Source organism: Arvicanthis niloticus, chromosome 2 (assembly GCF_011762505.2).
Source record: "Arvicanthis niloticus isolate mArvNil1 chromosome 2, mArvNil1.pat.X, whole genome shotgun sequence".
Taxonomy (NCBI): Eukaryota; Metazoa; Chordata; class Mammalia; order Rodentia; family Muridae; genus Arvicanthis; species Arvicanthis niloticus.
The window spans coordinates 88915634-89059812 of NC_047659.1; the positions used below are offsets into that span (position 1 = coordinate 88915634).

Genomic DNA, 144179 nt, shown 5'->3' on the forward strand with positions numbered 1-144179 from the left:
CAGAGACAGAGACAGAGAGAGACAGAGAGAGAAAGAGAGAGACAGAGACAAAGAGAGACAGACAGAAATAGATTCATGCACACAGATGAAAATCATTCTTTAAAACGTTCATTCGCAAATGGTTGTTCTTTGAGTTAGTTATGATCTAAGTGTTGATTACTGGATATTTATGGTATTGCTTAAATGCATTAAGGGAAAGAAGAATAAGAGTATGTGTGTGTACATATGTGTGCACACTCATGTAAATTGTTTTTTCCCCTTTGACTCAACATGTAATATCTGTGTAGTGAAATCCACATGTATTTGGTGAGTTCTGATAAATACACACATTTGAGTAAACCTCAAAATGAATCAAGATGTGAAATACTTCTATACCAGCAAGTTTCCTCATGCCCTGTATGTTTTAACTCTATCATCCTGGCCAGCACTCTATTTTCTAACATCAAACTTCATCTGCTGCAGAGTTTACATACATGGACTTATGGAGCATCATCTGACTGGCTCCATCTGGCCACAAAATGTTTCTGAAATGTGACCTTTGTATTACACACATCACTAGTCAATTTTTATTGTTCCATTGTATAAATATTCCCAAGTCTGCATACTCAGTGCATTTCCTTCTTGATAGACACCTGCATGATTTCCAGTTTGAGCACAATGCATAACAGGAATAGAAGAATTCATAAAAACTCTTTTAGTGAGCATAGGTAGTCACCGATTCTCAGGGTGCAGCTGTTGTTTCATAGCATATCTCTGTGTTTACACACACTTCCTGCTTTCCAGTGCCGGGTGGGGGGTGGGGTTGGACTTCACACATGGATGCTGGATGAGACATGCAATGATTCAGCATTGTTATCAGGGACTGGACCTCTGGTATGTGAAGTGACACTTTAGTTTTAAGTTGATTTTTCTAATAATAATTCTAGTAACTACCTCATGTGATTCAGGGACCTCTGGCACCTTTTTTTGTGAACGGTCTCACCAAAAGTTTGGAGAATATATTTATATAATATTGGATATTGATATATATATGAGAATACACATACACACATACATATAAAATGATGTAGTAACTCTTTAGGCTACCTAGTACAGATCATTTCAGAGTCATGCCTTATACATATATGCTCCCCTGGACCCTGGCTTACAACTCACTTTCTTAATAATATAGCTTTGTTACCAGATACTTTAAATTTTGAGTAATCTCATCTTTTTTTCCCATTTATAAACAGATTTTCTATCCAAGCTAAGGATACATTGCCTACTTCAGGAGTGCAGAGATTGACTCCTGTGTTTTTCTAGAAGTCGGGTTTTTATATCTATGCTTATGATTTATCTACCTATTCTTATGACCTGTCCTGACTGTTCTATGAAATAAAAGTAAAAGTTCATGATAGAAACATAAACATCTAAGTGTCAAAAATCAGTCTTAAATAGACTTTCCTTTTGATACCGATTGATTTGAAGAATCAATTTGGTGTTTTTTATTGAATACAGTCACGATATGTGTGTGGTTCTATTTCTAGATTTTTGCCTCTCTTTTTAAAATGTATTTATTCATTCATTCTCTCTCTTTTGCTTTCAATATATACATATATATCATGTACATATACGTGTGTGTGTGTGTGTGTGTGTGTGTTTGTGTGTAACTTGCATTCCTGGAATGACTAACTATAATAAGGAGTCTTGTGATTAGGTGGTGTAAACTCCCTCTCATCTTTGTTCTTTTGTTTCTCTTGAAGATATTAAGATATTTTATTACCCAAATTCTCTAATCTATGATATAGTTAAGTCTTCAGATTGTAAAGATCCAAGGATTCTGACAACTGTATGGGACAAAGACACATTACAGTACCAAGCAGCTTCATGCCCGAAATCTTCCCTGCGCTTGACTCCAGGATTTTATAAACACACTGGAGCAGGCTAAGGGATTCTTCCTTCTGGTTCACTGGGCCCATCCATTATGAATGGAGACTTGATCTTGCTAAATAACTTTCTACAACTGTTAAAAGAGCCACATTTTTCTCTCTCTTTCATGCTTTTCCTTGGCCTTTATTCTGTTATCACGTGGTCACACTGATCAATTTCCAAGTAGAAAACCAATATTGCATTCCAGGTAAGGGCCACTTGACCACATTGTATTATGAATTTTATATATTGCTGAATTTACTTGCTAACATTTTGTTAAGAATTTTTATGATTTATGTATGGACAGGGATTTCCTCATAGAGTTTTCTTTTTATGTTTTTGCTGGATTTGGTAGTATGTTAATATTGGACTCATAAAATGTGCTAAGAAACATTTCCTTTGATTTCTAAAAGAGTTTATGTAGGATCTGTATTTTCTTATCTTTTTATGAGTTTCTTCTTCAAATACACATTGAATTTGTTTACTGTATCTTAATATAGGCGGCTCTTTAAAAATAATTTATTTAATTTTTTAATCATGGTTTGTGTGTATGTATGTGTGTTAGTGCAAATACCCATGGAGAGCAGAAAAGATTGTCAAATTCCCTGGAGCTTGAATTACCAGTGGTTGTAAGTTGATGCCGAGAACTGAACTCAGGTCTTCTGGCAGAGCAGCAAGTACTCTTAACCACTGAGCCAGCTCTCCAGTCCCAGGACTTACCTTTTAATGTGGTCTGTTGATTTGCCTTTTAATCAGCTTACTCAGCTTGCATGTATGATTCTTGATAAGATAGAGTTTTACTCTACTGGTTTGCAACTTTTCACATTTGTTTTTTCTTCCTCTTTTTTTGTTAGTCACACCAATGGAATATGTGTTATTTTTCTATCTGCCTACTAGTATTATTTTTAGTATACTTTGTACTTTTAGTGGTTGGTCTTATGATTATAATACTTATTGTTGAAATGTTGTATGAAGGAATGATATAAAATAAATTTAAGTATCTTGTCAACAGAAGAAACTCCTCCTGCATCCTTTGTTGTGAGGAGCCGAATTTGCCATTAAAAGATGGCGCAGGCTTCTGCTTCCTGGTTCTTCACGGAAGCTTTACTTGAGAATGCGCCTGCGCATGGCGCGAAAACCGAGTATGACAATTGGATGAGAGATTTGAGCCAATGAGGGATCTGCACGTCTCACAAAGCTCTATTTAAGCAGCGGGCTTTCTGAGCTCAGCGTCCTTCCCCTTTCTCCATCTTGAGAGCTATTCAATAAATGCTGTCAGAAGAATCCTGAGTGTGGCGTTCTCCTTATCGGCGAGGCTGTGCGCTACACTTTGTATTGTTGAATTTTATCTGAATAAAAATAACTCATATAACTGTCTGTCTTGTAACAAAATTGAGATGTCTGTGTTGGTGGATTTCTTTTTTCAACTTGACACAAACTAGCTACCCCTGTGAAGAAATAACCTCAGATGTGGAGTTGACTCCATCAGATTGGCATGAGGAAGCCTGTAGGAAAAATTTTTTGATTAATAATTGATGTGAGGGGCTAAGTCCACTGTGGGTAGCGTCACCCCTAGGCAGATAGTCCTGAATGGTATCAGAAAGTATGCTGATCGAAGCATAGAAAACAAGCCAATATGCAGCACTCCTCCATGACATCTGCTTCCGTTCCTGCCTCTATATTCCTGCCTGGATTCTTGCCCTGACTTCCCTCACTGATAGATTGGATTGTGACCTGGGATTTGTAAGCTAGAATAAACCCTTTCCTCCACAAGTTGTTTTTTCACAGCAATAGGAAAGCACATTAGGATAATGTCATATATGGCTACGTCTTCATTAGTTTTTATCATGATTACTTTATTAAACATTCTTCATTTCTTTGCTGAGTTCTTGGAAATATCAATCATTTGGTAGGCTAACAAACATTTTAAAAAGCACACTGGTTATATAGGTCTGCTGCTTATTAAGGATTTCAAATCTTTGTCTGAAATGCCTTCATCTTGACATTGTTTTCAGGATACTTCCTCAGGGTATGAAATTATGCACAGTCAAGATGTTCTTCTATTCAAGAGCCCTGCCTTCAATCATCTTCCAGCCTCCATTGTTTGTGATGTACTTGCTCTGATTGCCTTTACATTTTCCTCTTGTACTAGGTTTATTGTTAATCAACTTGATTATAATTGGCCTAGAATTTTTTTTTTTTTTGCTTTTGATGTCTTAAATGTTTCAACCTTTGAGTTAATGTTTAGGTTCAAATTTTGAAAACTGTCAACCATAATTCTCTCCACTGTTTTCACTCTCTATTTCACTCTTCCTCGACTGTAGTGGCACATGCTTGTATCCCTCTGGGGCCCACAGTCAGTGCTCTCAGTGTTACTCAGTACTGCCTCACAGGCATTGTGTCTCTATCTCATATTCAGCATTTCCTTTGACCCCACGTGCATTATTATGTGTGCTGTATTATACGTATTGGGTATTGAACAGTTTCTAAGGAATGTCTTTCTTTCTGGCTCATGCAGCTATCTAGTAACTTCTGCAGTTTTCACTTCAGATCTTCTATTTCACAACCCTAGACATTCCCACCTAGTCTTTCATTCTACCTACATTTTCTTGAAAAACATTTTTCTTGTCTTGCATCTGTCATCACTGATTGTGCTTCCACTTCCTATTTTCCTCATTAAGACTCATTTCCGGTTGTGTTTAGTTGTAACTTTGCCCAGGATCAGACTGTGCTCTGGCCCCTCCCAGCTTCCCTCAGCTTCTTTTCTATCTGCCCTTGCTCGTGCTACCAGCTCACTCCTGAGACCCTTGAATCCACAGATAAAAGAAACTCACACAAGCTTGTTACTTTATAACTTACCTTCTTAGCACAATTGCTGGACACAGATATTTCCAACCTGGAAAAGTGTGCCCTTACCAATTTATTATCTCCGTCTCTCTTTCTGCACTAAACGTAGTGACTTGTTCCACCCAGCCCTGCCCAACATCCTTGGCCACCCACCTGTAGCGGAGGCCAAAGGCCCTAGCTCCCCCGAGGCCTTCTTTGATTATTACATTCTTCTTTTTTCCTTCTGGGACCCACAAGTCCCACTTGTACCTTCCACCCAGCAATTGGCCCATGGCCTTCTTTATTGACAAATCAAGACCCAATTGGGAAGTAGGGTTTTAACATCAGGACATCCTTCTATAATTTCCAATTTAAAGAATATATAATGTTTTATCTATCATACATTGGATAATAAGTTGCTATTTTTCCTCTTTTGATCCATATTGCCTATTGCCTCAGAAGCTCATGGATTTATTGAAGATGAGGCTGATTCCAGCAAAGCCTCTTTCCTGAGCTCTGTATAGAATTGTTCTTAAGCAGAGCTGCAGTGGTACTAGTCTGTGGCTTGTCCTTTGTGATTTCTAACCTTATCTCAGCATGAATGGTCTCCAGAGTGGCTGTCTCAGCTTATACCCTTAATGGCTATCACCGGAGACCTTGCTGTGCCTCATGCTGTTCGCATGCACTGCGGTATTCAAGGGGAAATACAAACATTTTCCAAACATTTTCCGTAGTGTGAGCAGATCTCTCCTCTGCTGTAATCTGTCCTCTGGGTTCCATTCTCCTCAGCAGACTGGAAGTTTGAGCTCTGTTTTCCCCAACAGATTTTTCCTTTCTGTTAGCTCTGCACTTCCCTGTAATATGGGTGATGGGTATCCAGGGCGAATGTAGAGCTCACCACATGTTTTCTTCCCACAGACACTGCGGCATCATTTATAGCCACATTTCTGAATGGAATTCTTCTAAAATATTTTGTCAGAAGTTTTTTTCTTTCTTTCTGTGTAGGTATGTGTGCGTGTATAACAGTAATAATTAAAGAAAAGGAGGCTATACATTTCAGAGCAGTGTAAGGGTATAAAAATAGTTGGAGGGAGAGAGGAGGAGAAATGATCTAATTATATTTTAATTAAATGAAACAATTAAGAATATTTTGTCCATTTATATTGTATTTATATTGTATTACCTGATGTTATAATGTATCGTCCAATATATTGTATTTATATTGATTATCCAACATAAGTAAAAAGCTCTGCTTCCCATTACACAACTTAATGCTTTAGAAGATGCATTAAGATGATTCCAACTATTTATGCTAAAAGAAACTTCCTGAGGTGATAACTGCAACAGTTTAAGTTGAGCCCTTTTTATGGTCCTTACAATGTCAGGAACACAAAGATTTGGCAAACATTTGGCGTATTAATTTGCACGGACACAATGGAATCTTTATACTTCTTAAAAATGTAGCCAGAGCAGTGATATAAGTAGGAGAAGATGAAGAACCTAGACACTACAGTGCGTCATCAAAGTTAGAAGCTGCTTGTGACTGACGAGAGCAGCTTCAGATGGACTTGCTCAGAGGAACAGTCAAGCTAACTCACAGCTCAGATCTACAGATCTAAACAGATCTATTTTAACCACTTTCCTCTGCTTATTTGCTCTTCTTAATCCGAGTAGTCTGGGTTTCCTGAGAAGCATGTTTTCACATCTGGTTAGAAATGAGAGATTAGGTGGGTTAGATCAAACACAACTCCCCTTAGATCAGGGGAAAGAAATTGGGACACTTTCAAAACACACTAGATTAGCCACATAGTTTTAGGCTTGTTCCAGAGGGAGAAAACAACCTTTCTATTTCAGACTCTCTAATGTACACTCAGAGTTCAAGCAATTAGTATACAAAAATAAAAAAAAAAAAAAAAAAAAGACCCAACAACAACAAGGAGAGTCAGAGATTTCTTTGAGTAACTGTAGCAAACTTGGATCCAGTGTTCCAGATTGACATGTATATCTAATGATTTACAATATTGAAAGATGTTCAAGACAAACATCACATGATCTCTCTCACCTGTGTACTTAGCTCCAAAGTCTTCAGATGTGATTGATTTGGATTAACTACAGAAACAAGAAAGTTGCTTACATCTTCTGTGTTGTTGATTTTCCTTTCCAGGTACCCTTGGTTTTAATTAGGTATATGTCTGCATGTCTGTGTGGGGATATGAGTGTGTGAGGACAGGTGATGGCAATGGCCAGAAGAGGATGCTGGAACTCCTGAGCTGCAGTAGCAGGCAGTTGTGAGCAGCTGGACACAGGGACTGGAAACTGAACTTAGGTCCTCTGAAACATCAACTTTTAATGTATGAATCATTTCGCCAGTTCTACCTCTCATCTTTAGATAAGAAATCCAAACAAAAAACCCAGCAAGAAAACTCTAGATTTAACTATTCAACAGAAAATATACACCCAACAGTTAATTCCAGAAAATTCCATTAGATATGAAAGACGCATTCTCCTCAAAGCCCATAAAATCTTTTTTAATTAACTACAATCTGAACCACAAAAATAAATCTTAATAAATATAAAAAAGAATCAAAATAATTTCTTGTGTCTCAAATCATTATGAGATTAATCAGATTAAATCATAATGAGATAAAACTAGAAATCATTAGCTGTAGGGAAAATCTCTCCTGTGCTATGTGAAAGCATCATCTGTCAATAAAAAGCTGATGGCCTATTGGCAAAAGGCAGGAAGTACATGGTGGGAGTTCCAGGAAAGAGAGAAATTCTGGTGAGTCAAGCAGGAGATAGCCTATCCGGACTCAGAGGAAGTTAGACTTTAAAACTGAGGATAGGTAACCAGCCATGCGGCAGACATAGAATAGAGTAAACATGTTATATAAGTTACAAGCTAGTCAGGGAACAAGCCCAAGCTTAAGGCCTAGGCATTTTTAAATAAATAATAAGCCTCTGAGTCATTATTTGGAAACTAGGGCGCAGGTGAAAATGTCCATGATTATAATTAGCAACAGAAATATAAAAACTACACAAAGATTCCAGTACTGATCAATATCTTTTGAACAACCACTGGGTCATTAAACTAATCAGGCTATAAACTTAAAAAACTCTAGAATCAGTTGAAAATGAAAGCACAATTTCCAATAATCATTAATAGATGTTTGAAGCTATTAGTTCTAAGAGGGCCCTCTGTAGCTGCAAGCCCTTGTATGGTAAAAAGGCAGAGAGCTCCCCAGTAAACATTCAATGATTCACTCCCAGGTCTTAAAGAAATAAGAACAAGCTGGATTCTAAATAAGCAGGTGGCAAGAAGCAACAAAGAGTAGAGTAGAAGGGAATGAAACGGAGTCTGAAAGAGCAATACATAGAATCAACCAAACCAAAGAATGGCTGTTAAGACTGGAACCCCCCCCCGCCCCCCCAGAGTGTGTAGATCATGAAAACAGAAAGAGCACTATGAGTGGGCAGGGGAAATCTGAAATTAAAGGGGAGGAAGAAAGTTGGGGTAAGAAAATGTTTATGACAGGAGAGAATGGGTTTATTTGCTGAGTAAGGAGAATGAAGCAGAGGGGACAGGGAACAAATAAGAACAAAGTGCATGGATGTAGCCGCCCGCGGCCACAAGTCAACTGGATTCACCTGAAAGGGGGGCTGGGAATGAAGGGGGAAGGAGGGCGAGAAGAGATGAGGCCAAGACAAAGTTCTCTGATCAAGGCCCCAAGCTTTAATGTTTAGCTCTCAATTTAAAGGGGAAGACCCAACCCACAACCCCTCCTGGTTCCAGATGGGTGGGATAGTCCATAGTCCATTCCAGGTCACGGCCGGAGATGCCTCAAGGCAAGCCCAGGGGCAGTTCTGCTGTGTTCCGGGAAACCAAGGTGGGTAACTCCACCTAGATCCCGTCACTTGACCTTGTTGTGGTAACCAAGGTCTCTTCAGGCTTGCTCATGGGGGGAGAGTACAGTTTCCCCCGTTTTAGTTAACTTAAAAAGAAAAGAGAGAGGTGAAACAGGAATAGGGTCGTCGTCGTGATATCTGGCTACTTCCTGCTGACATTGGGGGCGACGTGTCTCTAGGGGGAACCTAGAAGAATGGGTATGTAGGAGAGTCGGCTGTGTCCTGCTGTCCAGGGTTTATGGAGCCCATCTGAGGATAGGTCAGGAGGAACAGGTCCAGTAGAAGCAGCTGTGTGGGGTACACGACTTCATCCCATCTGAGGTGCGGAGTAGCTGGGCTTGTTGGGAGAGATCTTTATGTGAAGGCAACTTATCTGCTTGAGACACAAGGTTCAAACGTTAACAGCAATATGATTATCCAAGCCAAGTAGGAAATAAGGTTGAAAATGGAACTGTTTTAGTATCTAATCCAACTGCTGGTTGACAGGGGTCAGATACAAAGTCTATGACTACTCAGGCTGGTAGATTTCAACAAAAGCTGTCTGTTTACAATAATTCATAGCCCTCTGTTTCAGTGTTTTTCCATGGAGACCTAAGACTCTGAGTGGGCAAATAAGCCAGGCCTATTGCTGAATTTTAGGCTTATAGCTGATTTTAGGCCTTCAGAGTTAAGCAGGGCTGTCCCTGAAGTCTCCTCTCTTTTCCAAGTAAAGAAGGACCGTGGCAATTCTAATCTTACCCAGGCGGGGATAGAGGCCTGACCTCCAATAATTAAAGGGAACCTTGTAATAGCTCCAGTCCTCCTGTCGTTGTCCAGTAAGGCCTGAAGGTCATACCCGTCCTGATGTCTTTTTCCTGGAGAGGGGATACTTTTGACATCAACCCCTATGCAGTCAGGCTTGTCCCTCAGGGAACCCAGAAACATATTTTTAATTTTTATTTATATTCCCTTGCAGTGCTTAGCCTCGCAGCCTTAGCAAGAATTCAGATTGCCAGACAGAGGGGGTTCTGGGTGGTCCCTCTCTGCTTGGTCTAGGGGCGGAAGTCCCCTCTTTTAGGTTGGGTGGAGATGAGACTTGGGAACACCCTGGATAGAGTAACAACCTTATCTAGAGTCTTGGGTCCTCCATGGCTAACACTGACTAGATTTGTTATCAGATTCTTCATTATCAGAATCATAATTATTAGGCTCAAGATCTGTGTCTACTTGACGGACCAATCTTTCAGGCAGCCATCGGGCTCCATTTTCTTTTTCTGAAAAAATACAGACTGATCCACGACCCCAAATTAAGACAGGGTCAGGACCATTCCAAGAATTAGTTAGGGGGTCTCTCCATTTGACCCTGGCAAATGACCTGGAAGTGACTGGATGCCAGTGGCGATCTGCCGCAGACTGACCTTTAACATCAGTTTGCAGAAAATTTAAAACAAATAACACAAAAGCAAGATGTGCTTTTGGTGACCTTGGAGGGTATAACTCTCCCCCTTTAGTTTTAATAAGCCAATTTTTTAGAGTGCGATGTGCACGTTCAACGATTCCCTGTCCCATTGGGTTATAAGGAATTCCAGTTTTATGTTCAATACCAAATTCTTTACAAAAGGAAGTAAAGTTGTTACCAGTATAAGCTGGCCCATTGTCTGTTTTGAGAACTTTAGGCAATCCCATAGAATTAAAGGCTTGTAGGCAATGATCAATTACATTTCTAGAGGCTTCTCCTGTATGTAGAGAAGCAAAAAGGAATCCTGAGCAAGTGTCAATACAGACATGTATATATTTCAATTTTCCAAATTCTGCATAATGGGTTACATCCATTTGCCAAATATGATTGGGCTTAAGGCCTCTTGGATTAACGCCTAAATGGGGAGCCGGGGATAAGGTAAGACAGTTAGGACACTGTTTTACAATCATTCTAGCTTGCTCCTTAGTAATCTTATGTCTGAGCCTTAAAGTGTGACTAGAGAGATGAAACTTTTCATGATCTCGCTTAGCCAGAGCAACAGGATCCAAAATTAATGCTTCTCCTATTAAAGCTCTGTCAACACAATCATTGCCAGCAGCTAAAGGCCCAGGAAGACCAGAATGAGCTCTTATATGGCCAATATAAAAGGGATTTTTTCTGGTAAGAATGAGGTTTTGTAGTCGAGAAAACAAAGATCCGGCTCGAGTATTGAACTGCAATACTCCACAAGTTTCTAACAAAGGGACAGACTGAGCTACATATAGGCTATCAGTAAAGAGGTTAAAAGCATCACTTACCGACTGAAAAACATTTAGAACTGCTGTCAGTTCTGCTAGTTGAGCAGAGAGTCCAGGCGTCTCTATGACTACCTGTTGATTATTTAAGAGGTACCCTGCTCGTCCTTTAGAGGATCCATCAGTAAATATTAAAAGAGCATTATGTAAAGGCTGCAAAGAAGTCATGTTAGGAAATATAACCTCGTGTACATTTAAAAACTGTATCAATTTATCTGGAGGATAATGATTGTCTATAATGCCATTAAATCCTATTTGAGCAAGCAACCAATCTGTACTATGTTGCTTTAACCAAGTATTTTGATCTGCACTAAAAGGCTGAATAATGGTGTCTGGCTCTTTGCCAAAATAAGTCACTGCCTGTTTCCTTCCAAGTACAATCATATGGGCTACTGCCTCATAATACGGTAGGATGTTACGTTTAGGGGATAACTTTGAATGTATCCACATGAGGGGAGCCTTTTGCCACAACAATCCTGTAGGTGTGTAAGTTGTATTAAAAATTAACAAATGCAAAGGTGAGGAATAATCTATGTAAGTAACAAATTGTTCCTCAATGGCTCTTTCTACTTGTTGTAAGGCCAACAATCCTTCTGGGTTTAAGGATCGAGGGGAGGTAGGATCAGCACTCCCCTTGAGAATATCAAATAAAGGTTTCAATTCTCCTGTTGTAAGCTTTAAGTAGGGACGAAGCCAATTGATATCACCTAACAGCTTTTGAAAATCATTTAGAGTTTTTAGACAGTCCCTGCGGATGATTATCTTCTGGGGACAAATGGCTTGATTTGTAAGCCTAAAGCCTAAATAATCATAAGGCTCCTGAGTTTGTACCTTTTCAGGAGCTATTTGTAAACCTTTATCAGCTAATGCTTGCTGTAAATCTCTATAGCATAGAAGCAACTCCTGAGGATCCTTCCCACCTAAAAGAATGTCATCTGTGTAATGGCTGATGTACATCATTGGCCATTGCCGTCTTACAGGCTCAATGGCTTGTGCCACAAATTTTTGACATAATGTAGGGCTATTAGCCATGCCCTGAGGAAGAACTACCCATTGATACCTTTTCATTGGCTCCTTGAAATTAACAGAAGGAACACTGAAAGCAAATCTCTTGCAATCCCGAGGATGCAAGGGAATAGTGAAAAAACAATCTTTCAAATCTACTATTATTTTATGAAACCCTTTGGGAATGGCCACTGGAGATGGCAGCCCAGATTGTAGAGCTCCCATAGGTACCATGGTTTCATTAACCTTTCTTAGATCTTGCAACAATCGCCATTTCCCAGATTTTTTCTTGATAACAAATATTGGAGTGTTCCAAGGTGACTGAGATTCTACTATATGCCCTGCCTCTAATTGCTCCTGCACAAGCAATGAAGCAGCTTCTACTTTTTCTTTAGACAATGACCACTGATCAACCCACACTGGGACGTTATTAAGCCATTGAATTTTATCTGCATGGGATGCAGGCAAGACAGTGGCCATTATGGAAAATACCCTAAGCCTCTAGAGTTAGTATGAGGCTCGGACGCTTTAAAGGTTTTAATACCTTGCCCTTCTCTTCCTAGTCCTTGGCCAGGCAAAAATCCTTGTCTTAGCATTTGTCTAGTCACTGTTTCATTAGGGCTGCACATCATAAGACCCATCTGTGACAAAAGATCTCTTCCCCAGAGGGTGACAGGCAATTTCGGCATCACATAGGGCTGAATTTGTCCTGAATTCCCCTCTTCATCTCTCCAAGTTAGGAGTTTAGAACTCCGTTTTGGATTGTTAGCATAGCCAATTCCCTGAAGGTTCGTGAGTGTATCAGACAAAGGCCAAGCTGAAGGCCAGTCCTGTCTTCTCACGATCGTGATGTCAGCTCCTGTATCCATGAGACCCTCAAAACTTTTTCCCTCAATTGTTAACTTAAGAGTAGGTCTCTCATTAGTAATAGATTGAACCCAATACACATCAGAAGAACCAAAACAATCCTGTCCTCTCTCATTCTTAACAAACTTGGAAGGGAGTGGATGCAGAGGAACCAAAACAAGTTGAGCAATTCTCTTATCAGCAGGCACAGTTATCACGCCCTGGGGGGAAGCAGCCATGATCTTAATCTCTCCCTCATAATCACTATCTATAACACCTGGATAAATTTGCAATCCTTTTACAATACTACTGCTTCGGCCTATAAGTAATCCCCAAGTCCCTGGAGGCAAGGGCCCAAAAACTCCTGTAGGCAACGTCTGAACTCCCATTTCTGGTGTCAGTACAGCATGGGTAGTGGAACTAAGGTCTAATCCTGCACTTCCTGGGGTTGCTCTAATAAGTTCTGAAATAGATTTCCCTGACTTGGCAACAGCTTCATGGCCCCATAAGCTGTTGGCTGTGGATTCCTGGGGGCCTAGGGCTGGCCCCACCACTCGTTTCCCGACAAGGGACGGCCCTGATTATCTGTTTTAGCATTACATTTGTTAGCCCAATGACGACCCTTCTTGCACCGAGGACAAATTCCTGACATGCGACCTGGTTGATAGTCCACGCCCTTTCTCCTGGGACAGTCACCTTTAAAATGACCTGTATCTCCACATTTATAACATCTTCTATCTTTACAGTTCTGTGCAAGCATTGCATGTATAGTGGTCCCCTGAAAAGCAGCGGCCATGGCCAGACCCTGATTGTAAGAGGGCCCAATTTCAGCACAAAGACGAATGTATCCATGTAAATCTGTCTTTGCCTTGTAAGGCCTGATAGCCGCGCGGCAAGCTGCATTAGCGTTCTCATAGGCCAGCTGTGTAACAAAAGGAATTCCTGACTGAGGATCTCCAAAAATTCTACCAGCTGTCTTTTGCAGCCTGTCCACGAAGTCCTGGAATAATTCATCAGGACCCTGCTTGATGCTGGATAAACTCCCATTAACATCCCCTTTAGTAGGTAACTGATTCCAAGCACGGCGAGCAGCCATTGCAATCTGTGCGTACACACCTGGAGGCAGCTCGACCTGATTAGCATTCCCTTCATATTGACCTTCTCCTAAAAGCATGTTCAAATCCCAAATAGGATTACCTGCCTGAGCATTCATCGCGGCAGTTTTCTTACTAGCCTCACGCCATTCTGAGCTCCAAAGCAAGTAATCTCCTCCTGACAAAGTAGCCTTACACAAAGTTTTCCAATCTTCAGGTGTTAAATTTGATTCTACCACAGTATCCAATAAAGCTTGTGTGAAGGGCGCCGTAGGCCCATATTGAGAAACCGAAGTTTTCAACTCTTTTATCACTTTAAACTCCAATGCCTGATATTGTCTAGTTCTTTGGTTCTGTTGATCAACTACTTCCAATACAGGAAACGCTAACACGTCAGATGTATCCTGCCCATCCCTGCGGGCCTGACTCACGGCTCTTTCTAATGGCGATTGACGTATCCCAGAATCATCGATCCTTTTTGCACCTGACTGACACTTTAACTCCTGTAGCTCGTTAGTCAATCTCTGCAGTTTAATTTCCATCTCTAATTTATATGCCTTCATGTCCATCTGGGCAGCTTCTGCTGCATCAAGGACCCTAGGTGGAGCAGAAGGTGCATAGGGAGGGGGCCATTCCTCGTGGCATTTGGAACCCCCTATTTTCAAATCAGCTCCTTTCTCTAGCTCTGATTTATTACCAGAGTTTCCGAATTCTTTTATCTGAGCTGGAGAAGGTGTACTAGGTCTACATTTCCCTGATGTAGGGTTGAGAGTGCCCCTTTTTGTACAAGGGCTTTCTGATGGGTGTTCTTGGAACTCTTCAAGCTGTGCCTGGGCAATAGCTAACACCTGCGAGGTCTCTTTATCTGTTTTATTATCAATAGCATCTTTTACCAGTTTCCAAAGACAGAGGGTGTTATAATCTGCCCTGGTGGTTTTCAAAACCTCTCCGACCGTCTCCCAGGTCTTTTTGTTCAACGTTCCTTCTCGAGGGAACCATGGGCAGCATGAATCTACCTCTGCCAAAAAATCTTCCAACACACTATCTGACAACCCAGCTCCTCCCGTCTGAAGCAGCTCTCGAAGGCTGCAGGCAAACGCCCTTTTAGAATTCTCCTGGCCCATAATTCGCTGTCACCCCCTAGGCAGAATAGGCGTCGGGTCAACACCTATCTGACCTAGACCTATCCCCCAAAACACACTTCCTGCAAACACGGCCTTCAAAATTTAACTAGCGCTAGCTTCAATACCGTTTGCTACTTCCTAAGTGTGTGGGATACCTTTTTAGTCCTGTTTACCGTGGAGCTCCACCTAAGACAGCTTTCCTCAGCTCGGTCCCCCGTTTTCAAGTCCCACGTTGTGCGCGCCACTCTGTGAAAGTGCCATCAATAAACTCATTACTATGTATGATAACTGAACAAGTAATATAACTAAAATATTTACCTCTATTTATGGAACGTAATTTGCAACACACTCAGTGGCCTACAGTGGAATTGTCCTTCAACTATAAGCACAATGGGGATTAGGATGGAGATTAGGGAATTTTCAAGAGGCTTGGTGGGAGAGGTGAACTTCCCAGTAGGCCCTGGAGGATGGGTAAGGCTTGTGTGTGGAGACAGATACAAACTCCAGAATGACCGGCAAGCAGTGAATGTGTGAGATCAGATCATTTTTGCAGCTTGTTTAGTAAAATGAGCCAGCACTGGGGATGTTGTGTAAAGGAACCAGCATGGACAGGGAGAATCCTCGAAGACAGAAAACTCCACAGACACATGTGTACAACCTGGAACAAATACATGATTCACTCCAAGTTCTGAAGTAGGACAATGATCTGATAGCAGTAATGCAGAAGGATGTCCCTACATTAGTGTCTGTCCATTCACATTCAGGAGACCCTAAGCAACTATCTGTGAAGCTGGGTTGTTTTCATTTGCAGTGTTTATTAGGTGACTGATACCAGTTAACATATGCTTAACAGTTTTAAATTGTCCTCCTGCCTATAATCTTTCTCTCAGCCAATAAAGAATTAAGAGGCTATAGTAGTCACTCAGGCATATGGTGGCGACAACTATGAATATGTTGGTCCCAGGATAAGTGAATAAAAGTGAAAAAAAATTCCAGTGATATTTCAAAGGAAAAAGGATCAATTTGACTGATAGATTAGAAATGCCTGATGAACATTTGTTTACTTGTGTCTGAGCAATGTGTGTTCACGTGTGTGCAGATTGAATGTGTCTGCACATGTGTATGGAGTCCAGAGGCCAATCTTGGGTGTGATTTCTCAGAATCGGTCTACCTTGTTTTTTGGAACACAGTCTTTCTCGTGGACCTGGGCACACTGATTAGCCTAGACTTGCTGTCCAATGAGCTGCAGGGATCCGCCTATCTCTGCCGACTACCACATACATACACTGGTGCTGGAATGTCAAGCCTAAGCCATTGCATTTGGATTTTTCCATGGGTAGTAAGAATTAAACTCAGGTCTTCATATGCATGTGGCAAACACCTTGCCAACTGAGATATCTTCCAAGCTCCCTGGATAAACACTTTTTCAAAATGATGTTTAGATGTCTTTAATGATGATAGTCTTCAATGAAGCGGACTGCTAAGAAGGACCTTGGAATCAGGGTTAGGAGAGCTAGAGAATTAGTGTGGTGGAAATGCTCAAATACGAGCTCTCTGAGACTTAGAATATGACTCTGAAGTCCAGACTGCAAACGAGCAAAGGTTTGAAGAAGAAATAATTTGGAACTCAGGAGGAATGGATATCTTGACTTGTGTAGATTTCTACAAGTACAAAGGTGTGGCTGCCATGTGAGTTAAACCCAAGTAATGGCATACCAGCCAATGCATGGAGAGCTCTCAATAAGAAATGATGCTTATTCCATTGTCACTGAACTGCAAAGGTTTAGGGGTTTATGTAAATTACTTCTTACATGAGTTGGGTGATAATGCAGGTTGCAGAGGAAGTCCCTTGGAAAGATAACCTGGGCTTTTGCTGTTTTAGTTACTACCAAACAAATTTTTTTTTATTGCAGGTAGGACACTTTTTCTGTGGAAATACCCAGGAATGGATCAAAGGTTTAACTTTGTATTTTGAACTACTGAAAAGAGAACTACATGTTTTCCTCTTTGTTCAGGAAATGCAGAGACTGGGAACTTGGATGGGGAACCTCTTAGCTATTGGTAATATATGTGCACAATAGGTAGGCTGGAATTTCCTAAACAAAACTTTGGAATGCTTTGTGTCATATCTGGTCTCACAGTGCCTGCTCTTTGGTGTCCTTTGTGATACTCCCTAAAATAATGTTGTAAGCCAGGTTGGAACTTTCCTGAGGACAGAAGAGGCTGATAGAACTTGGGGACAGGCTATACTTTTTCAGCTTGTCCATTAGCCTCATTCAGAGGAGAAAGAGACACATGGCTATTGAACAGTTTCATTCCGATATAAACCTTGCTCCTGTAGCCATCACCATCTCCATGCTCCTAATGCTCTTACTCTCACGGTAAATTAAAGAGAAACTTCATCTCTCTGTCCTCCAAGGATCTTACAGCACACATTAGAACGCTGTCTCAAAGGTAGTGCTGCATGGTGGCTAGAGTTTATGTTGCCACCTCTCAGTCAGATGTTTGAACATCTGATGAAATGGAGGAGACTAACGAAGACAGAAAAGAAGCACCAGTGACACCCAAATTCCTAGCAAGGAAGTCCTAGCTACATCCATCTGTTTAGAAACTGGCTGATAGATTGGTCCCTTTTCCTAACCAGAGTGTGTACTCATCTGAGGAAGCCTATTGTACTGCATGACAGGGAGAGGAAATCCTGCTGGACCAATCTGAGGCAGCATCAGGAAACTAAGGAAATTGCATGTGAAGACTCTAGTCAGAATTAGACTTTTAAAATGAATCCCATGAGCTATCACTTGATTGGCAATATGATAGCAAACATAAATCTCTTTGGGCTCTTTAAGTGATTATAGAAAAATTATAAATTTGTTCATTATATACAATGGGTGTAAACAGTTCAAATGTTAGTCAATTAATGAACAGACACACAAAATGAGTCTCTTCCACATAGAAGGATATTGTTGAGCTAGAATAGCGAATGGCTGTTCCTTGAAGAGATGAAACTGATCTACAGGAAGTGTGGTTGGTAAAAACAGTGTCAGTCCATTGGAGAAAGCTGATTTCCTCTTTCCCAGCAGGTTGCATGCATTAGGAGTTGGGGCTGATCTGGGAAGAGTTGGGAGAGGAGAAAGAATATGATCAATATCTACTACATGAAAAAAAATTAGATAAAATAACTTGTAAAGCTGAAAAGAAATGAAAGACAATGGACTACATAATAATGAGTAGACAGTGGGCTACCTACTGGAGGGTCCACCAGTGTGAAACGTCAAGGGCATGCAGGTCTAGAGACACAGAAAGTTCATGGGCGTAGCAGAAGGAGTACATCGGGACTCACTGCTAATAAAGATGTGTCTTTCAGTCGTTTCTTTCTTTCTTTCTTTTCTGTTTTTATTTTTTTTTGCTGTTTTTAATTGGATATTTTATTTATTTACATTTTAGATGTCATCTCCTTTCCCCATTTCCCCTCCCTAGAAACCCCCTATCCCATCCCCCCTCTTCCTTTTTGCTTTTATGCCATTTTAATTATGTGCAAGTATTAAGGTCAATTTTAAATTCAGGAGCTAGCAATACAATAGATGCAAATAGGCAAGGAATAAGCAAGACAATAAACATGAATAGTCAAAGAACAAGCAAAGCAGTAAACAAAATTCCATGATCACTCCCATGATCACTGTTTTAAGGCTTATCAGGATAACCAAAATATCTGAGCCAACTTCCCTGTCCTAGTCCAAAGTCATTTTCATGTCTGAAGCCTACTTCCTTGTTCTAGCCTAAAATTTAGATTCCTGCCTGAAATTACTTCTTTCTTCTAGCCTAATATTTAGATTCCTGCCTGAAAGTACTTCTTTGTTCTAGCCTAATATCAGATTCCTGCCGAAAGCCATTTTTAAAAAGCACTCTACCTCTTTGCCTGATGCCACAGCCCATGCTCTGATCTCTTCTGGTTCTTTCTCCATCGGTTTATTTCAGGATCAAACCCAACCAACCCTGACCCAAGAAGGCCCGGAAACTGCCGGCTACCTCTTCCTCCTGGCTAGCTTCGCCAAGCCACCACCAACTGCCCTAGCTCTCCTCTTTCTCCTGCCCATCTTAGGTCTAGGGAAGAAAAATGATAGACAGCTTTATTATTTTAAAACTAGCCAGATTGCACAATTTCTGGGCACTGAAATCTCTTGCTGTAATCTTAACAGCTAACCTATTTCAGCCATCCACCAGTGGTGGAGGCTACTGTTTCCAGCCATCCAAGATCTTACATGGTTGTAGCATGCCTCCTGTTCCAAAACCTAGCCAAAAGACCTCTTCTTTCCCTGGGTCTCTTCTCTTCCTCTTGGGACCCGGAAGTCCCATCTTCATCCTCCGCCTAGCAGTTGGTGTCTACCTTCTTTATTGACCAAATCAAGAACCAATTAGGGCTGGGCAGTGGTGGCGCATGCCTTTAATCCTAGCACTTGGGAGGCAGAGGCAGGCGGATTTCTGAGTTCGAGGCCACCCTGGTATACAGAGTGAGTTCCAGGACAACCAGGACACAGAGAAACCCTTTCTTGAAAAAAAAAACAAAACAAAAAAAAACAAACAAACAAAAAAAAAAAACCAAAAAAACAAAAAAAAAAAAAAGAAAAAAAGAAAAGAAAAGAAAAAAGAACCAGTTAGGGAAACAACACCTCCCCTTACAGACAAGAAACGTTTTACAATCACAAAGTCACAATGGTTGCACAGTGCAGCAAACACACAAAAGCTGCATTTAAAATAGTGACTCCCTCACTAGGACATCACTTTGTAATGACCACTTATGAGTTTCTTCACAGTGTTTAACTCTCTAGAAATGCTAGAAGGAAAAAGTAGTGACTTACATGCTACTTTATCTCACTTCACATGGATCACTGTGGTTATTATGTGAAAAGGGCATCTATAATGATCTGTAAATAGTTTATTATTTTATAATTGAATTTATAAGAGCTGCATTTTTGCTATTTTTTAATTTGTGCACAATTCTTTTGAATGATGGTAGCTGTGGCTCAGGCCAAATTCTTCTCTGGCCTGTTTACTACCTTTGGTTTCTGCTGCACAAACAAAGCTGCACACAAAGATGATATTTACCCCTTGGAATCTGGAGGACACCGGGTGTCACTGTCTGTCTCTCACAAGATAGAAACATTGCCAAAAAATGGTGAATCCAATCAATTCTAAGCTGCTTTTATCAAAGGTTGCGTTCTTCTGAAGTTTTATTTTTTCCATTAAGTTTCTCTTTTTAAAATATACTTTCCTTATTTTTATATTATGAATAGCTTTAATCCAACCAAATATTTCTAGCTTCAGTGGAGTTGGGAATAATCCCAAAAAGCCTATAAAAAATGGCAGTTTTATTTCTTGATTCTTTTTCTTCTGTTGCCTGGCTTTTGATGTTTTCAGAGTCCTTCAGAACACCTCCCAACTTTTCACACATTGGCTCATTTTCAACTTTTTCCTCAGATGTCCAGAGCTCCTGACGCCTGCCTCCACTGGCCTGGTGCAGTTGTAGTTCTGGCCCCTCTTCTTCCACACAGAGCCCTTCTGTCTGCCCTACAGATAGACCAGCTGGGAGCAGGCACTGGCCAGGAGACACCAGCGTCTCCAGTACTCAGCATGAAACAGGTCTATGGCAAAGAAGTTGGATATTTTTACGTGATTTCATTGTCATGAATAAACTTTCAAAGGAGCTGAAGACTTTTTTTTATTTTACAAGTCTAAAAGATTCTATCAATATAAATTAATAAGAACTTGTAGCCCCTAATGAAGAAATCCTGAAGGAAGCAAACAAAAGATGTGATTGTTGGGAACCTTCTGATTTATTTTGTGATTTATGTAAACAAGATTAACTTCATTTCAGAAATAACACTACTCTGTGCCAAGATTCCTCATAATTCCTGACAAGCAGCAGGGTTTGCCCTCCCCAGACACAAATGTGAAGTGATACAGCACTGTGATTACTGTCAGTCAACTTGTTTCTAACTTCTCATGTAAAAATCTTTGCTATTAAGTTACAATTTGATAGAGGTGGGGCATGAAGGGCACATCAGTGTCCTCAGGCCTCAGGAGACTGACTGAGATGGGATTATGACCACATGGCCATCTTGAAATAAATGAAGACACTATCTGTCTCAAGGGGTCAGGGGACATTGGATATTATTTCAGGGGAGAGTTCCCCCTCCCCATCTTGTCTTACTTGAGACTTTGTGTCTGACCCTGTACTAACGAGCTAAACAGAAATAAAATCAGATCTCAGTCTTTTGAACTGTCTATATAATCCCGATGGTAGAAAGCAGTCTCATATATGTTGCTTGTACTCTGGTAAATGCTTGTTTGTACTTGTACAAATACTGGCCAGGCCCTTCAGGGAAGTTAAACATGAATTAGGGTGATGGTAAAACAGTAATTAATAGGATCACTCGCACGTTCTCAAATGTCTGGTAATCTTTTTAGTAATGGCTTTCACAGTTGCTATATATGATCAGGAGTTGGGTAAATGATTTCTGATTCTCCTAAGAACTGCAGAACACTCATCTAGGTCACCTGTAGGTTTCCAGGGATCCGCCAACAGTTCATTTGACATTTCCCTGACTATGAAATGTAAGGCTAGGTTTTGGTTGGTTTCTGAAAGCATTTTGCAAGCTCTCTAAATCCAATCAACCATAGATTTATGATCAGCGGATTCATGTCAGCCTTCCTTGTCACCCTGTACTATGTCTATTTCTTCCAATGAATTTCTTCCCTCCCAAAAAGGTAGCATTAAGAAATGGGACCTGCAGGGTCATGAGACTTGATTAGTGTCCTTACAAATAAGGTTTATGGAAGCTTGCTTCTTCACAATGTCAAAGACTTGTTAGAGGCCACCATCTACAAATTAAAAAGAAAGCCCTCACTGGACAACAAATCTGCAAGCACCTTGCTCTTAGACTCCCCAACTTTCTGTTATGTATAACCTATCCAAATTATGGTATTTGTTTGAACTGTCAGAATAGGCTGATATCCTGAATTTACAGGTTACAGTTTTGCTTTTCGTGGCTGATAATTTTGTGCTTACCTCTGACTGTCTGGCATATTTGCTTTGCCTGACTCTCATCAGTTCAGTTAGGAGGAGCTGCAAATTGTCTGTGTGAAAGACAGGAGCCCTGATCTGGACTGGTAGCCATGAAGGTAGAGAGGTGTGTTGGACTGTCAACACAAGAGGCCAACTTCATAGTGTTAGTAATGATTGGAGGGATGAAGGAGAAGCTGTGTTCTTTTAGGTAGCTTGCTGGGTTTTGGCAACACTAACTCAGAAGAGGGTTTTGTAGAATACAAACATATATGAACATACTCCACACTAATTATCTTTGCAAGATCAACATTTTGTTTGCTCAGTGGGACAATGTCTTTCCCTTGTTTTTGACCATGATCCAGAGCAAATGCTGTGCCTGACATAATTACACATTCCAACATTTAAATTCCCAAATTTTAAGACATTTCATAAATTAATAACTATACTAATAATTGCCCAGACTTTGCTGGAGAATGCTCTCATATTAAATATGGGAGAGTAAAATGAGTGGCAAGAATTCCTTTTGGTATGGATTATACACTCATGGCAGGGAGTCATTCAAAATATTATTTACATGATTCAGAAGCCTTCTTGTCCAGCTTCAGGAGGCACAGAGTAAGAATGTGATTCTGTTTCAAGCTTATTATCAGCCCAATTATTGGCTTTGTCAAGATACATAATTGCCCTATGTCTGGTTTGCTGCCAGTGACCAGCAATTACCTACAATCTCTTTGGCATTTATGTCAAATATATCATATGGTTTCTAAATTAAAACCATAGGAAACACAGGTAAAGGGGCTATTGTGAAGGGTCTCAGTGGAAAGATAGCTGAGTTATGATCTAGCTTCTCAGCAAGCTGGGCAAAGTACAAATGTTAAGTTTCTCTCCCTCTGGTATTTAGTTAATGATGGACTTAACTTTTGGATTTAAGGTGCATATACTGATTCTAAACTGACTGTTCTGAAACATGAACTTCACACTTGTTAATAGAGTGTGGAAGAATTAGGAGTCCTGAGTGAAGGCTGTTATTGGGAGTAAACTCACCATTCTCTATTTTTTCTCCAACTACTCAAACTCTGTTTTACATGGACATACATTCCACACACACGTAGAATGCCATGTCAGACACAAAGCCTCATGACTCACCTTCTCAGCCTTTCCTGGAATTTCCATTGTTCTTTTACAGAACTGGGAAGCTCTTGTCCCAAAGCCAGGGATGCTTCCAACCTCTGGTTGGGATCAGCAGGACACCAGCTGTTCTACAGTTACATTGGAGGGTGAAAGATGAATCAGAGCTGAGGTTGACTATGGGATGCAGAACTTGGCTGACAGTGAATGCAAAATCCAGTCAATAAGCAGGCTACTCAGAGGTCAGAGGTAGAGTCCAGAGGTATGATGGAATGTCATACTTCCCATGTTCTGTCTGTGGACTTTTCCTGGGCCCTTGCAAACCTGAAAATAGATAGCAGGCAATGATTGTTCTGAAATATTTATGTTAAAAAGTTGACTTATGAGACTTATTTGACTATGAAATTCTGAGTGTGAAACCAGACAACAGATCTATCCACATAAGAGGTCAGAGGGTTCTTCAATGCCCCCTGCTTGGGTCAGTAGCTCCCCACAGTCATTTGAATTCATTCCTATGGGTAAACATGTATGACTTCTTCCTTTTCCAGCAGCCACAGGGGATGGCTCTGCCTTGCTAAGCAGCTCATGAAGAACAAAGAAATTTGTCCCATGCCTGTGAGGACTTTTGATATGAAATACCAGCCTGTTTGGCTTAGGGGAAGGTGCTGTAAGTTATGTTCACTGTAGCCAAGTCTTCCCAGAAGCCTCTGCTCACTTTGACAGCTACCTTCCTGATAATATGGCTTCATTCATTCAGCAGCCAGTTATCAGGACTTATCTGCATTGTTGGCATTCCTTCTGACGTGTGGCTTCTGTTCATTTGATGGGTATCTGATGGGGGCAGGCATTAGTGAAGAGGAATGCCCAGATCATGCTGGCTTTGACAAGTGAGAACTAAAGTAGCAGGTTTCCTCTCCAGGGAGAAATCTGCGCCCACTGTTGTGAAGGTCTTGTTAGGCACTGTGAGGAATGGGAAGGGAGGTGATTTCTAGAATACACTTTGGCAGTGGTTACTTGAGAAAGTCATTCCTTATGCACTTCCTGTATTTAGCTAAAAGTCAAAAGGAGAGTGACAGGTGAGACAAAGGGCAGGAATGGGAAGGACACACTCAAACCATCTTCTTTCATGTTAGGGAATTGTCCCCTACTTATATACTGTGCTCAGTTGAGCAATGTATTGTCATTTCACTAATTTAGGCAAGATGCTGTTGTTAAGTAAATAACATTGAAATAACAGCATCCTTAAAGAACATTTTCCCATAGAGCCTTAGTTGTCTAGAACTCACTATATAGACCAGACTGAGCTTCACAGAGATCCACCTGCCTAAAGAACATAGCTTAAAGTATATATATGTATATATATGTTGCATGTATATATGTTTTTATGTGCATTTCACAGGTATGTGAAGAAGCACAGGTTGATACTGGGGACCTTCTTCAATCCTCCTCCTCTTCCCATCTCCTTCTCCTTTTAACTTCTCATCCTTCTTTTCTTCCTCATTCTCCCTCTCTTCTTCTTCCCCTCCCCTTCCTCCTTCCCCTTCCTCCTTCTCCTTCTCCTCCTTCTCCTTTTTCTTCTCCTTCTCCTTCTCCTCCTACTCCTTTTCCTCCTCCTCCTCCTCCTCCTCCTCCTCCTCCTCCTCCTCCTCCCCCCTCCTCCTCCTCTTCCCCCCCCCTCCTCCTCCTCCTCCTCCTCCTCCTCCTCCTCCTCCTCCTCCTCTATCTTTCATTGAACCTAAAGTTTACTGATTTGGGTAATATCTCTACCTCCCCAGGTCTGGGTTCCTAGGCACATGTGGCTGCACATAGATTTTTTTTTTTACCTGCGTATTGGGAATCCAACTTAGGTCCCCAGCCTTGTGAGGAAAGTACTTACCAACTGAGTCTTCTTCCAAGTCCCACAGAATAGAATTATTAAATTCAGAATCTTAAAAGAACAAAAGAATCTCTTTCTAAAAACTGCAAGAAACCCAGCAAAACACAGCATAATATTCCCCCAATCTATCAGAGTAGTCCTAACAGAAGTGGGCTTCCTTCAGATGTCAAATTACATAAACATGATGGCTTAAAAAGGATCCTTTTCTGTTAGGGCTTAGATGAGCTCACATGAGCAAAATGAAAAAGAAACCCAAAGGATCAATTAGCTTTCCAAGACCAGAATTTCCTAAACATCCTCAAAAAATTCTGTTTCATGATTTAGGTGTACTTTCACCTCACCAAGCTGACAGCTGGGTCATTTAGCATTCTAACTTAGAAGAGAGCATGCAATTACAAGGGCTGGACTTTCCTTCTCCTAAATATATTTTCCACTTGAAAACATCCTTGAAATATGCTAACTAGAATAACTGAATTTCCATTTTAAGGAAGTCTGATCTATGCAACCAAAAATTATGGTGTCCCTTTAGTGCCTATTAAAGGTGAAACAGAAGAAGGCTGAGATAGTGTATTTTCCTGTCCATAGATGAGAAGGCAAGTGCTACCAAACAGAGCTAAAGCCAAGAATGTGATGGATTGATGGAGCATCTGATCCTTTTTCTTGAGGTTACTGAGCACAGGGATTCGCTGGCTGGCTTGTCATAAATGTCTCTTGAATACGAGAATAACTCTAACCACAAGATAGAGGAGAGGGAGGATTCCTCAGCCATTCCTCAGGATTTCTGGAGTGTGGCAAGAGTGTGCACATTGATGGAAACAAGGTCCAGAGCATGCTGAGATCTCTGCCATGCTCCTACCGTTCCCGAACATGCTGAGATCTCTGCCATACCCCTGCATGTGTCTCTATCCCTCTCTTCCTCTCTTTCCCTCTCCCTCTCCCTCCCTCTCTCTTTCTCAAACACACACACACACACACACACACACACACACACACACACACGGAGGAGGGGGGAGGGAGGAAGGGAGGGAGGGAGGGAGAGAGAGAAAGAGAGAGAGAGTGAGAGAGAGTTTTCAGACCCCATTTTTAGCTCCACTGCTGTCTTGACTTTGCCTTTCTGCCTTCTAAGTACCAGTCACTCAACATCCTTTTTCTCAAAGCCTTCACATGTGCATAAGAGTTCATAGAAATAGATGTAGACCAACCTTAGCCCATGCTATAGATAATGCACTCTCCCCTAGTTCTGACCTACCTCATCCAGACATATATTTCTTCCCATATTAAATTAAAGCAAGACAACACTGTCTCCTGTAGAAGGCCAGTTCTGCAACTTCGTTCTGAGTGCTAGCCTCAGTCACTGGCCCTACAATCTCCAAACAAAGCCTACTGTGTGAAGGGTATTGTCATGTTTACTAAAGATTACCAAGACCAAAAAGATAAATCTTTTTGGAGTAAAAGAAGAAAAAAGGCTTCTGTTTCCTTGGAATCTTTTATGGCAGTGAGACAAGTTATACATTAATGTCAGAATATTTTGCTTTGTCTTCTCCATGCCCCCCATGTCTCTTCCAGTAAATGTCATGCTCCATAAAATCACATACCCATGTATATAGTGTAAATATTTCTGCCATAGGTTATTTCAAGTTAGTGTAGTTCACAAAACTAATATCTTAACAATTGGCTCTTGTAACAGGCACTGATTAGATCCAATATATCACTGAAAAGGTGTATTATATTAATGCTATATTGTTATAAAGAAAAATATGATATTCTTTAGCATAAATTTTTTAAAAGATACAAATCTAGTAGCACTCTTATCCATATATATGAATAGGTATAGAAACAGGTTAATGAAACCTGCTGTTGGAGGAACTAAGCATGCTTAGTGTGACCTTCCCCAGAAGGTAAGACTTGGACCTGTGTATGCTTTCTGAACTAAATAGTATTATCAAGTCAGGAGATGGTATAATTAGGGGTCAATAAATAAAGGATTCTTCAGATAAAAAGCCAATGAAAATTTTGACAATGGAGACACCCCCACTACTCTATATTGATTTTGGTGTACTAAGTTTCCATTTTGAGAAAAATCTAATTCATGTAACCAAAAGTATCATGCTTTTTTAATGCTTTTAAAATTAAAGAACAAGAATTATTTTCCCATGGTGTCTTCAGCACCTAGAAAGGGACTCTAGTGTGGTCACACTTTCATATCAGATGACTAGTCAGCTAGACAGGTCACCTGTCCCAATGTCTGTATCACTCAAGGCACCTGAATGACAATAGGATTAGGATTGAGGGATAAAGGCTGTTGATTAAATGTCTCTGAATAAAAGAATTTTTTTCCTTGGGGGATGCTTCAAAGACACACAAGAGGGAAAGACACACAAGCTCTGTTTCTTGTTTGTCCCTTGTTTCACTAACACTGGATTTGGCAGTTCCTAACACTATGGACTTAGAGGCATGCCTTACATTTCACTCTGTTAGTCATGCTTAACCTTTTATTAAGAGACTGAAGGAATGTACATCGACCCAAAGGACAGCATTTTGGAACAATTTGAATCCTTGCATGGACTTTTGACTTTTACCTCTCCATCCCAGTTCATGCATAAAATACTGGAAACTTGTTCACTTCTGGGAATTCTAGTTAACAACAAGGAATAGAGAAATAAAGTTCTCAGAGAGATGATTAATGTGGAGTAGAGGAAACAATGGACCATTCACTACATTAAAAAAATAATTTCCAAAGATGAGCAAGCACTTCCATTCCCCTTGCTACAGCGTGGACATAAGGTAAGCACACATGATTTCAGTGGAACAAAGTCCCATGTCCTTTGTTGTTTGGCACAAGTTCATAGCCATGTCCAAAGAGATTGCCAGGAAATTCCTGTATATACTAATCTGCAAAGGAATAACTATTTATAAAGAAGGGCAACTATGTTTTCTTTACTGGACACAACTCTTTGGTATAAACAGATTTTCTATTAATATATTAAAAATAGTGATCATATTATCTTGTGAGGAGTCAACTCTCTTAGTGGAGTTTGTAGAATACCCCCCCCCCCCCCATATATATTTCAGGCCCTTTGCTAAAAATACTAAGTATACAATGGTGAACCAATCAGGCTTGGTCCTTACCCACGTGCAGTTCACACTTTCAAAGGAGCAAGTAAATAAAGAAATAACCAAGTTAATAGTTAAATACATATTCTGATGTGTAAGGAAGGATGAAGTTGCTGGGAGGGAGAATTTCTATTGAGTGTTGAGTAAAAAGTTCTCTGTAGGTCTCAAGGACAAGAAGGAGTCAGTTAGTGATAATACATGCCTATTTGCAGGGCTAGAACAAGAATGGTGTGTATCTAGACAGCATTAAGGACTATGCATAATCTTAGACAAGAGCCAGCAGAGGTGAGGAACTGAGATTAGTTCAATAGAGCTAGAGCTGGGAATAGCACGAGAGGGGAGAGGGATGTGCAATGTCTGTGAAGATGTTCATCTCAGACCACCAGGCACACTTGGATCAATTTTATAGAAAATGACATTCCAGTAAAAAGGAATTGCTAGGCGTTTCATTTTGCCATAAATTATGATATCATCTCCAAATACCCGTTCTAACATTTTGATTGGGAGTATACACTATAATCGAAAGGCCACGCAAGCTCTCGGAATCAGGCATAAATCAAGGTAGTGATGGTGAGTGTTTGCAATGTAAATAAAATAGACTGCAAATTGAGTTCATCTATTAGATAAACAGGTGCTCTTCAGTGGAGATTAATTTGATGGGATGGATTGAGTTTTAAAGTGATCTTTGCTAGATGTTGGGGCATTTACTTCAAAGATCTCAACACTTTCTCTACCATGGCTTCAGCTTTCCCCATGTATCTTAGCTTGAATCAAAGTAAATGGGCCTTATGAGATAGGAAAGGTGGGGCTTGACTAGCACTCCTGTTTCCTTGTCATGTAAACTTTGAACCAGGAAGGCTGTGCCCAGTGCACTGTCAGTGCTGCAGGAGTGCTTTGAACTCATTGTATTTCAGCTGTACTCAAGTTGAAAGATGAGAAGATAAAAAACAAAACAAAAAACAAAACAAACAAAACAAACAAACAAACAAACAAAAAACCCAAAAAACCAAACCAAACCAAACCAAACCAAACCAAAAAAACCCCCAGAAGTGCAGAGTATGTCAGCATGGCTGAACTTCATGGGCAAATTTATACAGGGGCAAAGGAAAATAACTGAGCCTAAGTCTAAACTTATTTTCAGCCTTTTGAGCTTAGAGGTACTCCTGGCAAGATTATACAACAAGCAAAAGATAGTATTAAAAGGCTTTGGTTGTGTGGGAACAATGTTATTATTCTGGAGACTCATCTGAATGGGTTGACTCAACATAAATTGGAAACATATGCATTAAATATCTCTAAATTACTCTGTGAAAGATGTTTGGAAATGTTTTCATGGCTCAAGAGCTGCAAGATTGGCTCATCTAAACATGAAGCCATGACCCTGTATGTGTTATAATATTTCTCATGCTTTTCTATTTTAAAAAAATCATATCTGTCATACTATTCATTCTACAAAACAATGTGGATGTCAAATTAAACATACAGATGTAAAAAATGATAGGGACTTTAACAAAGGAATACCTTTCTAATCTAGAACATTGGAAGATCAATGGGAGAAAGCTCCTCTACAATAGCCTTGGGATTCTGTTGGAGTGTCATACCTGGTCAGGATTCTCTGCAGAACAAATAGAATTCAGTTCGCTTTATTGGAAAAGAAAGTTGTTAGAAGAAATTAAGTATCTCACCAACTCCTTGAAGACTCAGATTATCAAAGTGGAAGTTGTGAATGCAACTAGGCATGGTACCCAAGGCACACTCTCGAAGCTGCCTCAGGAAAGTGTTTGCGCTACTGAGCTCAGGCCAGGCCCAGACCAACCAACATTAAAGCAACTGTTGTGGCTAGATGGCAAGGTTTCTTCATTCTTGGGGTCAACTTCTTCCACATCCTTCACTGAATGTGGTGTTTTCATACACTCTCAACTACAAATAGAAAATTTCCAAATCACAGAAATTGTCATAAAAACCGAATGAACTTGCAAATAAAAATCTGAACAAGGGGCTGAACAGATTTGTGGTGATTAAGAGCACATACTGCTCTTGCAGAAGACCCATAATAGGTTCCCAGCATGCATATTAGGAAGCTCACAACCACCAGGAATTATAGCTCCAGAGGATTGGATGGCCCCTGGTGCTACATGCAAGCATGTGTGCATACCAACACAGAGACATATATAATTTAAAAATTAAAAAAAATGAAAAAAACCAAATATACATAAGTGCTTGCTGCATGGTTTGTTTGGTTTCCAGTCAATCAAAATAATTGTCTTTTATATACAAAGTAAAATTTCAGTTGCCATGAATGCTACAAAAACAATGTCTTTAATGACTGGTTCCTGCCCATATTTTTGTTTGCCTTATGATTTAAAAATGAATATTGTTTTTTCTTGTCCTTTTCACATTTATTATGGAATCCTCTTTCCATTCCTTGGCTTGATTTGTAGTACCAAAGGGCTCATTACTACAACAGTGGAAAGCCATAAGCAAGGAGAGTCTGTGAGACAGACTGTGACCAGGCACAGCCTTATTTGACCATCATGACCACAGTGAATTACTGGGTGGCACCAGCAAGCTCATTGGTACCTTTGCACATGACAATAGAACCTGGTAATTTGGGTAGATTGAAAGTGGGTAAGGAATTGCCATTAAACTTCATGTAGGTGTGTGTATATGTGTGTGTGTGTGTGTGTGTGTGTGTGTGTGTGTGTGTGTGTGATTGAGGTATATGAGAGAAGAAATGAGAAAAGAATAAGAGGAAAGGAAGAGAGATTAAAACAACCCTAGCCTGGGCTAATGTCATGTTTTATTTATGACTGTGGGGGTCTTCCTATATCCAGGATCACAGAATTCTTAGCAGCTCTCGCCCACTGAACCGGATTACTGAATAGCTTTGTTAACCCTATTTCTTTGTCAAAAGACTTGTAACAGAAATAGTGGGATTTAAATACTATAACATATTCATCCTTCAAACAACCAAAGTAACAGAATAGTGAGCAAAGGAGGAAGGGACATTGGGCATTGGGGTTCCTAGAAGAGATGTATGGGAGGAGGAAGCAATAGGTCTTTTGGTCCTGTGAATTTTGTTTAGACATGTTTAGATTTCAAACAAAAAAACACATAGATCCCTACATGGCTTTTGTTTGAAATCACAGTCTTATGATACAAGAAAATTCCTGAGGAGTTGTGGCTAGACACAGCAAGTGGTTGACCAATTAATTTCACTCTATTGAATACCTCCTTGGTGAGGACATGGTTTGACAGTGTGCCCAACTTCATCTTGACCCTCCATAGCTGATTCTCTAGCTGTAGAATTAAGTTAGGTAATGAGCACCATAGCCAAGTCTTAAGGCAACTGGACCTTCCATTGCCTCTCCTATTTCATTTTTTCACATTCAAAAGCTAAAGTTTAGTATCTGGTACACCACACAAGAGTCTTAGCTTAGTGTCATGTTTAGTGTAAGATTGGGAATATCATGTTTTGATAAGAATGACTGATTATTTACAAAGCATAGTGATTTGTTTCTCTCCAGCTTTTGCTAACTCATACTTGTCAAACCCCTTTCTGATTTAGACACAGAAACTCAAGTACCAGGCAGAAGGAGTATCATCCATTATATTTGTCTACTCTGCCTCTCCCAACAAGGGACATAGATAACTCCTCATTGTAGGGAATATAATGAAGTGTAGAGGCCAAGAACCTTGTTGTATAAAGCTCCATTCCCATGTTCATCCTTTTATCTGCTTATATCCCCCCTGTGATAAGGCAAAGAGAGGGAACTGTTCCCTCTCTCTCTGATCTTAGCTGTGAGAGCATCTGATGGCTTCTTGGCATTCTCCCTCCATCTCCGTCTGTTGCTGCAGTTTTACATGCCAGGACAGTGACCCCATTGAGTCTGCAATAACATTCGGTTCCTCTCTCAATGTCTTCTCTTGTATCGGAAAATAAAGAAAATCTTAACTTAATCTGGGTTTAGTCTACAAAAATATTTTAGCATTGAAAATAAATTATCTAAATGTGTTGGGAGACATTCCACTTTCTAGTTAAATGCTAAGGAGAGAACCATATGGGTGTGCAATGCGCATGCCCCTGGAGGTAAGAAAATATCCTCAAAAGATAGGGCCACAGAAGAGAGGATTGTGGTAGTTATGCAACTTGGAATCCTGGCTTTGTGGAGGGAATCAGAGAAGTCTTGAGGAAATGTGCACTGTTGTCACAGCACGGTCATGCCAAGGACCCCGATATCTCGGTCCTATGGGAACAACAGATGCTTCCCCAGGTTGGGTTCATGGAAATGGTAAAGTTTTCCCTCCTGGTCTGCATGTCCATGTTGGTGATGTGTGCAGAAAATGTCCATGGTATCTTCCCCCCACCCCAACTACTTACAACCTGAAGACTGCTCCCCTGTAGAGTCTGTTTCTACCAAAGTTAGCTAAACCTGCCCACTTGATTCAGAAGTCTACCACAAAGCCTACCTTCTTGCCCACCTGTACGCTATAACCTTTCCTTCTTGCTAATCTGTATATATTAAACATGCTGAGCTTCCAGGGTGTTGTGGCTTCGGGGAGCCCAGTCCGTCAAACCTCAACTTTTCTGTGTTTATGTGTTTGACTTTTCTTTATCCTCTCGTCATGCCAGCTGGGTCAATTCCTGGAGTTGTGGAGGAGGTGTTAGCTTTGTGTGATATCTAGTATGCTACAGTATCAGGTAGGACTCCCAGGTTAAGGACATCCTTCAGGCTTATCCTGCGAGCCATGTTCCTGAGATACACTGGGATAGTCTATTTTGACAAAGTCATCTGGATTTGTAAATTGTGAATGGTTATCCCTTTCTTTCTATTTTCATGTCACCCTTCTGTTTCTTCTTATAACCATCCCTCCCTCTCGTCACTGGCTCTATTGCCTCATGGGTTTCTGGGAACGTCATAAGCCAATGATAGTGATGGCACCACCGAAAAGACCTTCCATTCATTGTGTACTTCTCATGTGATGGGCATAAGGGTTTTCACTTCAATTTTCAAACAACCCCAGGATGAGGATTTGTCTCTATTTCCCAGTAAGGAAGCTAGCAAAGGGGACCTGACAATTTAAGTGTACATTGCTTCATCTGATGATAAGAAACACCCTTTAAATAGGAATCATTTCCTCTCTCTCTCACCTCATCTTAGCCCCAGATTCTCAGTGGGATTTAGTTTCTCAACTATGATTGACACTTCTCATTTTTGACCTTCCCTAGTACCTCAGCTTCTTTTAAAAATAGTTCTAATAGCATATGTTAATGGTGTATAATAATGGGTTTCATAGTGGCATGTTTATACATGTTTATAATGTATTTTGATCATATACTTGCCCTATGTTACTTCTCAGTTCTACTGATCCGTTTCCTTTTTCCAACCAGCCCCCTTTCTCTTTGCACATCTTTCTAATATATATATATATTTTAATTTCTAGTGGTGCAATGAGTTTCATTTGGGTTGCTTACAAAACTATGGGTGAGTGGTTATTTATAGAACATGGTCACTTTACCCATGTCTATACCACTGAAGAAAATATTTGTCCTCCCCCAAGGAACCATCAATTACTTATAAATCCTCAGATAAAGGGTGAGGCATTGTGAGTTTCTCCTCTTTCCAAGGCAGGATGTTGATAGGCCCAGCCTGGTGCCAGTCTTCTTCAGGTAATGACATTGGCTGTGAAGTCAAGAGTGTAACCCCCATATCGTATCTGACAGAAAGTATTCCACACCACCCTGCACTATCCTTTGGCTCTTAATAGCCCTCTCTTGTGTGATGTTCTATGGAGTGTGGAGTAGGTGATAGCAGTCTTTCATGGATGGCTGATCCCTCAGTTCTAACTCAGTCCCAGCACTTTACAGAACTGTTGACCTGTACATTGATTGCTCCCAGCTAGAAGTGCCTCAGGCAAGAGTCAGCAGCCAGCAGCCAGCATTGCAGTCTCTTCCATTGCAAGTGTTTGGCTCAATTAGAAGTGTTTTAAGTTTATATTTAAGACTTTAAAGCCTGAAGAACTCTTTCATTAAAAATGCCCTCATTTCAGCCTATTTGCAATCTATTATTATTCCCATTTTAAAATGAGAAAAATGTTCTGTCCAAAGGGTAACGAGTTGGATCCTCAAAGCCTGAAAATTTTCCCAGTTAGGAAATATTTCCATAGTTGGAATGGCTGTGTTACTTTGTCTGGTTATACCAGTATGATTCTTTCTCAAAAATGGTCTAGCTTGAGGCACAATTTTTATGGTCAGCTCACTCAAGAGTATCGAGGTGAATGCACAGTGCCACTAACAGCTAACAATGTCTAACAGCATGGTAAGTTGTACATTGGGTTATCAAGGACAAAGATTTAATTTCCCAAATAGTAGTGATTCCTTAAGTAAGGTAGGTATTTTGGAAATCAAAATATTTAACTTTTTCCAACTGCAGAATTGAAGGCCCCAGCTATAGCATTTTATCCTCCAACTCGTTTGATTTGCCTGGTGATCGTTTTCATTCATTTGTTTGTTATTTTTAAATTGCATTGTTCTTTCTTTCTGTATGTATATATGTATGTATGTATGTATGTATGTATGTATGTATGTATATGTGTGTAGAGCTGAGAAAACAACTGTGGGAGTCATCTCTCTACTTCTACAATTTGGATGACAGGAATCAAACCCAGGTCATCAGGCTTGGCAGCAGGTTGCTTAACCATGTTGCTGGCCCCTGGTGAGTCTTTGAAACTTTAGGCTGCCTCAGTCCCACCTAGGAACAATGAATTAGACAAGAGGCTTGAAAATAGCATTTCTATAATTTCCATAAAGCTTCTGAAGATGCAGCTAGAAGTAACAACTGGTGGAGAATGTCAACAAGACCACAGAAATAATGCTGTTGGATATTAGAGGATTTTAAAGAAGAGATCAGAGTTGGGGAAGATGTTGTCAATAGAATATTGAGAGATGGATCTTGGATAGTGCCCTGGATTTACACGATGAAGGAAAATATTGCTGTATCCCTTTGATATTTTGACACTTAGTAATGTTTATCTTGACCTAATGTAATATTGTATTGCTTAAAATGTTCTGCTTTATTGAACAGATCCAGTCTGTTTTGTAGCTCCAATGTTTGTCTCTTTGAAACTTTGCTTACAGCTATTGTGACTTCTTGTTGTATGTCATTGTATATGTCCACATATATTCATGTTGGGAAGTTATATAGAGGTTCACCCAAACATATTGGATAAAAGGATTATATAGGAAATAAAATGTTTAACCACTATAATCACATTTTCTAAAAAAAAAATACACCTTTGTTATTTTATTTTCTTCACAATACACAAAAGAAGACCTCCATTTTTTCAGAGAAACATGGTGTCACAGAAAGGTCAGGCAAGCAGCACAGGCCATGCAACGAGCCATTTCAGATCCTGAATTAGCAGCAAAAATTCCCAATTGCTTATTTAATGTTCTGTGAGAAATCAAGCATGGTAATAAAAGAGTCCTCCATTTTTTCAATTAATAAGAGAATTTTTAGAATATCATTAGACTATTTCATGGTTATTTATTGTAGTGAGTCCTTATTTTCCTTTGAAATGCACTAAATCATGCCTTAATCTCTTTGCTATAATTTTTCCATGGAAAGAAAATAACATTTGAGTTGATGCAATTTCAGTATGTAGGGAGCTAAATCTCCTGTTTCAGGTGCCTGGGGAGGCTGGCAAGTGAGCCAGGGATTTGTTCTTTCCTGGGGCAAATTATGGCAGTTTAGAATCACCAAATTCCTTGCTGACAACTCCAAGTAATTCACATTCTTTCCTTTACTCCTTCTTTTCCTGTGCAAATAATATCTACTTGGTTTTAGGATCCTAGTCTAAGTGGTCATTTCTCAAGTTTCCTTCTTCAAATTCCAATCTTAACTCTAATTCTCCAGTCTCCCATCAGTTTTTCCTAGTTGACCCTTATTCTCTCTAGAAAGATGATATATATATATATATATATATATATATATATATATATATATATCTTTTCAAGATGTCAATCTACAGCAACAGCCATTGGTAGTGGAAAGAGAAGAACACATAACGTCATATGTAGAAGATGGTGTCTCTTCTTATGCTAAGGGTAGATGAAGGAAGGGAGTCAAAAATATGACTCTGGGGAAAGAGTAAGTTCAGGGCCATTCTTTAGACTTACAATCTGACCTCCTCACATACATGAAACCAAACCAGAAGAAGAAGAAGAAGAAGAAGAAGAAGAAGAAGAAGAAGAAGAAGAAGAAGAAGAAGAAGAAGAAGAAGAAGAAGAGGAGGAGGAGGAGGAGGAGGAGGAGGAGGAGGAGGAGGAGGAGGAGGAGGAGGAGGAGGAGGAGGAGGAGGAGGAGGAGGAGGAAGACAAAGAAGAAAAGGAGGAAAAGACAGGAGGAGGAGGAGGAGGTAGAACTTGGTTTCCTCAGACTAGTAGACCACCAGAAATAACATTTATAAGCATAAGCTTTAAATGCTACCAATCCTAGCCATATTTCACTCCAAGGATCTTTACTAGCCTTTTGTTGCCCAAGTATCAACCAGAGACCTTGTCATATCAATAGAAATAAGTCCTTAGATATGTGGTTGGTTATACAAGTCATTTAAAATCCCCACATGATAGAAGAAAATTAGAAAATAGTTCAAATGTGACATCTTAATGAAAGTAAACATAAAGTTGATTCAAAATAGTAAAATTGAGTAGTGCAAGGATGGATGTATGGATATAAGGAGCTAAATCAGAAGAGAGCACTTGTAGAGTTGTCACATTTCCTGGAGGAGCTTCCAGGTATCACCTGGTGAGGCTCCTAGAAGCAGAAGGTTGGCAGACCAGCTCCCTTTCACATACCATGTATCCCTATGTTAACAGGAAACAAACTAGACTGGAGGTAGAAGTAGTGGAGGAGACGTACAGAAATGAAGGAAAGAGAAGGTCCCCTAGTGTGCTACATTTGATGAATTGTCACTTTTGTTTATGGGCTGTCTGCCTCTCATAGGATGAGATTGTGTCCCATTCACATTTATGTTATGTATAACACAGGTCCCTTAGTTGATTGTAAGGAGAGTTTGAATAGAGTCATTTGTGGAGGTGTTTCCTAGCTACTCTGGCTGTAAGATCAGGGCTGTGTGTACCCGCTCATCTTCTTTCACCCACTTTGGAGCTGAGACCAGTACTTCAGAGTGTCTCACCTCTAGTATCGAACCAAATGATGCTTGCCTTTGGTTTTTGGAGAAAAGACTGCAGTGGATAGTTAAACTGACTTAAATTTAGCAGCATTGGGCAAGAATAGCAATGTTCTAATCCTGTTTCCTCCTACGGAATGTGAGTTGTGGTCAGACTAATATGTTTTTGCCTCCTGTGACTTAGATCAAATTTCACGGGCCAGACAGGGCGTAGGGAGCCAGGCAGCAGAAGCAGCAGCCACTCTCCCTGGTAAACAGTGTCACACCTTCCTTGGATGGCTCAGGGTACCATGTGTGCCCTGGCATAAGGACATAGCACCAGGGCCTTTCTGTTTCTCCCAGCCTTGTTTCTCTGCCCAGTGTTCATGTGGAGTTTGGCTTCCTATTCTTAGCACTGGGCAAGGCAATGCTGTGCAGGTGTGAGAGATGCACAGAGGAGAGCCTCCAAGAGGCTGTTCCAGAAAAATACTCCCAAGAGTGGGTTTGACTCAGAGTTTTAGACATCACTTTCAGTAAGAAAACAATGTCACTGGCTCTGAAATGTCCACCAGAGGAGGCTGAATTGGCCTCGAATGGGTAGCTGGACTTTGGGCAACTCTATCTCTGCAATGCTGACCAGAGATGTTAGAGAAACAGCATGTCTATAAGCAGAAAGGAGCAGAAAAGCCAAGTTCCTTCAGGGGCTGTAGTGGAGAGACACCTGCTCAGACACCTACTGGGATTCAACTGCTAGCTCCTCCCCCTATAGGGGCTCAAAATCTTTGCCTACCTAGAAACAAAGGGGTCATTTCACCCACCACAACTCTGCTGCTCATGTTGCCATGGAGTCAAAATCCAATCAAGGAGAAGTTTTTTGTTGTTGTTTTTCTTTTGTTTTGTTTTATCTTTCAGAGGAAAAAGCTGATTTTTTTTATTCCTTCTTAGAGCTTTCTCACAGCTTCAACTGCTGTTTTACTTAAAGAATACTATCTATATAAAGTTATGACTAGACAATCAGACTGTTTCTAGAAACCGGAACTAAGACCCATACCTAAAGTCTTAGATTTGGGTATCAGTTGTTGAGGTAAGCACCATGACTAGAAGCAGCTTGGTGAAGAGCAAGTTTATTTCATCTTACAGCTCTTAGTTTATCCTGAAAGAAAGTCAGGGCAGGAAGTTGGGACAGGAAGGAACATGGAGGCAGGAAATTGAAGCAAAAGCCATGGAAGAATGCTGCTTACTGTCTTGCTCCTCCCCAGCTTGCTCAGGTTGCTTTCTTATCCATCCAGGACCACCACCTAGAGATGGCACTGTCCACAGTGAGATGGACACTTTCTCATCAATCAACAACTGAGAAAATGTCCCACAGGCCAATCTGATGAGGACATTTTCTCTGCTGGAATTTTCTTCTCAGACGACTCAAGCTTGTCAATAATAACAAAAACAAAAATAACTGACCAGTCAAGCTAGAAAAGTGTGTGTGTGTGTGTGTGTGTGTGTGTGTGTGTGTGTGGTGAACAAGAGAAATTTAAGGAGGAAACAGATCTAACCAACATATATCATATATTAATCTTACCAGCCTGAGTTATAAATCAAGCACAAGTCTTACACAATCAGTTGAGAGCTCTCTGTGAATTTCCTGTAGACTTGTCTTAATCCATGCTGAGAAAATGGCATTCATCTTGTAAAAATCATAGACTTTAGGCAAATGAAATATTAGGATCTTGTCAAAGTATAGCTCTAGGAGGAAAATAAGGAAACCACTGTAATCAATCCACTGCAGTCTATCCACTGCAGTCTAGTTAGTTGGCCCTACTAGCTACTAAGACCAAGGTTCTTTGCCTGAGCTAGCTGGCCAATAAGTTTGGGCCCCAGGGATGTCTACACAGTGACTCACTGGCCTGCAGTAGCCAGACCAGCCCTTTTGTGGTTGCCAGGCTTTGGCGTGTCAGCCCTTGGCCTCTCTTCCATTTCAGAAAAGATAAAAAGAGCAGACATCAGTATGAGAACTTGGGTCTCAGATGAGCCACTGTCCTGGATAGCTCTGCCTCACAATTGGGGGCCAAAATTTCCCACCCGAGCTGCTGCTGCTCTGGTCCTTGGGTCAGGGTCTAGCAAGAGAGAGAGTGGGGATGAAGGGGAAGAGACACGAAGAATGGAGACAAGATAGAAATTCTGATCAAGTCTCATTTCTCATTTCTTGTCTCCCTCATTGAAGGGAAGACTGGAGTAATTATAGGCTTTTGCCACGTGCCTTGTAGGCGTGTGGATACCACGTGCCTTGCAGGTGTGGATACCATGTGCGCCTCGAAGCTGTGGGCACTAAACAGCAAAACAAGATATGTGGGATAAACAAGATATTTATCAGAGTGTGCTCAGCTGTTGTGGGCTGTTGAAAAACAAGTCTCTTGTCAGGGTATATGGCTCTTGAGATGGCTGCAAAGCTGATAGCCGCTTTCTGCTAGAAGTTGGCTCCCAACAAGGCCTTAAACATTATTGTTAAGATTAAACATGGGCATTAAAATAAACAACCAAGAAATGTGGAAAAACACATGATAGAAAGATGTTCATGAGCACAGGAAAATGGCTCAATGCATGCTGTAGTACTATTTCAATAAAACCTTGGTAGCATTTGGGACATTTGTAGGAACCTTTATTTTGATTGGCTCAAATTTTCAGTAGTTTTAGAAATTAATGAACAAGAAAATCAAATCAAATTGTTGAAATGTATACCATCTTTTTTTCCTAGTTGAGGGAATAGAGCTTTCTGAAATACTGCATCAGAATTGGGGAGGTGTCCATCTCATTCTATTACATTATCAGATATTGTATTTCTTCCTAGAAGAACTCAGCCAGCTTCTCCTTTGAGGACAGTTAGATGCTGTCAGCAGCCAATCTGTACAATGGGCCATATAGAAGCACATGAAGTGGTGTCTCTTCACCAAAAACTCACCAGGGAGATAGACACCTCAACATTAACAAGGCAGGGCAGGAGTGGGAAATGGACTGTTGAGCCTTGCATTTGAAATTGACTTGCTGAATGCTTGACTTTCCTAATGACCATTTCACCAAATGTACTTCCCTTTAAACTTCAGCAGTTAGATATTTTTATTATCTTCCTGCCTTCCATTTTAGGGATGATTCATTTGTCTTTGCTCTCAATCTGTGCTATAGCTGGGTATGGAAGGATAGAAAAGGGGAAGAAAATTGAAGGCATGTGGAGACATTCATGAATCTAAGTCTAGAAACAATCGTCACTAATATTTTTAATAAGTTGTCTGTCTTTTAAAGAAGATATATTCATCAAGATTTTCATGATTACATACATGTCTTATTGAAATATATTCTTTATAATTGTAATATAGGTTTATGTATAAGTATGGACAGGTTCAGGAAATTGTGGGCCAAGTGAAGTCAGTTACAGTTCTCTGGGATCAGTTAGTAGCCACTGGCCTAAAAGATATTGACAAATCCATTTTCTCTATCAATAGACTGATGACCAACAAGGGTACGCAAAAGTGGATGAGCTATGGATAAAGGACAGTCATGGGGAGAATGAATCTGAGAGGCTATTTCTAGTAGCCACTGTTGACTCTGATATTTAACTAGAAAGCAGTCGTAAGTCAGAGACAGTAGCCTACTTTCAAACTCACAAGCTACTTTGCCACTGTTTCATGGACTCCAATAAAGGATATGAGACTTCTCTCTGGTTCATTGACAAAGGAATTTAACACCCTCCCCCCCCCCCCACACACATATGCATGTGTACTCCAGTATCTGGGCTACAATGGCAGCATCTCCTGTCTCAGTTCACAAAGAGTGACACACAGACAACCAGTATGGCTTCCCACACAGTGCTGTGTTAGGGAAGAAATATTGTGAGCTGAGGAATTTGTGTTATTTTCTACAATGGACAGCAAACCTACATTTCTATTTGCTAAAATAAGACATTGCCTAGTTATGATATAATCCTTGAAAAGTCTGTCATTTTCTCTGTGGGGAGAATATTCAAAAACCTGACAGGGCCTAACAGAATGAAATGTCCTTCCCTGGTCCTAGGGTCTCTCAGGCTTTGTCAAAAAAAAAAAAAAAAAAAAAAACTATGAAGTTGCTGATGGTGTTTGTTAAAAGTCCCTGCCCTCACCTTCTCTTAACCCTGCTTCCTTCTTCTGAGTCCTTACACAGAAGATCTTACTCTAAGGGGACAGATGAGGCTAGCAAAAGCTATTTGACATCACCTGAGCCATAGTGTATCAGGGACTTGCTTTAAAGTCACAGTGTGTCCATTCGCAGTGTGCACCCTACCCATCAAGGAGAAAGAAGTCCTTCTTTTGTTCATGGTCACTGCAATAGTGGCTCTTAGTCTCTAGAGGTCAATATTCTCAAGCAGAGAATAAGTCCAAGTTCTCAGCCGTGTCCGACACTTATGGAATATGTAATAACTACACCATTAATCATGGAAAGTAGTCTTCTTGGAGAAAGTTTCCCAGAGAGAGGGTGTTCAGCTCATCCATTGCACATGTTCACTAACTCAGTGTAATAGTTCAGTCTTGGTTGTCAAGTAGACTGGGTCTAGAATCATCTAAAAAGCAAAGTTCTAGAAACACCTTTGCAGATTTTTTGATTGGGTTATTGGAAATGGGAAAACCCATTGTTTTGCTGGCACCTTTAAGTGGTGGCCCAGATAAAAGGGGGTTTGAGAAAAGTGCTTTGATTTCACCTCCCTTCCTTCACAATTCACTGGCAAGTGCATGCGCCCTGGTGCTCCTGCTGCTATTCTCCACTAACACCAGACTTACCTTCCTCAGACTTCCAGCATGGACTGGAGACCTGTGACTCCCCAGGAATCACCAGGCCTTCAACACCAGAAGGGGACTGCTAAGGCACCTGACTTTATAGACGGAGAAGGTATCAAGTTCTGTCTCTCTTTCAAGAAGATAGCCATTGTTGGACTTTCCAGACTCAGGCTGTACTATGTAAAGCAATCTAATTAATTTCTCCTTAATTCATATTTATTCTGCTTCCCTAGAAAACTCTGGGTAAATCAACCCATGCAACTCACAAACAATCTTGATAATTAATTTTTAAATCACCATTTATTCAAGCCATCACTTAAAGGAAAAATTCAGCCACAAAGTGCATTCCTTATAGAAAAATTTTTCCTCTCCAATGGGCTTCCCAAGCAACAACCAGGAGGTCCTTTTTTTCTCATTTGTGCATAAACTGTGTGCTTATTGTCCTTGTGGGAAGGAGAGGCGATGGGGATGTTAGTAGGGTGGCTTGTCTTCTCCCTAAGCGCAGCTGCTTTCTTCATTAGTGGCTGGTGGTGGCAAGTCTCCTTGCATCCCTTTACAGGGGAAGGACTTGTAGCTGGAATGTGAAGCCCAAACTTAGTCTGAGAAAATAAAGCTCCATCCAAGGACAGATGCGAGATGACTCTAGCTTTGAACCACTCTGGAAACATGTCTCCGTCTTGTGTTTGTCTTTGTGTCTAAAGCTTTAAAAGAATGTATATATTCTTGTAAATATCTTTGACATTTTTCTTCATCTCCTCTGCCAGGAGTAATTCTAACCAGCCAAAGAAATAAACTCATGAATTCATCTCTATTCACTGAAGTTGTTGAGACAATTCTGATAAAATGTGATTTTGACTATATTGTGGATAATGGTTCAGTTTCTTAGTCAGAAAATGACATAATTACAAACAAGGAAGGCTAGAATAAGCCATGTGGAACTGGATTCAAATGGAAGGTTCTGTATGTGCTCATGGTTTCACATACACATTTTTTTTTTCTAGTGATGTCTTTTAACTGAGGAGCAGGAAGCATATTTTCAGTTCTGAGTATTGTTCTTCCCTACAAGGAAGCAGTAGTCACCAGAGAAGTGTTTCATTTCAGGATTTCGGCATGGAAGCTACAGTATGAGCTTAAAGATTGAGTGTGTCCAAAAGAAAGACTAAGGCTCAGAGAATAGAGTCATCATAAAGACCTGTGAGGGAGTCCACCACTCTGAGACAGATAGGAGGGATGTAAGGCGGGGGCAGGAGGAGGAGGGAGGGGAGGGAGGGAGGGAGAGAGAGAGAGAGAGAGAGAGAGAGAGAGAGAGAGAGAGAGAGAAGCAAGCATTGCAATGTTCAGTTCTAGAGATCAGTACATTGTACCTATAGTCATCAAAGTTTAGTGCTTTTAAAATTAGTTAAAAGAACAGCTATCATTATGTCCTTCAAACTAGAATATTTGGAGGTTTTCACCACAAGAAATTCCGCCGCCCCCCCAATATACAAATGTTAGGTGATCCATATGCTAATTACCCTAATTTGATCATGACTCAGTTCACATCTGAGTGAAAAACCTCACAGTGTGCCTCACTGATACGTGCAAGAATCTGTGCAAACCAGAAAGATGAAAATAGAAAAGAGAGAAGTGAACATTTGGGAAATCTGGCTAAGTAGTATGTGCGAATGCGGGTCATTAGTTTTGCAATATTTCCGAAAGTCTGAAGTTATTTCAAAACAAAAGGCATTTACAGACAGTGGGGATAGAGGTGGGCACAGAGGAGCAAGACTGGCAGAATAACGCTGATGAGGAGTGAGGATGCCAGAGATCGCTCATGCTTTATACTGCTGTAGATGAGTGAATCTTATTCACAATAAAAAGTGAAAAGATGTAAAAGTGAAATCAGTGTGATTTGAGTGTAAAGCTTTCTGTATCTAACCCCAGGGTGACATCAAACTTAAACCCTTAGTGCATGATCCATGGAAGCCTCTCTCAAAAAACATGGCAGGGACTGTGGGTTTTACTTATGGCTACCCACTCCATTGCTATACAGCAGAGGACAATCCTAGTGTTTTGTCCTTCCCACACACAAACAGCTTTTGCTTGCTTTGTAGGGCAAGAGGTATAACTCAGCTTTTATTCCTAAGCTTTCAAGGTTCTCTATTTTTTTTTTTTTTAATTAGGTACTGACCCACTTTTGAAACCTCATTTTCCAAATTCCTGACTTGAATATTCCTATTGAATGCTGTTTTCCTTGCCTTGTCCTATCCCAACAGTTTGGGTATTACCCCTTCCCTATTTAGGAGGTCTGAAAATATACCCACTGCCTTCCTCTCCACCCCTTTATCTTTGTCTTTTTAAATGTTTGGTTTCTTTTTGATGACTGATTAGGTTGAGGGGCTAGGGGGTTTTCAAAGGAATGAGCTGTGGGATTTCTTCTCAGGACTGGCTGGTTCTCTGCAGAATTCCATCCTGTGCATGGACTCCCTGATGCTGCTGGAATTCTAGGTGGTCGTGGGGAAGTGGTAGGTTGAAGGCTGGAGACTGGTTTATTTCCTCATCATGGAATCTTTTCAGGTCTAGATAATGTTCTTCTCTATAGTGAGCATGCAGGGAAAGTTCACTAACATCAAAATGACCTATCTATATTATTATTGTTATTATTGTTATTATTATTATTATTAATTATTATTATTTTCTTGGTCTTTACTGAATATATGCTTGCCCCCCATCTCTCTTTTGAAACTCTTAGACACATTTTGTCATTGCTTAGAACCATCCCAGTTATTATCTGAATTTTCTAGGAATAACTCTTATTCCACTCTTATCTGAAATGCTTTGAAGTATTATTTCTAAATTGAGCAAAAATCTGGATGATCCAGAGGACTGATTTACAACCATCTATTATAGAGCTTTTCAGAGCGAATGTTTACACAAATAAACGCTCAAATAAGTGTTCAAATATATACCAGCTTATCTACATAAACAATATTATTTACTCATAAGTATTCTAATCACATTATTCTATGCATAACCTGAAGAACTTGAAAATAACTGGATCAATGGTCAAGAAAATTTTTCTAATTTAGAACTCACTCTCTTATCTCCTGGTACATTTTTGTCACATCTAAATGCTTGAACACCCTTCTTCCCTTCAGGATGTCAGTTGTTTGCTCTTTCTGAGATAATTCTAAGCATCTTTACATTTCAAAAAATATTTAGTGACCTTCTAAGCCAGTAGAAACTGTAGCTTATACCCTGCCTTCCAAAGTCATAAAACATTTTAACCCATTACCCATGATACAGTCATCTGTAAACAGCTTTAAAGTCTTCTGCATTCAGTCACTCATTTGTTTGAGATCCTTAGGCACTAGTTATGTTTGCATAAGGAAGCTAGCCTTTCTTGTTACACACAGTCTCTGATACTGTGGCATCTCGAAATAACTCCATAATAATAATCACTACACTGGTACCTGCTAGCCCCTAGGCTAAACACTTTCTCAGAGTTCATCAATACCCTCTAGTCTAGTTTTAGTTCTGAATTCCTTCACCTGATTAGCTTCTGAAATAAACCACTGCAGAAATATTCTGGGCAGCTCAACAATGCACACTTGCCAGACAGAACAAGCTCAACTCTGGATATAATGAGCCAAATCTGTGGTTTGGTATGGCAGTCATTGGTGATTAAAAAAAAAAGAAAGAAATTAAAGAAATGCTATTTCTATCATAAAAACATTCTATTTTAAAATTTCAAAGAGAGAAAAAAAACTAATTATGACACTCCCAACATACTTCCGTGGTTGGAAAGGGAGAAAGGAGAAAAATGACTTTTAAAAATGATTAAAATACATTGTGTAGCCAGCCATATTACCAGTGGCTGTAAATGGAAAGAGTGACAAGCAAATCTGGATATAGGGCTAACATTTCATCTCAAAACCATGTTCAGTTCTGTGGTCACAGCATCACTCCAGAAAAAGCATCCTTAGAATCTTGTCTAATGCTAAATAAATATTGCACATTTCATGGTTTCGAATCTGGGCCCCAGGAAACATAAAGTTAAGCAATGTCAGGAGCCCTGTGGGTTGGGAATCTGGCTCCACTGACTGCACACCAGGCTGTAGCTCACAGTACCTGCCACTGAAGGATGTAATTCATAACAGAGCCTTCTAAAGTTTTTCTGCTCTACTTGTTCCTCTTCATTTTCCCTGAACAACCTTTATATGACTTTCTGTATATGGTTATATAAAATAGGTATACAAATCAAGTGATAACAAGTAGTAAAACAAATAAATATTTTGATGCATAATTTGGCATTTATTAAGAAGTAAAGAAAAATTGCCAATACATTGACTTTTATATAAAAGAATTAAATTTTGGCTGAATATTAGATAGTAGGGCATAGAACACCTCCAAAACTTTTCATAGTTGATTGATCTTTTGATGTTATAGGCAATGTTGAGAACACCACTTCACACAAATACACAGTATAAAATAACATGGATATGTTTAGGACCACTAAGGGTTAGCTACTTGCTCACTGTCTGAGGAATAGACTGTGACTTTTGCTTTTGACAGCGGGAAGAGACCAACAGGTTACATACTATTGTCTCCTTTTTTAAAGGGTTAATCCAGCTGGACCTGCCAATTGCCCGACAAGGGAATCTGATTTACCTGATGATGTGTTAAGGAGAGAGGAGGACTAATTACCCTGTTGATGAGAGAATCTTCTGTCCAGAAGTGCCTCCCTTGGTGCAGTCCCTTGCAGAGCTTCCATCATGGAGCACTGGGGACATACCTACCTCTCAGAGTTCTAGCCACATCAGAGAATCATAATCTTGCTTCTTTTCTTTCTTTTTTTTTTTTTTTTGAATATTGGCTTTTTCTGTTGAAAAGCTAAGCAAGCTTTCCCTAGCTATCCAACGTCTGCTTCTTTTTCTCTAAAGACCCTCCCTCTCCCACCACACAGCTTCTTACTGATCCACATTGCTGAGCCTGCCTGATCTCTTGAAGGCAGGACTTTCTCCCTCTGGAAGGTGACAAGATTTACACCTTGCCTGCTTGTTTTTTGTTTGTTGGTTTGTTTGTTTATTATATACTTATTTTATTTTTAACTTCTCCAAGAAAACCTTGAGCCCAGAGTTTCCCTTGTAACACCTATTTTTTATGAGATACTGTCTCAACCAAACAACCAAACAACAATACTAACAACAAATAACTAAAAGATAATTATCTTTGCCCAGCCAGGTTTGGTCTCCTTGCCTCTCTGGAGGAAGATGACTTATATAAACTGGCCTCCGTTCTTTCTCTTCCTCCTCATAGCTGAACATGTCACATTCAATGATGCTCAGCATCATCTTCTCATACTTTGTAACAAGCTAGGAGTGAAGGGAGCAAATGCTGTCTTCAGACTTGAGTTTTCCCAGAGGACCCAGAAGCAGAGGGAAGTCTGAAGCCTTGTACCTAGGTATTAAACGTTCTTACTTGTACTTATGCTGTTAATGGTCAGAAAGGCCTGTTGTGTAGACGGTCCTTAACATCTATGGGCTGTTTCTGTTACCTGCCCCTCCATCCTTAGCTGCAAGGCACGCAGATATGGTGAACCCCACCCTTTATCTTGCCTCATTGCTGGACTGCTCATGCTATTGTCTTCCTTATCCAGAGTTGAAATATTGCCAAATCTGCCCATTTCCTTGAATTACCATGTATATTCCAGGCTAAATGAGGAGAGCAGATAATCATAATCACTGATCACTGTATTAAGCTTAAGCTTTCTGTGGTTTGTGATGAATTCCAAGACATGGCTCTTCAGTGGGGGGGGGGGGGAGGGTTAAGAAATGCCAATAAATAATACCCACTGTTATTTTTAGTCATGAAACAGACACCCCAGGTTAGGCTGGGCTTGTGATGCCTTTATCTGAAGCTTTTTTTTTTTTTTTTTTTTTTTTTTTGTATTAGGGTAAAAACCAGTTGTGCTACTCACCAGTCCAATTTGCTTTTGATTTTAGTTCGTAGAAATGGCTGTAGTGTCTCTTGAGAGAACTGCCAAAATACTGGAAATTACAGGAAAGGTGTGACTTCCCAGAATACCAAACTGAAAATGATAGGTCACTTTGTCATGTGAGGCATTGCCAGCTGTGTATTAGGATTGTTATAAACAATATTATATTATTATAAACAATATTACAGGGAAATCAAGACTTGCATTACCAATTTTGAGTGCTACCTGTGTTCTAAAGAACAGGCTTTGCCACTGACTATCTTCTTTAACTTGATTGTCCTATAATGTTCAGAGATGAGGAACGTAAATTGTTAAAGTTTCCCAAGCTTCTCTCTCTCTCTCTTTCTCTCTTTCTCTCTCTTTCTCTCTCTCTCTCTCTCTCTCTCTCTCTCTCTCTCTCTCTCTCTCTCTGTGTGTGTGTGTGTGTGTGTGTGTGAGAGAGAGAGAGAGAGAGAGAGAGAGAGAGAGAGAGAGAGAGAGGAGGGGGCATGTATGGATGTGCCTGTGGAAGCCAGAGGTTAGTACTGGGTATCTTTCTTTAGCATAGGACAAACTCTGTCAGAGTTTTCATTGTAAGAACATGGAAACCACACATTGACCTAGACTAGTTAACCAGTAAGTGCCAAGGACACCCATCTCCACCTCCCCAGTTCAAGAATTACAGGTATGCACTAACACCTTTAGTTTTTTATGTGGGTGCTAGGTATCCAAGTTCAGGTTCTCACATATGAGTGAGAAGCACTTCACTGATGGAGCCTTCTCCCAGCTCCTGATCCTCTAGCTCCTGTACATGACAGCATACAAGTACAGCTCCACGTACAGTTTTGCCTTTGTATTTCCCAGCACTCCTTGACAGTGCAGACTTAACATACTTGAGGGTTAGAAAACCCAAGCCAACTGGTTTCTCCTTCAAGGCCAAGGTTCTCTCCATGTGAAGGCTGCCCAACTCTGGTATCCTAAACTTCAAACAGACCTAAGTAACGATGCATATGCAAATGTAAGAAACACTTTCCAAACCTCTGATCCCTGTCTTGTCTCCTAATCCTAAAATGTTTGGTTAGTTCATTTGCCAAATTCCAGCAACACTGTAAGCTGTTTGTTCTGTCACAAACCCAAGCCTAATACACTAACCTCATATCTGTCACTGAGGTTAGTCAGGGAAGGGTGGGTCAGGGATAGAGGAGTGCTAGGCAGTAGAGGTCCTGGCTTGATGTTGCTATTTTCACATAATGAAAAAGTGTTTTCATTTTTTCCTAAGTTCATCCTTATCAGGATTAATGTCAGCAGGGAGGCATAAGGGGTGAGAACCTCGTAGGCTAGCAAGTTCTGTGTTCAGAACATTGCATGGGAACTGGGAATAATTTCTAGCTATGAAGGGAGCATTTGGTATTTTTGGTTTTGTTGTTTTAATTTTTTTGTTTGTATGATTTTCATTTTTTCAATAGTTATCACTACTCACATAATCCAAGTCTTCAATGTTGCCAATTCCTCTCCAAATCACTAGACAAGGTTATGAAGGAGAAACAGCAGCTTTCAGTATTTCTCACATCTACAATGGACTCTGATCAGAGATGTTTAGTTGAGAATCTTTGACTGCTTATTAAGCATCCTTAAGATTCATTTACTTCTATTCAAGAACAAAAGTAGCTAGTGGTAGCGTGGTAGCATGGTGAGCTTTCATAAATAGCTGCTCAGAAGCGGCTTAGAACCAGCCTTGGGACAAAGGAATCATTCAAAGCCTTTCCCCACATCCCTCCACTTTTCTTCCTGTCCCAGAGCCTTTTGCCTACTAATCAAAACCTTACACAGCAGGGGCGAAATTCTCAGTGGAGGTTCCACACATAACTCATGCCACTTAGGTGGGAAGGCATCATACTCCAGAGTCAATTCACAGGGAACACCAGGCAAGTTGTGAGAGTCAGCACAAACCCAGACAGCCTGGGCCTAAGCCTCACCAGTAGGTTTTCCTGAGACCATGAAACTGAGAAGATGGAGAGAAACTAATCTCTCCTCAGATCCCAGTGAGGAAAAGATCCCTTAAGCCTCTGGTGCCAAACAACCAAGAGAATGACCTTTACATATCCTGCCCCATCTGCTTGACTCTCTGGAAAGTCATTTGAAGAATGTGGGCCTCTTCCTCCCAGGTAGAACGGGCGTTAAAGCACCATTCAGTACTCAAAAGGCGTGTTTGCTTTTCATTTTGAGAAATAGAGGGAATGAGAAAGCTTTTCTCTTTCTGTACTGTTTCATCACGTTAATGTATTAATAAGCTGTAGAGGTTCCACTGGAGTCTGCAGTCGTTCCTGGATGATGAGGATCCAAACGTTCCAGGGACATGTTTTTTTTTTCTCAGGAGCCCCAGATGGGAAAAAGGATCACTACCCTTGTGGTGATGCCACTACAAGCAGACAACTTGGAGAGGGAGAAGGTACATTATGAGTAGATAAAGGGTTTTGTATTTCAAGTTTTATACTTGTAAACTCTAGGTGGAGGGTAAAAATAAATTCAAGTCAATGTGCAAGATCAGCCCAAAGTAGAATGAAGATGGTTCCAATAAATCACAATAATGGATTAGCAGGATTTGAAAATTGTTATTGTTGTTGCTGCTGCTATTATTTTTAGGATTTCTCAGTACAAACATCCAGGCCCAGGTTATTTATAAGTGTTGTTTGAGTTAATACAAATGAATAGTGGGGAGACCAAAAGGAAAATTCATGCCATGCACATGGATATTTTTTAGATACTCACTAAACTGATAATTTTTGAGACAGAGTGCTGATGTATATGTTCTTTCTGACCTTAAATTTGCTATATAGCTTGGTATGACATTACTGAATTACCAGGCAAGATGTGCCCACTGATGTGAGAGGAGTGTGAGTGTCAGAGGACAGGGGTCAATGACCATTTTCTGATTGGATTTGAGCTCCACACCACGGGAGAGAATTCCTGCCACTGTAAACTATGTTAAAAGCCCATGGTTAGGAAGGTGATAGGCCCTAGTGGGGAAGCCACTGACACTGTTTTGCTAAATGGCTACGATATGCCTACCAAAATGCCTTTGGAATATTTATGTCGATGCCCGCAAATTAGTGGTTACTGTCATCTTTGACCAGAGAAGGTTCTTTTTGCAGTAGGTGGCAATTAATAAAGAGACTTAGAAGTCCTCAAAACGCTGAGAGTAAGTGCCTGCTGAATGTGACTTTTGTGTTCCCCTCTTTGCGACAAGATGAAAGGAATGACAAATTTCAAACCAGTCGTCACCCTGCAGAACAAGGTATGTCAAAACTTCTGATTTGGGACCATCCTTGTTGTATCTTCCAGGGACTCTAGAACAAGGGTTGGGCCTCCAAACCTCAGGTGATCTTGTCTCATGTTTTGTGTCTCTCAGTCCATGAAGTATCCTTCATGTGTTGGAGTGTCATGCCCATACCTTCCTTAAGCTGCCTTGCAATGCTAGTGGCTCTCTACTTCTGGGGTCTCAGTGGTATCTCTCTACCATGGCTCTCCACTAAGTTCTAGAAAGGACAGGGTGTCTCAAGTACATCTTCAGAAACCTCAGTAAAGTCAGCACAACCTTTGTGTTTGAGGAATTAGTATTATGTGGACACATCTCAGTTTCATTGCCCTCTGCCTTGTGTAATGGCAGCCTGAGTTGCATTTGGCCACAGCTTGGGGAGCTGAAAGTCATAACAGTGGAATTTAGGAGGCAAAAGCTTCAGGATGTTCTGGGATCTCTTGTCCTTTCATCTGGAGTTTGTATTTACTGGTGATGCTGGACACTCTGGTCTATAATAGGAGGAGCAACCTGAAAGACTTCTGACATGCCTTTGGGTCTCACTCCTTTTTGTCTTGATAAAGAGCACCTTGTCTTTCTACTCACATCAATCAAACAATGGCTTGGCAATGCTCTCAGCTTTCTCTGCTAAGCATACATTTTAAATCATTACAGAGCCAGGCTGAGAGATTCTCCAAGTATCTATGCTTCCCTCCTCTTTGATTTTAAACTACACCCTTAAGTCCTTTCTCTCTTTTCACATCTAATGTTTATGATTAATGTACCCATTCATACCCATTCAGCTTAGAGATTTCTTCAGTTCATTCAGAACATTCAGAAATGTTCATTGCCTTTAATTTTGATATAAAGTACTTGAGTATGGAAATGATTCAAATTCCTTGGTACTTTCTATCAAATGTATTTTCCTTCCAGCTGCTAATACCTTGATCCTCCCCAACAGAGTCTCTTTGAGTCTTTAAAAGCCTCTTTATTCCTTTTATGGTCATTCTAAAGAATACATGCACACTTAACATATATGCAGAGACAAATGCATTTACTGTGTGGGATATAATGGAGCATCTAATAGTTAATTAATATTGAAATTAAGATTGGAATAATTGAACCCGTGTTTACCAACAGACAGCTATCATGGGAAATCAAGACTACTTGCAAACAACCAAATCAATATAGCTTATCAACGTATTCTGGTTCAATAAATTCTGACACTGGAGAAAGACACAAACCTGTTTATGTTTCTGATATAACTCACCCATGACAAGAGGTAAATTAGCCAAGTTTAGCAAGGGCTGCTAAATTTCTCAGCACCCCATTGTTCCTATGGATCTTTCCTGTTTGGGGTTGTATTTTCACAATCATTGTGGATGAAACACCTGTGCAGAACCATCTGATATCATGAGGTATATTCAGGTCCCAATCACATGACTCAGAGAAGATGATTTGCAAAGTCATTGACAGTGGTATTTTAAGTGTTTTTTTGGATGATGTCATGGACCCACAGTTGATAGTCTTTCCTCTGAGCCAATATCCTATAATAGAAGAAGCCAGGAATCAGGGTCTTATTCACTGTAGAATGCTTTCCTTTGGTTATTTTTTGATTTTTGTCTTGTCACGTTCTCACTGTTAGAAAATGTTCTCTTTGAAAATCTATGTGATCTCTTAGTGAGATATTTGTGGTCACATTGTGCTATAAGACATGAAAGTCTGTAGAAATCATGAAAAACTCTTGTCTCCCAAGAAGAATTTCCTGCAGGTACCATCTTATTTCTAGGATATTCAATCCATCCTCTTAAAATTGATATTTCAGCAAATGTTCATATTCTCTGAGAATCTTAGAGTTTTCTGCTGTGAACAGACACCGTGACCAAAGCAACTCTTATAAGGAAAACATTTCATTGAGGCTGGCTTACAGGTTCAGAAGTTCAGTTCATTATCATCAAGGCAGGATTATAGCAGTGTACAGGTTCAGAAGTTCAGTTCATTATCATCAAGGCAGGATTATGGCAGTGTACAGGTAGGCATGGTGCAGGAGGAGCTGAGAGTTCTACATCTTCACCTGAAGACCACTAGGAGAAGACAGGCTCCTATGTGGTTAGGAGAAGGGTCTCATTGCCCATCCTCACAGAGACACACTTCCTCCAACAAGGCCATACCTCCTAATAGTGACCTCCTAGGCCACACAAATTCAAACCATCACACCAAGATAACTTAATAACATTACTTATAAAGTTCAATTAGGACAAAAGTCTTTGTTGCCTATTGATAATTGGAAAAATCCACTATAAAAACTGATGTCCATGAATGTAGTATAGCCACAGCCTTTAAACCATACCAAAAGAGAAATAAATTTTGAAAGAAAAACTTTGAATATATCATACTAACCTCTCTCATTCTTAGGAAACTCAGAACTTTCTAAAGATCCAAAGAATTGTCCCCAAAAGTGACCTTCAGCAAGTATTTATACTCTGTAAGAGAAACACTTGTGTCATGATGGTAGGTACAAAGGTACTTTAGATTCTACCCTTACATTTACAATGGGTGGATAAAAATCAGGTAATGGAGAACAGTATTACTTTTCTATTTGCTTAACCTGGCTAAACTTTTCTCTTTCTTAAATGTCCCAGTTCTGGTTTTTTTTTTTTTTTTGTATACTTTGATTGGTCAGTTTTCCAAAATACATTTTATAAAGAGAGGTTTTTCCAAGAAATTCTTCTGACAAAGATGTCACTGTTGTTTCCAGATACTGATTGGTTAGAGAAAAGCAGTTATTTTCTTTGGCAATTTTCAAATAAATTCCAGAGATGAGACAAAGAAGATAGCTCATGAGGTGTTACAGTATCTGTTTCCTGCTGTTTAATATTAATTACCACCATATAAGTTCCTGAAGGGACAATAGCTGGATTGCTTCCAACTGCCTTTTCAAGCCAAGCTGTATTTAACATTGGAGAAGGAATAATGGTCATTGGGAATGTTGTCCTATACCAGTAGGTCAAGTGAAAGGGTTTGCATCACTCAGTTTGCATGTCATCCCCTACATGATCCATGGAAGTATCTAATGAATACAACAAAATTTCACACAAAAATAAATAAGAAATTTCCAATCCACTTTAGAGGGTCATTTTGGTAAATTCTTTATAGTTAGAGATCAATAAAACTTAGTTCCACATGGAATTTTTCTAAACAGAACTTCTACAATATAATTATTAGGGTAACTTGTTTCTAAATTTATATAAAAATAAAGCAAATTAAAATTATTCAAAGGGAAAAAGCTGATGGAAAAATTCATTCACAATCAAGAAAATCAGGCCAGTGATCAAGAGATTTGAAGCTCATGTGTTAAATGCCTAGTTTTGAACAAGTAAATTGCTCGACCTATCTTGTACTAAATACTTGTATCAGGAGGCAAGAGTGCAAAGTCAAGGATGACTTCAGTGAGCTAGAGGGCTAAGCAAATGTCTTCTGATATTCCTGAAGTGTCATCTTCCTGGACCCTGGTGACTGCACCTTGCTAGGTCTGCAGTTCTCTCATGTGTGAGATGAGAGTTAACTACAGAATTCGCCAGGTTCCACTGAGCTCCTTCTCAGGATTTAGGATGCTGGGAAAGCTACTTAAAATCTTTATGTCTCAATTCCTTCTGCTGTAAAATGGTAGTAGTGATGACTATAGTCATCACCTATTTTATAGGATAGTTGTAAAGATGAGTTTGGAGTTATGCTCAGAATAATGTGGCATGGTAACCAATCCATAACCATTTTTTTTTTTATTTTTTTACCATTATCTTTGTTAATTTTATTATCAAATATTTTATATTTCAATTGAATTGAGCTTTACTTTTTACCACTAAATATGTCCCTAAAAATCATTGCCAAAGCCAGTCATTATTTCTCTCATAATATTTTAAAGAAATTCCTCAATAATTTAGGAGAAAGATAAAGGATGTGGTGGTACACTGAATATTGAAGAGTTGAGTCCATGTCTCCAAATTTTTTTTTTTTTTTTTTTTTTTTTTTAAATGTCAAACAGGGCTTTTGGCCAAGTCCTTCCGAGAGAGAAGGCACAGACACAGAAATGGGAAGAGAGTGGAGTTCTGTTTACAGCACATCAAAACAAGAGGCTCCTACAGCCAGTTTCTTCAAACAACTGGTCAGTTCTATGAAACAATGGTCCAGTTAGAGGCTCATCCTTGGCAACGCAGAGCTGTCTCCAACGCCAACCCAAACAACCAGTCAAAGACAATCTATACACCCCACTCAGAGAGCTGGCTGCAGAGCTGCACTTCATCTGCGGTTTATGAATGGTTCTGATGGTGACTGTTTCCCTTTAGTAATAAAACCAGTTGAGATCTGAATCTCAGATTGGTGAAGACTTTCCAGATGCAAAGTCTGCAAAAAGGGCTTTTAAATGAAGTGTCACCCAGCAGCCTCCTCTTTCCCACAGCCCACCCAGAGAGATGGTCTCTGCCTTTTTTAGATCTGCAAAGAAGGCATGAGAACCAAACGCTTCTCTGACAGCAATTCTAGAGATGCCTTTCAGCTGTGCAGGACAAATGGGAGACATGTAGACAGTCAAGTAGTCCTGGGTGGCACAGGGCTGGGGCAAGTGCCGCTTTGATGAACATATCTTCTAATATTAATTGGCTACTTGTACTTTATCTTTTGAGAACTATCTGCCCATTTCATCAGCCCATCTATTGATCGTGCTGTTTAATTTCTTGTTTTGTTATTTTCTCTTTATTTCACTGTGTCTTAAAGATTTTTGTACTGATATATATAACTATATATGTAAGTATATAAATATATATATTTCACTCATTTCAACTACGGCATATTATTCACTGCATAACATATACCATCTATTATTTTGTTTTTGAACATTGAGATTGCTTTTAATTTCTTATTACAAATATTCTGAAGTAAAATGATACAATTTTTATTTCTTACATTCATACTTAGCCTAAGTTAATGTTTAAATACATGTGTGACCATGAACAAATATATTGAATTACAACTTTTATAAAATAGTTCATAGCAATTTTGTTATTTAAATATATTTATTCATTTGATTGCACTACATTCCATGCTGTTCATATTCATTTCCAACGACTCTATTCCATTCTAAAAATGTGGGGGTTGTAATTCATTAAAGTGACTTCCCAGTTCGTGAAGCTCACAATTTGAACCATCTGCTTATGTATGTGTTGCTTTCCTTAGGCCATATTATATACACATCTTTAACTTTATTACTAATATCTCCTCCAAAATAGCCCCAGAAAATAACCTAAAATTCTACCCTCCAAATAGAATAAACAAAAAGCACTTGTTAAAGAAAATCAAAATTTATTATGTCAACAACAGTAAGAATGAACATTATGGCAGATTCTTAACAGTGCCTCAAAGGGAAAATGTAGAAGAGGGAATCCACATGTTTTTATGACCTGTCTTGATGGAGATAATGCTATGACACAGAACTGATATGAATTGGGCGATATTTATAAGGGAATTGGATTGGTGGGCATAGTCCGACTAGACTCTGGAAAAAAAATGCTTACTCAAATTGTAATTCATGATAAATAAATGACCACACTCTCATCTTTGGAGCAAATGTTTCCTGGAGCAAGCAGCTAAGCTCTGCTTCATAAAGAGAGAGAAGGAGGCTGAACATTGGTCTGATATCAAGATAATGATATCACTTGAATTTCTTCAGTGGATAGTGATGCTTCACTAGAGGTGTTGAGTGAACTTCGACTTGGTTCGCACTAGATCACATTCTTTAACAGGCTAGTGTCAATTCATACTCTCACCAGAATTATGCAAAACCCATCATTTCACATTCTCACCAACCTAGAGGACTGCCTGATGGTTAATTTGGTTTCTCTTTTAAGCACAAGCTAGCATCTCGCTATCATTTTGTTTTACATTTCCTTGGCAATGAGAGAGATTTGACATCTTTCCATCTGACAGTCGGGCATGAGGATTTCCTCTTCTGTCTTGTCATGAAGCCATTTTTTCTATTGTTTACTTCATTTTGATGGTTGTACTGATGGTGTTACAAACAATGCTGCTTTTGAGGCATAGCCGTAAGTAATTCAAGTATCATCTCCCAGTCTGTGCTTCATGATTATCTCAGTGCTTAGCATATTTGTTTTACAGAATACTAAGCACAGGATTATTAATCAATAGTTTTATGTTTTAGTTATTAAATATATATATATGTAGTATAATTAACAATTAACCAATACACTTTATTTTTTATCTTTTTGGTTCATTTGTTAAGACATTTTTAGAATATTTCCCTTTAGCACTACTTAGATACTTAACTCTTATTTAAATCTTTAAACTGCCTGGAATTTATTTTTCTCTTCAGCAAGAGATAAAGTGTTTCAGTCCAGCATTGCCATAATACTGTTTAAAATTACTGAATCACTGGATTTTAACAAAAAATAATTATTTACATTCCATGCATCTTTGGTTTAACTAGAGTTTAACCAACCCTGGTATTATCAGATGGGTTTAGTGCCAAACTGTGTATTTGGGTCAAGTTTGCTTCACAAATTGGCCATAATGCTGAGACACTGGCTACTCATGGTGGATCTTCAGTTAGCTCTACTCTTCCTTTGGCCTGCTCTTCTTGGAGTTCTTGGAGGCCACTCTGAGGAGGTCTCCATTGTGTGGATTATGAAAACATCAATGAGTTACCAAACAGTAGGATCTTGCTTTAGTGTCTGCACTGCTATGATCTGCCTACATATTCTAGCAATGGTGGTCCATGTTGTACTGAGTTCTGTAATATAAGCCACCCCTGCATTTCCCCTGCAGTTTTCTGTGAGTTCAGGCTGGCTTCAGCACCTTTCCTGCAGTATTCCCCTGGCCTATATAGGACTATTTTAGTTGTGTGTACTGTGTATAAGCCAAATTCCTACTATCATAACTTGCTTTCACACTCATAGCATAACGTCTGTGTCTCCAGCCTTGTTCCTTGCTTTGCTTCTTTTCCTGCTGAATCATCTCTCATGTTTTGTTTGCTATTTTATACCATGGTGTTATGATATCTTTGAAACACAAAAAGGGCATTATTATGATTTAAACTTACTGTAAAAGATTTAGTCAGAAATTCATAAAAATTTAAAAGTATAATGGCATTTAATTATTATTCATTTTTCTTTATTCTCACATTACCACATCTGTCTGAATATTGTCAAAGGAGAAATTTTTTTTAAGCTGACCCAGGGCAAAAAATGGAATAAACAGAACCATAAGTTATTGGCAATTAGGCTGATGATGATAACTTGGGTATTTGAATTTTTTTGGATGTCGAGTTCTACTCATAGGTACACACTCTTTGGGAGACCTGACTATCTATGGAGCTTGCCAGTTGGAGTATTAACACAAAATAATGTTTACTGGTTCTCCTTGATTGCGTGCCTTTGAGAGAACTAGGACCCCACCAACAGGATATCACACTTATCCATCACACATACAAACATAATAAGTGGACTTTGCTCCACGTCTTTTCTATGAATTTGCTTGTGATGTTTTATTTTTTATTTTTTTTTGCATTTTTAAAATTTTATTTTTTTATTGGATATTTTATTTACATTTCAGATGCCATCCCCTTTCCCCATAACCCCCCATCCTCAGAAAACCCCTATCCCATGTCCCCTTTTCCTTTTATACGATTTTTTAAAAATGCTAATCAAAGGCTTTATAAGTTTGGTAATGCTCAATCAGAAGTGTAACCCAATACCCAACCTAGATATATCAACTATCTTTGACTGGTGGAGACACGTGAACATCTGCCTCCCTGTCTCCCCCCTCTTTCTCTCTCTTTCTCTCTCTCATCACCTAGCTTCTCCTCTCCTTCATCTCCTCCTCTCCTTACTCCTTCTCTCCCCCTCGGTACTCCTCCCACCTTAGCTCCTCCTACATATCACCCTTCCTGTTAAAATAAAACTTTTCTCTCAAAATACAATTAGAGCATAATTATGCCAATTTGTACCAGTGAGGTACAAGATAGTCCTAATACCCAGTCCATCATTTTGTTGACTAACCAGAACCTCTGTCATCTATCCTAACACTTAGTTCTGAACCTGGCTTTTTCCTTGGCTTTAGAATGAATGTCAGCTAAAAACCATCCACTCAAATCTTTTCTCTCAAGGTAAATAGCCAGGATTGGCTATGAGACTATAAGTTTTCAACCCTGTCAGAAATCCAGAATGACTGAGTTAACTAAAATTGTGGGAAGCACAAAGCATAGCTTCTAAAACTTAGCCAATTTATAGAGACTTATGAACACCTGGACAGTCCCTATACTATAAAACGTTGGAGCATCTGTTCTTCTGCCTTCTGGCCCAGGATCATCTGACAGACCTTAGTGCTGCAGAATTATTAAGGGCTGATTACTCTGTCTAGGCAGATATAATCAGTCAACTATTCTGCAAGTGTGTCCTTTTCTGGACAGCAATTTGTCTGTAGATGGAAAGAGGCAATTCTTGTCTAGTGGCTGTCTCACCGCTTGTGATGTTTTATGTATTCCAGTATGGTGCTTGCCAAGGTAAGAGCTGTGTCAGACAAAAGCCTTCTCTGAACATCTCTCTTTTCTCTGGACTGATTCTCAGGATCTGGGAAAGATGAGATATCTTGCCTTCAAACCACTTTAGATAAGAGTATAAAACTGTTGGGCAGACAATACCCTGCGATTTGTGTCTATCAGCCTTTGGCTACATCAAGACTCTTTACTCCATAAATGTCATCTTCTTACTCACGCTTCCCTTTTACTACTGTCCATTTGCTTTCTTCCTTCCTTCCTTATTTTCTTTCTTTCTTTCTTTCTTTCTTTCTTTCTTTCTTTCTTTCTTTCTTTCTTTTCTTCAGATTTTGGCTACTTCCTTGTTTATTGACTATAAAGGACCACTGTTTTCATTCCCATGAACTACTGTAACTCTACATCAGCACTCTGCCTACTCTTCCTTTTGCTCTTGTCAAGTATTCCTCCAATATATAAACTACAATTTCAAATAATGTGTAAGAGCAAAGTGATCTATGCAAATGACTGAGTCACTACCAGAAGCTAAATGGTGACAAGCAGCATTCCATGGGTCTGTGTATTTGCTCAGTAGTAACTAGTGTTGCAGTGCTTCTATTAGTGTCCTAATTAGTTTTAATTGTCAACATGACATAGCCTAAAGTCATCTGAGAGGTCAGCTTTGATTGAGGAAATGCCTGTGTCAGATTGGCCTGTGGACATGTCTTTGGGGGATTGCCTTTACAATTAATTGTTGTAGAAGGGCCTATTCCACTGTAGAGGGTACCATAGCTAGGCAATAGCTTACAAGTATATGAGAAAGTGGTGGACTATGGTCAGGAAGAATAATCCAAATAAATCATTTATAATAATAATAATCCAAATAAATCATTTCCTCTCTCAAGTTTCCTTTGCTCAGAGGGTCTTATCACAGCAACGGGTGGGAACATAGGACAATTGACTATAACCATGATTCTAAATATAATGTTCTGAGAACAAATGAAATCATCAACTGAACATGATCACTTTACTGCTAATATTACTGCCCCGATTAATGAAGTTGTAGAAACTCTGTTATCTCTCCTGTTCTCATTCTGGCAAACCCACAATCTTGGTTCCATCAGTGATATCCCCCACTGTGTCAAGCAGCATCCTTATGTTCTTTCTTATTTATAGGGCTTACTGTAGACCTGTACTAATAGAGCCCTCTGCAGAAAGGGAGATTTATATCTATATCCCCATTATCTCTATCTATATAATATCTCTATATAATATCATCTCTATCTGTCTGTTTTTGTCTGTCTGTCTGTCTCTCTCTCTATGTGTATCTATCTATCTATCTATCTATCTATATATATATATATATATCTGATTATGTCTAGGTTGTCTAGGTCTATATCCACCTTGTCAAATACAGTGGCTACTACTTATTGAGAACTATATAAAGGAATGAGGTAAGCCCATAGTACTCAAGAGACCAGGGGAACATACATGACTCAGGAGGGCCAGAAAGTTATAAGTTTCATACAGCCCTTTGCCAAGGTAATAAGGAGCATGGTTAATGGAACTGCCCCCAAATTGTGCATGGAGTACCAGGAGATGCAACTGTCACTCATGCTAGTGTGTACTTTTTGACAGTATAGCTGCAGTTGAGTAACTGTGATCCCATAAATATCCCCTCATCTATACTCCTGTAATAACTCTCAATAAACCTGTTGGCTCATGAAGATATACTTGAATAGAATCAGTTTTTAGGTCTTTCATCAATGTCCTATCTGTGATGAACAGATACTTGTTCATCATTCTCTAGAAAAAGTTATATAATACAGTTGGTGGCAGAGCAGACAACTAATAAAGCCAACAGTGAGTATAGAAGAGTGGTTGCTTGGATTCTCATGATAGGCAATGAGACATGTAACAGCTGTAAATATGTCTGGGTATAGAACATATCCAGGAACAATCTCATAGCCATTTCCCCACTGTGGTGTAGAATGGTGTGCCTTCTTGATGTAGTGGTAGGTATACATTCCCTGTTATGGGTTAGATAAGACATGCAACTAGGGCTAAGATTTGTGAGAGTAGAAAAACTTTATGTGGAATCCCAGAGTAGAAATCTTCCCCCACAGGATAGAAATCAGTGTGATATACCTACTTGATAAATGTGGTCCACTTCCCGGGTATGGAGAAGTTCCCCAAATGGTTGATGGCTAGTGAATATATTGCAACATCCTAAAGTAGTATACACAGAAAAAGATTGTAAAAAAAAGCTGTGCTTTCAAATGTATTAATATGAGGGGGTGTTGTCTAATATTATTGCAACTTGATATGGTTGATATCCCTGGGATGCCTGACTTTTTCTGAAGGGAAAAAGAGGAAGAGTGGATAGGGAGAGAGGAGGTGTGGGAGGAGATGGGTGAGTTGGAGCCAGAGGGCATGAGAGCAAACAATGGCCATGCTGCAATATGTGAAAGAATGAATGAATGAATGAATAAATAAATAAATAAATAAATAAATAAATAAATGTATGGCCTTACTATGAGAGATAAAACAGATGTGCAACTGCAGCTGAGTTGAATTCCTAGCAATAATTGACTGCATAATGGATGAATTACAGTGGGGGTGGGTGGAAGACATGTATAAACCTCTGAATTAAACTCAGATTTTACAAGAAAAATGGAAAGGGGGAAATGAGACGGAGATGTTACCTTTATGTTTCTTAGAGCTGGCAAGATTCAAGGGAAAGATAGTAGAAGTCAGAACTGTGCTAAAGAGCCCTTGCTGAGATCCAGATCATCAGAGCCCATGGGAAAATGTGAACAATGAAGAGAACAGGATAAAAATGATAGAAGATAGCCCTGGGTCTATAACACAGAGGAAGGAAAACCTTATGGCTAAGCATGCAGAGAAGAGCCTTAATAGCCAAATATAAGACATTATGATGATCAAGGAGTCCACTACATCACAAATACTTCAGCATGGAAAGAATTTTAAACAAGGAATAAAGTAGCCTCTCATGGGCTTGCTCATGAGGTCATGTGACACAGGGGCAGATGAGTGCCAGTTGTCCTCTAGCAGCCCTCATGATGCCTTTTCTGTCACTGTGAAACCCAGCCAGCATAGAAGCAGCTTACTTGCTGCTCAGTCTCAGTCAGTTTTCTCCATAACCTACAACCTAAATCTACAGTGTCTTCAGCAAAGAGGAATTGCCACCTGATTCTAGCATGCCTTCAACAGAAGTCTCCCCAACCTTTACGGCTGGTGGAGCCTCCTTAGCCAAGACCTCATAGGAAGTTGCCCTCCTCTGGCACTGATTTTTTTTCTCACTCGACAGTCTTTTCTACTCATGCAGGGTTCCTTTGTTCAAACTCCTAAACTATATAGTTCTCCTAAACTCTGCTTCAAATCCAAACCTGATAAAAATAAAAACAACACATAAAAAGGTTTGGAAACACCACCATAGATTAAGTATGGAAAGGAAAAAAATTAAAACACTTTATGAACTAATAGTGACCTGAAATGGCAAGAAAATAGCTTCTCCCAACACCTACTTCCCCAAAGAGCATTTTCTGAGCTTCTTTGTAAGGGACTATATCAAAAGTTTCGGGCAATGAATCAACGTGGCCATGCATTCAGCATCCGTGGTCTATCTATTTTATAAGTTACTCTGAGGCTCTAGAGGTGTAATGGTGAGCAAGGTGATCAAGATACTTACTTACCTTCATCAAGTCTATATAGTTCAGTGTCAGAGATCAACAGGCGATAAATGATAAAAAATTATAATGAGAGACTCTGCATAACAATGATAGAAACACAGTTTTCAGATTTTGAGCCTTAGGGTTAACTTTATCACATCACTTAGCTATATTGGTGAGTTGCCTTTTGGCACTATTGGTTTCAGCAACAAAATACAGTGGCACAAATAATTGAAGTTCTCAGATCATAAGAAAGAGTACATGAAAAGAAATGCAGGGAAATAATATTCTCAGTCAAATAAGCCATGTTTTGTGGCCTTTTCTATAAAGATACAAAGGAACATCTATGCACCACAGATCAGGCATCGATACCAGGCTAGAGATACAATTCACCCAAGTCTGCCTTAGTGGGCCCATTAAGTTTACTGGTGTTACTTTCAAGATTGATTATGGAAGTATAGGCAGCAAGAAAGCCTGCTTCAGCACAGGTGATAATTCCAATTTGTAAATGCTGTATCCCTGGAGCGCGCTGTACTATTTACAGTCAGCTCTGTAGAGCCTCCTTTCCCAGCAATGGATTACTGCTTTTATAACCTCAGGAAGGGTACCTTGCAAGTCTTATAACTTTTGGGCCTCTTATATTTTCTTTAGCCTCTACCCCTTTCTGACAGGAAAGGCTCAGTCAGAGGAAACAGATAGAAGCACATCACTTCACTCCTTCCTGCAGCTCTCTCATAATCTCAGCCCTCTTTTCTCCTTTCAACTGTTAAGATATGTTTGTGGAGGAATTATTAGGCAAGTAGTTCTTAGCAACTAGTGGGTTTGAGAAGTTCTATTTATAAATAGAAAAGCATTTTTTATTGTTGTTTATGGAGACAGGTTCTTATGTAGCTGAGGTTGGTTTCTAACTCATGTTGTGAAGGCTGGGCTTGAACTCATGATCCTCTTGCCTCTGCCTCCATTCCTGGTGTTGTCTTACAGGCACATCCCACCTTGCCTGATCTTAAACTATTTTTTTTATTATTACCACAATAGTATTTTCTACTAAGCATTTGATTTTTGAGATTCTAGATACCTATGTAGGGAATGTTATAAAAAGAAAAGGAATCAATCTACAGATATTATCAACTTGTGTAGACTCTTATAATGATCTTTTCTACAAATTTCTCATTGATTAAGAACACCAGAATTTTATATGATCTCATGTATTTGCTAATGCTTTGTGACTAAGGATCCTGTTCAAAAATCACCAGAGGAAAGCATGCTTACTGTCCCCACACAAGCTACAGTCAGGCCTCCTAAATTGTAATAGCAAGTGAAAATGCTAAAATAATAATTTTGCTTATTGATTTAAACTTGGAAACAGTGGCATTATTTAAACAGAAATTTCCTAGAACATCTTTTCTAGCCTTTAAGCTCCTACCTAGAGGGAGATTTTGGTCCCTCTGGTCTGAACCATTACTGAATCATAAGAGCTACCATATCATAATCTAAAATTCATTTAAAGTAAATTCTTATGTATTAAATATGAACAGTACTAACATGTACTAATATGTACTAACATTCTTAGGAACACTCATACCAAACACCATCGGTCACTAAATCACATGCCTTAAAGAAGAGGAGCCATTCAGAAAGTCAGAGTAACCCCACCCTAACTCCCATGTCTATGTAGGTATATATTTTATGTTTAACTGTCAACTGATACACTGTATTGAAAATAATATTTTAGCTGTACTTAGTTCTTTTTAGAATATTGATTGAAATGAAGTGTACCTCAGATGCTCAGGGACTTTATTATGTAATATCATCATGTTATCCACATGTTAGGTAATCATTCAGGTTTTTCTTAATTCTTTGAGAATTTGATACATGTATGTAATGTGTTTTAGTCAAGTCAATACCCCATTCCCTCCTTACCACCAATTTCCCCCATTCCTCGCACAACTTTCCTCTCTCAATTTCATGGGGTCTCTTTTGGAAGTCCACTGGGCTCTGGTATGTGTAGGGCCATTTAGTGGAGCATGGGTAGCCTGTCAGGGGCCATATCCCTGAAGAAAATTGATTCCCCCCTTTCCAAAAGGCATCAGTTGCCAACAGCTATCAATTGCCACTAGCTTATCAGGTAGGGATGGGCAATATCTGTTTAAATAGGGATGTGCTTGTCACAGACTGAAAACACAACAGTGGACATGACTATTTTGTTTCAGCATCAGGAGGCACACTTTACTTTCAAGGGGCCCATAGTCTCAGACCTTCTTCCCACACATCAACTCTTATGGTCCTTGATCAGAGAAGACATAACTTTGTTTGCACTTTTACTTTCATTTGGAATTCTCTGGATGCAGTCACTGTCATCCTACCTAGAGGGAGATTTTGGTCCCTCTGGTCTCAACGATTACTGATTACTGATGTGACACAACAGATCCTGCGACAATAATGAAGGACAGAAATATCTAGTTGTGCCTTTGTTCCTTGAGTGTTGCAACTCTGGTGCAGAAATCTTCTGTGGTGACAAGCATGAGACGAAGTTTTAGATCAGGGTGTTCTTCTAGTACCATTTCAGTTGACAGTAATCTAAAACTAATTCTCTTCCCCATGTGTGAGACATTTTATCCAGGATACAAGTATGCTGTGGGCACCTGAGGCTACCACATTGACCATTCGTAGATCCTGCTGCATTTCCTAGAAGCACTTCTGATGGTGGATTTGGGTGTGAGGAATGGGAATACACTGGTCAAAACCTGGGACCAAGTTCTACCAAGTATGCCATGACTGTGTTCATACAGTAAAACCTCTGTCTTCACAAAGCCATGTAATTCTATTCATTTGAGAGTGACATATGAGTCCATTTGGAAATTTGATAGCTTAATCCTTGTGCATTTGGTCAACAGTGGTTTTCTGATTGTATTTATGGTAAACACTGTGCATGCATTGTTTTCTTTTTAAGGAGAAGATAAAAGCATAAGTGACTGCATTGGTGATGATTCTTCATTAGATTAAATTTTCTGGATTAAAACACTGAGTCATACTGTGTAAGAACAGCATCCAGTCAGTGCCACCCTTGAGGTCCTGCCCAGACATGAAGGATAACATGAAGTTCATGTTTGCTTACATGCTTGGGTCATCTGTGCTCATGTACTGAAGAACAGATGTAAAGAAGAAGTGACTTAGTTCCTATCACTGGTTAGGATGAATCCTATTTACTTGATTTTCTAATGAATTTTTAATCAGTACACACATCTCATAAGGGAAGCTTTTTTCCCCAGCCTTGATACAATGTAATCTAAATGACATGAAACCTGCCCATTTTCTTCCTTTGCTAACATAATTGTTATGTTCTGCTATCCCATTTTCGTTAAAAATATGTTTCAACCCAAATCCTAAGATGTGGTTGGAGAACATGAGCAACTTGAGAGTGCTATTGGACTTCTTTGCACATACAGTAGGATTTGTTTTTATGAGGCATGACTGCACGAGTTCATCTTTGGAGGCATCCAGTACTGTATACATTTAACTTGCTTGTTACTAGTGAAAACTGACATCTGAGTTGTGGCTTCATCAATGAGAGGCAGAAAGGTAGAAGATCTGGGAAGCAAGCCACAAAGTGATTAGCTTTTAATAGTCAATCTGGATACAAGTCTCAGAAAAACTCATTCCTCCAGAATAATGGGGCCCTGATTCCACTATCACTCATCTCTTTTGATTCTATCTTGCTGAACCATAGGGGTTTTAAGTTTCATTTATATTCTTAGCCCTATTCCATATATGAAAGAATATCCATAGCATATTGAAACTAATGCACAATGTATTTGATATGTTGTACAGAACCAGGAAAGACCTGTGTGTGAAAACTCCCTCTCCCCCACCTCTCTCTCCCTCTCTCCCTCCCTTCCTTAATCTGTCCCCCCCCCAACCCCCCCCTCTCTGTGTGTGTATGTGTGTGTGTGTGTGTGTGTGTGTGTGTGCATTGAATCTATATGTCTCTCTCCATAGCTTCTTTTAAGGGTAAATGATTTAAAGCCAGACTAAATCTTTGACTTCACTCGAGTTCAAATCCACCTGGAAACTCAGGCTTCAGCCTTATTTGGAAATAAATTCTTTGTAGATGTTACTAATTTAAGACAGAGATATGATCATCATAGTATCAAGATGGATATTACAGTCAAAGACAAAAATTCCTTCCAAAAAGAGTCTACAAATTCAGACACATGGAGAAGACTGGCAACAGAGCTTAGAAGATGCATCTATAAGATGCATCAAGGACTGATGGGAACCACCAAGAGTCAGGGAGTGGCAAGGAAGGAAATTCTCACCCTTTCTCATCCAACCTTGCAATGGGAAGCTCCAACCTTGATATTTTGGACTTAAGACCTCCAAGATTAAAAAAATAATAATTTCTGACATTTCAAGCTTGTAACAGTTACAGCCCTTCAGAACATCATACAGCTAGAGTCAGCCTTCTCTGGATTTATGAACATTCCATTTCTCTCCCAACATTTTAAAAAGTGCTCAATTAACATTTTACTACATGTAATCTACCTCACAGTACCTATCTCAACCAACTTTTCACCTCTCTCCTTTGCCACCCTTTATTTAACTTCTTGTCCCCACGTTCTGTATTTCACTCCTAGGCAATACTATGTGATTTCATTTCTTCACTAAAAATTCACAGCATAGTTCCAGGTAAACTTTTCTCTTGGGGTTTACTTTTACTTTGCTTTTCCAAAAGTGCATGATCATGACCAACCTGTGTTTTCTGAACCCCCTTCCTCATTTTCTTGTCTTCCCTCACTGTCTCTGCTTCTAACCTTTTATCATCTCTTTACTTTCATCCATTTTTTTTTGAGCAAATTACAAAGCTAAAAACCTAAAAACCTAAAGTCATCTAAGAAGCCAGGAAGGCAACATTCACTAAGATCTACTTTCCATTTAATTCCCAGGTAATGATTTTGTTCCACTTAACTAGGGTAGAAATTGAGAATGTGGAAGACTTGAGGTAGGTGCTAAGAAACATAGGCGTTTAAATGATTAGTGTAGGACATCCAAATAAAATGAATAGAATGACAAATCTGTTATTAAAATTCCCTAAGAATTTAGATAGCAACTGGCAGGCTATCTTACCTTGATTCTGGTGGCTTTGATGGAAGAACAGGTCAACATGGTGCTCACTTCAAAAATGAAAGCATTCTCTACAAAATGGTTCTGTATATAAAAGTCATCTGATAAAAAGATAGAAGGAAAAAAACTCCCAGTGGCTTGGATGATGTTCAAAAGAGCTGGAATTTTAACTCACAGCTCCCAATGAAGCATGCAGGTTTATGGAACACTCAAAGTGCAACTTAGCATGTTAAATTGCTTCCTCTATGAACCATGGAGAATGAAAGTCAAATAGTATCAACTGGGAAAGGTACTCGGATATTTCCTTTTGTGGTTTAACTCATGTCCCTAAATAGCAATACTGTATATTCAAACATACAATTTCATACTTTATTTTCTACATTAATCCTCAAATGGAGAATGATTCTAATTCCTTTGAACAAAACAGACAGAGCAACAAGGATTTGGGGGGGTGTTTTTTTGTTTGTTTTTTGGTTTGTTTTGTCTTTTGCTTGTTTTGTTTTGCTGTGGGTCTTCTTTAAAAGAAATATGTCCCCATCATACCACAGGGGCATGTGTTCCACTATGTTTATAGTGGCCTTATTTGTGATAGTCAGAAGCTGGAAACAACCCAGATGTACCACAACAGAAGAATGGATACAGAAAATGTGGTTCATTTACAAATGGAATGCTACCCAGGTATTAAGAAGGAGGACATCCTGAGTTTTTCGGACAAATGGATGGAACTAGAAAATATCATCCTGAGTGAGGTAACTCAGACCCAAAAGGACATGCATGGTATGTACTCACTATAAGTGGATATTAGCCAAAAAAGTACAGAATACCCAGGATACAGTACACAGGACTCAAAAAGATTAACAAGCCAAAGGGCCCAAGTGAGTATGCCTCAATCCCACCTGGGAGGAAGAAGACAGCAATCCTAGGAAGGGGGAGGGAAGGAGAGATCTGGGTGGGAAAGGGAAAGGGGGTTGGAGGAAGGAGAACATGGTCAGGTGTTGGCTGGGGAGAACAGGACTGAAGCCCTGAGGACCAGAAGAAAGAATGGAAACAGGCAACCTAGGGAGGTAGGAGGTGGGAGGACCCTCCAGAATGCACCAGATACCTGGGAGGTGAGAGACTGTCAGGACTCAAAGGGTGGAACCTTAGATGAAATGTCCTACAGTGGGAAGAGGGAACTTGTACAGCCCACCTCTAGCAGAAAAACAGGGCATCAAGTGAGGGATGGGGTTGCCATCCCACAGTCAAAAACTCTGACCCATAATTGTTTCTGTCTGAAAGAACAGCAGGGATGGAAATGGAGAAGAACCTGAGGAAAAGGAGGTCCAGCAACAGGCCCAAATTGGGATCCATCTCAAGGGGAGACTTCAAGGCCTGACACTATTACTGAGGCTATGGTGTGCTCACAAAAGGGGGTCTATTATGACTGCTCTCGGAAAGGCCCACCAAGCAGCTAAGTCAGTTGCAGATATTTACACCCAACCAATGGACAGAAACTGCTGACCCCTGTAGTTGAATTAGGGAAGAGCTGGAAGAAGCTAAGGAGGTAGGTAACCCTGTAGGAGGACCAGAAGTCTCAACTAACCTGGACCTCTGAGATCTATCAGACACTGGGCCATTAAACAGGCAGTATACACCAGATGTTATGAGACCCCTAACACATATACATCAGAGGACTGCAGTGTCTGGACTCAGTCAGAAAAGATGCACCTAACCCTCAAGAGACTGGAGGTCCCAGGGAGTGGGAAGACTAGTGGGGTGGGGGGTTCGGAACATCCTCGTGGAGACACTGGTAGGGAGGAGGTATGTGATGTGGAACAGTCAGAGGGTGGACCAGGAGGGGGATAAAATCTGGACTGTAAAAAAAATTAAGTAAAATTAAAAAAATAAAGAAAAGAAAATAAAGATGTCCCATCTGGGTACAACCTCATCTAGGGATCCTGTTGGGTGGCCTAGAGCATGCACTTTAAAGGGGCCATGTGAAAAATATAAAATCATCTTTGATATCTCCTGAGGAATTCTTGAGTTAATCCTTCATAGTCGTATCCAACACAGAGTTCTTCTGCCTAAGTTACAGCAAGACTCTAAGATTTAAGATGTGATCAAACATGACAGTATAAAATAATAATAATAAAATTTGTATTTTATACATGATAAAATCAAATGAATGCATGCTGAGTTGCTAAGAGATGTTGGTAAAATTAAAATAAATTACTTTTCTTTTTTTTTATTAGATATTTTATTTACACTTCAGATGCCATCACCTTTCCCCATTCCCCCCCCCTTAGAAAGCCCCTATCCCATGCCCCCTTTTCCTTTTTGCATTTATACATTTTTTTAAAATAATGTTAATCATAAGCGTTATAAGTTTGGAATTGTTCAATCAGAGGTGTAACCCACTGACCGACCTAGATATAACAACTATCTTTGACTGGTGGAGATACATGAATATCTGCCTCCCTGTCTCCCCCCTCTTTCTCTCTTTCATCACCTAGCTTCTCCTATCCTTCTTCTCCTCCTCTTCTTACTCCTTTTCTTCCTCTCAGTACTCCTCCTACCTTAGCTCCTCCTACACATCACCCTTCCTATTAAAATAAAACTTTTCTCTCAAAATACAATTAGAGCATAATTATGCCAATTTGTACCAGTGAGGTACAAGATAGTCTTAATACCCAGTCCGTCATTTTGTTGACTAACCAGCACCTCTGTCATCTATCCTAACTAAAACATTTAGTTCTGAACCTGGCTTTAGGATGAATGTCAGCTGAAGACCATCCACTCAAATCTTTTCTCTTACGGTAAATAGCTATAAGTTTTCAACCCCGTCAGAAATCCAGAATGACTGAGTTAACTATAATTGTGGGAAGCACAAATCATAGCTTCTAAAACTTAGCCAATTTCTAGAGACCTCTGAACACCTGAAAAGCCCCTATACTACCGAACATTGGAGCATCAAATCTTCAGCCTTCTGGCCCAGAATCATCTGACAGACCTTGGCGATGCAGGATTATTAAGGACTGATTACTCTGTCTAGGCAGATATAATCAGTCGACTATTCTGCATGTGTGTCCTTTTGTGGACAGTAATTTGTCTGTAGATGGAGAGAGGCAATTCTTGCCTAGTGGCTGTTACCACACAACTGGAGTAACTCCAAGGATGCTCAATTTCTTCTTAGAATCCACGACAGGAAGCTGCCAGGAGCAGACAGGTCTCTAATCAATATGAATTTATTATATTTATTTATATTATATTTATTATATATATATATATATATATATATATATATATATATATATATATATATATAAATATATAAATATTTGTAGCATCAGTTCTATGGACTTCTGATGTTTTGAAAACCAACTATCCATGTAAGGTAACCTGGACTGTTTTCTGTTAACTCCTCTCAGCTATTTCTAAGTAAAATATGGAAAGCACCCTAACAATAAACTCAAAAATATGAATTTGCTATAGTCCCTTAACTCATAGGTTAACCGTCCCAAATAAGTTAAAAAAGTTAAAAAAGGGCTGGGTCTAGGCCCTGTATTCCTAAAGGTGTTATACAGGCACAATGCCCATGAGCGTATCAATATTCATCTCACTTTTATATTAATAAGGAGCTCATACCAATGAAAACCTTAAATTTGAGATCAAAGTAAATTTTGTACCATTTAAGAATTTATAACTTCATCTTGATAATAATTATACAGATTTCTACCAGTAGGTTATGGCTATGCAGTAAGTCCTAGCTAATCCCCCCTGTTCCAACAAAACCACTACTTGTCCCTAGAAAGACAGACCATTATTAACCACATTAGTCCCCAAGCTCAGGGAATAGGGGCGCTGACTCTTCTTTAACTTCTTCAAGCTGATTAAGGGCGTTGAGATATTAGAAGAGGGGTGGGGGGGAGAGTAAGTTGATAAGCCTCTGATGCTGTGTCTTCACTGAATCCAGATGGAATTCCAGGACATCAGAGGTTTGGGCAGGTCTGCTCAGTATGCTTGATGAGTAGACACACCAAGGCTGTGTATTCTGCAATATACAATTCTCAGAACAAGTTTTAGTATCAAGAAAAAAAAAATTTTCCCACCCCTAGGGGCCTGACATTTTTTTAAAAAGATGTTGGTTCTGAAGACTATTTTTTCCCCGCTTCTTAAAATTGGTTGTAGTATTTACATTTCAGATTTTATCCCCTTAGCCTACTTCCTCCCACCACCCAGAAACCTATCCCATCCCCCTCCTCATGCTTCTATGAGGCAGTGACCACACCTACCCCCCTCACTATCCCCTCCCCACCCTCACATCCCCCCCCCCACTGTGTGTTCATTCATTCATTTTTCATTCATTTTTTTTATGGGACCAAGAAACTCCTCTCCCACCTATGTCCGAAGGGGCCATCCTCCCCTACATATACCTCTGGAGTCTTGGGTCCCTCCCTATGTGTTCCCAGGCTGGTGGTTTAGACCCTGGGGGGGCTCTGGTTGTTTGGTATTGTTGCTTTCCACCTGGGGTCAATAACCCTTTCTGCTCCTTCAGTCCTCTCACTAAGTTCTCCATTGGGAAACCCCTGATCATATCAGTGGTTAATTGTGAACATTGTCCTCTGAGTGTTTTAGTCTTTGGCTGACCTCTAAGGAGACAGCTATATCATGTTCCTCACATTATGCACTTCCAGCCATCCACAACAGTGTTTAGATTAGGTGGCTGTACATGGGGTGAATACCCAGGTGGAAAGGTCTCCTGATGGCCCCTCCTTCAGTTTCTGTTCCATGTTTTGTTTCCCTGTTTGCTCCCTTGAGCATTTTTATTTCTCGTTCTAAGTAGAACTGAGGCATCCCCTCTTGGTCGTCCTTCTTCATGAGCTTCATGTGGTCTGTGGGTTGAGTCTTCGCTAATCCAAGCTTTTGGACTAACATCCGTGGAGATATGTTTGTGTAACTATCTTCTTTTGGGGTTTTTGGAAGATTACTTTCTTGCTTTTTCTAGGTTGTAGTTTCCCTCCTTGTGTTGGAGTTTTCCACCAATTATTCTTTGAAGTGCTGGATTTGTGTTGAGATACTGTGTAAATTTGGATTTGTCATGGAATATTTTGGTTTCTCCATCAATAATGATTGACAGTTTTGCTGGGTATAGTAGTCTGGGCTGACATTTATGTTCTTTTAGGGTCTGTATGATATCGGTCCAGGATCTTCTGGCTTTTATGGTCTCTGGTGAGAAGTCTGATGTAATTCTTATAGGTCTGCCTTTATATGTTACTTTGCCTTTTTCCCTTACTGCTTTTAGTATTTTTTCTTTGTTTTGTACATTTGATGTCTTGACTATTATGTGGCGGGAAGTATTTCTTTTCTGGTCTAAACTATTTAGAGTTCTGTAAGCTTCTTGTATATTTATGGACATCTCTTTCTTTAGGTTAGGGAAGTTTTCCTCTATAATTTTTTTGAGGATATTTACTGGTCCTTTTAGTTGGGAGTCTTCCCCCTCATCTATACCTATTATCCTTAGGTTTGGCCTTCTCATTGTGTCTTGGATTTCTTGTATATTTTGGGTTAGTAGCTTTTTATATTTTGCATTTTCTTTGACAGTTGTGTCAATGTTTTCCATGGTATCTTCTGCACATGAGATTCTCTCTTCCATCTCTTGTATTCTGTTGGTGATACTTGTGTCTATGACTCCTGATCTTTTTTTTAGGTTTTCTATCTCCAGGGTATTGTCCCTTTGTGATTTCTTTATTGTTTCTACTTCCATTTTTAGATCCTGCATGGTTCTGTTTAATTCCTTTTCCCGTTTGGTTGCATTTTCTTGAAATTTCTTAAGGGATTTTTGTGTTTCCTCTTTAAGGGTTTCTATCTGTCTACCAGTGTTCTCCTTAAGTTCTTTGAGAGTGTTATTTATGTCTTTCTTAAAGCCCTCTATCATCATCATGAGAAGTGATTTTAATTCTGATTCCTGCTTTTCTGGTGTGATGGGGTGTTCAGGGCTTGCTCTGATGGGGGAGCTGGGTTCTGATGATGCCATGTAACTTTGGTTTCTGTTGCTTACATTCTTGCTCTTGCCTTTTGCCATCTGGTTAACTCTAGTGCTGCCTGTACTTGCTGTCTCTGACTGAAGCCTGTCTTTCTAGTTATCTAGCTTGTGTCTGATCTCCTAGGGGTCCAGATGTCTCTGTGATCTTTTCCAGCTGCACTGATTATAGTGGTACCTCTAGGATGCCTTAGGATATGGTGCCTCCAAGGTAGTAGTCCAGCTAGGTGTCTGCTGTTCTGGGTGCAGTGTCTCCTCTAGAATATCTCAGGATATGTTGTCTGAAGCTCTGAGTTCATTTGTTCCTCTGTGGATCTGGATTGAGTGGACCTTCCAGTATGTCTCAGGTGGAATCCGGGGTCCACACAACAGCAGACCTGGCAGAGGTCTGATCTAGGCCTCAGATCTGAGAACTAGTTTCTAAGACACTGTCCAAGTTAGAGCGCTTGGGATCCCTGCTTCCTCTGGGTTCTTGGATGTTGGGGACAGAGCTGCCACACAAGATCTGCTTAGTGCTCTGGCCCAGATCGGAAGGAACCAGTGTTCCAGGCCAGGAGTAACTTCCTGGGTCCTATTGGTTCCCAGTTACTCCCTGTTTAGGGCGGGCCCTGCTGTCTGCTTACCTAGGATACTGCCTGAGTTCGAGCACCTGGGATCCCTGCTTCCTCTGGGTTCTTGGATGTTGGGGGCAGAGCTGCCATCCAAGATCTACTCAGTGCTCTGGCCCAGACCGGAAGGAACCAGTGTTCCGTGCCGGGAGTGACTTCCTGGGTCCTTTTGTTCCCAGTTACTCCCTGTTTAGGGCGGGCCCTGCTGTCTGCTTACCTAAGATACTGCCTGAATTCGAGCGCCTGGGATCCCTGCTTCCTCTGGGTTCTTGGATGTTGGGGGCAGAGCTGCCACCCAAGATCTGCTCAGTGCTCTGGCCCAGACCGGAAGGAACCAGTGTTCTGTGACTTCCTGGGTCCTTTTGTTCCCAGTTACTCCCTGTTTAGGGCGGGCCCTGCTGTCTGCTTACCTAGGATACTGCCTGAGTTCGAGCACCTGGGATCCCTGCTTCCTCTGGGTTCTTGGATGTTGGGGGCAGAGCTGCCACCCAAGGTCTGCTCAGTGCTCTGGCCCAGACTGGAAGGAACCAGTGTTCCAGGCCGGAGTGACTTCCTGGGTCCTTTTGGTTCCCAGTTACTCCCTGTTTAGGGCGGGCCCTGCTGTCTGCTTACCTAAGATACTGCCTGAGTTCGAGTCCCTGGGATCCCTGCTTCCTCTGGGTTCTTGGATGTTGGAGGCAGAGCTGCCACCCAAGGTCTGCTCCTAAATTACTTTTCTTAAGGCATGTATTTTATAAAGACCATCATAAACCATGGACCAAGGATTTCAAGATGGGAAATAATTTTCAAAGTGCCTGAGTCATGAAACAAAAATTATAGCTTTTTCTCTTTCCCCATTAATCTTTTATTCTTCTTGAAAAGTAGCCAAGTCTTCTCTCTTTTCAGGATAGCACTCAAATTATTTATATAAAGGGGCTGTCAGCATTTCTCCTTCTTGTTATTGATATTAGGTTCTATGAGAAATTAGTCTAGATCATTAGCCAATTGAGATGTTCAACTTGATCCTTGATTTTTCAGAAAGTATTATACTGTGGTTTGAGTTTTAGATGCCCTGAAACCTTCATGTGTTAAACACTTGATCCCATCTGATGGTGTTACAGGAATGTGGTAGAAACTTTTAGAGATGAACTCAGCTGGAGAAAGTGGTGGTATGTTGGAACTTTAGCCTCTTCCTAGGTTCCATGAGGTGAACCCTTTCCTCCACCATTCTTGCTATGATGTTCTACCTTAGCACAGAACAGCGATGACACTGATCAACCATGGGCTGGAAGGTCAAAACCCACAAACTAAAACTAGTCTTTTCTCCTTTTAAGTTGATTCAGGTGTTTTGTCACAGCAACGAGAGAGCTGGCTAGCATGATCCCTGTGGCTTCAAAGCAACCACCCAACAGAGTGTGAGTGTGGTGGGATATTTGGAGAAATATTTGGTAAGTTCCAAAGGAAGTAGTGGGGAGAGAAGTAATTCACTGCAGCCAGTAAAACAGAGAGTGTTTCTGGCCAACAATTTTAGCCTCTAGTGAAACACTCTGCTGTTAGTAAAGTTCAACACTTCTGCTTCAGCAGGCGAGTTCTTGTTGGTTTCGGATATCCCTGATACACATCTGAGTGTCAAGTCTACCCTTAGGGTCTTTTAGGGTCATCCTCCTTAGAATGCTTCATCGGGCATCATACAAATGCTCTGCTTATCCTTCCATACTACTGACTGGGACTATACATTTATTACAATCTAGGGTGCCCAACTGTCCCTCCATCTACCCATTCCATCTTACAAACACTGAGAATTGTCTCTAGCCAGAAAATAAAATGAACATTCCTACTGGCCACACTCATTAATCATGACCTAGAGAGGAGGTTCTAATAGTCTCCTTCATTCCTATGTAAATATTAAAATATGAGAAAAATTGAAACCAAATTACGGTAAGATGTCATCTGTTTCATACTAGCCTCTTTTGTTTTTATATAGAAAAGTCTGTGTTCACTGAATCATGTAAGATCATTTAGCCCAGGTTGTTACCTCTTCCCTTGACTTCTGACATGACCCTATGGGAATGAATAGGGAAGGCTGTGTGAGTGTGAGCATCAGTCACAGCGGATCAGAGTATAAAGACTTGCTGTTTGTTATCAGCATCAAAAGGCTGAACATATTATATGGTGCAAAAAAAAAAAAATGATCACTCAGACTTCTCAGAAAGGAGAAGCTGGAGAATTAATCCTGTTAACCAAGAAATTATCAATACATAAAAAGATTTTAGTTTTTCTTTTTTGTAAACACAAGGGGACATTTAATGAATATTTGTCAAGCTGATTCAGAGAAGGCATTGCATAGAGTCCAACAACTATCTGCTGTAGTGACAGTCCCTCATTACTTTAGAACATCATAACAGAATGTGAACTCACTAGACAAACACAGATATTGGTGAAGGTGGAACAAAGAAGCCATATGCATTGATGTTACTTTTTTTTCTTCTTGGAAATAAATGGACACAGGAAGTTCCCATAAATTTTTAACTTGGGGAGATTGAGGTAAGTACAAAGTTATATTTTTGCTCTGAAAAACCTCTTACTGCAAAACAAAATAAGACAAAGAGAAATTGAAGAAGACTGAAAAGCAGAAATTGAGTATATTGTCAGGGAAATAGTTTTTGTTGATTAAATATAATTTAGGAGGATGAAGAGATAGCTCCGATATTAAAAGCTCATATTGCTCTTGCAGAGGACTTGAGTTCGATTCCTAGGACTTATGTAGGGTGCTTCACAATTGCATGTAACTAGACCTCCAGGGTAATCCAATGCCTTGGGCCTCTTCAGGATACCTCCATTCACATGAAAATACCTCACATGTGCACACACACACACACACACACACACACACACACTTTAACCATAATAAAAATAAATAGTAAGAATGATAACTCTTACTTGTTTTGCTCATAAGATGATCTGACAACACATGTGAAGAACAGAATGAGATTTGGAAATTTTGTCCACGGAGAGAATTTTGACTCAACTTGAACAAAAGATTCCAATGAAAGATAGTTTTATGCTTTGCCAGAAAATGAAGCAAGTATGTGGAACTCTGCCTGAGTCCAGGAGAATGATAAATGGGTACAGACTTTTTCCTGTAAAATATTGATATAATATTTTTGGAGTTTAACTCCCTTTCCTTTAACATGGTAAGACCAAGTTTTAACTAATACAGAAAGATATCCTCAGTTCTCTGAGACAGATGCACAGGTGTGTAAATGTATATATACATGAAAGATATGCTTGGCTAAGGGAGTAGACTCTAAAAACAATACATATGGCAAACACCCACAACAGGCAGATGGAATATATAGTGCCTGCTAGGTCAGTAGGAGAGTGCAGAGAATATTTCTAAAATCACAGAAGGAACTAATAGTATGCTCACTAGTTTGGTCCTATGTCCTGGGAGTTTGGCTAGTCCTCATCTTATTTTATAAGTAGAAAGGCATGACTCTTTTAATAACTTTAGTTTTACCACATTTCTCCCTTCTGAAGAAGGAGCCAAGAACTCAATGAATCGGGCAATGACCTACTAGAATGCAATACTATTTAAGAGGGTTTTTTTTTTTTTTAAAGGTTGCAGAGAATTCAAGGATATCAGAGCCTAGAGTGTAAGTGGCACAAACAGAAAACAGAGGTTATGGAGTAGGCACACTATGAAGCCAGGTACGAACCAACTCCCCAAGAGTTTGGGGAGGAAAGTAACCAAGGATTTTGCCTGGCTCTTCTGAGACCAAATTACAGACATGTACAGACCCTTGAGAACCCTCTAGGATTTTCATGCTAGAGAGTGTAACGTCTTGTCTTCACATGGGGAAAAAAAAAAACCCTTCTAATAGTGCTAATAAAATGAGCTCAAAGGACGCCTCTCAGACATCAAATAGGCAGAGTAAAAACACACTTTGATGAGGTAAGTGTATGTGGATCAGAAACACCCCCAACCTTCCAAAAAAGTTTCCTTTAAAGTCTTGAAGGCCAAAAGTTAAGTGCAAACCATACTTTGCCAAAGCTAAGCTATCTGAAGCAAGGCTTTGAAGCCAGAAAAAGGTTATGGAGAACCTCACTTGGCATTTAGCCTGTGTACCTTCTCTGACTACTTTTCAAACAGACCCCAGCATCCCAAACTACATAACCCACTTCTTCACCAACTCAAGTTTGGAAAAGGGTAAAATCCTTCCTAGTAAGAGAGTAATGAAGTTATAATTCTTAAAATACGGGAGAGTACTACTTTTCGTAATAGCGAATACTATGCACAGATAATTATACCTTTGAACTCTCAATTACAAGCAAGGAGATGTGGGTTTAACAAGGGTGAAAAAGACAGATGTCATTCTAGTTTTAAAAGCAAACTCTAGAAATCAAACTTGTTGCTGACCAGGCATGGAAGACAGGTTGGGAAGTTATGGAATGCTATATCTCAGAAACTCAAGCTAAGCAACAACCTGGCGGGATTAGCTGGAACCCTCTTCTGTGTTTTCATGTAGAAAATAAATTAGCATTTATAGTCAACAACCTTGGTGGTTCATTTCCCAAACTCAGATTCCATCACAAATAGTTGAAGACAAATTAGATACCTTAGAGGCTAACCTCAAGAATTCTCCAGGGAAGGCATTTAATTATTATTAGAATCTTTGAATGACAGCCTTATGGGACCAGTAATCACTTTCTACTTACTATGAAGTCCATGCCATCAAATAATCTGCCTTGAGAACATCATAAATCTCACTCTATGGTTACAATGTGCTTATAGCTTGAAGGCTTTAAAAATATTTTTCAAATTCCCTTAGCCCATCCTAGGATGAAGACGGACTTGTAAAAATCTCTTAGCTTTTGCTCCATGGCATTTGCATGGAGCTTTTGCACGCTTTGCAGACTCTCCTATTTTCTGTGCCATGATGGTCACTGTAAAGCTGCACTGTACTATGTAGCTTCAACTATAAACCCTGTACACTAGATGTTAGGCTTCTCACTCAGTTTTGATAACCTAATACTATCTCATGGAAAGCACAAGTGACCAGTAGAGAAGCAGTGCTATTGTCAAGGATTGGAGGGTGAGGTGTGGGAGGAAGGTAGAGGATGAGCAGTCAGATGAGGTAGCAAAGGGTACCATGACCAACCACAACTCACTCGTGGAGTAAATTCTCTTCCCTCAGAATATATTTTCATCCCCCACACAGCTTGTTTTCTAAATTCTCTGTGCCAGTAATAACAGAAGTCCACTGAGACAGAGAAGTTGTTTTGTGTTTCTCTCAGCCAAAGGTTTTCCAGAGAAATATAACAGGTTAGGATGTATTACGTAAATACAGGATAAAGAACTGCCTTCTCCATCTATGTAAGTGGCTAGCAAGGCAAGTCTGAAATCCATCAGGCTGGCTAAGGAAAGGCAGGCTGGGACTCTGAGGCCAGAGTGGAAGCTGCAACCCAGACCCATGTTTCTCTTAAAAGGAACCTGGGCTTCACTCTTAAGGCTTGCAGCTAAATTGGGCTGCCACGCTTTCTAGGATTTTTTCACATCTCTTTAAATGATTATAAATGCTAATCACCCCCAGAAATACCTACACAGTCACAAGTGGTTTGGTAGGAGAGGTTTTTTAGCCTGTTGTTGTAGTAGAACATTATAGACTCTGTGGATTGCAGATTATAAACATTGTAAATGTATTTATCTCAGTTCTTATTGCTGGGAAGTTCAAAATGAAGGCACCAATAAATTAGGTGTCTGGTAAGCATCAACTTCTTAGACTGTTTGCAACATAATTTCATATGGTAGAAGTCCTTGGGGGTCTCACTAAGATCCTTTTTATAAAGATACAACTCCTATTAATGAGCTGAGCCTTGATGACCCCTAAGATCATGACATTAAAGATTTTAACACACATTAGTCAAGACATTCTTTTGTATGGAGACTGTAGATTAATCATGTAGAACATGTTAAACTCAGTGGGTCACAAGCCAAAACCAAGGCCAAAACAAAAAGACATTATTGTTAGTGGGAGATGGAACTTGTTGAAAGCAAGGGACTATTGACTGAGGTGGCGTGGTATGACCAAAATGTGTTATACAAAGGTATGAAACTGTCAAAGAACAAATATGACTTTCTCTGAGGTGCCAGCTCCCAAATAATGACACAGTGATCGTTTATTATTATAAATGCTTTAGGCCTTAGCTTAGGCTTGTTCCCAATTAGCTTTGAAATTAACCTTTTATTCTAATACCTGTTCAGCCAAATGGCTCCTTTCATTACTTTCTTTCTTTCTTTTTTTATTGGATATTTTATTTACATTTCAGATGCCATCCCCTTTCCCCAATTCCCCTCCCTAGAAAACCCTTATCCCATGCCCCCCTTTCCTTTTTGCTTTTATACAATTTTTTAAAAAATGTTAATCAAAGGCTTTATAAGTTTGGTAATGCTCAATCAGAAGTGTAACCCAATATCCAACCTAGATATATCAAGTATCTTTCACTGGTGGAGACACATGAACATCTGCCTCCATGTCCCCCCCTCTTTCTCTCTCTTACTCTCTCTTATCACCTAGCTTCCCCTCTCCTTCTTCTCCTCTCCTTACTCCTTTTCTTCCTCTCACGTTAGCTTCTCCTACATATCATCCTTCCTGTTAAAATGAAACTTTTCTCTCAAAATACAATTAGAACATAATTATACCAATTTGTACCAGTGAGGTACAAGATAGTCCTAATACCCAGTCCATCATTTTGTTGACTAACCAGAACCTCTGTCATCTCTCCTAACTAAAACATTTAGTTACGAACCTGGCTTTTTTTCTTAGCTTTAGAATGAATGTCAGCTGAAGACCATCCACTCAAATCTTTTCTTTCAAAGTAAATAGCCAGGATTGGCTATGAGACTATAAATCTTCAACCCCATCAGAAATCCAGAATGACTGAGTTAACTGAAATTATGGGAAGCACAAAGCATAGCTTCTAAAACTTAGCCAATTTATAGATACTGCTGAATACCTGGACAGTCCCTATACTACAAAACGTTGGAGCATCTGATCTTCAGCCTTCTGGCCCAGGATCATCTGACAGACCTTAGTGATGCCTGAGCTTGGGGACTAAGGCGGTTAATATTGGGCTGTCTTTCTAGGGAAAAGTAGTGGTTCTGTTGGAACAGGGAGGATTAGCTAGGATTTATTTCATAGCCATAACCTAGTGGTAGAAATCTGTACAATTGTTATCACGATGAAGTTATAATTTCTTAAATGGTACAAAATTTACTTTGATTTCAAATTTAAGGTTTCCATTGGTATGAGCTTCTTATTGATATAAAAGTGAGATGAATATTGTTACTCTCATAGGCATTGTGCCTGTATAATACATTTAGGAATACAAGGCTTAGACCCAGTCCTTCTTTACCGTTCTTAACTAATTTGAGATGGTTAGCCTGTGAGTTAAGGTCCTATAGAAAATTCATGGCTTGGAGTTTATTGCTAGGGTGTTTTCTATATTTTATTTATAAACAGCTGAGAAGAGTTAACAGACAACAGTCCAGATTACCTTACATGGATAGTTGGTTTTCAAAACGTCAGAAGTCCACAGAATTGACGTTACAAACATTTCTGTAGTAATGTTCATTTTGATTAGAGACCTGTCTGCTCCTGATAGCTTCCTGTCTTGGATTCTAAGAAAAAAATGAGCATCCTTGGAGTTACTCCAGTTGTGGTGAGACAGCCACTAGGCAAGAATTGCCTCTTTCCATCTACAGACAAATTACTGTCCAGAAAAAGACACACTTGCAGAATAGTCGACTGATTATATCTGCCTAGACAGAGTAATCAGCCCTTAATAATTCTGCATCACTAAGGTCTTTCTTTACTTTCATATGTGCTACTTCATCTGCATCTGGCCAGCAAATGTTCCGGGGCCTGACTCTTTTCCAGAGCTCCTATCTCTGTAGCAAGTCCTGCCTATTCTCTCCTTCTTTGTTATAGGCTAGTTAACTTTTCATTAAATCAATCAGAAAGTGATGGAAAAGATGTTTACAAAACACTGAGACAGGTGATGCTTAATGTTACCAAAGTTCAGTCTGCATTCAACTCTCTGCTGGCACAAAACTCAGCATTTGAATAATACAAAGATGATCTTTACATAGTACACAAGAATACTATCCCGATAAACAAATTAATAAAGAAACACTAGCTAGTGCATTATTCCTGGAAGTATGATTACAAAGGGAAATACAGTGAATAACAAGCAATAAAGGTGATGTTGTTCAAAATATAAAATGATACCACTACTTTGGAATACAGTCTATTAAGATCTCTGAAAGATTAATCACTAAGAGGCTTTACCATCTAGCAATTCCACTCCTAGATGTATAGACAAGAAAGGTGAGAACACAGATCCATGTAGTCATGTACAGATATACTGTGTTCAATATCCAAAAGATAGGAACAGCCCAAGCATCTATCCATTCCTGAACATTTCAGCCAAGCACAGTAAGCCCATACAATGGAATTGTTCAGCCATAAAACTAATGAAGGGTTGTTTCATTATACAGCATAAATACACCTCAAAAGCCTCACATATGTTAGTCGAAAGAATAAGTCATGAAAGTCAAGTTGCTGGGAGATCCCACTTCATCAGTAATGAGAGAAATGGCTCCATAAGAGCACAAAATAAATTATGATTTACGGTAGCTGAAAGAGTTCTAAAAAATCAGATGTGCCAGTTAGAAAAGATTGCATTTCTAAGGTGATGAAAATGTCCAAAAATTGATTGTGGTAATGGTTGATCAGCTCCACAAATGTACTAAAAAAATGAGTGAGCCAAATGCACAGTGGGTGAATTGTACCTCAAAGAAGCTGTTGTCCATTTTAGAAAACTATTTTGGGAAACTTGGAAGTGAAGGCTTTGAAAGGCCTGTTGTCGCAGGGCTGTCGGACCTATGATTAACCAGAGACATCAGTTGGCTTAGTCCTCACATTGGGAAGGAGGCATCAGAGTGAGGGATGAGGTAAGAGGCTCTCTGTGGCCTCGTGTACACCACTCCCACCAGGGAAGAAGGGAGAAAGGAACCCTAACCAGAGCAGTCAAAGCCATTCCAGGACCTCCCTTCGTGGCCCACTCTCTGGCGTCAGTCATGTAGTCTGCCACCTAAGGCAAGCGGATGTGAGTGGGTTCATCCAAGAAAACACTCAAGAGCTTGCCTAGACAGAGTATGAGCTCAGAAACTTCTCTTTTACCTCAGAGGCTTAAAATTTTTTGATTCATTTGGTAACAGTTTATCTTTGATGACGGACCAATGTATGACTCAGTTTTGTGGCGTTTAGCACCTCCATGCTGGGAACTAACTCAAATGCATTTTACTTATTCCAGAGACAGCGCTGGCCTTCAGCCCAAGCTTCCTCCTTCTTCCTGGCTCCCACAATAGGGATTCTTTTTGTATGTTCATCTCTCAGGAGACTTTATGGGGAGGCTGTTGTGTTACTGATATGTAAAGCTCCAATCCTTTGATGTTTCCTCTGTCGTTTCTGAGCTGAACTACAGATATTAGTTGTCAGCTTTAGCTAGAGCTTTCAAGAGCAGAACACAAGCCGATAGATAAAGATGAATGATCTCATTTATATTCAAGCTCGACTTTACTAAAAGCAAAGTGATTGCACTGGGTATTTTTAAACAAGGGCTCCTGGGTATGTGGCAGGCACTGCTTAGATCTGATCTTCAGGGTAGGTCCAGAGCCTCAGCCAGTGTTTGTCCTGCTTCAGGGACATTATGGCCACACTCATTTGGCATCAATTAAATTGTTCAGACTGGCTGTCACCATTTGTTTAATTTTAGGCCATTGGTCTTCACAAGGAATCTCTGCACTTTCCCATGTGTGGATAATACACATTTTACCAGGCCCTTCACATGGTGGCTCTTGCTGAATTTGGCCGATGGTCTCCCACCATGGTCAAGACCTGAATGAAGCACCAACAAAGTCCTGCACTCCCCTCAGCCATGGATCCTGTGTGTTCAAAACCCCACAGCAGCACTTGGTGAAGACCAGGGTGCTGCAGTAGGGTCACTGTTTCCTCTCACAACCTCTCTGGTATCTGCATTGCAAACTACCTTGTAGACGCTGCAGCCTAAATTATCAAAAAAGCAATGAATCAGTCCTTGATCAAAAGGCATCAGGACCCTTTTATGTCTGTAGGCTAAGCCAGAGTCAATTCATCCCTTACTCGAATGTACTCAGTGATGATCAAAACAAGAGAGGCTTGAGCATAAAAAGTCACATGTTCTAGTGATCCATTCATAAAAATGCCGCAGGTTCTAGTAATTTATTCATTAAAAAGCCCCATGTTCTAGTAATCTATTCACAAAGGGAAATTACTACCAAGTACCCACTCTTTTTCTTCAAGGAAAGGCTAGCCATGAGGATCAAGAGAAGTGACAGTACCACATTCATTCCCCCTTCAGCCCATGTAGCTGTTCTTCCTCTGCCTTTCCATTCTGTACTGACTGTACCCTGTGTTTACTCATAACTGTCCAAATGTCCTCATCAGTCCTAACTATAGAAACATATGTCTTATATTTCTTATACATTAGTACCCACTAAACAATCAATTTCCTGATGTTTTTCTGTTTTAATATGGCCTAATAAATAGAGAATAAACACAACTATATACATCTATACTATATAAATGTTTGGCTTGTGTGATACACAGTATTTCAACTGCCTAAAACCCATGAGGTAAATAAAGTGTTTTTCCCTTGAAAAACATTTGCAATAAAGCAGATAGAATCTTGAATTTTGACAGGAACTGGTTAAGAGTGCTCCTGTGAAAGTTAAGTTCACACAGTGTGGAATAATACCATGTCTTGTGTATCAACCAGATTCTGGTTCCTGGGCTGCTAGCTTTGATGCTCACAGAGGTTGATCAGATTTTTTTGTATCTAGAGGCTGAGTAGCATGTACTACAACATCTACCCCAAAGAGATTCTAGAATTGTAAGAACAAACTTGCCAAATGTCATGAAGAAATACTAAGGGTGGTCATCTTTATTTTATTTAATTTCTAACCTAAATTGCTTACATACTAGTTGTGTTACAGTATGATGACCTTGTTCAATATGATGATGATTCAAAACTGTGGAATTATGACCAGACTACTCCATGGGAAATGTTGCCCATAGTGAGTCTTATCCCTTAGGTCATTTGTTTAGCCTACTCTCCATGAAGCCTGAGCTAGTGTGGAAAAAAAATGTCTGAATGATCTATGCCAGATTGATCTCAGTATCTGGAGAACATTGAACCCTCTTTGAATTGTGAAGTCAAGTAATACTGATGGCATTTTCCAAATATGGACTTGGCCTCAGAAGCCCCGAGAGTGTCAAAGTGGGAAAACTTCAATAAAATCATCTCTCCACTGCCATTTCATGAACGACTCTCATTTTCCTTTAGAAAAAATCATTCCTCAGACCGGCAAAAGCTGCTGGCAGATTTAGGTTGTATTAAACAGATGGCTGGTCTGCAGCTAACGCTGGACCATGGCTGAGCTTGCTGCACCATTACTTCTTGTGGACATGAGTAGGTAGCTAACCAATGTGGAACACTTCTGGGGGTGAGTTGAGAATGAGAAAACGTATGCACTTTCACAGAAGATGCTCAAAGATGGGAAGAGACTTGAAACTCCAAGCTAAGGATTATTAACAAACTCCACTGAAAGAAAAGAAATGATGAAGGACTTGAACATCTGTTGGGTGTGAGATAGGAGAATCCTTTTCACATATATCCCGGAGAGGTGAACTCTGTTCCTTTGAAAGTTAAGTTCACACAGTGTGGAATAATACCATGTCTATGCATAAAGGCTAATAGACTCAACTAATATTTTAAGGTCTATAAGAAGAACAAGAATAAAGATTCTTATCATTTATGAACATACATGGAGAAGTTAGTTGTAAATATATATTTACCTGCTTCCTTATTTGTAGGGGTTCACACTGCCCAGCTTGGGGACTACTGTGTTCCAGCCAGAGCTGCTGTTCCAGTCTGCGGGTCAGGGTCTAGCAAGAGAGTGGAGATGGAGGAATGAAGAGACTGGAAGAATGGAGACAAGACAGAGAGTCTGATCAAGTCTCTTTTATTGAAAGGAAATCTGAGGTATTTATATGCTTTGCCATGTGCCTTGTAGGCGTGGATAGCAAGTGCCTTGCAGGCATAAATATCATGTGAGCCTTGCAGCTGGGGGCACTACACAGCAAAACAAGATCTGTGGGATGAACAAGATGTTTATCAGAGTGTGCTCAGCTGTTGTAGGCTGTTGAAAAACAAGTCTCTTGTCAGGTTATATGGCTTGAGATGGCTGCAAAGATGACAGCCACTTTCTGCTAGGAGTTGGCTCCTAACACTTATTTGACCACATGTTCAAAATAGGATCATGCATTGCAAATTGTTGATTGTCTTTGGCAATCAACAAAAGGATTGTATAATCATTAGGGCCATATTTGAACACTTTAGGATCACAAGTTTCATCTTTCCATGTTTTTTTTCCTCTTAATAATGATATTTTTCTCTGGGAAGACATGTTCTTAAATCCATTATAAAAACTCTTGTCCATCTGTATATTATAAATGTTCAGATGCATATCATAAGTGATAATAATTTTACATAAGTAGAGACCATTTTAACAGACAACTATCTGGTACTTGCCTTACCAAGTGGTGATTGGTATTTACACATTATTTTACACAACTCTTATTTGGCTTTTTCTCCTAATGTCCACTTTGGGCAAAGTAGGTATCTTTTAGCATTAAAAAGACTCTTGTACACAATTATTCTATAACTGGTTTCAAAACAAGCCACTTAAAAATTTGTCACAGCCATTCATAGACATATTTGGAAACAATGTCTCTACTAACATAAGCTATGTAGAAGAAAATAGCACCAGATTTTGTAATGGAAATCTGCAGATGGTGAAAAAAAATGAACTTTAAAACTGTAAAAACTGAATGAACAAAAAAATCGATTCAGCAGGAGGCAAATAGTGAGCCCGCAGTAGTCTCCTAGTATTATGCAGTAGGACAAAGGGAAGTTTCAGAATGAATTGTGAACTTCCTTTTTCACCAAATAATTCCTAACCAAGTCATTTACCTGTCATCGGTCAATCAATTCATAACAGTGTTCTTTTCAGCCATTGCATTTCTACTTTCCCATCTATCCTCTAAGTGGCTTTTTTTTGGGTTGGTGATATATGAGAGAGATGAAATGTTGAGGAAAGAAACCATCTAGTATTTCTTCTGGGACAATTTAGAACTGAGCTTAGAAACCCAAAGAGAAAATATATATATATATATATATATATATATATATATATATATATATGCCAAATAGCATTCTTTGATGCATTACAGTTTAATACATAATTTTACATTATTTCTTATGTTTGAATATAACACTGATTATTTTGTAAATTCTAACATTGAAAAACTGAAGTTTTTAGGCAAGAGAGATGGTTCAGTGGTTAAGAGCATATATTGTTCTTGCAGAAGACCCAAATTCAGTTCCTAGCACCCATGTCATGGCTCACAATCATCTGTAACTCTAGTCCAAGAGAATTCAATGCTCTTCTTTTGAACTCTACGGCACCAGGAATACATGTGGTAGACAGATACACATTGCAGGCAAAACATTCATAAATATAAAATAAATAAATGTGTTTTAAAATAAGTTATTTTTAAATGATACTAGTAGTTAACTATTGGTTGTGCCTTAGATCAGTAACAATTGATAAGTTCAATGTTATAAATAAACAAACAAGATGATAGCTTTGGTTATATTGACACCAGGGGGAGGGGGAGGAATAATGTCTACACTGATAAAGGCTGTTGTTGGCTACAGAAACTCAAACATTGCTGTTCATCGCCGAAGGAAGTCAGAACTGGCACTCAAGCAGGTCAGGAAGCAGGCGCTGATACAGAGGCCATGGAGGGATGTTACTGGCTTGCTTCTCCTGTCTTGCTCAGCTTGCTTTCCTATAGAATCCAAGACTACCAGCCCAGGGATGGCACCACTCACAATTGCCCTCCCCACACCCTCCCCCATTGATCACTAATTGAGAAAATGCCTTACAGCTGGATCTTATAGAGGCATTTCTCAAGAGAGGCTCCTTTCTCTGTGATAACTCCAGTTTGTGTCAAGTTGACACACAAAACCAGCCAGAAGGATATGGGACATAAAGGAGAAATTACAGCCCAGATGAACTTTAGTGTTCACTCTGAGACTTATCATCATCTCTGCAGTGACTCAGGGAAAGGTAAATCTTCTCAGCCTGCTAAAGGCTAGCCTACTGGGGTCCTTTTTCCTTTTTCACATCTTTAGAGCCAGCAATCCTTCCTCAAGAGAGAAAACACTTTCCTTGCTGTTAATTTTTCTGGAAACTCCTCCTTGGCCAAACTCATCCACCTCAATAGGATCACTTTAAAAACTTAAAGGCTGGAGCTGTCATCTCAGCATGAAACTGGGAATAATTTTGTCAAGCTAAAAAAAAAATGGTTTCAGTTGCCTTGGAGAAGCTAATCATACACTTAGAAGAGGTATTCTGCTAATAGCTCCAGAGGAAACTGTGTTTACCTAGATACCCTGAGGGGTCAGAAAGGGAGGTTAGTTTTACAACTCAGAGGATAAAGTGTTGTGGGAATAAATGGGAGTGGAAGGGCTGGAAGAAAGGAGAGCACAGAATGTAGCCTTTCACAGTCTGGACATTCAGACTGAAAGCATCAAATTGTGGGTCATTGGTTCAGCTTTTGTTCATGACCTTAGAAGCAGGCCAACTTGAATTCATGAAACAAGACACTCATGGCTCTCTTCACAACAGATTTCCTTTCATTCTTCCCACTCAGCTGCCCTGGAGGTGCTAGACAGCTGCCATTTGTAAACACACCCCTGATCTGCTGCCTAATTTGATAGTAGGAAGTGGAAAGTGAGAAATCTCTCTGGGCTCTTATTCACTTAAACTAGTGGGACCACTAAAGGCAAGAGAAACTTCACCCCCACTCCACCCCTGAGCCCTATGGTTGGGGAGTAAAACAGAAAGGAAGTCACACTGATTCACAAACATCCAAAGCTTGAGGTAGACCAGAAGTCTTACCACTTTCATAAGAGCCTATTAAGGTAGTAACAAAAAATGATTATTTGCTGAACATGAAATCCAAGGGGCCATTCAGTTCACACCAAGGGAGTACAAGGTAGATTCACACTGGTCTCCTTTTTCTTTACAACCCAGACTCTGGAAATTCTGAAAACATCTCTGTGAAAGTTCATTCAGGGAATGCTTTAGAAGAACTGTAGTCTCAAAAAGAAAGGAAACACATCATTATTCATTAAAGTATTGTCAAAAACCTAGCAGAACATTGACTATGAAGAGATGCCAACAAACGTGAAAATTGCAGTGTCTGGGGTAAGCTTCAGAAGCATGCAGATACGTGTGCCCAGGGAGGCAGCATGGGGAACTGAGGAAGTGTAAAACTTGAAATTCACATTTTGTCTCAGCTGATTTTATCTCCAAAAAGAAAAAAAATGTCGCATTTGTCTCTCAGCAAATGTCTTAGCTCTGAATTGCATCACAGCTAAAGAGAAGCCTAAAATTGATGATGCTGGGTTGGAAGAAACTTGTAACAGTGTACCCAACATTTCTGAACACCAGCTCCTTTGGAAAAGGAACAGGAAAGGGTTTCACACTGAGCTCGCTTCCACTTAACAGCATAGCACATAGAACTTGACTAGATTGGCTATGAAATACATTGCCCTCTATATTACAGCATGCTTCAGCTTTATATGCCAAGCATATCATGCCCCAACTCATCCAGCAGTTCTAGTCAACAGGGCACCCTAGTATATCATGATGACTTCCTAGCATCATGATTATGTAAAACACAATAGTGGTGCACAGGTTCAGCATCAAATGCAGCTGAGTCTAATGATGCAAATTGCTCAGCTTTACGTCTTTAAAACTTCCATCTGTGAGCTGAAAATAACAAAGGAATCTATTGGATAGGGTTATGTCAAGGATTGAGAGGGTAATAAATTGCAGGTGTTTGTATTTTTACCTGACAGATGGTAATTAGTGAAAGAATTTTGATGGTTATTAACATTATACATATCAAAGACTGTGACTGGAATTACTGTGAAGAGAGATTGAGGCTAATTCTTTGAATCTGTGTGTCCAGATGCTGAAGGTCCTTGCCTCCAATTGGTTTTGATCTATCAATAAAGATGCCAGCAGCCAATGGCTGGGCACAGGGTGGGACACTTAAGAGTTGTGCAGGTAGGATGCAGAGAGAATCTGGGTCCATGATGGAGCAGTGGTCTGTGTCTATGTCTGTGGCTTGAGTTACCACCAAAGACTAAATGGATATCCATGTTCTGCACCGCTACCAGAAACCACGTGAATATCTGAAGATAGTGTTGATTTGAGTAGCCTTTGCTACCACTTGAGACCTTGGAGATATCCATGCCCACGCTGCTGCTGTGGGCTGAGTCAATAATCCTATGGTAGCTGGGTTGTGTGTTGATCTCTCAGGGCCCATGTTACCAGCAAAAGCCATGCAGATGTCCTCGGTCTGGACTAACAGCTGAAGCATTGTTGAGCTAGGCCTGCTCTTTGTTGGCCACCGCACTTGGAAGAGCAGGTCCTGTGCCTCACTAGGGCGACACAGTAGAGCTGACCCTGACATTGGAGAAGCCAGTGAGCTGACCCGAAGGGAGAGCTGGCCCTGCCTCTAGTCTGCTGTGGGGTAGAATGGGCTAGAAAAAGATGCCTTCCCTGTGTTGCCCTTTGATGCCTACAGCAGGTAGGGGAGCTGGCCCCAAGGTCACAAGAGTGGGGAAGCTATTCCTATCCATCACAGGCTGAAGCACACAGGAGAGTAGGCCCTGCACTTTGCCTTGGCAGCACAGTAGAGCTAACCCTGGTGGAAGAGGTGGGAGTAAGCTGGCCCAAAGACATGAGAGCAGAAGAGCCGACTCTTCTCCTTGTCATCTGCAGTATTGAGTGAGCTAGCCAGAATAGTGCTGGAGCGCTCACCCTGGCTGTGCAGGCACAAAAGAGATGGCAGGCTGACCAACTCAACTACATCCCAGGCCTGGATCAAAGGCTTTGAGTTGGCCCACCCCATCATCCACCCCATCTGTGATCTGCTGCAACATGTGAAAGAGCAAAGCCTACAGATCAAAAGCTGTAGGATCTTCATGACACAGGGCAACAATAGGACATTAGAGAGGAGTTCCAGTGGGGATCCAGTATTGATAATGTAGAGAAGCTAGAGGCCTCAAACCAGAGATGCATTGTAATACAAACAATGATGCACTGTAATGAACATTTGCAAGTTAAGATGTAGTGGTAAAAGGGTGTACTGTGAGACATACTGTGTCACACTGTGGCTTCGTGACAAGATTTTTTTTTTTAATTTATCATAATTTGTTTTCTTTTGGGGGAAGGATTGTAAGGATGGATGGACAGAGATATGAGTGGGATTGGAATGCATGATATGAAATTCCTAAAGAACCAATGAAAAGATAAAAATAAATAAATAACAATTTAAAAAGAAAACCAGTACCACAAAGCAACTTAATTGCATTATAATAATCTACAGATGATTTATTATAGAGTGTCATTTTATACGTTGGTTGCCTGATAAATTATGTTATTGGATGTTCAATGGAAGTCAAAATAGTATGAACTTCTAGGTTCAGAAAGGTCGACAGAACTCACTTGGCATGTGCACATACACACACACACACACAAACACACACACACTATACTAAACTAATTACCAATGCAAACTCATGGTGTTTTGAGGAAATAATAGACAAAAGAACTCATTGCTCAAGAATCACAAAGCCATCTGAGACCTTAGAAGAAACAGCCTACTGATGGCCCAGGATAGTGAATGGTGGCAGGTTTGACAGTTACCAATATCAACAGAGAGGTCCTACTCCTATTGCTCTGGAAGAGTCAAGTAACACCATCATGCAGTATCCTCAGGGACACACATAGAATCAAGGCAGTCTCCCCAGAAAATGCCATAGGTTGGTGAAGAGCCCAGGGATATCAATGAATAAGCTGCTGGGATTTTAAACAAAGCACCATAATGTTCATTGAAGACTCTTCTGCTCCAAGGGCCTTAAGAAATCCCTGTTAAAAATATGGGTCCTTCAAAGTCTGGAAAAGTCATACCAGGAAGGTTTTAGACAATCTTCATCACAAGATAGAAGCTGGTAAACAACTAATCTGAAAAAAAAAATGCTACTGCCAAGTCTCTGCTTTTCCTCTCTTAATACACGTGGAAAGAACATATTGCTATGTTTAACAAAGTTAGTTGGCAGATGTTCCAAGCAGTAACCATGGAATAGCCTGACAGTTAATGATAACAAAATGTTACAACATGTTATTCTCCTCTATCAAAAGAATGGCCCAAGAGAGGGACATACAACCTTCCCCCATTTCTCATTCCCTCCCAAGGTATCTATCCAGCAATGGTGAGTCATCCCCATCTCCATCAGTTCTTGCCATTGGCAGCAGTGGCACTGGCAATGATAGGCAGATGCAGTATATTTTTCCCTAGAAGAAAAAGCCTGTGAGACTAAATTTTACCAAAGATGTTTATTCAAATTTTGACATCATTGGACAGGATTGGTAAGCATCTGCCCAAGCAAGTAGCATCATACACTTCTATGAGAGCATCTAACCTTTTTTTGAAAATGCTGTGAAAGGCATGCGAGGAGAATGCATGTGCTCTTACTAAGACAAATAGCTGTGTTTCTTCCTTATTGGATGTTGTACCTGTTATAAGCCAAGGAAAACTCAGGTATTGTATTTGACAGTAAAAGAATATGCAAAGTCTAGCTTGTTAGCTTGCATATTGTTCCTTCTTACATAGAAACAATCAACAGATTGTGTGAACCCAGCCTTCATATGAGAAATAAACTTAGGTCCCAGAATAACCCATGAGTTACATACAGGAAGAATCAATGAGTGAGACTGGAATCATAACAGATCTGGAATACAATGAATTTCCAGAAAGCATAGGGTGTGAAAGAAGAACCAGAAATTATGATGCCAGGCAAAGGAATAATTAGTCACTTCTGACCCCTCTGTCCCTCTGTCCCTCTGTCCCTCTGTCCCTCTGTCCCAGTTTTCATATCAGAGGAATGATCTTAGTAATGAGCTAAAAAGATGAAATCATGAAATAGAAAATGTATCTATAAGATTTCCTGGATAAGCTGAAAATATCAAGACTATGTTTCCACTGTGTTGTTAGTACTACTTAGGTATATAGTAAGACATAATTTAGTAGCCTTATAATGTGGTATGAAGACTGAGTTATTTATCTTGGGTTTTACTACCTGGTATGCATAAAACTTGTAAATAAGCATGATTATTGATTATTTCCAAACTTCAAGTGTGACCTGTCTCTGAAACTACTTTCATAGACAATTTCCCCAAATGTTCATCCTTTTGGTACGATGTGCAATGTATATGTGATGTGTAATGTGGCTTTTCACAGGCTGTTAAGAAAGTAACTGGTCCTAATAAACCTGAAGGTTTTCTCAACAGATTTTCCCCTAGAAGTAATCTATAAACATACTAAAATATCTTAAGATAAATGTATTATTACTCTGGCTAATTCTGCCCTTCTCTCAGTTCCAGAGGCTGCAGATACAATGGTATGTCACTAGACTATGCTTAGCCAGCAAGGATACTGTTGATGCACACATACTAAAAACACGAATTGCTGATATTAGGGAGAGTAAAGTTCATTTGATTAAACAAGGAGGTAACATTTAGAGTCTTATAGTTGCCAAAGGAAGAGAATGAAAAAAAGATGCTCTTTATAAAGGAATGCCTTAACACTAAACACAGAAATGTTTGTATTTTTGCCAACCTTTTTTTTTTTTTAAATAATGGTTTGGCATGATGTGGATGAACTGAAAGGTTGGTTGGCATTAGCGGTACAATCACACATGGGCAATGGAGGGTCTATATCATGGGAACATATGGAAATAGGCAGTTACAAGCTACTGCCTTCATTGACAGCATCTAACATGGGGAGATAGATCATTAGGTAGGTGGATCAGCACAAAAGTCACATCCAGTATATTCCTTTTAAAATAATCATTTGGGACTGGCATAAATAGCTTCCATTCTTCTTATGGTACAGTACATGCATTGTTCGCTGGATGAAATAAAGATGAGGTGCTTATTGAAAACACGTGAATCTTTTTCAATGTGGTTAGAGTAACATATGGTTTCAATAACCAAGTAGTATTTGTTTAACATATAGTGACTTTATTATTAAATGTGGTATGATTATTTAATTTAAATGTCAAATATTGAAATCAACCCAGTTAAAGATTAATAGTTAATGCCAACCTAATGTTAGATATTCACAAAATACTTTTTAAATGCAGAATTAGTACTTAACTAGTTTAATCCTGGAAGTTTTCTTCTAATTTACCTTATTACTCCCAATTACTTTGTGCACACAGCACTGTCTTTCTTTCAGTCTTTACCTTCTTACTATACTCGAGGAACAAGAAACCAAGAGACAGCAGATAGCAAATTACAAATATCAGTAATTTTCTAATTCTAACCTTAGGTTTTTGTAAACATCATTCTATTTTTATCAGGGCAGGATTACTTGGTGCCTGGAGATCAGTGGTCCATTATTTCCAAAACTTGGGGACAGACATTTTATGTGCCTGTTTTCAAGATTCGAGTAGGACCAGTAGGAATAACCATATCCTCCCTTATGTACGTGCTCTAAAACTGAAGTACCCAAAGGGAAAGGATTCAGAGTGCAATCTCTCTTTGTCAGGAGGAAGCCAGGACATGAATTCCTTCCCCTCTGCAGTTCTGATGGTTCCTCCTTTAGATCTTCATGACTTCTGTAGGGAGAGCAGAGCTGAATCCAACTATCCTACAGAAAAAGTATGACTGCCAAGCTCTGGAAACTCCAGTAAAGGCAGAAATTCGTGGCAGGAAGAAGCATGAGCTTCCCCTAATACCGACTCCAGGATTGAGCTGGGAAGATTTAAACTGATTTCTGAGCAGATCTTGTCACAGTTGGGCCTTTAAGGCCCCAGAAAATGAAGCATAAGAAACAGTTTAGATAATCACCCACAGTCCCTTCACCAGTAAATGGGAGAGCCAGGACTGGGATACAAGTACCTTGGCTCCAGTTCAAATCTATAGAGCCTGGTTCAAATGTCAAACCTACAACCCTCTGAATGGACCAGGGAATTTGATGGATAAGTTTAAGTTCTCGACAGGTTGACTCTTGTGAGGGTCATAGAACAGCATGAGAATTCAATAGATAGTCTGAGGGCCTGTGGGAAATATCCATCCTGGAACTAGGAATATTGAAAAGACCAACAATTGTTTTTCACACCAAGCCACACTTCTGTAGTATTGGCATTGGTCTAGGGGTGCCAGCAGGAGTGGTGGAGAAGAACTACCACTTATTCTGGCAAATTTAGGAGACAATTCTCAGAAGACAGCAAGAAAATATACTGTGATATGCAAATATAAATCCCTTTGTGCCACATTTGCATGGGAGAGTGTCCTTACTTTTTTTTTTCTTCTGACAACTTATGTTGTAAATGTTAAAGACTTCATTCAAATGCCAAACACCAGGATGACAGGTCTCACCAATTAGGAGGTATATTGTCTCTACACTGGTTGCCAATGTAATTTTGTTTCTAATATTTTATGAAAGCAGGGAGCAGTTAAATAAAAAGCAGACCTGTTCCAGGAAGAGATTAAGACTTGGGATAGGGGAGGCACCCAAAAATCAGTGGGGGTGTCCTTAGCTGTGACCCATAGCATTGGGGATATGGATCCCGAGGAGGCTGCCTCATGTAGCCAGGCAGGAACACTAGTGGAGCAATAGGGATACCAGCCCACCCACAAAACTTTCAACCCAAAACATATCCTGTCAAGAAGAAATGCAAGGGCTATCCCAAAAGCTGTTGCCTGTATGAGGGATATGTTCTTCTAGCTGGGCTGCCTTGTCTGGCCTTAGTAGGATTGGAAGTACCTAGCCTCACAAAGACTTGAAGTGCCAGGGTGGGATGATACCTGGGGGGCACACCTACTCAGAGGAGGGGGGGGGAAGGATTGTGGAAGGGGAAGAGGGTGAATGGGAAGGTGACAGTGATTATAATATAAAGTGAATAAGTAAAAATAAGTTAAATTAAATTAATAAAAATGAGAAATAAATTATTTCTCTCTCTCTCTCTCTCTCTCTCTCTCTCTCTCTCTCTCTCTCTCTCTGCGTGTGTGTGTAGTACACTTTTAGTCAGTGGAGAAATATAGTTTACAGTTATTTTAAGTGTCCATCTCAAGTCAGGTGGTTTTTGTTTTTAGTACCAAAAGAAGAGATGAGAGAGAGAGAGAGAGAGAGAGAGAGAGAGAGAGAGAGAGAGAGAGAGAGAAAACGGACTAGGGAGATGTTTTCTTAGAAACCAGAGCTAAGGTGGTTTTCAGAAGGATCTAGAAAGCCACTGTTATATTTCAACAGTTTATCTTGACAAAAAAATGTGTGCCACAAGGATCATTGATAGCACACTAAGTCAGACTGGGCTGAAATGAATGATATTTACTTTTTTTTTTTTTTAGGTTTTTAATTGGATATTTTATTTATTTACATTTCAGATGTTATCCCCTTTCCTTATTCCCCACCCATAAACCCCCTATCCCTCCTCCTCTTTTTTGCTTTTATACCACTTTAATTTCATGCAAGTATTAAGGTCAGCTCTAGGTTGAGGAACTAGCAATACAACAGATGCAAATAGTCAAGGAACAAGCAAGACAATAAACACCAATAGTCAAAGAACAAGCAAGGCAGTAAACAGAGTCCAGTGATCACTTCCATGATCACTATTTCTAAGGGCTTATCAGGATGACCAAAATATCTGAGCCTACTTCCCTGTCCTAGCCCAAAGTCATTTTCATGCCTGTAATTACTTTGTTCTCGACTAAGGTTTATATTCCTGCCTGTAATTACTTCTTTGTTTTATCCTAAGATTTAGATTCCTGCCTAAAATTATTTCTTTGTTCTAGCCTAATGTCAGATTCCTGCCTGCAGCCCATTTTCTTGTATTTGGCCAATGTCAGATTCCTGCCAGGCAGCCCCACAAAGCTCACTTCCTTTTTTTATTACATAAACAAGACTGAGTCTGTCTTAGGTTGTTCTGACAAGAATGCTTTTCTTACCCATCATGGAATATGCATTATCAAAAGCAATGCACTTCTGTCTTAGGTCAGTAAGGCTCTGTTCAGAATATTACCCATCCTTGGCTTGCCAGACTGTTAAATTAATAACTTTGTCTGGGGGGTTCATTTTTAGTTTCAAGTCATGTACTTTGACTGCCAAATGTTGATGTTGTTAAAGACAAGCTTTAACATGGTGAGCAGGAATAAAAGTATTCCCAGGACAAAAGGGCTAGCATGATCAAGATATATTTGCCATTCTTGAAGCTTGACCAAAATGGAACTACTGACCTCAAGCCATGGATAATTTTATCAGCATAATCTGCAGCATCAAAGCTCAGCAGAGCAGCATTTTTTAAATTCATAATCTCATTATGCAAAGTTAAAACATCCAGAGAGTTTTTAGAATTATGCCAAATACCCTACAAGTGTCTTTAGACTTTTTTTCTAGTTATAATAACTATCATTGTAAATTTTTGAAGTAACACAACTCCATTGGTATTTGGAATGACACTCAAGATGGTTCCTTATTCTTAAACTCTGAACCTCCTTCCAATAATTTGATAGACTAAAAAGCATCAATCTGTTGTTCCAAATGCCTATCTAAATTCTTCTATATACTCAACACACTAATAGCATTTTTTGCTAAATGATTAACAAAAGTAGCTGTCTTAACTTCTTGTGTCAAAGCAATTCCAGAAGCAGTGGTGCTAGCAATTAATGTGATTAAAGCTGTTATACCAGCAATGATCAAGCCCACTACCCTCTTGCTTCTGCTTAAAGCCTAACTCACTTCTTCCAGTACTTGCAAGCTTCCTTCAGAAAACTAAGGTTTTGTAATACTCAGGACAGTAAGACAAAAGTAGGTTGATAGACTCCCATAACAGACATGCCAGGTTTCAACACATTAACACAATTAGAAAGTATATGTTCAATACAACTTATAATGAATACTGTAGAAGAGACAAAAGTAATTTTAACTTGACAATTAAAAGAGCCTTATAACATGCACTAACACTGGTTTGAACTCCAAAACCTGTCTCAACTTTATCTCTTGATAACATAACATCATAGAGAACTGCAGCTAACTTCCAAATATGTCTCTGAAAGTGTCAACATTCAGCTTTCCAAATGAAGACTGCTATTTCCAATATTGGATTGATTTCTAGACTAGTACATGATTGAGTCCAAATAACTGGTCACCTTTAAGAAAAATACAAGAGTCATTATAACTTCTATTTTTGATTCTCTGTTCTACAAGTTCTAAAAACTTGAGGTAAAGCAGCTTGTTCCATCTGGTATATAGGAAAGCAAAGGTAGATCAGGAACATATGTCTAATACAGCTTCCAACTCACCATTGTCAGGGCACTTAGCAAGCTCACAGGTCAGTACCATTCTTTGTCTCAGCATCAGCATGTCTCACCAATCACTCGGGCAGCCACCATGCTCCTTCAGCATCTTGCAGAAAAAAAAAAAACGCAAACATACCCTCTTCCCCATATTAGATACCTGATCAGAATCATGCCATATGCCAGTAAGTGGATCCTTCTATTTTACCTGGGTGCCTAGTTGAAGGGTGACATAGACACTCAGTAGAAAATTCCTTGGCAACCAAATTTTTTAAAATTTTAAAATAAAAAGCATGATTTAAATAAATTTATGATATATGGAAATATGCCTCCTTTTTTGTTTCATAAAGATATTGTTTTAAGGTTCCATGGGCCCCTTCCACAATACCTTGTCCTTGAGGATTATAAGGAATCCCCGTAAGAAATTGTTGACAAAAAGTCTCAAATGCTCAGCTGCAATTGCCAGTTCCATTATCTGTTTTTTAATAGATATTTTATTTATTTACCTTTCAGATGTTATCCCCTTTCCCCACTCCCACACCCACCAAACCCCTATCCCGTCCCCCCTCCTACTTCTATGAGGGTGTGCCCCCACTCATCCACCCATTCCTGCCTCCCTGCTCTCAAATTCTCAGACACTGGGGCATCCAGCCTTCTAGGAACCAAGGCCCTACTCTACCACTGATGCCTGACAAGGCCATCCTCAACTACCTATACAACTGGAGCCATGGGTCTCTCCATGTGTGTTTCCAGGCTGGTGGTTTAGATCCTGGGAGCAAGTAAGGATACAAGGTGTGGAGCAGAGACTGAAGAAGGGACTGTCTGGAGACTGCCCTACCTGGGGATCCATCCCATGTGCAGTCTCCAAATGCAGACACTGTTGTGGATGCCAGGAAGTGCATGCTGACAGGAGCCTGATATACCTGTCTCCTGAGAGGCTCTGCCAGAGTCTGACATAAATAGAGACAGATGCTCACAGCTAACCATTGAAGTGGTCACAGGGTTCTCAATGGAGGAGTTAGAAAGAAGACTGAAGGAGATGAAGGGGCTGGCAGCCCCATGGGGAGAGCAGCAATACCAACCAACCAGAGATCTCAGGGTCTAAACTGCCAGCATGGGACTTAATCTTATTTTGGTATGTGAACTTTTCTAATGCCTAGAGGCTTATATGTAATCAAATTCCTAGCCAGAGAATCTAAAGGCAAAATGCAGTGAGTTTTGCTCCTTCATTATGGATCATGAAGGAAGTGAGAGAGTGGGACACTAAGAAAGAACAAAGCTAAGGGTTTTTCTAACTGTGCTGGCCACTGCATGGTGCTGAACACTGCTTGAGCTTAAAGAATTCTAACAGAGAATTCTTCATCCCATCTAAGAGCAGAATGTTTATGAATCAAGGGAGAGAAAAGAAATTTCCCTTTCTCCACCATCAAAGTCAAAGTGAGCATTAAGGTCTTTGGCTCTCTCTGAAAGCATCTCTGGAATCTGTAGTGACAAAGCCCTTGCTTGGGAGCTATTATTAGTCAGTCTGCACAAATGCAGTGTCTCTCTGCCATGCACTGTCGTATGTATATAGGGCCTCTCAATGTGAGGTAGAACAGGGACCTCTAGAACTTGGAGGACCTCCCTGGCTTTGCATTTCTGGAAACAGCATGGTGATTGCTCTTACTAGAGTCAGGAGTTTACACAGACAAGGAGGCAGGTTCCATATAAACTATTATATTCAGTAAGCTCTGAATCCAGGGCAGGATCTATGGACCTGAATTGGTCTCTTGAGTGTCAGTTCTGCCTTCTATGAACATTCACTGTGAGGAACTGCTCTTTTGCTAAGACACATATATCCAGGCAAATATAACCAGACAAGGGCTATGGATCACTCATGCTTGTCATGTGCTACTGGGGCAGAGAGAATGTCTTGGGAATTATTCTCCTGTCTCCAGGACCTCAGAGAACATAGAAACCCCTCTCTCAATCCCTGCCTCAGAATATATACTCCCTGATACTCCTTTGGAAGAAGTATTTTATAACAGCCCTAAACAAAGAATTTCTAGCACCCAGGGGTGGGGTAGGAGAAGGGCAGTTAAATATACAGATTAACTGTTCCCTGGACAGGGCTCTTTAAAAGCTGACCATCCATGGCTTGTCATAATCTTCTTTTCAGTTTATGTAAGAATCAACAGGGAAGCTAACTTAGCATACCTGGACCTCAGTGAGCCACAATCCCACTTCTTACTGAATGAACCAGTTCAACAATTTCTTCCTGTGATACAACCTACTGAAATTTTGTTTTGTTGTTTACTTATTTTGGGGACATGTTCTTATATAGGCTAAAAGACTCACTATGTATCTAAAGATAGACATGAACATCTGATCCTACAGTCTCCACCTCTAAAATATTGGAACATAAGCCCAAACATTCTGAAAGTTTTCTTTATAATATCTAATACACATGCATAAAATATATATAGCACTTGCCTGGAAATGTAAAACTATTAGAGACAAATAGCAAATGGGCTTTAGTATTTTAATAATTTCTCCAGACTCAGAGTGAATAAGAGGCACTTTCGTATATGTTCATCCCCTCTATTGCTGTTTTTAACCCCTGTCTTCCTTCTATCTTGCTTGATTCCATGCCCCTTTTTCTCATCTAGGATCCACATCATAGAAGAAACATGTGATATGTGGCTTGTTTCATTTAACACAATGATCTACAGTTCGATTCATTTCCCTTAAAACAACATAAAGCTTGTTCTTTATTATAGCTGAGTAATTAAAAATTTTCAGCTGAGGTTTTATGATACCACACAGATATCTAATAGAAAATAGGCCCTTCTTAGAAGGCAGCAAACTAAATACAATAATAAAAAAATATGTAATACTTATTGCTTACTATAAATATGATCTACTCTATACTCTCATATGTATTAACGGCTATAAACCTTATCTCAGTCATTAGATGAAGGGTGTGAGGTACCAAAGGCTTAAGTAACCTCAACATCACATAGTTATTGGATGATAGGTACTTTGTGACCCAAGAACTCTGAAGACAATATTCATGTGGTGAAGAGTAAAGTGGAGATTTATTAGGTTTCAGATCATCCTTGTATCCTAAGGCCAGGCGCATGCATAGTCAATCAGCAAGCAATAACTTTTCCTAAAAAAGTGAGCTGAGCTGAATGAACTTCAAAGAAGTAGGGAAGAGAAATACTGAGGTCGTCATAGAAACTTAAATGTCAGAGCCAGGAGCCAGAATAAGCAATACTCTGCCTTTGCTCCTGGACAAGCTTCAGGTTAAGTCCAGGAAGAAATCCAAAGGCACTGAATAGGTCTGTGGTTCTATCAGGAGTCAAATAGAAGCTAAAGAATAGAGCAAGGCTCCACAACTCCAACTTGAAGAGTACATTTATGTACCATGACTCTGAGCACAAGGCGTCCTCCATCTAGCGGCTTGTTTAAGCTCCGAAAATACATGCCATCCTTAATAGATAGACATTTATTTCAGTCTTGTCATTCAAGTGGCTAACTACTGTGACCACAACTTTCTCAAGAACGCTTGTCATGTTGAGACAAACCACAGGAATGACTGAGCAACACCCTGAGTACTCAAACTCTGAGGTACACTAACAGCTGTGTGACCCCAAGCACGTCAGTCTGGCTACTTCTCCAAATTCTCTGCTTGTAACTTAACAGCAGAGTGGCCTAGAACAGTGCCTCAATCCATGTATCATTCATCCACACATCCAAGGCCATCCTGCATCCCCACCTGACCCTCTTCTATTATAGCTGCTCTACTTGGCTTTGGTCATTTCCTCTCCTTTTCTCTTTCTCCCCCCCCACCCCCCCCACACACACCTTACTTCACACAGGCCACTTCATTTTCTGTCTTTCTAAAGAGAGACAGCATTTTCTCTGGTCAGGAGAGTGGAATGGGCCAATGCAATAAACATTTTGTGAGTCTAGCAAGTGCCCGCCCGCCATTTTAATGTCTTAGTTACTTCACATGGCCTCAGTCACCAGTCTCCTATGGCAACAGCTCTTCATTTTGTTTCCAAAAGTAAATAAAGCGTGTAACTTAACTTCCAAATCCCACTAAATGACAGAAAAGTTGGTACCCACTCACTCACATACTCTCAGCAAAGGTTTCACAGACATGGTTTTGATACAGTTACTCTGGGCCTGGACTTTTGAATCAATTATACACTTGATGGGTGCCAACAACATTTGTTCCTTCAATATCATGTTTTTAATAATTAGAAAGTATTTCACTGGATTGCAGAATGCTTCAGGCTTGCCAAAAGTGAGCTCCAGTAATGACTTCTGAGTGCTGTGAATGATTCTGCTGGGGCTGCCATCACAAAAATAAGCACTTCACTAAAGTGGAGATGATTTTCTCTTAACTCGGCCTGCTATTTGCCCAGTATTCACTTGAATAAGTTTGCCTTTGAAGACTGGAACCTTTCATACTGCTTATCATTGAATACAACTCAGCTATCTAGAAAAAAACTTTTATAGCCATTCTAGCATCAAACACTGGACACAGTGGTGTAGGATGAGCTCAGCGCTACTCAGCGTTTGCTGTGACGGCCCATTAAGGAGAAGCCAGTATGTCTCCCACTTGACAGATAGTTGTTCTTCCAGCCCAAGAAAGCAAGCCTCTGTCTATTCCAGATACTAAAGCGAAGGCTATGATGACTGTCAGTGCACTTACATTGCCAGGATTGGAGTCTCACAGGATTTCCACATCATAAGTAACACAGGCCATCAAGTGTCTCCTTCTTGTACGTGTCCCCAGCTTTGACCTTAATCATGAGACTCTCTGCTAAGTATCCTCTATCCCTTTGTATAAGTGTTTTCAGAACATACTGGAAAGTGCTCAGGATTGACAAACTATACTGTTATTAAGAAAAATAATTTAATCATAGACTTTTCAAAGGTCTGTGAATAGAATTCTAGGGAAGCTCCAACAGAGATAGTCAATGGGATTTTGTAATGTGAAACTTTCTGTGTAGTCAGTCTCAGTTTCTTAAACTGAGAGTCAGTCTCACTGGACCAAAAAGATGAGCAAGTCCAGGAGTTATTTGAACAGAAAAAAGGGGGAGGGAGTTGGTTTTATAAAAAGTTTTTGTTGTTTTGTTGTTTGGGATTTTTGATAGGACCAGGGACTAAATGTAAGGCCTAATACATGCTAGGTAAACACTCTACAATGGAACTACAAACATAGCTCTAGATATTGGTCTTGAAAACACAAGTACACACACACACACACACACACACACACACACACAATTTTCTTGAGAATTTTGTACAATGTGTTTAAATCCTGTTCATGCTCCCCACAGCTCTTTAGCTCTTTCCAGGTCTCTCCCTCTCCCTCTCCCTCTCCCTCTCCCTCTCCCTCTCCCTCTCCCTCTCCCTCTCCCTCTCCCTCTCCCTCTCCCTCTCCCTCTCCCTCTCCCTCTCCCTCTCCCTCTCCCTCTCCCTCTCCCTCTCCCTCTCCCTCTCCCCCCCTCCCCCTCCCCCTCCCCCTCCCCCTCCCCTCCCCCTCCCCCTCCCCCTCCCCTCCCCCTCCCCCTCCCCCTCCCCCTCCCCCTCTCCCACTTCATACCCCAGCCAACATTATATCATTTTTAAACCATCAAGACCAATTTATGCTGCCCAAATATACTTGAATGTGTGGTCTTTCCTTGTAGTGTGCTCAACTTAACAGGAGCTAAATTTTGAGTAAAACCCGACTCTGCCTCTCCTAGAAGCTAACAGTGACTGAAAGCGCCATGACCCAGCTCCCATTTGCCTGTTGGCATTTGGTCTGGCTCAAGCCTGCATGGGTTGTGTATATACTGTTACAACCCCTCTAGCTGTTCTTTAATGGCAAATAAGGACTGTCTTGTCATTCGTGACCACTAAGAAATGTTCTTCCTTGAAGTGATTTCTGTTAGACTCCAGCAGAATACTTTCCAGACTAAAAATCTAAAATACTTGTGTCTAGATATTTATCCTCTTAGGCAAATAGTAGAATAAGGTATGGAAGTTAAATTATTCCAGAAATGTATGCAAGTAATATTTGAGAATTTCTGAACTTATGAATTAAATTGGCTTATAATATAATACTTTAATCAAGTATTTATCTAATTTGCAGTGAACTCAGAAATATATACCAGATGTTATTAAATCACCTAGTTAAGTTTTATAGTATCCTAAAAAGCAACTTTATATGTATTAACTCATAGTGTTCATGCCAATTCATAGAAGTAAATGCCTCTAATCAGTAAACAAAGGAACCAAAATACAGAGAAATTAAGTAATTGGTTAAAGATCATAGAAATAAAATTTTGCGTTTCTTTCTTTGTAATGTGTGGACATGGCTGTGCTGTAGCACGTGTAAGGCAGAGGACAGCTTGCAGGAGCTTGTTCTCTCCTTCCACATGAGGGTCCCAGGAATCAAAGTCAGGTTGTCAGGCTTAGCAGTAGACACCTCTACCTGTTAAGCCATCTTGCCATACCATAGATAAGAACCTGGACCATCAAAGCCTGACTCTAGAGCTGAGGTTTTAATAGTGACAAAAGTAATATCATTTGTTTAAAGAAAGATAGAAGAGTTTATTGAAAAATATAATTGACCAAAGTAGGAGGAAAATTTAGAGTTTCAATCTAGACTTATCTTCTTTCCCAAACTAGAATATATTTTACCACCTAAGTTCACTGGATTTCGACAAAGGCTTTTCTCCAATAGAATTTTCTGAACTGTGGTGAGAATACAGACTAACAGTGGAACTAAAATTACTTCCCCAAAGCAGGCCATGACCATGAAAGAGATTAGACATGTAGAACCACTGTAAAGGAATCACACCACCTCCACCCCCTCCTTACCAAGCCATGCAGGTTAGATGAAGCCCTAAGTCCCAAGTCTCTTCTCTTAGGTTTTCTGTTCCATCAGCCTCTACACCTCAGCCTGTAAACTTGAAATTTGAAAACTAGTTGGCTTGCTTCTCCAGATTGTGACCTTACCATGGCAATCTGAGCTTGCATGCCCTTCACTAACCATCCTATCCATCTATCCTTAACAGTCCTGGATATCAGATTATGATGCTTAAGGCCCATCCTTTTAGATGTAGTGCTTTAGGGAAGAATGTTCTTCAGTATGGACCAAACCTCATTGCATTTGACTTAGAACTAAAACATTTCAGGTATTGACATTATTTCATAGATTTCAAACATCCAAAGTTGGAGTTTTAAGGTTTTTTTTAAATCTGGGTAATATATGCAATATCTTCAGCAATGGGGTATTATCTTCTAGTTCTGATGGGCAACCAAGAGGACTCACAAGAGTCTAGATTGTCTGAGGAACTTCTGGAGCCTCCATGATCAATGCTTGTGGAGGTATCTCACATCTAGGACATGGCTTCTATGACAGCATAGCCAGGCACACAGGGTAACTCCTTTGAATGGACTTTTTGTATCTTTGTTCCTGTTATATGATAACAGGTTTCCATATGACTTACTCACAGGGCCTTCATTTTTCTTAATCCTCCCTATTCCCACCCACCTGCCCAATCCTCTTCCACCCTGCCTGTTTAGCCCTTCCACTCCCCACCTTCCTGCCTGTTTAACCCTTTCCATTCCTGGTACTCCCACTTTTCTACTTACATTTCTTTCTATGTTCTTCTATCATCTCCTTTTAGGGAAGTTCCTCCCAATATCCCCTTTCTAGCCTCCTGGTTTCCAAATGTACTCCAAGATAAATAAACAAAATTAAAGCTTGATTCTAGGACCTGCATAGGAGACAGAATTACAGCATTTGTCTTTCTGGGCTGTAAAATTATTTCCAGTTTCATCCTTTTGCTTGCAAATTTAATTTTTCTTTACAGCTGAATAAGAAAGACTCTGTCATACATAAGCACCACGTTTATCAGTTGGTGGATGTTAGGGCAGCTTCTGTTTCCTAGTTTCTTTGACTAGAGCAGCAATTAACACGGATGTGCCAGTAACCCTCTCACAGGGTGTAGAGCCCCCTGCTTATATGCCCAGGACAGCAGGATCACATGGTAGTTTTAGTTCCAGGTTTTTTGTTTGTTTGTTTGTTTGTTTGTTTGTTTTAAAGAAACATCTGGACTATTTTCCAAGAGGCTATGCTAGCTTACACTCCCAATAGTGTATAAAAGTCCCCTTGTCCCCATATATTTGTTGTCATTTGTGTTCTTTGTACAGCCATTCTGACTGGGGTAACATGGAATCTTAAAGTAGATTTTTAATCTGCATTTCCCTGGTGGCTAAAAATGTTAAATCCTTTTAAGTGTTTTCTGGTAAAGTGTGTTTCTGTTTTTGAAAAATGTTTATAGTTTTATTGCCCATTTTGTAATTAGGTTATTTACTTGGTGTTTAGTTTTTTAGTTCTTTGTATATTCTAAACACTAATCCTCTGTTGATCATATGCTGGAATAGTTTTTTTTTCCAATCTATGGGATGGCTATTTACTTGATTGACAGTTTCCTTTGCTGTACAGAAAAAAAAGTCAGGAGATCCCATTTCCATATTCTGTTTGTAAGGGTTTTTTAATTTTATATTTTCTTTGATTGAGGGATCCAATTACTCTATCTCGTCATCAAGCCCTGGTATTCTGTCCTCTTCATGATTCATCTTGCTAATCTTTCTCTGAGATTTTATTCAACTTCGTAAGTTTTTCATTTCCTGTTTAATTAAGTCTGAGGGATTTTTTTCAGCATTTCTACCTCTTTATTGAATCTAATTTTCATATATGATGTATGTATGTATGTATGTATGTATGTATATCCCTCTGCAATGCAGATACCCTACTCCTTGGTTCTGAGAGGATGTTCAGTGCTAAGTGAGCATGTTTAGGTTTCTAGTGAAGAGAAACTCACTTTCTGGGGTCAAGTGTACTGATGTAGCTTTTGTAAAGCCCAAACAACTCTGTGATGTCCTCTGCTTTGCATTTCTGAGTGGTTAAACTGACAAAAAGCCTTACAAAGACATAAAATAAAAGTAACTAGTATTACCTCCTCTAGCTGGGGTGGGAGAAGAGAAATGTCTATGAATCTACCTTTCAGTCTGATATCTCTTTAGGGAAAAATGGCAAAATCAAAAGTAATCATAAAAATTGATTTAGTGTTAGACTTAATCCCTAACATTGAGTTTGGCCCTCAGTGTTGTCAGTTCCTGGACATATGATCTACCAAGGCTTATTCTTCTACAATAAATTAAGATTAGTAACCTGATTTACAGGATGGTATCAAAATTATGAGGAATTTGTGTACACTACTTAGCATATACCAGACATACTGACACATTAAATGCTTAATTAAAAGAAATAGTTATTGATAATGGTGTTATTCCAAAGCATTTAATGTTTAATCATAGTCCTAATTTTAAAATCAATTAACTTTGCCTAGGAATAATGTATAGTGATTTAGCACAGCTTCTTTGCAAGTATCTAATCTAGGTTTTGGGTTTTTCTTTTTAAGTGACACTACTCGTAAAATTAATTTGGATTTATGCCTTACAATTGTCTTAGCACTATGGGGTTGGTACTTTTTTGGCATTTCTCAAAAAACTGGCAATAGTTCTACCTCAAGACCCAGCTATACCACTCCTGGACATATACCCAAAAGATGCTCCAACATCTCACGAAGACACTTGCTCAGTTATGTTCATAGAATCTTTATTCATAATAGTCAGAAACCTAGATGTCCCTCAATTAAAGAATGGATAAAGAAAAAGTGGTACATCTACACCATGGGATATTTTTAGCTATTAAAACCAAGACATTACGAGTTTTGCAGGCAAATGGATGGAACTTAAAAATATTATCCTGAATGAGGTAACCCAGTCCCAAAAGAACATGAATGGTGAGTACTTGCTTATAAGTGGATATTAACTATAACATACAGGTAACATGTTACATTCCACAGACCCAAAAAAGCTAAACAAGAAGGACGGCACAATCGAGGAATCTTGCATCTCACTTAGAAGGGGAAATAAAAGTCATAAGAGGAAAATGGAGTGAGGAAACTGGGAGGGAGAAGGTGGGAAAGGGAATAAAGAAGCACAAGAGTGATGGATAGATGACTGTGAAAATGAATGGAAATCTACAGCTGAAGAGAGTGAGGAGGTGGGGAGCATCTCCAGGAGGAGACAGAGACCTGGGTAAGGGAGATGTCTAAGAGTCAATGGGGATGACCTTAGCTGTGCATCACTACAATGGGAATATGGAACCTGAAGAGGCCACTTTCTATAGCTAGACAGGAACTCCAGTGGAGCAATAGAGACACCAACCCACCCACAAAACTTTCAACCCCAAATTTATCCTGTCTTCAAGTAATACAGCCACAGGGGAGGAAGCAGAGACCGAGGGAGTGGCTAACCAATAACCAGCCCAACTTTATGCCTATCCCATGGGCAAGCACCAATCCCTAACACTATTAATGATGCTCTGTTAAGCTTGCAGACAAGAACATGTCCTTTTGAGAGGCTCTACCCAGAAGCTGACTCAGGCAGATACAGACATACACAACCAAAGAGTGGATAGAGTTTGGAGACACTTATGGAAGAATGGGATGAAGAATTGCAAGCCCTGATGGTGATAGACACTCCATAGGAAGACCAACAGAGCCAACTAACCTGGACTCTTGAGATCTCAAAGTCTGAACCACCAATCAAAAGAGCATACAGGAACTGGACCTAGGCCTTCCCGCACATATGTAGCAGATGTGCAGCTTGGTTTTCATGTGTCTCCTGAACAACTGGAATGGGGGCTATCCCAAAAGGTGTTACTTGTAAGTGGTATATGTTCTACTAGCTGGACAGAGTTGTCTGGCTTCAGTGGGACGGGATGTGCCAGTGTGGGAAAATATTCAGAGGAGCCTCCACCTGCTCAGAGGAGAAGGGGAGGGCAGATGTGGGAAGGATTTTGGGAAAGAGTGATCTGGAGGGGGACAGTGAACAGTATGTAAAGTGAATAAGTTAAAAAAATATTTTAAAAGAAAGAAAAAAGAATGGGCCATTTAAAAGATAATTTCCTGGGTTTAGAATTTATATTTACATTATCTATATCCAGTTCTAATACCTTGCCTGAAACACAAACCAAATCATCCAACTGCTGGCTCAATACCTTCCTCCTTAACTAACAGGCATCATAGTCACATATACTAAAGTGAGTTCTTGATATTCTTGTACTCACTTCCAAACCTGCATTTCCCTCAGTCATCCCACAAATGATCTCATAACTCACTGTGATCATAGGTGGGAAGTCTCACATTCATCATTGATATCTCCTCTTTTTGATTCTCAAGAATAAAAAACCATTAGAGTGACTATCTGTCTTAGCTTAGGCTTTTCTGCACACCCAGACAGCTTCCTTTAGGGCTGAATGAATAATTTACAGTATTTCAGGGTAAGTAATATATCAAGGACTTTAGCTATCCTGACAATGTGTGTTTTAATGGTCTATCCATAGTCATAAGAATGGTAGCTATTCTCAGGCTCAATAGGATGTAATTTCTTTTTAGCAAGTCTGATGCATATAATATGCTTACTAAATTTCTAATATTCCACCAATAAAATTTAGTCTTGGGTCCTAAATCTGGTAGGATTCTTCAATGAGACAAAATAGCCTCATGTTGATGAGTTAATTAAATTGTGTGCCTTTCTTCATCATTGAGGTATAAAGGGCAAGAAATTTATATCCCAACTATAGATTAGCCTTTTACCTTACCTGAAGGCCTTAGCCAGCACAATTACTCAAAGGCTCAGAGGGAATTTGATCCAACACAGTGTTCAACATGACACAGCATCAGAATAGAGTCTCTACTGCGCAAAATCAGAGCTCCCACAGTAACCACAGAACCCATCAAAGCCATCACAAGTTGCTGATGGGGATATAGATCTGTGAAGATAACCATCTAGTGCCTGTTGATATATTATATCAGTCAGCATTAAGTGATATGATATTGCCAAAATTAAGTAATTCAAAACCCATAAGCTCAAGACATGTATGGTAGAAGGACACCTGCTTATCTTCAGTCCCACTTGGCGAGTTTGTGCTTTCAGCCATCACAGCTCTACTTTTTGGGGTTTTCCAGAGTTTTCTAGGGCTTTCCATACATCTGTCTCATGTATGATAGACAGATTGTTGCAATAAATTCTTACAGTCCTCCTTTCTTCATTCTTTCTCCATAAACACTTTATCCCACTCAGTAGCAGTAATAGTCACAAATAAACATAAGAGTTTTATTAAATCTTAAGATATCACTGCCTCCCATTCACATTATGCCTCTCAATTAAGAGGCTAGAAAACAAGAACAATGACCACCGCCCTGTAGGGTAAATGAATATGAATTTTAGGGGAATGTAGGGGCGCTCTATCATGAAAGATTAGGGAAGAATAAATTTGGTCTGTTGGTTCTCATCTACTTGCAAACCCAGTAGAAAGCACGGTGACTGGGGCTATGAAAGTCTAAGTTGCCCTAACACAAGCTACCAGGACAAGCAGGAAAGTTAGCCAAGTGTGAAGTTTGAGTTGTAGCCAAGAAGCTAGCCTTTGCCCTAGAGAAAAAGATTCTGCCATTTGTCCTAGAAGACAGTTCTAGATGAGCTGAAGAAGGCAAGAAATGGGAACAGAGCATGAGGAGTTACTTAGAGATATCCAGGGGATTCTGTGTGTCTGGAACCCTTACTTCTACAGGTTCTAGCAATGCTCCTTGTTGATGGCTCCTACTGAGCCCCTTCTTAGGAACTGACTTACAACAAACAGAACTACCTCAGTCAGGGTCACACTCTTTCTTAGGGGCTGTAATTGTTCAATGATGGCAGAAGGGATACACAGGCCCTGTTTTGTGTTGATTTCAGATATTCCTCGAGATCTCATTGAGTAGTATGGCTCCCAGAGGCGGTGGCTAAGCCTTAGCAGCCTTCAATCCTTTATACATGTTGCTCTCAAACACCTACACTAAACTTCCTCTCTTTACTTCTCTCTCTCTCTCTCTCTCTCTCTCTCTCTCTCTCTCTCTCTCTCTCCTCTCTCTCTCTCCCCTCTTTCCTCTTTCTTTCTCTATCTCCTGTTCAATAGACAAATTATTGCAATAAACACTTACAGCCATCCTTTGTTAATTCCTTCTCCATAAAATACTTAGTTCTACTCAGTAACAAGTTTTGGCCTCAAATGTAGGGAAGGTAATATCATCCTCATCTCTCTTTAAATACCAGGTCCTTACAAGGCCTATAGGCTCCACCCTGTGGTCTCTTTAGTGCTCTCCTTGGTCTCTCCACTGACCTCCCCACTGACCTGCCCTTGTGAAGCAGCTCCCTAGATCAGGCCCTTGAACTTGCTGGAGTTCCTCTTCCCAGAGAGCTCTTCCGCTAGTATGCACATGGTCTTCCATCTCTCTTCATTCCGATAGTTGAGCTAATAACACTTTATCAGAGGGTCAGCTGTGTCCCCTTTTTGAAGATGTTCTCTGTTCCTACTTGCTCAATTTCCCTTCATAAACTTTACCATTCTTTGGTGATCTGTTATTGGTTGATTATTAGAACAAGGACTATATGTAAGCTATGGAGGTAATGCAGAGGCACACTATATGCTTTATATGAATGGTACCCAAGGTTGGATCTCCTGCACATGCGTGCACGCATGCATGCACGTGCACACACACACACACACACACACACACACACACACACAAAACGAGATACAGTTATATCAGCAGACATTTAGCAAACAATGGCTGAATAAATATCTGAAATAATATATAAATAAACAATATGACTACAGATATCTAAGTATTTAGTTTTTCCAAACAGAAGAATAAGACAATTTGAAAATATTTTGGTAATCATCTCCTTCTAGACTGGATTGAATTATATCCTTGAGTATTCTGTTATAGTCTTGAATTTCTTGACATCTATAGGCTAACAAACATCCCAAATAGTCAAGCAAAGCACAGAAATGTTGTTAAGGAAGGGATTCAATGTGGGTGCTTCTTGATTTTCTTCTGTTTCAGACACTTGCTTTATTTTTATTTTTAATAGTGATACTCATCATTTATCTACACCTGGAGGTCAACAAGGTCAACACCTGGAGGATACAAGCCATGTTGGCCACTACAGCCAGGAGGCAAATCACAGTGTAAGAAATGTGGTATGGGCCATCAAAAGAGCTCAGACTAATTACTATAAGTGTATTAATTTCTAGATATTAAGTAAAAGAGACTTGATATAGAAAAACAGAAACCTCAGGAATCTTTGGAAGAGTTGTGGGAGCAGGGTCTATTTTGCTTTGAGCTAACCTCCCCTTGATTACAGTGCTCAGAACACTTCCACTGTAGCTGTTGTCATAATGCCTACAGTTGTGTGCTAGGTTTTCGTAGGTGAAGTCTGGCTCTAAAGATGTTCTTGACTTCTTTGCTTGGCATTGAACTCCCAAGGTAGTAGTAGAAGACCTCCATGGAGATGTCTTTGTTTCACTGGTAGAATGCCAGTATTATTTAAGTACTCAGAGAATAAGAACCCATATATGTGTGTAGTACAAATCTGACAATCCTTACTCTGGGGATGCTGAAATTATGGAAACTATTTAGTTGATAGGGCTGGATGTCTCAGCAGTCACAACGTAGTGCTAAAGGCCTGGGTGATTCCTGGAGAGCCACTAGCCTTTAGTTCGTGTTAGAATGTGAAAGAAGCTGGAGTCCTGTGTTAACAACAACAACAAAATAGCAGCAGCAGCATTTCAACAAGGTAAATGAACTCATAAGTAGAGAGATGAATTTGCCAAGAAGATACAAACAGAAGACTTTCCATCAGTCCTCTTTATAGCTCAGCTAGCATCTAGAAACTATACATTTATGATAGACCTTTTCACTTTCATCAACTTAATCAAAAACATTCCCCAGAAGTGTGCCCAGAGGCTTGCCTTTTACTTCATTCTAGATCCAGTTATGTTGAAAACCAAGATTAACCATAACAATGCTCATTTCACTGGTAGAAGTATATCATACCCAGAACTTACTTGGGCAGTCATCATTTTTTAAATGCTCATGGGCAAGCACATAAAATAAAAAGTAAAAATGCATGTCAAATGTATTAGATATTCTCCAGCCAATGTGTGAATGGTGAAGACATTAAAATGGATGCTGTTTCTCTGCTCTGAAAGAATCTAGTTCAGTGTGTACATGGATTGGGGTAGAAGGGAGACAAAAGAAGTTTATTGAAAATTAGTGTTCACTATCCCCAAAGCACTTACCATTTGTCATCTCTTTCACTTATCTCCATGATGCCAGGCCCAACGTCATTCCCATCTCATAAATGAGGCAAAAAATGCCTAGAAGATGAAAGATATATGTGGAGCCCATGGAGATACTGAAAAGGATAGTTCTGTATAGATTCAAGGCCAAGTTACAGTGCACTGTCACCTTTCTCTGTTTATAATACCCACTCTATCAATCCTGAGCACCCTCCTCCATCTGGATAGTCCCCATCCCCTATCCCATTTTCTTGTTCTCACTTTCAATTTTACCTCCAGCATATGTCCTTTTCTTACACACTTGGTATATCTATGTATCACTCTATATGGGACCCGTTAAAATTCGTGCATATCACATCTTGCTGTGCTAAAGAAGTTAGTTCATTTCTCAGAATAGCTACATAGGAAGGTCTGAAAAGTCCTCTGAGAAATGACACAGCTCTTCAGATGGTGGGAGTAGGATGGTGGGGAAATACCAATATCCCTAGTAGGAAAACTTAAGAAGACATTTCAAAAGTCTCTTAGTCATGCATCAAGGAGTCTTGAGAAAGACCAGTCAACTCTGGCTATTTTTGCTACTGAGAAAATGTAAACACTTCTGTATTTGTTTTGTGGTTTCCTAGGTTATCTTTCCCAGAGGGCACTCAGGATTATGTGTGAGGGAGGAAGAAAGAGGAGTCCAGATGAGGCAGAAGGACAAGGGCAGTCTCTTTTTACTGAGAATTTTCATGTCACATTAGAAATCAACATGGAGGTGGCATTGCTGTAGTGAATGTTCTTTCATGCAACTCTTAGGTCATACTTTACAAAAATCCCACAACTTTACAAAAATCCCACAGAATAGAGGGCTCTGACTCTAAGATGAAAACAATGCTTATAGTTGATAATTCATCTCCTCTCACACTGACAATGAGCAACAAAATTAGAATCCTACCCCTAAAGCCTAGACTTACCCTGATGGAGTATTCCAGGCTTCCTTTGTTGAAAATTATATTCCTTGTTATAAAATTAGCCTTCAATGTAAAAGTAGCCTTGAACAAATTCCTATAGTTTTAAAACTAACGGAGACTAGAGCTGATGTCAGCACTGAGATTACATCAGTATTAGAGTCCTGATTTCCTGGAGGAAGAACCCTTCTAGGAAACAAATGCAGCAGGAAGTTTGAATGTTAAGGAATGACTGTTAGTCAACTGGTCAGCAGGTACTTAAAGGAGTGGGCAATGTACTAGGTCAAATGGATTGCTAGAAGAAAGGTACCTTCTATTGATCATCTCTGGCCTTTCCTCTGTTCATGTTAAAAGTATTTGAGCAAGGATACCAAGTAGGTATGGTATCAGGGTTTTAGCAATCCACTGATGAAGATAAAACACATAGCATTGTGGATAATTAGCAACAGTTAGGAAAAGTGATGACACATAAGAAAGGACAAGTGACATAGGGCTGTTATAAGTTTCAAAAAAGATGCCCAAATATAGAATTTACTGTACTGAGTGATGCCTTTGAGAACTTAGCCATCAGCATTGGCCTTTTCTTACCCCCTGAATTTGGTCACAAAAGAACTTGAAGAAGTCCTGTTGAATAAGAATTTCTAGAGATGGATTTGCATGTCCTTTGCTATCTGCTTCAAATTCTGAACACAATAAGATCTCTGTACTTTCAGGTCACCTCAACTCCTCATCCAAATGTGGTCCTCACTGTGTCCACAGTTTAGATTCAGAGACCCTTTTTAAGAACTTGAATAGAAATTTCTTCTTGATCATTATTTCATAACCAAGTGATAAGGTGAAGTCAGACTTTTCCCCTCACACTTTTTCCATGATAAATCAAGTAAGTGAATGAGTGAATGAATAAATGGTGGCCTGTTCTCTTATACCTAGCTAAGCATTCCATGTCTTGATCCTAAATTTGAAAACAAGGGATGCACACAAGATGTAAAACTGAAGATGAGGAAGAGTTGATGAGGAGATGCTGGGGAAAGAAGCAACAAATCCAGAACAGTTAGAACAGAGAGGCAGGAATACAGAAGGGCTGAAGGAGAACAGGAGCAACTAGGAGAAACTAGGAGAAAGGTCACTAAGTACAGTTAGGCTTCATTTTGGCAGGTGATTCAATTCAATGTTTTGAGTAGAGCATGGTGTGTTCTTGCCTTCTCTGTGCCTACTCTTTCATGGCTACTTCCCATCATGCTCTTTTTCCTCTCTGGCTCATCCTCAAGACCCTAATTGTGGACCTTCCCCAACATTCTTTCACTCTTCCTTTAGTCTCTCTCTTTTCCTTATGAATAATTCATAATCAAATGAATAATTCATTAAAAATGTCAAAATCCCTCTTATTTCCCTATTAATAACTCAAATCCTTATCACCTGTTTTTATCTTTCACTTGGTTTCCTCAGAACACACTGGTAATCCCCTTGGAATGTGTGATGACTTGATGATGTGTGGAGTTGGGGCTTGGCTGAGCATTCCTCAGACTTTCCTTTTTAAGCAGCTTTCTGATTAGCACAAGCTTGTCACTCTCTTTTGGGAATGGAGGAAATGCAGAGCCACACACGCACATGCCTTCTCCCTGTTGCTCAATCAACAATAGGCTACAGTATTCAGCAAAGCGATTTTACAGACATAGTTGAAGGCCCAAATAGTTGCTTCTGAATTCACCTAGAAATTACCTTAGTGTGTTTGCTTTGTTGAGTGGAAGCCATTTATAGAGAATCAGAGATGTCAATCAAGCGTATAAGCTTTCTCTAGCCAATGTGGGCTTCACACCTCACATGGTATCCCTAAGCTTCTGGCTGTCCATGATCTATGTTCCTTTTCTGCTCCCTGGGCTTCGGCCTGCAGGTGATCTTTCTTTATAGCTGCCCTTTTGTGGATTTGTGCTTACATGGCCAGGCCTCTATAACTATGGGGCTAGCTTCAGGTAAAACTGTATATATGTGCTATTCATACACATATCTAACATTTATACGTGGGTGCACATAAATGTTCACATGCATAGAATTCATAGGTGGATAGGCAGATTATGAAGATGATAGACAATCATTCAAACAGTAGTTACTATTTTGAACACTGATACAGAATGTTCCACAAACATATTCAATTTAATTATCCATAATAAACTTCACTTGCTCTTTTCCTCGTTCTGTACCTAAGCCACCTCCTTTATTTTCATCGAACTCACGATAGCTCATGTTTGGAATTTGGGAAACAGAAAGACATTTCTTCCTTTTCATCTCTAGTATCAGGCAGCCTCTTCCTTCATACTGGTTTTTCTTTGAAGTTTCTCTTCTTTCATCCTGAGACAGGCAGTTTCTCACTTCGTGCTGAGAAATTTTCTTCTTCATAAGATTTGTTTTCCCCTGTGTTAATTTATGCACTCCTTCAACAATGTTAACATGTGTCATGTTACTTTGAAGATTAAAAATAAGTTTTCTTTTAATGGCATTTAAGGCCCTCTGAAGCACTGACTTTAAGCCAGTAAAATGATACTCAATGTAACATAAGTGCATGTGCAGTGTACGTACGTGACTTTAAAAAAATCATCTCAGTTTACCTACTATCCTCCCATAAGATAAATATGATTAACATTCCCATTCTGAAGATGGCATAATTTAGGTAGAGAAAGTTTAATTATATTCATCATTCATACATCTAGGGAGTGAAAATCTAGGCTTTGAATCTGAGACCTGTGACCCACCACTGCCATCACCCCTGACTGGATTGGCTTCTCACTGCTCTTGAATATATATTCTGCATGTTCTCACTTGCTTACATCATTTCTTGGAAGAAACACTTCCAACTCTCTGACTCTTGGGTCAGATTCAATTTTCAGCTCTCAAAAAAAGCATCTAGCAAATCACACATGTTTTTCTGTTTTCCCAATTCCTAGTGCATTTCCTGTAATTTAAGTAATGAATTTACATGCATAGTTCTCTTATTCCAGATTGTAGAGGACCATGTTTGCATTTCTTTTAAAATTAAGAAATACTCTAGAAAGTATAGAAGTATTAGAATACACGTAAAGACAGAAACAAACACCAGTTATCTCTGGCAAGTCTGTTCCAGAGTGGTCAAGTGCATGCTGAATTACTTGGTTTTCAGACATTAAAATATAGTCTAAATAATAAAACATATTCATAAGAAAAAATCAGCAAAATACTTTCATTTAAGGAAAATAAGAGCAATTCTCAGGCCTCTTCCAGAAAAATTCAGGATAGAGTTATTCTAACATATCTGTGTGACTCTAGAGCTTGGCATATTGACAATAGCTGCAAACACTAGTAATTAAATATGGTTTTTCTACTACTTTGTGTGTATTTTCCATCATAGTACTCATTAAAATGCCATTGGTTCCTTATACCTCTTTATTGAAATACCATTTGCTTTAACAACTATTTATTAACATCTAGTACAATCTTCCCCAAATGTTTGTCAAGTAAATTAAAGAGGAAAAAAAATCAACTATTTAATTATACGTCTATGGACGCTAAACCACGACCAGTTTATAAGGTCAAGATGTTGGCTCTTTTTCTCATTATGTTTCTAATGTCTTAAGTGCAGATATCCCTCTTCAATGGTAAGCATCCCTGTGATGAAATGGTTTTGTGTCTTTGTTATGGTGGAAGACAAAAAAATCTGTATGGGTGACAGAATTGTACAGGGTATATGCAAACACAAATGAGTACAAGCAAGCACTGGAAATCAGAACAGCTGGATATAAGTCACTAAGTTATAGCCATGCCTCTTTCTTCATAGCTTTGTGCAGGGAACCGGCTGGTTAATTGCTACTGTAGGAAACTGTATAAAAGCCACTAAGGAGTTCTTTGTTTTCCTTCTTACTACTGTTTGTGTATCTGTAGCTTCTCTAAAAAGTTAAAAATAGAATAACCTTTTTCTTTAGCAAAGACTTCGTAATGTCTTAAAGTGAGTACAAGCACCATTGGGATGATTAATCAATCCAGTACCAATGCTTCAGAATCTCCTTTAGATATACAAGTGGAAAATTGCCCCAAACTCAAAGCAACTGAAGAAGAGCAATAGAAAAAAATAATCTCTAGCTTGAGCTTGCGTTAAAACTCCTATCCACTTTCATCTGCCTTGGGTGCATGAGACACCATGAGGAAAGTTGAATAAGACATCCAGATCTTCTGCATATTCATTTTTGGAGTACCTTTCTGGGGACTCATTATGGGTACACAGATATTGCTGGAGTACCTTTGCCTTTTATCAACCAACAGAAAATATTTCCAAATCAGATACTAAAATTCCAGAAGAGTGCTTGATCTTGGGTGGTGTTGGCTTCTATCTCTGAGTGGTAACAATAATTACAAATGATAATAACAGTAATCACGTAATAACCCTGATTATATGACAACTAGTCACTGTGGTAGTAGTGGCTTTCTATGTTCTCTTAAACAGGGAGCTTTGTGGAGACCAAACCCAATCAAAACAATTGCTATTCAAATTCAAGTGACACTTTTTCTGTCAGTTGCCTCCACAGGCACAGAAATGTTGAGAGGCAGCCTGCCTTGGGAATGGCCAGCACTGGAGACAATCCAGGAGGACTGAGTCAGACTGACATGACAGTGGCTATGGTCTCTCAACGGTAATAAAGCTTTGAAAATGCCAGTTTTATTGTGAGTCACCAGGTGCAAACAGGGTGATAGTGGAGTCCACATCAGAAAAAGTCCCCTATGAGGCACAGGAATGGGTCACCCTGGAACACTGGCTTTTATCGACAGAAAAGGAAAGCAAGCAAGACATCTGTTTCCTCTGGTCTCTGAGTCCTCATCTATATCCACAGACCCTTTCCTCTGACTTTTGAGTTGGCTAAAAGAGGGACTGGACTCATGTATAGCACTTGTAGGAACTCCAGTCTGTTAAGGTCCTTATATGGTTATGGCATTCGTCCTTAAAGGACTGTGGTTAAGGGCTTCCTGGAATGGACAGAGGTCTGGTTACTCGTGAATGAAACCTTCATCATCTCCTGGGACACTAGTCTCTTCTATATATAGGTAGTTTAACTTGGGCTACACTGCCCTGGGGAAGGAGGGCTGCATACTGAAATCAAGTTCTCCTGAATTGACCTCTAACATATGACGCTTTGGAAGGAGCAACTTACTTTCATGATTCAATTTTACACATATATGTACATATGTTTTAGATTTATTTTGTTCTCTTGCTGGCTTCATTCTTGTTTCACTCGTCTTTTCCATATTGATTAAGCAGCCCATTCTCCTAGCCTCTATTTGTCTCTCCCCGTCTGTATCAATCACACATGTAACATGACCCATGTAAATCATATTGTCTTGGATGTATTAAATCAACTAAAATGTTATGTAAATGGATTTAATTTCTTTTCCTTTTCTGTGTTACTGCTATATATCTTCATTTCTCATTGGTTTATGCTTTTCTTTTCCCTGGGCTTCTTGTTGAAAATGTTATCAATACTTTTAATCGTATTTCCTTTCATATAGCTTCTCATTTTATGTCTGCACTCCTCTCGTGTGTGTATGTGTGTGTGTGTGTGTGTGTGTGTGTTATTTTTAAGTGCTTTTGGGGGTGAGTTTTTAACCCTACAATTCAAACATGAAAAATGACAGAAACATGTATCACTAGGCATCTTGGATCCTGACATGAATATAACACCTAGAAAGAGCTGTGTGTATCCCTAGGGAACCAGCATGTTTAATACATGGGAAGAGTTGACAATTGTGTAAGAGGTTTTTGTATCTGCTAAGATAGAGCTCTCCCTTGAGGTCTCACAAGAAGAAAAATACAATTAAATTTTAACTAAAGGAATTGACAAAAATTGAGCACCATGACCTTGGAGAATCAAAGGGAGATATCTAAGGTAGAGAGAGTCAAGGGCCAAGATTTTAAATCATCACCTAGACAGGAACCTCCTACCAATGAAAAAGTTTTCTCATAGTAGAGCCAAGTGCTTTCCTCAGAAGCCAATCATGATAGTTTGGGGTTGTTTTGTTTTGTTTTTGAGGCAGTCTCTCACTAACCTGGAACTTGATGACTATGTGAGATTGTCTACGCAGCCCCAAGGATCTGACTGTCTTTACTTTCCCAGTGCTAAGATTACAAGTTCATTCCATGGTGGGGATTAAATTCAGGCACTCAGGTTTGCAAAGCAAGATCTTGGCTGATAGAGCTATCTCTCCAGCCATTCCTAGCAGTATCTTTCAATACATGTATATATTTTGTAACCATATAATGTAGGTTGGTTTAATTTCTGTTTCTCCAAGAATTCATTCTCAGCTGGTGTGTGTGTGTGTGTGTGTGTGTGTGTGTGTGTGTGTGTGTGTGTGTGTTTCACATGTATGTGCAGGTACATGTTCATGTACCTGTGCAGAGGCCAGAGATCTAGGCTGAGGTGAATGCTGGGATTACAGGTGTATGCTACTGTGCCTTGCTTTTTCTATGGTTGCTGGGAATTGGAATGTGGACCCTCATGCTTGCAATATACCCAATGATCCATATCTCCAGGCCTTCATCATTTTTTTTACAATAAAAATTTTCAAAATCCTCACCTTATTCATTGCCTATATCTGCAAAATAGTCTAAGGATAAAATTAATGAAAATACATAAACTTCCAAAATTTTGTCTTCTGACATTTTGAAACATATAACAAATTATTGTTATCTATAATTATACAATAGAATTCCCACTATTTAATAGGAATTATTAAGGAGATATTTTACCTTTCTCTTATTAATTCTTTGTAACTCCCTGTGGATTTAACCTTATAAGACATTTTAATCAAGAATAGTTATATTTCAAGTGCTTGAGAGACATATAGGAGAGAGGCTGTAGAATTCAATTGCCTGGTTATAGACTTCTGTTCTTGGGGCTAGTGGGACCTCCTTTTAGGTTATTGTTGCCTAAGATTTGAACATTTTTTTTCCAGTAAAATATGTTACTCTGTGGAGGCTGAGCATTAGTCATATACTATTGATGAACTGAAAGTAATAAAGGTTGTTCTAAGAACTTTAAGTTTCCTCTAAAAAAAATCATGCTTTGGGCCGAAGAATGCAAAAGCAAAAGTCAGTGAGTTATCCCATCTTCTTTGCTTTCACTGTTACAACTCAGGCAGCCTATTGCTTCTTGATGGAGAATGAACTCTTCAGCCATATACCTACCAGGGAAATGCTTTAAATGCAACTTCTACAAAGCAGTTATAATGTTAGTAAAGTGATATTGTACAGTATCTGGTGACAGATGTTCAAGGAGCACTTATGCAACTGCCATCCTTAGACAGTTCTCTATGTCTCAGTGTCCTCACTTGCATGGGAAACATGGAGGTGATAATGAGTGCCTGGTGAGACACAGCATCAGACAGACTCCATGATGGACCAGATACAGTGTCTGCTATAAGTCATAAACATATACCTGCTGTAGCGCCTTGAATGTCAATGGTTCCTATAGTATCATATATTTAAATGCTTGGTCCACAGTTGGTGGAACAGTTTGGGAAGGATTAGGAGGTGTGTGACCTTGTTGGAGGAGGTGTGTCACTGGGATAAGTTTTGAGTTTTCAAATTCCCATGTCATTTCCAGTTAGCTTTCTGCCTCATGATGTGGATCAAATATAAGCTCTCTGCTACTGCTGAGACATGACTGTCTGTCTGCTGCCATGCTTGCTGCTGTGATGATCATGAACTGTAACCCTCTGGAACCATAAGACCTCAAATTAAATGCTTTTATAAGTTGTCTTGGTCACAGTGTTTTGCCACAGCAATAGAAAAATAGCTAACACATTAGTGAAAATGAAAAAAAAAAGATGAAAAGTAATATTGGTTCATAATTTCCATTTATTTAACAGCATTTGTTGGAGGAAATTAAAAAGTATTATTTCTTACAACCAAACCTTGTTTTAAAACTTATTTGCTTTCAAATGTCTTTAAATATTTTCTTTGTATGAATAGGTAAAAAAAATCTTGGCAAAGCCCCAAGCTGGATTTTTTGTATACCCAGATGTGTCTTTAATTTCATTAGGAATGTGAACTTTTGTTAAGATGCTCCATGCAGTAATATCATAGACATGATTTAAGAAGCAGCTTTTATTAACCCTGGTGTTCTTTTTGTCTTTAGCAATTTTCAATATATTCTCCTGGGACTCTATTTTTTTAACTAAAATATAATTATATAATTTCCTCTTTCTTTTCTTCTCTTCAACCCTTGTAGATCTACCTTCTCAACTTCATGGTTTTTTTTCTTTAATTTCTATTGACACACACACACACACACACACACACACACACACACACACACACACATATATATATATATATATATATATATATATATATATATATGCTTATACAAATACAACTATACAAATACAATCTGATCAGTCCATTTACTGTTACTTGTACGTATATGATTTCAAGACTGACCCCCTTGGAATTAAATGACCAACTAAGGGAATCATCCAAGGAAAGACTATTTCTCTCATGCTCAGCTTTTCTTAGTTTTCTGTAGTTCTCTTTTTAGAGGTGGACCTCAGGAGACTTTTCCCTCATTAGTACATTTATTGGTGCTATAGCTGTTCAGGTCTTGTTTAGGCAGCCATGTGGTTGAAACTTCACGGATCTAGCTTTTCTGACATTTTAACAGACATGGTCTCATATCTATTTCCTGTTTCTTTGCCACTCATGATCTTTTAGCACACTTTTCTACAATGTTTCCAAGCTTCAGATAAAGGAGTTGTGTTGTAGACGTATCATTTGGGGATGAGAACCTCACAATCAGTGGTTCTCTACATTTCAACCAGTTGTGGTTTTCTGTAATGTTTGATGTCTTTTGCAAATAGAAGTTTCTTAGACGCAGTATAAGAGCACCTGTGAGAACATGCCACCATTCATGGAAATTGGCGGGCCCCATAACAACAAGCCAGATTGGGTGCTGCCGATTTTAAATATTAACTTTAATACAATTGCTTCTATTTTTGGAGGATCTCTAATTCAAAATTTATTTTGAATTTGGGCAACTAAAAAATAACCAGACCCATTGAAATGTAGGTAATTTCACTTTTATCAAAAAAAACTATCAATTTCTTATTTTTTTCATAGGCCATTCTTAGGTGAAGCCATCAAATATTTACCCATATGGATGAATTCAGCTGAGATTTGTTTCCATCTACATAACTGAGGAGATGGGCAAACTGAGGTATGGTGCATGGGCTTGGGACCTGCAGAACCTGTGACATTATCACTGAAGTTCTGCAAACAGACTCCTCAGAAGCAAAAGCGTGAAGCACTCAGATCTGGAAATGCTGGATCTCTGACCTTGTGTGTATGTCCCAAGCTTGACTTCATTCTGTTCTCAGTAGATTCCCAGCTATTCTTTTGCCATCTTAAAAATAATACAGATGCTACATAGTTGCTTGTGGATACTCGTGTTTACACTTACCCCTAGGGCTGTTAGAACGAGCAGAGCCTTGTCTCTAAAAGGTGTTGTGTTAAAAGCCATTCTGTATGTGCTTTGGAAAGTGTATAAAGGTTCCTCAAATAATAGAATCCAGCCACAGTTGCTTTGGGATATGGCCAAAATAACTGAAATAATAATCTTAGAGATGCTTGCATGTTCCTGTTCTTTGCACAATAGCCAAAAATATGCAAACAATTGACATGCCTGCAATGACTTGGCATAAAATGTCACCCCACAGGTTCAGAGGTTTGAATGCTTGGTCTCCAGGCAGTAGTACTATTTGGAGAACTTCTAGAAACTTTAGGATGTAGAAGAAAGCTGTTGGAAACAGCTCTTGGGGATATCTTGTCTCTGGCCCCTTTAAGTTATTTTTCCTTCTCCATGTTTGCAACGAGGTAAACAAGTTCCTCTATTGCATAATTTTGCTGCATGATGGCCTAGAATTGGAATGGAAATTGAATAAAGCATAGCTTAGAAACATATACAGTGTCAGAAATCCTTCATAATTTTGCTTCTGGTGAATTATGTGAATTCAGAGACCATGTTATGAGTTACTATTCACGCTTTACATACTGAGCTTTCCTTAAATAGGTGCATTCCTGGTACAATATCCACAAAAAAAACAATGGTATAATAGGAATTTGTTTATTTATAAACATTAGATTTTTATTCAGTCTTTAAAAGAAATGAAATTCTGTCATTGGTGACAACATGAAGGGCATTGTGTTTTGTGTGATAAACTAGCTGCAGAAACACAGAAGTACTATGCTGTCTCACTTGTAGGAGGAATAGAATTTTGGATCAAAAAAGAGAGATGATAACAGCATTTGACACAAGTTCCATGTTGGAAGAGGAGGAAGATAATTGGTCCAAAGTTACAATTTTTCAGTTCTGAGATGAGTGATTCAGAGGATCTGTTGCTCATCATGATAGCTTGAGATGATAATTGCATGCTGCAATCTTCATGTTTGCTGAGCAAACAAACCTTAACTTTTCTCACAGCAGAAAGAGTTAAATGTGCAAATTGGTGAATGTATCAGTTTGGTTAATGTAATTGTTTTATGATGGATACATATATGAAATTATCACTTGCATACTTTAAATGTACATGGCATATTTTTGTCAGATATACATCAATAAAGTAGAGCAAGAAAAAGTAGGGGGAGGAGATAAGAAGAGAATCAGGTAAAGGAGAACAGCTCTAGGAAGCAGCTTATAGAAGAATCACTGTTTAAGCAAGCTTGGCCTCCAGTCATGCTTTCCCTGCCTGGTTAGAGGTGCCAGAATGGAGAGGGACCTCACAAGATGAAATGCTCTATTTTATTTTTGCAAGGCTATTACTTTGGGTATTGCAATGTCTCAAAAAATACGCTCTGAAGTGAAGTCCATCTGTTACTTACATATTGTTAGCTGTCACCCAGCTTGGAAAGGACATTAGGAATGGAGTCTAAGCTGGCCAAGAAGTAGGAAATGTATAAATATGTGGAAAGTATTCGGATTCAATACAGGTTTCTAGGCGGAAACCTCATAGGAGTCTGTGTGAGGCAGACTGGGAACATTTATTGAAAGCACAGAAAAGTGAAGAAGGGTTCTCTTGCTATAGTGTTGCTTTCTTTACTCTCAAAAGCAAAGGAGTTGACAAAATCCTTGTGCTTTCTTGAGAGTCTACTCCAAGTCTGATAGAAGAAGATACTGAGACTATGAAGACACAAAAGAGAGACATGGTATGACTTGGGAAACTTTTGTTTGTTTGTTTGTTTGTTTGTTTGTTTGAAACAGGGGCTCACTGTATAACCGTGGCTGGCTTGGAATTCATTTTGTAGACCAAGATGGCCTTGAACTCACAAAAATCTACCTGACTCTACCTCCAGAAAGGAATTAAAGGCATGTGTCACCATGGCAGGCCATTATCTTTTATTTTACATTTTATTTATTATTGTATATTTTTATTTATTCACATTTCAGATGTCATTCCCTTTCCCCATTTCTCTTCCCTAGAACTATCTCATTCCCCCTTATCCTTTTTGCTTTTATATCATTTAATTACATGCAAGTATTAAGGTCAGTTCTAGGTTGAGGAACTAGCAATACAATAGATGCAAACAGTCAAGGAAGAAGCAAGACAATAAACAAAATTCCGTGAACACTCCCATGATCACTGTTTCTAAGGGCCTATCAGGATAACCAAAATATCTGAGCCAACTTTCCTGTCCTAGCCCAAGTCATTTTCATGTCCAAAGCCTACTTTTTTGTTCTAACCTAAAATTTAGATTCCTGTCTGAAATTACTTTTTGTTCTAGCCTAATATTTAGATTCCTGCCTGAAATCACTTCTTTGTTCTAGCCTAATGTCAGAGTCCTGCCTGAAGCCTACTTCACTTCCTTGTCTTTGCCCAATGTCATATTTCTGCCAAACAGCCCATTTCCTTGTCCTTGGCCCATGTCAGATTCTTGCCAAGCAACCCTAAAAGCTCTCTGTCTCTCCTCCTTTTTTATTTCATAAAGAAGACTGAGACTGTCTTAGGTCGTTCTGACAAGAATGCCTTCCTTACCTATCATGGAATATGCATTATCAAAAGCAATGCACTTCTGTCTTAAGTTGGTAAGGCTCTGTGCAGAATCTTACCTCTCCTTGGCTTGCCAGCCTGTTAAATTAATAACTGTGTCTGAGGGTCTATTTTCAGTTTCAAGTCATGTACTTTGGCTGCCAACATGTTGATATTGAAGACAAGCTTTAGCACAATGGGCAGGAATAAAAGTATTCCCAGGACAAAAAAGACTAGCATGATCAAGCTATATATGCCATTCTTAAAGCTTGACACAAATGGAACTACTGACCTCAAGCCATGGATAATTTTATCAGCATTATCTGCAGCATCAAAGCTCAGCAGAGTAGCATTCTTTAAATTCATAATCTCGCTATGCAAAGTTAAAACATACTGAGAGGTGCTCAAATTATGCCAAATACACTGAAAGTATCTTTAAACTTTTTTCTAATTACAATGACTACCATTGTAAATTTTAGAACTAATATAAATCCAATGGTATTTGGCATGACACTTGAGATGGCTCCTTACTCTTAAATTCTGAACCTCTTTCCAATAATTTGAATAGAATAAAGAGCATCAATCTGTTCTTCCAAATGCCTATCTAAATCTTCTTGTATATTCAACACATTAATAACATATTTTGCTAAATGATTAACAAAAGTAGCTGTCTTAACTTCTTGTGTCAAAGCAATTGCAGAAGCAGTGGTGCTAGCAATTAATGTAATTAAAGCTGTTATACCAGTAATAATCAAGCCCATTACCCTCTTGCTTCTGCTTAAAGTCTGACTCACTTCTTCCAGTAATTGCAAGGTTTTTTTTAGAATACAAAGGTTCTGTGATATTCAGGGCAAAAAAACAAAAGCTGGTTAATAGACCTCTGTAACTGACATGCTGGGTTTCAGCACACTAACACAATTAGAAAGTGCAACTTACATTAAATACTGTAGAAGAAACAAAAGTAATTTTAGCTTGACAATTAAAAGAGCCTTAACACATGTGCTAACACCTGTTTGAAATCCAGATCCTGCCCCAACTTTATCTCTTGCTAACATAACATCATAGAGAACTGCAGCTAACTTCCAAATATATTTCTGAAAATGTCCAGAACCAGACTCCAAAATGAAGACTGTTATTTCCAGTATTAGATTGAATTCCAGACCAGTACATGATTGAGTTCGAATAACTGGTCACATTTAAGAAAAATGACAAGAGTCATTATAACTTCTCTTTTTAATTCTCTGTTCCACAAGGTCTAAAAACTTGAGGCAAGGCAGCTTGTCCCATCAGGGGTAGAGGTAAGCAATGGTGGGTCTGGAACATATGTCCAATACAGCTTCCCAGCCACCTTCGTCAGGGCACTCAGCAAGCTCACAGGTCAGCATCATTTTGTGTCCTCGCATCAGCATGTCTCACTTGTCACTCTGGCAGCCACCATGCTCCTTCAGCATCCTGCAGAAAAAATACAGACATGCCCAGCATTGTTGGGTTAGAATAGCTGAGAATCTACTATAGTGACCAGGACTTATAATAAATATAATAAGTCTCCATGTCATTATGCAGAGCTGGGGTGGGAATGGAAAACCTGAAAGATTACAAAGTCCTGTGACTAAAAGCAAAGTAGGGGAAAAAAAGGATTTTATGGTTTGATTTCTGATAACAAGTCAGTGAGAGAAATCAAGGCAGGAACTCAGGCAGAACATGAAGGTCATCTGCTTGCTATTCCACAAAACATTACAAAAGAACATATTTCACAAACAGATGAGGTAGGAGCTGTAAGAAAATTCTGCTAGCAGGCTCACAGTTAGGTGCCATTTTCCTTCAGCCCAGGTGGGTTGGGCCTTTCTACCATCAAGACAATCCCCTAGAAACATTCCAACAGGCGAATCAGATATAGGCAATTTTTCAATTGATCCTGATGGTCCTAAGGTATGATAATAAACTAAGACTTTGTTGTCCATTGCCACTGGGATTGGGGGCTTTGCTGCTTTATAATGAACACGAACTCTTTAAGAGAGCTTAGTAACATCTTTAGGGTTTGTTTTTCTTTTTCTTTTTCATTTTTTTGAAATGGTTACAGATGGAGGGAAAGTATGTTAAACAGAAGGACTGAATCTCATCAATAGCAATAGATATTTTTCTCAAGATTTCCTTAGAAACATGGCCTTAAATAAAAACAACTGCCATTTGTGAAGCTAACATTATAATGTACACAAAGATATAAAAGTGCTTTTAAAACTATAAATCACTTTGCAAATATTAGCTAAATTAATATTTATTTGCTCTCTACAGTTGCACCCAGAATGACATTTTTTCTTATTTTTTTAACTATAATATTTACTTGGCTTCCATAAAAACACTTAATCACATGTGGATGACATAAAATTTCAGAAACAGCTTCCCTAAGTTATGTATTAAAATATACAAAGAGGGTTAAACTGTTATAAGGAGCACATTGGAAGTGCACATATGTCAAATAGCTCACTCTCTTGTTGGAATGCGATGTCATTAAAGTTTTCTAATGTCTATGTCTACACAACTAAGACATACAACTTAAGTGTGTCCCAATTATTTTTCTTGTTATTTATAATCCCTAGATGTTATAGGAGGAATAACATGCCCACCATGTCATTAATATAAAAAGAGGAGAAAGGAACAGGATCATTGCTCCATTTGGAGCAAGATGGAGACACCATGAGCAGTGCTCAGTGCCTCATCCCTCTAATCCTTTGGACAGTAGGATGGGCTAAAGCACACAATGCTCTAATTGCTGCATTCATGCCAAGCCTGTTAAGATGGATAGACTTTAGATGTGAATACATTTAATAGCTCTTTTATCACCATGGAATGTGCTGTGATTAAAACTTCCCAATCTGCATGCCTGCAAAACTGAGAAGTCAAGAGCCTATATTTCAAGTGGAAAAGCTCAGTCATAAAGATTCTGTTTTTATGTCCTTAAAGAGAAATAGCCTGACAATATAAAGCTGTCTGCTAACCACTCAGGGATTGTGAAGCTTGTTCAGCAGAGCCATCTCTGTCAGGGAGAACATCTGTATCACATAGAATTCATACCTGTCATCTAAAGTTCTAGCAGAAAAACAAACAGAAACAAAAAACAAACAAAACCAACCAACCAACCAACCAAACCAACCAGTTACCAAACAAACAAGCAAACATAAAAGCCAAAACAAAACAAAACAAACAAGCCTGTTGAGATTATCATGAAGGCTCATCCTCTGTGTTCCTTCCTTCACCCTGGTTATTGCTTCCTTCCCTTTTTTATGGTCGTTTCTGGGGATTTTTATTTTACTCTGTTCCATGGCATCACATGCAGTAAAGTTCATACACCAGGTAATGGTCCACACTGACACAGTGAATGCATTTCTACAAATAACTCCAGCTCAGGAGTTTCGTCTGCAATGAGGATACAGACGAAGGGAGTTTGCATGCATGCTTGCTTCATCCTTTACTTGAGTTAGGTTCACAATTTCTTGGTAATATTTAGTTAACCTATACAGTCCTTCATTCCTCCAAGAATTTAAATGCTTTCTAAACCTCCTTGGAGTTTAGAAAAGTATTTGTCATTATTTATGAAAAAGAAGCAATCAGGAATTCTCATTTCATTAAATGGCCCTTATGTTCTTAGAGTAAAATACAGCAAATGGTCTAGTATTTAAACTCATAACCCCTTTGAAGCCTTATAACAGTGACCTTCTTCTAGGAAAATGACCTGTATCTCACCATTCATTTCATAAGGTATTTTCACAATAAAAAATTTCAGAGATAAGGGCTCCAGAGAAAACTGGGGGGGTAGGCAACTGCTGCAGAAGTCCATTTTGTCCAAGTTTGTCCGGGCTGCTGGATCACCCAAGCTGTGCATGTTCATTTTGCTTTTCTGTCCATATAACTGTGAATGGCCTGTGGAGATGCTCCTGCCCACACAGTAAAACAATGTCCCATGGCCAGACTATTCCGGTCAGGATGTCAAGAACTTAGCTGTGTGGCCTTTAACTGTGTCCTAAACAGAATGAAGTAGACACTGTCTGATGTTATAGATCTCTTGGCATGAGATTTAGTTGCCTTTCTGAGATACATAAACCAAAGTGCTCATTAAAAACTAAAGTCATGCCCTTTAAGATGGACATGAATCCCTCATTTTGATGGTGTACTGTCATCCTATCAGGTTTAGCTTTCCAGCGTCATTTTACAATGAGTTCCCCCAAAATTCTTACAGGGAGACTGTATCTGCAAGGAGAATACTCAGCCCATTCTTTCAAGGAATCAGTTTTGTCAGGGCTGAACTTTGGACCTTTGTCTGCACTCAGAAGGATTTATGAGTTGTTGTTATTGCCTCTGCTCTCTCTCAGATGTGAGCACATGAGAAGTGAAGTAAGTTCTTCTCGGGGTGGGACAAGAGGCTCTTAAGACTTGTTTCCTTATGATTCTGTCTTCTGTTTACTTTCTGCAGTTCCACAGTGGACTCTGGGGACCTTGAGATCGAAGCATAAGGTTTTGATGTCCTAGGAATCAAGTCAAATGCGAGTAATCTCGGCTCTGTACAGCTTGGAGAGCACAGGTCAGGCCTGGAAGCTATTACATGGAAAAATCAGGCCCAAAATTAAGAAGAAAATATTGGAAACGTGCTTTTTAAAATAAAAACCCATACCAATACATTCCTCTTATTGCATTGCCTTTGCAACTATACTCTCTGTTTTACATTCTAGTTCCAAGAGTCTTTCTCTACTCAGGAATCGCATGTGATCTGACTTGTTTGCTACAGCAACCGGAGTGACATTTGAGTTGTCACCTGACAGCTTACAAACCCTTTGGTCTGTACTCAGTGAATTCTGATTCAATGAACTAGACCCAGTGATTCTCCACATCCAATAAAGTGATGGACACTTACAACTGACGAAGGTCAACTGCTCAGCTCTGTAGAGCAGTGGTTCTCAACCTGCCTAACGTTGTGACCCTGAAATACAGTACCTTGTGTTGTGGTGACCCCAACCTTAAAATTGATTTGTTGCTACTTCATAATGAATTTTCCAGGACATCTGATACATGATCCTCGAAAGGGTCCATGGCCGCAGGTTGAGAACTGCTGCTTTGTGTACAAATAACCACCCAGAAAGAGGTTATTGCACTGGTAAAAGATAAGAGACATCAGTTAAGTTGTGTGAAGAAAGTCAGAGAAAGTTGAGTAAGAATAAAGATGTATTTCCTTATTAGGACATGTGGAGAAAAAGTGAAGTTCCCCAAATAAGAAAAAAAAATTGGGACAAAGCCAATCAAATTCAGAGACAGCTTAAGAAACATTGGGTGATCGGAGCTGAGACTAAACAAGAATGCCAAACCCTCCTTCTCAAAGGTCAGCCGGTGACAGAGACCAGCCCTGGGGTTATTAAGCCATAGCTGTGGCCTTCTTAAGTGAACTTTATTCCCCAGGGCTCACTGATGGCCAATGGAGCAATAACAGCTGAATCCAACTAGCCAAAGTAAGTCATGCAATCAGAACTCTGGATACATTATAATTGGGGAAGATTAGGTGTTAGATTAATAGTCACTTTCTCATAATTTTATAGTAATCCCCATGTGGAATTTACATGATTATAAGAACATTTGTAGGCATTTATGGAGCACAGAACAATCTCTATCATGTGTAATTTTCAAATAGGGTTAGTTTGCATTTCTATCTCCTCACACATGAATAGTTTATATATGCTGGGAACTTGCAGACTCTTCTTTACCTATAAATCAGGACACAGAATGGTGTGGACCAGAGTTACACTGCTGGGCTATAGACTAAATATCACAACTACTTCCTCTGGTCTGTTTGTTTCCCTCATCTAACTTCCTCTCCATTACTCTTCCTAGTCTCTAGTGACACTATTTCTTGATCTTTTTCTAGAAGACTGGTTTTTCTTTTCCAGTTTTCTCACATGTGTCTCATACTTGGGGTTACTCTTGCAGTGATGAAACACCATAATAAAAGCTAGTTGGAAAGGAAAGGGTTTATTTGGATTATATTTCCATACCACTGTTCATCATTGGAAAAAAGTCAGGACAGGAACTGGAACAGGGCAGGAACAGAATCAGAGGCTGTTGACGAATGTTGCTTTTAGCTTGCTGCTCACAGCGTGTCTAGCCTTCTTTCTTATAGAACCCAGGACCACCGTCCCTGATATGGTACAACTCAACATGGACTGGTTGGTCTAATATAAATCACTGATTAATAAAATGACCTACATCACAGTCTTATGGAGCTGTTTTTTAAATTGAGGTTCCTTCTTCTCTGATGACTTTAGCTTATATCAAGTTGACATTGCTGGGTACCATGTAGTATTTTGCTTTCTATGCCTGGCTTATTTCACCTAACAAAGTCTTCTCCAATGCTGTCCATTTGGTAGACAGGAACAGGTTGTATTGTTTATATGACCACACTAGATAAGTCACTCTGCTGAATCGATAAGTGAAATTATCATATTCTTTTCTCAATGTTTATAAAAGTAATGTTTTAAAAGCACCAAATAGAATTATAGCTAAATGCCAAATGTAAGTAATCAAAATTCAAATTAAAGTAAATTTCCCCGAATCACACTATTGTAATAGATATATAATATAATATAGAGGAGTGCTGCTTACCAGCTTGCTCCCCATGGCTTACTCAGCGTGCTTTCTTATAGAACCTAGGGCCACCAGCTCACTGAAGAGACCTCCTAGAGTGAGTTCAGCCATCCCACATCAATCATCAACCAAGAAAATGTACCACAGCCTTGCCCATATCATGGGGGCATAGTCTCATCTGAGGATCCATCTTCCCACATAAATCTAGCTTGTGTCAAGTTGACATAAAACGTACCAGCACAGCCCACTTGCTGATAATACATCATACTGACAAAAGACTTTGTCCATACACATACTGAGAAAAGGCCAAGTGTATGCACAGAATCAGCGAAGTACTGGCTACTACTAGCTGACAGAAACTGAAGCCAGTGAGTGTGTGTGTGTGTGTGTGTGTGTATGTGTGTGTACTAATCTTTAATATACCTAATCCAATAACTATTGTAGGTTAGCCTAATCTACCTTAAAGGAATTTGAACACTTATATTTACCTACATTTATATAAAATCATCACACACACAAAGCTCATTTTACAATAAACTATTGCCTATATCATGCATTTTATTGAATGCTGTACTGAAAATGAAAACGATATTGGTTATATGGGCACAGTTTCACACCATTATACTTTAGGATGTTGCCTATTTATTCCAAAAAGAAATAGAAGTACTTCACAAATCAGACAGTTCCAACTCTCCTCCCTCTGCCTCCAACCAGTTCTTAAACAATATCACATCTTGGGGCATGGAATTCTTCTTTAGGAATATTAAATAGAAATGAATCACATTTATCCATCATAAGCCACTTTATTTTTTTATTTATTTATAGGTTCACCAAGAAACTGAATGCTGGCAGCACTATTCCAGTTCAGAAGTGAGAATGAAGTTAGTCTACATTCTCTGGTGAGTGACCTCAGGGTATATTTGTTTACTGACAGAAAATGATCCCTTTAGATTTTTTATCCAAGAGGAAGAGACTATTCTTAAACTCAGCTTCTCATGTATCTGAGATCCCTTAAGGACTCTCAGGCTGGTATAAATATAGCATTTATCAGAACTACCTTTTAGATATCTGGGACCTCAAGCAGGCTTCCACAGCTTAAACCCTTATTCCATCCACAGAAAGGTGCCTCCAGGGTGGTAGAGCAATGGAGAGAGCTATAGACCAAGATCTCCTTGCAGCAACCCAGTTCTTGAGTGTGTGCAGCCCCACTACTTCCAAAACAGTTAGTGCAAGTTTTTCTCTAGTGAGAGGATAAGTGGACATCAGTATATGATAGTTCTCAATAAGCAAAAGGAAATCGTGTAGAGCCTTTGGCAAAATGTCAGAAGAAATGCATTCTGGTATTTGTCTGTGTTGTATTATAAGTTGGCAGGAGAGAGACAATATGTTTCTGTTCCCTCAACATAATGATAACAAAGAATCTTCTTTTACATAAAGATCAGGGTAATCTAGGCATTTGATGTCATTAAGATAGCCTTCGTTTTCCTCAAACATTAAACCTTCTCCATAAACATACATACCACAAATACACATGCAAAATTAAAGCATAAAAATGATTTGAATGTGAACGGTAACATCTGCTCTTACGTATGTGAAAGCTCAGTTTCCAAAGAGGACATAAAAACAAAAACATGCAAACCAAATGTCTAAGTTTCTGGAGTATAGCCATGAAATATTACTGAGATTAGACGACGGGTGAAGCCGTGGTCATGCTGATGATGAGAAACTGCGCCTGTCTTACCATATGTGAATCATAATAGCTCCATAGCAACAATTAGGTAGACATCCAGTGCTATTTTCCTGTCCACAGTTACAGAATGAGAATCTCAATTCTGTATTGATTTTAACTTTGTGTGTCTATGTGCTTATATGTGTATACATGTATCTGCCCATGCACATGCAGAGACAAGAATTCAACATTGGTGTCTTCCTCTGTTGCTCTCCAGCTTATATTTTGAAACTGAGTCTCTCATTGTACATGGAGTGCACTGATTGGCTGGAACGGCTGGGCAGTGAGCTCAGGCATCTTGCTGTCTCAGCCTCCCACGCACTGGGGTCTTAGTGAACTCAGGTATCTAGCTGTCTCTGGTGTCCACATCCAGGTCAGCTGTTTGTGTGGGGTCTGGGGATCTGAATTCAGGTCCTTGTGTTTGTGCAGAAAACATATTATCTCCCCCTGGGCCAGTGCTGAGTTCCATGCCTCTTACAGTGTTTTGTTGGCTTTACTGTTAAGGACACCTCTGTCATGTTCCTTTTCAATGGCATTTTGCTTATTTGCTGATTGGGCCATTTTCTTTTACTTTTCTTTTTTCTTTCTTTTTTTTGTTGCATATGTATTGTGATATGTGTATATGCATGTGCATGTTTGCATGTATATGTGTGCAGGTATGTGCAAGTACATATTCATATACAGGTAAGTGAATGTGGAGGCCAGAGATTAATGTCAGAAATCATCTGTCATATATCTCCCATACTATTTGTTGAGGCAGGGTCTCTCAATCAAATATAGAATTCATCTAAATTAGGATTGCTAGACTCTCTAGACAGTTTGCTCTGGGGATTCTTTATCTCCATCTTGTAAGGGTTGCATTACAGGCAGGCCATCACTATCGCCTGGATTAGAATGAGTTCTGAGGGTTTAAGATCCAGGCTTCATGCTTGAATAGAAAGCATTTTAACCAGAGATCATCAGTCTAGACCTGCAGTGCACAAGCGTGAGGACATGAGTTTGGATCCTCAAAGTCCACTTCAAACCAAGCATGACAGCACAAGTCTGTAATCCCATCTAAGCAGGATGAAATGGATAATTTCTAACAGTTTTCTGACCAACCAGTTTAGCCAAATGACAAGTTTAAAACTTTAATAAAAAACACTCTCTCAAACACTGTGGAGAGAAAACCATGCAGAGCATTCCATGTCAACCTCTTGCTTCCACATACACCCACATGGGATAGGACACTCATCTGAACATACACACAAACACACTACATACATACACACAATTTAAAAGACTTTATAAACACTAAAAAAAAAATTGAGCGTAAGGTGGGCGCTTACTTGGAAAGGTGTTTCCTTTATATGTTGTCTACCCTGAGTTTGAACCACAAAATCCACATTTAAAAGAATTTTGTAAGCCAGGCATAGAAAGCCACATACAAGCCACACACTTATAGTCTATGTGCTGAGAAGACCTGGGGACTCACCAGCCAGCTAGCCTAGCCTACTTGGCAAGTTCCAGACCAATAAGAGAACCTCTCTCAAGAAAAAAAATAGAGGTCCCTGAGAAATAACAACTGAAGTCATTTTCTAACTTCTACATTTACCAGTTGCCAACACACACACACACACACACACACACACACCACTCATGCACACACACAAAGAAAATGAATTCATTGGTTAAATTTGAGATTTAAAATTGATGGCACAGAAATGTACACTATTGTATAAGACTAGTCTCTATAAAGAGCTTCATAGCCTCAAAGTTGAGTAACACAGAAGAAATGTATTAACTCATGAAAACATTTAGCCTACAAAGAATGGGTATATGAAGAAACAGAAAGCATATGGAAAATAACGAGCAAGGATATTAAAATAGTAATAAAATATTTGCATCAAATATGAGCCCAAGAACAGTTGGCTTAATGACTGAGTCCTACTAGACACTTAAAGAATGAATCTTCTCAAACCCTGACAGAGAGAAAGGTTACTTCTTTCTATATACACACTCTTCTCATAGGTCAGAACTACTCTGCTATCAAAGATACTATAAGAAAAGACAATAGCGGACCTTGATGAATACATTGCAGTACTCCGCAACGAAATACATACTCAATTTAATTCTACATAAAAAAAGATCAGCCACGAGATTAAGTATTGTTTATCCCTGGTGTGCAAGGTTTATTCATCAGAGGCCAAGTAAGTAAAAATATGCAAATAAACTGAATGAAGATGAAAACCCATCGGAGCAACCTAATAAATACAAAACCACTGTTTAGTTTGGCATCTGTTCATGATAAACTCTCTCCTTATGAGTTGTGGGGAAGAGCAGCTGACTTGATGACAACCAGGAAGCAAAGATAGTGAGGGAGGAGCCAGGGACCTGTTAACCTCCTTAGCACTTATCTTCTTCAACTAGGCCTGTGTCTTCAATCATCTCCCAACAATACTCCTGTAATATGAATCCATGTGTGTTACTCTATTTATTGATTTAGAGCCCCAGGTGCTAATTCATTTATTGAATTAGAGCTCTCAAAAAACAGCTGCCTATCAATGAGTTGATCCCTGTGTTGGATTTACCAACTAGAGATCAAGAGTTCAACACATGAGCCTGGAGTGGAAGGCAGTTCATATCTAAACCATGATAAATGGCTACTCTTAACATTTCTATTCAATTTAGTAATAAAAGTTCTAAGCTGAGCAATTAAGCTAGAAAAAGAAGTAAAGCCATCCAAATTTAAAAATAAAAAATAAAAGAGTAAAATTGCCCTTCTTGCAGTTGACCTTACTTGGTAGAAATTTCAAATTTTCAGCAAAACCCTGGTATAACTATAAACATACTCAATAAAGATTTCAAATACAAAATGTAAAATCGCCATCATTTCTAAATGCTAACAGTAAACTATCCATAAAAGAAATGAATGAAGCAATTCTATTTATAGTAACACAAAAAGACCCCAAAACAAAACAAAAACAAACAAACCACAACACCTGAAAGTAAATTCAATCAAGGAGTTTATATCCACAGTACAGTGAAACTTACAAAGTACTAGTGAAAGAAATTAAAGATGATACAAATAAATGGAAAGCTATTCCTATTCATAGACTTGAAAGTCAAGGCTCTTAAAATGTCCACACCACCCAGAATGATCTACAGATGGTCTGCAACCCTTATGATATTTTGAGAACACTTATTTAAGGGTTTTAATCACCAGATTCTTACCACTCCATCTTTAAACCCACTCAGAAGACTTTTCTAGTCATGAAATTGTAAGGATATACTTATTTCTTCAATTTATTTTCTTTCTCAGTACTATAAAAAGTCAGCTTTACCTACTATTTCCAGTGAGTTACTAGCACATTTTTAGTAGTTCTCCTTTATATCAATATTATCTGAGGTACTGTGCTATGTGTGTTGGGGTCCAGCTGTGATTCTACCTTCTCTGAGGATCTTAGTAAAACAGCTCTCTGAGACAATCTTAGCTTGCACACATAACTTTATTTGGGGTGGTTTTGTATGTATACATTTTATTCAGGGTGAATCACGAGCTATATATATGAACACTAGAGAATGGAAAGAGGTTATTCTTAGGGTGAAGTTTCATTGGCTCAGGCTTGAGGCTCTGGGGATATATCATCTTCATGGAGAGGCATTCTAGGAAATTACAACTGTAATTTTGCCCTTTACTTGACATTCTTCAGGTAGAAGATTGGAATCAGACTCCCCAGGTCAGGTGGAGAAAAGGAAGCCCCATTAAGAAAAGAGAGTCCTCCATTTTGCTCCAAATTCAGGAAAGCTACAAAGACATGGTAGACTTCCTTCGTAGCAAAGCACAACAAAGTACCATGTCTATGGAAGAAAGTCTTCAACGATGCCTTCTAAGCAGGTGAATACCAATTTTTTTTCCAATGAAAGTTGACAGACTGTAAAAAATAAGGCTGCTCTACAAATTTATTCATGATATTCAATGACTTACTTGCTTCTCTATATTTCCATTTATTTAGTTTCTACTGTTTTAGAATTTCATTACAGTATTGCTAGTTTGTTGACTAATTTAAATAAATAACTAAATATGTGTATGTGTGCAATATATTGTATGTATTATATATGTTAATATTCTCAGCATACTTACTTATTTCCAAAGACAAAGTATCTTGTCAGCTTTCTATAAATCAACATCTTTAATTAAGCTCTAAAATTTTATGGTAATGACTTTCATCTACTTAACATAAATTTGGTTTTCAATGAAGTCTACCTCACTAAAAATTTGTCTTTTCTTATTCCTTTTCAGTCTATCTCCTACAGTTTCAAATATTTATGAATTGTATGTTGACGTCCCCTTGGCCTTTATGTATGAATGAAGTTAATTCTCAGTGGAGCATTTGTTCCAGGTTTCTGTGTAGACATGTGGCAATGGTTCTATTCCATACACAAGTAATTTCTCTTAAAAGTCGTGATATTGTGCATACAGTACTGAGAGCCACTCCACAGAATTATTCAGAGTTCCCCAAGAATTTTCTTCTCTCACTGTTATACCTGACAATTGATACCTGTATATGTCTTATATTTATAAATATTTTTAGTTTCGACATTATATATGTCTACACTTCCTACCACAGAAAATCTAGGAGGGAGCCTGCTTCAGCTTTTGCACCCCATTCTCACTCTGGGGGTTGAGCTTGGCTGATCATGGCACTGGTGTAGAATTATCCTTTGCCAATATTTTTAACATTCACAACCAGATGCCTTCTCCACATCCTCCATCTCTCTGCCTCTTGTTACAACTTTAGGCTCTTTTCTTCTTGCTTTGTGGTTCTGAGACTTGTTCTCTTGAAAGCTTGAGTAATCACACCTGGATTTTGTTTTCCTATTACATTTGTGTGATTTCTAGGAGCAGAAGGTACTACTCACTACTATCATATTTTATGGCTGCCACAGTTACCCTACTGTGCTTTGGAAAGGCAGAAGTAGTTCCCCCTATCCAATTTCCCTTCTGGTCAGTTTAAATTAAAGAGAAGGCATCATTTAAAAACTAGAAATTATCCAAAGCTCTCTGGTTGCATTACTTCAGAGATAGCACATCAGAATGGACATATTTATAGAGCCAATTTTATTTTCACTATTATCATGACATCAATAATAGAAATATGTAGACCCAAATAGAAAAGAAAAACACTGTAATTTTATCTTTTAAAGATCTTGAAAGCAGGTGATAAACAATGTCAGCAGTCATCTTCAGACAGCAGGAGGAAAACAAGGAAAGAATTGTAATTCGATGAGAATCCTTGGAAGACTACAGCAAGCTGACGTGTAGGCTAGTAACATCAATTTACTCCATGGATGTTTGTTCTGGTTGCGTGGCGATTGTTTACATGTGACTGACACATTATAGGACATTCTACCATCTAAACTGCTGCAGATCTTGCCTGCTTAATTATTTGCAGTAGCTTTATTTTCCTCTAATAATTTCACAATCTCTTTGGCAAAAATTGAAAACAAGTAATGAAAAACAGAGACAGACATTCCCCAAACTACATAACAATGCATTTAAAAGTTAGTTTGGGTTATGGAAGATAAAAGCCTCAGGGAAAAAAAAATAGCCCTTCTATTATGGAAAACACTTGGAAAATATCTTTGAAATGTTGGTGACACCTAGTTCTTCATGAAAAAAAATTAATCATGGTCCTGATGGAGCAAAAACACAAGGGAATTTTCAATGAAATGTTTTCTTTCTTTTTCACTGATGCAATGTTTGAAATGGGAGCACAGGGCATGTTTTTGAGCAAAGTGCTTGTCATCATGAGTGGTTCCCTTCAGTAAATCACCTGGAATCATATAAACAAACAAACAAACAAAAAAAAACCCTGTAGACATAAAATAAAAAGAGATGACTTTAATGCCTGTTTTCAATTGAACTGTGATTCTTGTTATTGAAGGATAAAATAATGCCTTTGAAATATTTTTAAGCCTTCATTCAAAGGACTCCAGTGAGGATGAAATACTGCTTAGGAACCATTAAAGTATGATCATACTCTATGATCCAATTACTTCCTCCTCAGCCACTTAAAATGCCCAAACTCATTGAGGAATCAAAGCAAGGAATTAGAGTTCTTTTGATCCAGACACGGGGCTCAGTGTGTCCTTTCTACTTTCAAACAACCATTCCTGTTTCCATGAAAAATAAAGGTAAGAAATTTGGTTGCAGTTACAGGGACTCCAGGTTGGAGCTCAGAGCAAAGCTCACAGTCACCTGTTCCTCTACACAATGTCTCTTTCTCACAGTACCTGATCTATTCTTTAAGCGCTCTCTGCTCTGTAACTTGAAAGTGTGGAGAAATTATTCTGGTTATCACCAGCGGAACATGTAACCTCTGGCTATATGAGAGGAACCAGTCAAGCAGAGGCTAAACAGGTCCCTACTCATGAAAAAGGAGCCTGATGGCTTGCCTTATGAATTTGCACTAAATTCAAGTGTATAAACACTTTGCATTCTAGATCCCCCTTGGTCTTTGGGGCTGGCAGTTCTGTTAATCTCTAAGGGATTGAGTTCCAGAATTAGATATTCTGGTTCAGGGATTGGTTCTAGGGGTAAAAGTCATGAAGCAAGACTGAAATCAGCCTTGGATACAGAGAAAACACAACAAAGACAGCTTCGCTTCGGTACATGTTTTTAAGAAGCTGAGCAAAATCCCCACTAGTCATTTAACTGTTGCCTAATATATCAAAATTTGTGAGGGTGCTTCAGAATGTCACATAAAAATAGCATAAAGAGTTTTCCTATCCCTCCCAGTAATGCTTTTATGACCCTTTCTCTGATGTGCACCAATGCATGGCAGAAAGTTTCGTCATAGGAAATGAGCATATTCAAATAGCAATTTCGAAGATGGACATGCTTAACAGACAAGTTGCATAATTCTAAATTACAAAGAAAATACTCCTTAGCCTTTCAGGTGACTTTCACCTCTATGTAGAGAAAAAAGCAGGTTCCATGGATATTCAACATAACTCATGCCTTTATGCCAGGAATACATCTCTCTTAGGAAATAGGAGAAAAACCTGGGGTTGATCACCCCAAGGCTGGTGTCCTATTTCTTGCCCATAACTGTTTCTCCCTTATTTTTCACATTCCTCTCATTTCCTCCCTGTTTCTCTCTTTCTCATTCACCGAACTAATTCATTCACAAATGTTTATTAGGTTATGAAGGACATCTAGGTTCTTGGCATTCATCAGTGGTGAAAACAGACACATTTGGCTTTCAGATGGCTGTGTGCTGTCCTGCTTGGTTACTTGGTAGTGCTGATATACTTCAGGGACTCCTGTGAAATACTGATTCTGTTGACCTGGCCATGAGTTATGTTGAATCTCGATGAAACCTGTTATTTTCTTCTCTACATCAAGGCGAGTGGCATCCATGACAAGAGAGGATAGCTAGTTTACTGCACTCCTGAACAAAGAAAACTCAGCCGCAAGGAAAAATAGCACAAACAAACCCAATGCACCCCACCAGCCAACATGGGCATTCTGTTTCCAGATGCAGGGTAAGGTCAAAAGATATTACAATGACCTTGATTGGCACTAAGACAAAAAATACAGGATGTAAAGCCATATAAGACCCAAGGATAAGTTCTTGTTCTGTGAACCAGAGTTTCCTAAATAAGCTCATTGAGCCTCAGTTGCT

General features: G+C 39.4%; 1 protein-coding gene across 1 annotated transcript; it reads right to left on the reverse strand.

Moving 5' to 3' along the window:
* Positions 1-8423: 8423 nt before the first annotated feature.
* On the reverse strand, positions 8424-68745 carry LOC143441402 (endogenous retrovirus group K member 10 Gag polyprotein-like). Its single transcript, XM_076929472.1, is given in 3 exon segments — positions 8424-18070; positions 23172-23477; positions 68717-68745. A coding segment is annotated over 1 exon segment (1821 nt). The 5' UTR covers positions 14963-18070; positions 23172-23477; positions 68717-68745; the 3' UTR covers positions 8424-13141.
* Between the last annotated feature and the right edge of the window lie 75434 nt (positions 68746-144179).